Source organism: Chiroxiphia lanceolata, chromosome 10 (assembly GCF_009829145.1).
Source record: "Chiroxiphia lanceolata isolate bChiLan1 chromosome 10, bChiLan1.pri, whole genome shotgun sequence".
Lineage (NCBI taxonomy): Eukaryota > Metazoa > Chordata > Aves > Passeriformes > Pipridae > Chiroxiphia > Chiroxiphia lanceolata.
Genome location: NC_045646.1, coordinates 17,899,891 through 18,021,786, shown reverse-complemented (window position 1 = coordinate 18,021,786; position 121,896 = coordinate 17,899,891). Strand labels below are relative to the sequence as shown.

At 40.5% G+C, this 121,896-nt stretch overlaps 3 protein-coding genes across 5 annotated transcripts; 2 read left to right on the top strand and 1 right to left on the bottom strand.

Moving 5' to 3' along the window:
• Nucleotides 1–7,391: 7,391 nt before the first annotated feature.
• On the bottom strand, nt 7,392–13,890 carry LOC116791747 (basic proline-rich protein-like). The gene is made up of 2 exons (XM_032698040.1): nt 13,872–13,890; nt 7,392–8,041 (listed from the first exon to the last, which is right to left on the bottom strand). Exons 1-2 carry the CDS (start codon nt 13,888–13,890, stop codon nt 7,392–7,394), a joined length of 669 nt encoding a protein of 222 aa, XP_032553931.1.
• ACSL3 (acyl-CoA synthetase long chain family member 3) lies at nt 7,551–59,609 on the top strand. Of its 3 annotated transcripts, none has more exons than XR_004358808.1 (16): nt 7,551–7,628; nt 22,426–22,529; nt 27,030–27,451; nt 34,291–34,468; nt 39,730–39,839; nt 41,067–41,205; nt 43,040–43,190; nt 43,740–43,863; nt 44,150–44,221; nt 44,724–44,863; nt 45,589–45,761; nt 46,412–46,486; nt 47,491–47,682; nt 48,939–49,053; nt 53,226–53,418; nt 53,621–53,737. XR_004358808.1 is itself a non-coding variant. In XM_032697853.1 (16 exons), the coding sequence occupies exons 3-16, from the start codon at nt 27,059–27,061 to the stop codon at nt 55,665–55,667; spliced, it is 2,184 nt and encodes a 727-aa protein (XP_032553744.1). In that variant the 5' UTR covers nt 7,551–7,628; nt 22,426–22,529; nt 27,030–27,058; the 3' UTR covers nt 55,668–59,609. The 3 variants fall into 3 exon arrangements, 2 of the variants coding, with proteins under 2 accessions (XP_032553744.1, XP_032553745.1); XM_032697853.1 differs by lacking the exon at nt 53,226–53,418 and adding an exon at nt 55,504–59,609 and having other exon boundaries at nt 53,621–53,778; XM_032697854.1 differs by lacking the exons at nt 22,426–22,529; nt 53,226–53,418 and adding an exon at nt 55,504–59,609 and having other exon boundaries at nt 53,621–53,778.
• Nucleotides 59,610–81,276: 21,667 nt separating this feature from the next.
• Nucleotides 81,277–84,343, top strand: KCNE4 (potassium voltage-gated channel subfamily E regulatory subunit 4). The gene is made up of 2 exons (XM_032697770.1): nt 81,277–81,363; nt 81,780–84,343. Exon 2 carries the CDS (start codon nt 81,806–81,808, stop codon nt 82,295–82,297), a length of 492 nt encoding a protein of 163 aa, XP_032553661.1. The 5' UTR covers nt 81,277–81,363; nt 81,780–81,805; the 3' UTR covers nt 82,298–84,343.
• The last annotated feature ends 37,553 nt before the right edge of the window (nt 84,344–121,896 follow it).

The following is a 121,896-nucleotide window of genomic DNA, read 5'->3' as shown; positions in this document are numbered from 1 at the left end:
ATTTGGACTGGGGTTGGAACTTCTTGGCATGGGTTGTCTCAGGAAGGTCCAGCATACAGTATTCAGGAGGAGATGCTACTTGTGTTCAAACTGGACCACCTTTACAGGATTTAAGACTTCTTTGAATTATGGTGTTCTCCTGTGAATGGAATAGCGATTTTAGTCTCCTATGGGAAAGATTTAGGGGAGCTATCCCTTAAAAATATTCCCAGCACATGCAAAGCATCGGTTGTTTCAAATTTTTACATACATTTGCATATATTCTACTTTCATTTCTTAGAAACGCTCATGTCTTTGAAATATCAGAGGAGTGAAGAGGTACAGAATGCAGTGTCTGGGAGAACACACATATGTTCCATTAGCTGATAAGTAACCATTTTGCAGTGATGCAGATCATGAGATGTAGCCATTCTCTCGGTGTGTTGTTAAGAAAGTGTGGTTTTAATCTTCCTCACGCATGAACTGTCTTCCTTAATCTTAATCCTTCTAATCCTTAGACCTTTCCTGTGTCAGGTGAGGGTGAATGCTCTAAGTGCTCCCAGCTACCACTGGCCTAGTTTCCCTAAACCCAGACCACCCTGTATCTGAACTCAGTGTTGTATCACTTTAATCATCAAAGAGATCACATTGTCTTCAGTTATTTATGCCTTCGTAGATTTACTTCAGAATAATGCCAAGACGTAGGAGGATTATAAAATCATACTTTCATTATTCCACCTTCAGCTCTGAATTCCTGAATGAGACTGTACTCTTTAATCCTCCTGCCTTTATGCTATGCATATTTTCTTTTTATTTTCTGATTGTACTTGTTACTGCAAGTTCTCAGTTCTCTATGCTTTCTAATATGTTTTCTAGTATGTTTTCATGGTATAGAATGGAATATTAGTGTATGTAAGCATATTAGTATTTAATTTAGAATTTATTTTTCTTTGGGTTTCTTTTTTTTTTTTTAAATCAGTGATCTCTTTCTCTGGTATTTCAGTCGAATAGCCTTAAAATATATTGAATTTTGCAATTACTGTTATTGAATTATTGAATTTGGCAATTACTTTATTTAACACAAAATTACTTTCTTAAGCATATAAGCCCTAGCTGCTAGAGAAGTTCTGTTTCAGTGTCTGCTGTTTCTGATACCAGATTTTCAATTCCTAAGTAATTGCTATGAAGCAAAGGAGTGTGTCCATCAGTCAAAACTTAAATAAACAAGTCATGAAGCATTGCCTTGTAGGTACCAACCAGCAGACAGCCTGGCAGTGACCAGCTCAGCCTGCAAAATCAGACACCTCTGCTACATCCCTTATTTTTTGAAGAATTCCCTAGTTCAGCTTAATGCAATTGATGGAATGGCTTCCTTTCCATATCTCTGCCAGGGGGAAGATGCTGTTCCCTCCTCTAGAAAACACACTGAAAGCCATTCTTTTGAAGTTTCACAGAATTCGTCTTGGGTAAGTTGGGCACCCACTTGAGTTATGTATTTCTCAAGCTGCCAAATATGTGGTTGTTTACCTCAATTTTCTCAAATAACCCCAAATATCCAACTCACACAAGAGCCCAAATTTAAACTTCTGTTTTGGAAACCCTTGGCCACATTTGTTTCCTGGTTGAAGTCTTAAGACAGTAAAATGGTTTTGTTTTATGAAAACATTGCACAGTGGTTGACTAAACAAAGCCCATTAAATAAAAGCAAACTACTGGAAGCCTTTGGAGCCTTCCCCTGCCACAGCAGGAAAACACTCGGATTGTTTTGGCCACTTAGTGTCACATTTCAAGATTTATAACTGCCAGCTTTATCTGTAATAGTATTTGTTTACCATGGTTATTCAGAATTGCAGAAGAAAGCAAGTCTGTCCTGGGAAGTGTCTTTTTCCTTCCTTCTCAAATATCAGTGCACTCAAGGTAATCCAGACAAACCTGGTGAGTCTTAACTGTGGTGGTCTAAAAAGCAAAAGGGCTCTGTGCCTGGTGCTGCTTGGATGAAGAAGCAAATCTTAAATTTGTGCTGTGCCAAGGCTGGAAGGGGTGTTGGACTGGGCTGCAGCAAGCCCAATGGATCCATGCCCATGGAATAACATCTGAGCACAGGGCAAGTTGTGGGGGAGTCCAGTCTGGGCAGCTGCTGGGGCACAAGCAGTGTGGAAGGCTCAGACATGGATTTGGATCTGGGCTTGGATGTTTTTAAGGTCTATTTGGTGATTAAATTGTATTGTAAGATTCTCAGGACACCACTGTCTTTGGAGCCTACAGGGATCACCTTTCTTCTGCGGGCTTGAGTGACCATTCATTGTTTGATGATTTGATTCCTCTTGGCTGCCTTTGATGCTGTCAGCTCTACTGTAACGTTTTGCTGGCCTGGAAAATGACAGGTGGCTTTTTGAGCAAGGAAGTTCAAGAGCAGAAATAAATTCTATTTTTAATCCTTCCTCTCATTTTCCGTGGTTGACAGAATTTTTCGCAGCATGGCAGTTCCAGGGTGTGGTGGTGTCACAGAGCTTGCCTTGCAGCCTGTTTTACAGTTCCTGACCTGTTTACATGCTTTCCCCTACTTGGAAATTTCAGGTTTGGGGGTTATTGTACTATTAATACCTGAATGGCACTTTGATTTATCACAGTGGGTTGGCAACAGATCTGTGGGATGAGAAAATACAAGCTAGGAATTTAAAGAAGTACTCAAGCATTAACAAAGCTGAACTGTGTCAAGTGGTGATAAATTTTCCACTATACCCTTGATCACCTTGTTATTAATGTCATCAATCTCTCTCTGTAAGAAGTGGCTCTGGGCATGCCCATATGACCAGATGTTCTGCTAAATAATTAATCACTGGTCATGTTGCCAGAGTTTACTGCTTTCCAATTTAATTTTAGCAAGTTATTCATTTCTTTATTTGGAAACAAAAAGCTTCACAGATAAAAATGAGTCAAATATACTGATATGTACATGTGTACATTAGCTTGCGCTAGAAATGTTTTTCCATCTTTTAAAACAACCCCCCAAAATTAACAGTTGTGAGAATGATCACTTCAGGAACACAAGCTGTTTCTGCTGCCAGAACTCACATCCCAGCTGGCTCTCCCTGCCCCTTCAGTAGTAACTTGGCCCTCTCTACCTTTTAAGAGGGTGTTTAAAAATGCCACACTACCAGGATATCTCTAGAAATAAAACATTACAATGTCAGTTTGATTGTTTAATTAAAAATTACCAGGGATACCTGTCCCTTTGTTGAGCTGGTATTGTTTGCAGCTAAAGCAAAATAAGTTCTAAGCAAACAGTTTAAAAATATTATCTTCTCTTCAGTTACAATTAATTTAATTTAGACTAGCACTGTATTAATTTGTAGCATTCAATTATTTAATGAGTCATGGAGAAAGTTTGCTAATTATAGAGTCATTCATTTTTCACAGGTTTGAAGGCGTACACTGACATATATTCCATCAAGACCATGAGCTTTGTTCCATCCAAACCCTTCTTTAATGGTCTCCGTTATTTCACATAAGAAGTCAATTCGATTGTAATTTAACCATATGTACTGTCCTATACTACTTAATTTTGTTTGTGTCCCTCCAGGGATTTTTAGCTGAAAGCTCTTGCATCTGTTATATCTGTGACACTCTTGGGTTTTCCCCTTCTAGCTTCTTCCCAAGAATCAGTGGGCAGCAGCCTGCTCATCAAGGATTAATGCCAGCCTTCCACACGTTTACCCATTCAGACTCTCCTCTTTCAGTGTGGTTCATGGTTTTGTTTTTATTAATTCCCCCTAGATATTAGTTAGAATTGGCCAAATATAAGATGGGCTTTGTGTTCTCTTTCCTAATGAGTCAGTTGACTGTACTTCCAAATCAGTATTTTCATAAGATCACTTGCAATTTTCCCTGCTATTTACTGCTTGCTACTCATTCTCCACTGTTGAACAAAACATATGGCAGCGGGTTTTTTTCCCCTTGACTGCATGCCTGAAACTTTTTAAAAGGGAAAACGAGAATAGTTAATGAGCTTCTCCTTCTGGGAATCAAAAACCCTAACCAAACAAGCATTTGTGAATACATGAATGTGGTTAGTAGGAGCCACGAATATTTTCACTGATACTCCTTCCCTGCCTGAATGCTCTAGAATGATACAACTACTTATTTCCTGCCTTTATTTCTGTTAGTTGCCTTTCTAATGAAAAGATAAATCAGATACTGTTTTAATTTCCCATCACTATGCATGGCTTGTGTAGGCAAAGTCACTGTCTCCCAGTCACTAGAGCATGTGTCTTGTGCAGTTTAAATTTCCAATTATAAACATACATGATCCATAATTTTATTGGTGACTGTTATGTGTACTATCTATCCCCAAATTCTTTGGTTTTCCTATGGGATACCCAGCATGGACTTGTGCAAGAAAATTGTTAGTGTAAGTGACACATTATACCAGTATCTTCCAAGCCCTGCTCTGTAAAATCTACATTTAAGCAAAAGGTGTGGTAAAATCCCTGATATCGTGAAAAGCTTTGCCTATGCTGTATGTAAACATCAGGAATCTATGAAGAACCTCAAGAAAATAGTGAATACATGTAGGAATCCATTTAAATCAGTACTTAACAACAAATATTGTTGTTTCTGTGTATGTGTGTACGTTTTTAAGCCTTAGGGGTCTGTAAAATTGAAGTTGCTTTATCAGCGTAGGCTGCAGTTATGTTTCACTTCTGATGCTGAGCTGAATTAGGAACCACAGGAATTGCCAGGGACCAGGCTACCCAGTCAGGAGTACTGTCTCCAGCATCCACCAGCAGCACCAAATGATACAGAGAGAAGCTTAAGAAATGTCATTGTAGACTAGTGGATTGAACACAGTTTTGTCTTTTTAATTGTAACTCCTTAGAAATTAGTTTAAATGCTAACAAAAGAAAGCTTGAAAACCTGTTAGAATTTAATAGTTAGTTCTGAGTATTTTTGTTGTTATTTGAATGTCTTGCTCATACCTAAATTATCTTTAGATATGGAATGCACTGGACAGCTTTTTGGCACAAAAGAGATGCTCTGTGATGATTATCTGTGGTCCTGCATGCAGGAAGACCCTGGCAGGCTTGGATGGTTGCTATTGGGAGGGCAATTAAAGTACTTCAGGTCCTTTGGTGTCTGTAACAGTTTGCCCACTCCCCAGTTACAGGCCTGGAGTACTAGTTTGGCTGATGTAGCTGTTATCTCCTGCAGACAAGCAGTAAGAACTGGGGGGTATCAACACCAAAGGCCTCACAATTTTTCAAAAAACATCCCTCTGGGGTGGTATGTCACCAAGAACTCCTTATTTACCCTGAAGACTGCTAGAGATACAGCCAATAGTTGGGTCTATTTGGAGTAAATACAGCTACTTACACAGCATTTGGATTTCAAATCACTCAAAAGTTCAGGCAAACTTAAACCATGCACACAGATGCACCCTCTAATAAAGGTAAGACTGAAATACAAAGTTTACAACAAATCTGTATTTGAAGTTGAAGTTTCTTTGGAATCTCCTTCTCATAAAAATTGACAGTATTCAGATCTAGCAGTTTAATAAGGATCACATTTAATTTCAAGTTGTGGGGTCCATTTATTTCTCACGGTGAGGCTTTTGCTGAGGTGTTTTACCAGTCAGTCACTGGTGATTACCCAGGAGCAAACAAGAACAGAGGGTTCAGTGTGAGATCTGACACTGAGCAGATGAGCTCTGTGCTGTCCAGTGTTTTATCTCCAATCTTCCTTTACATCAAATCGCTTTTCTAGTTTTATTCTGAACCTTCCTTGCTTTGAATGATGTGTGAAAGATGGTGTGATTCTGTAATTCTGTGATTCTGTGACACAAATCTGGGACTCCTTTCCTTGTGCTAATATCCACATTGTATTTATTAACTTTATCCTGTCTCTACCAATATAAGTAAATATTTTGGCAGAAAGCCCCGTGAATTCCCTCCTGTTGCACAAATGGCCACATTTTCTATCTTTGAGAAATGAGATTCTTCTCCTTCCAAGTTTGCTTATCCTTTTCCACTTTTTCCTGTGAGTGTGAAACTGTTTTAAATATAACACTTCCATGCTCGTACCCATAATCCAGGTAGCTCATGACTTTTATAGCTCAGACAGCTCCTGTGGATACTGTTTTCCTGCTTTTCAAAGCAGTCAGTGGCCATCTCTTCTGTTCCAGTTCTAAACACTTGGAAGCGTTTTTTCCAGTCATTGAGGTGACTGACTTAGTTGGTCTTTGGATTAGAAGTATATACCCTGTTAATCTGCTCTTAGCAAGAGTGAGTATATTCCCTGCCACTCAAGTGCCCCGCAGATGACTGTAGATGCAAACAGTGCTTCTTCCTCTGAAACGTGGGGTCAGCGAGGGGCAAGGAGGTGGGACATGCCAGGGGCAGTGTCACCTGCACAGTTTATGGGTGGTACAAAGTAACTCACTGCCCGATGACCTGTAGGTACAGCTGCGTTCAGGCTCCTGGCCCCAGCACTGCAATCCTCCTCTCCTCAGACCTCTGGGCTGCTCAGCTCCAAGGGCTGTGACAGGGACACTTGACCTGCACAGACTGTTCAAAACAAACCTACCCCTTGTGTCAATGCTGGCTGCCACCACTGCAAAGGCAACCCCAGCACCTGCTGTAACTAAATCTTTCCTCGGGGTTTTGGAACCTTCCTCCCATTCGTTGTTTTTATTTTGCTTATCTTTAGCAGGTGCTCATTTCTTTTATCTTTCAGCATTGTATTACGGGCGATTAAATGAAAACCTCTAATTCTGCAGGAACATTTGCAGGGCCCGGGTAAATCAATACTGACAGAAGAGGTTCCTCAGTAATTGTTAAATAGGGACCCAGCCTCGAGCAGCACTGACCAAAACTCGCTGCAGGTGACGGCAGCTCTGATGAGAAAGGAGCGATCTTTGCTCAGTCCCGCCAGCAGAGATGCAGGTCAAGAACCTCTGCAGCAGCTGCCAGGGGTAACACCGTCACTTAAAACCGCAACTTCAGGGGAGCCCAAACGGCAGCCTCGAGCCCTGGCGCTCCTGCAGCACCTCTGGCCCCAAGCCGGGCAGCTGCCGAGGCACGTCCAGCGCTCTGCCGCGGTGACTTTGACCGGGACACGTGTCAAAAAGCACCCATTAACGCGCGCCGGCGGCACACGGAGCATCACCCGCCTGCGCGCGGTACCGGCGCCACCGTAGCGCCCGTCGGACAGCGGCGTTAGCGGTGGGCCCGGGGCCATTGCCAGGCGCGGTGAGGGAGCTGAGCAGCCCGGCGGGGCCGGGGGGTTCCCGCTCGTTCCGAACCGCAGCCGTCCCTCAGCGCCCCCGGCCGCCCCTCGGGCGCGCATGCGCAGCGCGGCCGGGCCGCGGGGCTGACGCGGCGCGCGCGGGGGGGGGCGGCCCCGACCCCGCCCCCTCATGCCGGTTGGCTCCGCCCCCTCCGCGGGTGACCTGTAGTAACCCCGCGCCGCGGGAGCCCGGCCCCGCGCGCCACTCGGCGCGGGCCAACCAGGAGGCGCCGTGGCGCATACGGGATGAGCGCGCGCGGCGGTGGCGGCGGGGGGCGGCCCGGCCGCGGCTGAGCCGGAGCGCGGGGCGCGCACTCGGGCGGAGCGGGCGGTGCCGCCGCGGAGCGTCCGCGGGGCCGGGGCCGGTGAGTGCGGGGCCGCGGGGGGAGCGCGGGGTCCTGCGCCCGCCGGGAGCGCGCCCGGCCGCGCAGCGGAGCCCCGCCGGGCCTCTCGCCGCCTCCGCGGGGGCGAGTGCGGCGGCCGTGCGGGCCGCGGCGGGGCTGGGGCGGCCCGGCGGGGGCGGCGGGCTGGGCTGCGCACCGGCCGTGCCGCCGCGCCTCCCGGCCGCGGGTAATTAGCGAGATAACAGGCGATAGCGAGGGGGTGTTTTCCTTAGGCTTTTCTTTGTGTTTCGGCTCCGGCGGGTGCGGGGAGCGCGGCGGGGCCGCCCGGCAGGTGCCCGGCGCGGGGGGTGACACGGTTGTCCCCGCGGTGTCCCCGGCCCGGGGGTCCCGGCCCGACCGCTGCTCGTGATGTGTGAGCGCGCGTGGTGTGAGAGCTGCAGGGCCGGGGGAGGCACGGGCCGGGATTTGCAGCCCCGTTCCAGTGTTGCCATTCAGGTTTCCAGGGTTTTGGTGCTAGGTTTGGTGCTTAGGTAGGTTCCCTCCGTGGGCTCCCCCGGGAAGGGTAGCACGGGAACACCCTTCGCTCGCGGGGAGGAAAGAAAGGCTTAAAAGACTATTTCAGATAATGAAGCTTCATTAAGAGGGTGAAGTTCAGTGTTTGGGACCCGTATAGAGTCTCTGGGAAATAAGCAAATAGTAGCCTTCAGTAGCGACAGAATAAAAATAGTTGTAAGGTAGCTTATAAGCACTGCTGCATTTATTTTTTAGCTTGCTGAAGAAATAAGCTTCCCCAAACGTTTAGTTATTATGTACAGCAACTGATACGTAATTTTTTAAGATCAGAAATACTGCACTTTGTTTAGAAATACCAGATTCTAGAACGTGACTTTTTTTGGCCTGTGAAATGGATTTGATGGCACCAGATGTGAAATTCTTGTATTTAAGTAGCCTCACTTTTTATCCTGAAGCGCAGTTCTCAGTACGGAATTTATGAAGTGAGCAACACCAATATTTATGAGCAACACAAGTGATAAATGATTTTGGGTGCTTTTAAAAGTCTGATACGGGTAAAGGCAGTCATTTTTACTCAACACATTTGGAATATTATAGAAGTGTTAAGGAATGTTTTAGTTGACGTGAAAGGGGTTTTTTTGTTGTTGTTGTTATTGTTTAAGTATCATGTAAAGAAAAATCATAAAATGAAACCAAAAAGCCTTAATGACTTTTTTGTCAGGTTACATTCTGCTGTAGATCTGGTCTTTTTCCGGAGTGGATTGGTGTCTCATTGTGCAGAAATTCATTGTGGCATATGCCTTTTTTGTTTCCTGGGGCTAAAAAGTAAAGGTCTGAAATAATAGATGCGTTATCAGCTCTTAACTATTCCCTAAGAGGAAGGTAATCATCTGGGTGCACTCTTAAGACTTTATGCTCATAGCTATCTGCACCACTGTGAGAGCAAGCAGTTTTCAGTATTTGACTGTCCTGTGTGCTTTGAAAAGTTAAGGAAAGATATTATGAAGTCTGGTAATTCCCCCTTGTCCTGTGGATTTATGCTTCAGGAGCGGTTGAAACTAAACACTGTAACTTACAGACCTGATTTTCTTTGTAGTTGTTCAGCATGTTTGTTATTGTTAGTCCCTAGAAACCAAAGGTAGGTTCACATTTAATGTTTGCATGTTCAGTGTTGATGGCTGACTGACAGACTTCAGTCAGTCTGATGGAGCTGCTGTGTGGTGGAAACTTCTGAAACACATAATACAGTCAGCCTGTGGTATGCATCTGGTACCTTTTGGCTGATCAGGAAAACAAGCTTCTTGCTAATGGATACAGAATGCCTTGGAGAGAAGCAAAATTACTGACTTAATTCTAAAATAGCCTGTTTGATCTGCAATAAATTGATGCTTGGTTCTTAAAGTTGTGCTATCTCCAAGTGTCCTGTTCCACTCAAAGTGAGGAGTGATACAATAAATCTCAGCCTCAGTTTTATTCTGTATATGTCACAGTAGTGGGATGTTTTGAGGGAGCTCTGGGTTCCAGCTGTGTACAGGGGGCAGACTCTCCATACCTGTGCATCTGGAGTTCTCTGGGGCTTTGAAAAAAAGCACTCTTAATGTCCGAAAAAGAGGTGTCAGGACTGTGGTGTGTTGAATCTGGGTCCTCTTTTCAGAAGTGTTTGAGTGATTCCCATGTTCCCTGCTGCATTTCTCTTACTTGGAGAATCCTGATTATGTAAGAACAGTGAGTAGAGCATGCTGGTATGTGTAACTTCTCAATTTATGACACTGTAATAAAACCATAATGCCTAAAAGAAATAATTTCTCAAATCAAAAGTTCTGGTTCAGCCAGCAACCAAGGAAAATCAAAATGGTATTTATTGGAAAACTAATAATCCTTGAAGAACTAGAAGAAATGTCTTCATGCTTGACCTAAAGCGTGGTGTGCTTTTGCTGAACTGGGGAGCATTTAAGCCATTGATTTCCCCAGCCCACATTCAGTGCTGATTGTAGGGCTTTTATTCTTCCTTTCTGTAGACCAGTGAATGGTTTGAGCCACAGTCATACTAAAGACCCGTTTTTTTTCAATGAATTGTTGAGACATCTGGAACAAAGCATCATCCATGTCTCAGGACAAAATGCAGAAGAGCTATGGATAATGCATTCTTGTTCAAGGAGATCCAGCTATGGAGTAAATTTGCAGAAAGTAGCAGGAAGAACTGAGTCCTGAATTGTTTAGTGATCTACATTTTCTTTTGAAATATATGTTTCAGTGGAAGAGTAACTAAACCTGTCTTGACAAATGAGCTGCTACTTGCTGCCACAATGGCAAATCCAAAGGAATAATGCGATCTGATGCTGCAGTGTTATCGGACCCTAAAGACTAGATTCAGGTGGCCTGGATTCCACTGAAGCACATTTTCTCTTCAATGGAGAAATCTAGGTGGTTTTGAAGAGCAATTCAGAGAATTTACATATGACACGGCATCGGGAGCTGCCTGAAAGCCAGCTAATAAGAAATAGGAGACAGAAGGATTTATGTGGAATTTAGGCCATCTGAATATGGCCCTAAGATGCGACTTAGTACTACTAAGTAAGGTGTATTAACACTAAGAAGACTTGGCTTCAATTTCCATCCATTTCATCTGCTGCCGATTACTAAGCAAATTTACCATTTAAGCAGCTGTTTGAGGGTGGGGGCTCCCTGGCTTGTTCTCTGCAGGAGTGACCTCCTGCACTGGCACAGCCTGCCTGGGGGTAGCTCTGCCCAGAGGGCTCTCGGGGTCGTGGTGGACAGCAAGCTGAGCGTGGGGCAGCGTGTGCCCTGTGTGAACAGGAGCACAGGCAGTAGGTGAAGGGAAGCAATTATCCCATTCCATTGGCACTCATTAGACTGCATCCAGAATACAGCATCCGGTTTTGCTCCCCGCTCTGGGACAAGGGAAATGTTGATAAACTGGAGTGAGTTAAGTGGACTGCTGCCAAGATTGTCTGGAGCTTTTGCTTTGTGAGGAGAAGTAGAAGTTGAGCTTGGAGAAGAGAAGGCTTGGTGGGCCCTTCCAGAACCTGTGTGGAGGTTTTCAAGAGAATGAAGCCAAGTGGTGCACGGTGGGAGGACAAGAGACGGGCGAGTGTGAGGAGTGTCTCTACAAGGCATTTTTCACCCTGAGGTTTGTCAGGTGGTGAGACTTGCTATCCAGAGAGCTTGTGCAGATTCCTCCTGTGGAGGTTTTCAAAATTCAACTGGATAAAGCCATGAGAAAGCAGGTGCGATCTCACTTTGAGCTTGAAGTTGAACCAGAGTCCTCCTGCTGTCCTTTCCTGCTTGAATTGTCCCGTGGCTCTGTTAAGTTTGTGCCAACAGAGCAGTCGCAGTGGAAGGTTCTGAGCCAGCTTATTTAGGACTGCATGTGGTCTGGCAGTGCAGGTTTACACATCAAACTTGGAGGAGTATAGGAAGCACTCAAGCCAATCTTGAGCAGTTCCCAAATGGCAGGACTTTATTTGTTTAATTATGCAGTTAGAGTTGGAAGAACCTGCTCTTCATCCTGAGGGCCTGGTCTACATCAGTGTTTGCTATGTAGTAAGGCCTGAAGGGCTGTCAAAGTACTCAGTACTCAGCTTCGAGATACAGTTTGGGATCTAATGATTCTGAGTCTGTTGAAGGAAATCCCCTGGGCGAGGCCATATCCTAAACACACCTTCTGAATGGCTATTCCAAAGTACCAGACTATGGGGGGGGAAAATAGTGCCACTCTCTGAAGGAAGCTCAAATCTTACTGTGTATTACCTTTTAAATGAATTAGAGAAAAGTTGTTCGAAATTCAATCTGTTTTTAAAATCAGCTTGATTCAAAAATTGCAAGAGTCTTTTAGTGATCCTTGGGAAGGAATTACCCACGTGTCCTCTCATTCCTTAAGTGAGCCTGCAGCTCACGGGAAGTCAAGGTGCTGACTTAGTGTCTGTAATCCCGGGGGAGGAGGTGGCAATTTGTCACCACGTGAGCACTGGGAAGTTGTCTTTCCTTTAGTGTTCCTGAGTCTTGTTAATTATGAAAACGTGCTAGTTAATTACAGCATCTGAAGTGGGACAAACTGGCTTCTCAGTTCTGTGAGTTTCCTGAAAAGCAGGGAAGATAAGATTATTGAAATTATTGACTTAGATTTTCATTGATAGTGAAAACAGCAATAACAAACTGCAAGCCTTCTCCCATTTTACTATAAAATTGGAAATCTGGTGGTTTGTTTTTTAGGAACTACGTAAATATCCTTACCCTGAATGCTTGTATCTACTAGATTAAATCAGTATGAGACCTGGAAGGGGAAAGTAGATACTAAATATTAGAAGTGACTTGCTGAAGATGAAGCAGCAGAATAGCAGTAGTCCTGCACTACCAGATCCAGTTCCCCACCTATTTGCTGTTTTACATTGCTGTCTGTGTGGAACATTGTCTCCTCCTGTGATAAACTCCTAAGGATACTTTGAACTGAAAGCTATGTAAAAATACTTGATCTACACCTTTAGAGGAAAGACTTCTGCCTTTCCCTTACTGCTCTCCAGGACAGGGAATGGAATGTGCCTCGTTTTGTTCAGGTTGGCTGCTGAGACATTCAAGAAACCTGGACCATCCTCAGGAAGGTTTTTCCTGGGTGCTTTGCTTCTTGAGCAATTAGTGCAGTGTCATACATCAGTGTGCATGATGACACAACGTTTATTGGATCAGACATACAGAATGATTTCTACCAGCCAAAGTTTTAAGACTGTATGTGAGAAGGTGATTTGTGAAACAGTGTCATCCACAGTTGTTTCACCACACCATTATTAAAGTCTATGTTTATGGGCTTATTCTGTGAGAACCTGTGAAAAATGTGGAAAGTGGAACAGCTGAGGTTAGCATGTAGAATTTAGATGTGTTTGGTAAAGAGGTGTCTGTAGTCAGTTTTAACTGTGTGGGTATGGAGAAGGACAGAAGGGAACAGGAGAAGCAGGAGGTGATGGCTTTGCAGGAGGATTTAAGTGGTTATGTGGAGAGATGCATCTGCTTTTTATGTCTGCAGATTTTGTAAGGATTTGTATGTTTGTGAGTGCTGAAGAGGAGAGAGGTGAGGCAGCAGGCGTAGGGGGGAAGACAGTGGTCTCAGTAATGCTGGGGCAGGGAATCTGTGTGGCAAACTGGGTTTGGTCTGTTCCACAGCAGAAAGTCCACAAATGGCTCATCCAGCTGTGCTGACAGAACTTTCCAGGTTTTTATTGCAGCACTTTGATTGTCTTGGTGAAGTACTGCTGCCCTGTATTGTTCTAGGGAAACTGTAAATAGAGAAATGATTTTCCTAATGGACAGCTTTGAGATGCTTAGAGAATATTTTCCAGTTCAGCAGTGCTGAAAACTGTGTGGATTTGACTTTTTCCCCCTCCTTGAGGGGGAAGATGCTTTTGGAGATTTTTATGTACTTCTTTTGCAAGCTGCACAAATAGCTTAACCTGGTAACGTCCAGTACTTTAAAGAATAAGGTACAAGTCCACTTCCCAATAGGTGCAGCAGGGCTGTGAGCTGGTGTGTCAGCCACCAAGCCAGGGCTGTTAGTGGGGGTGAGGGATTTTTGATTAGGAATGCTAACTAAAATAGACATTTAAAAAAAATCTGCCATTGACCAGAAAAATAAGTTTTAGTTAAGAAAAAAATAATCTTCTGCCCAAATCCTGTGTTATGCATTCACAAATGCAGTTGTGGCCAGGTCCAGGGTGTGAAAGAACTGAGAGATGTACTAACCTGACTTCTTTTTGTGCATCTGTCGATGTGTATAGATCTAAGAGTTTGACTACAGTAGTTGAAACTGCATGTATTTTAATTATATCATTAGCTTAATATTTCATGACTTTTTTGGAGATTTTTTTAAAGGCAGGATGTATTTCTCTTGGTGTTTAAAATGTTGGAGGCTCATGAAACAGATGAAATATTTATATTCTTTCAAAAATAGGTAATAGTCTGTTCTGGACTTCCAACTTGTCAGCTTGTATTAATCTGATATGAACATCTGTATAACACAGACAAAATAATTTTGCCCAAGAATATTCACAAAATTCCTACAAATGCTGTTGGTACTATGGCACTTCTCTTTTTTAAAAAGGTCAGTGTTCTTGAAACATAGCAGTGAAGGCTCTACCCAGCCAGGTAAGTCAGTTTTGGTCGTGTTTCCATAACGAGTATAAGGGTGTGTTTGTTTTCCCTGAATAGAAAAACAGGCTTCCCTTCTACCAAAACCTCCGCCTACCTACGCAGTGTTTGTCTGCTGATTCTGAACTACTGACTTGAATTATCTCCTGTGCAGACTTAGTTTGTTCCTCACCTTCATCCCATCCAGTCCATATCTGTGGGTACTGGATACTGTCCTCTGATTTCCAACACCTGTAAGTTTTAAGGGCACGTAAGGACTTGGAGCTGAGAACCACACTTCTGTAAGGCTTCTTCACACAGAATTAAAATGGCCTCTAATTTAATGAGATCTTGTTTCATGTTTGTTTTGTGTTATGCAATTGTTGAGCATGTTCATAACTGATCCTGCCTTGCTTTACTTATGAAAGAGAGAATAATAAAAGGAGAGAAAAGGATATTTTTTCCAGTGTGATGGATGAGAGAGGTTGTCCTGACAGTGTTACTTCTAAGGCTAGAAAACAGAATGATGACTCAAATGAGCAGAGTAGACTTCTTTATGCCATGCTTAAGTAAATTCTAGTGCTGGATTTTGGACAAAGGAGTAATTTTTCCCCAAGCAGTATTGATGTAAAACCTTGATCAAGTAGCTCTTTAGGAAAACGCTGAATTTGAAATGTTTTCTTTTTCCTTGGCCATTTCTTTCTTGTCTAATGTCGTATTCCCCACTGTCCCTAGAATTTTAGAGCAGCCAAGAGAAATAAAAACCTTATAAAGTGGTTTGCAGTGAAACATCCTGCTAGTTTTTCTGTAGCTCAACAATTTGTGTGACTTCCCATTGTTCAACCCCCACTTGCTGAGTGTAAAAAGCGCTGTCTGCCCATAAATACATGGAGGAATGAGGCTGAAACATTAACAGCTGAAACCTGCTTCTGTGGTAGCCTTCCCCAACCTTCATCAAGTGCTTAACTGGGGAACTGTTGTGCTGTGGCTTCCAGGTGATGTTCCTTTTGGCAACTTGGTGTTTATAGTGTCATGTTTGTATCGTATCCATAGGAAACATTTGTTGAAGTCCTATTTTTACAGATTTTGCAGCATTCCTAGTGTCTTATAAATCAGTTTAGTGTGAGTCTTTTTGAAATCTGGAGTTGCATAAGCCAACTATTTTTTTTAGCATTAAGTTCTGAAAAATATTAGGGGAGAGGCAGGTTTTGGCCATTGCAGTGCAGTTGGGGTTTATGTTCAAATACAACTGCTCTTAAGCCAAGTATTTCTGTTAAACCAGCTTAGGGGTCAGGCGTAGTTTTCTGTAAACCTGGGTGTTTAGGAGATGGGGTTTCACAGACACTCCTGTAAGCTGTCTAAGAAACAGACAACTGTGTTTTTGAGCATAGATTTATTACCAAAAGTGAAAATTGCACATTCCCAAAACTTTGAATAAGTGAATTTCATTTCTCTCTTTCTATTTGTGCTCAGAAAAGGCTCTACAAGTTATTTTCTGCATTTACATGGTTACTGGAGTGAAGTACTGCTTTCGATATGTCTGGCTTAGTCCTTGCAGAGAGTTCAGTCTGTGAAGTATGAAACTCCCGGGGAGTGTTGGCTTGAGGCAACACTTCCTGGGGCTGTGATTTTTATAAATTGCATTCCTCTTGGTCTTTCTGTGTGGCTTCAGGGGGAACTCTTCATTATTTTGAGAGTGAACATTAGGTAAGTCTGAAGCGTGCATGTGGGCTTGGGAGCAGGAGTCTTTCCTTAAAAAGGTAGTGGTCCTTTCTGAAGGATTCGTGACTTCCATCGCAGGCCAGAGGAGAGGAGTTGCTCCTGTTCTGGAGTTTCAGTCACCACAGTGGAAAGTGGGATGTGAGAAAAGCAGATATTCTTGTGGGAACTTTTTCATTAAATTTTTTTTGGTAGTAAATCCCTATAGATGACTGGACACAATGGTGATGTTTAAAAAAATAACAATAACAAAAAAAAAAGGTTTACAAAAACAAACCAATTCCCCCTCAAAACCCCCTAACCTAAAACAAACAAACAAAAACCTAAAAATGCAAAAAAATCAAAACAAAGACAAAAAAAATCCCCACAAAATCACAAAACCAACGAAAAAAACCCCACCAAAACCAGAAAACCCACACCAAAACCCCAAGGAATTGAAACCTGAAAATGTATTCATCCTTCAAAAGAGAAAGTGTATTGAAAATGTCAGCAGCTTGGCCTTTCCAGCTAAATGGTGAAACATCCCACTTTATCACCTTGATAGCTTTGGTCATGCTGTGGATATCCTTTTTCCTTTGAGAGAGAAAATTCCTGTTGCACATATTGTTCATCTGATTGTTTTTCTTGTGAAGAACTTCTCTAAAGACGTGGAATTTTCACTCTTTTTCTGGTGAGGTCTCGATCTCCATTTTGTTCTCTCAGATTTGCTTTGTTGCCCGAGTGTATTCATCTGCTGCTTATTCTTTAAGAGCTTCTGGCTTAAGGTTGTGGTATCTAGTCTGTCAAGATTTGAACCAAACTGCCAGGTTTTGATGTTAATCAGTAGTTATAGGTAGGCAGTTACGATTAAGCAACTGCATTGTGAAACTTGTAGAGACTTGTAGGCTTGGCTCATGTTCTGCTTTCAGGAAAGGAGAACACAATCCCAAGATGAATGGGCTGTTTGGACAAGAGCCACGAGGAGTGAAGTGAGCAGGACTGAGCAGGAGCTCAGGGAAAGGTAATTCTGACAGGGGAGATCAGGACCACCGACCCATTGACCAACTACTCAGAACAGAGTCTTGACTCAAATGGAGGGAAGAGCTGCATATGCAGTCTAATTAGCACAAGAAGCAAGAGATACAATTAGCAAATAAGGGTTTGAGTACTAATTATTGAAGAAGCTATGTAATTTGTAACCAATGAAAACTGATGCCTTTGTTTAAATGTTGAAGTGTACAGTTTGGCTGACTTTGTGGGTTACGCCAACCTCCCTACTTTGCACGAACTAGACTAAACAAATAAAATACTTCATCTTGGTGTATGAATTGAGTCTGCATGCCAGGTAAGGAGCCCGTGTTAGGGACAACAGTTATCCCTAACAAAAGCACATCAAACAGAGAAGAAATGTTACAGAAAGAAGGCAAAGAAAATATAAATACACGTGCTTACCAGATTTTGGACCTGACCACCTGATATTTTTTAAAAGATGAATACAGGGTAATGGGTAATTTTTACTGTGACACTGCATGAACTCAATCTAAATAAGAACACTCTTATGCATGTATAGCTTCTGCTGGAGGAAAAAAAACCCAGAAGCAGCCTCACTGCTAAAAATTTGTGGGGTTGTTGTGTTAGATATTTTTGTTCTGATCTGACAAATACATGACTAGGATACAGCACAAACCACATTGAATGTATGGCATCAGAATATCTATTTTTGTTTTCTTTTCTAAGAAACAAACAAACCAGAATTGTTTATGCCTTAGCATTTCAGATTTCCCAGAAATTGGAGAAGTGATCTTAGGCTGTTTTGTAGTAGAAAATAGCATATAAACCATTCTGGCCAGTCCCTTCCATTCAGATGGAAAGCAGAGTCTGCCTCCCAGTGGAAGTACTTAGGAGGATTGACTTAAATGAGTGGAAAGTGACTGTAGGAATTTGGGGAGTGATAAACAGGCAGTGATAAGTAGGCAGTTACTCCCCTTCTTCAGTAGCCAAAGGCTGGGAATAACGGTGAAGATTCTGGCTTATTTTTATGCAGATTTTTTTTCACACTGTGTATACAGTGGTATTAGTTTCTTATTTAAGTATAATTTGTATCTGTGGTTTAAAAATCTAGCAGTATGCCAGGGAAATTGGTGGGATTTTCTCTCTCTGTCAGTTAATTTGTAGATACCAAAGTTCCTCTGAGGTCTTCTCCAGTAGTAAGGTACTTTATCCATTAATTTCTTTGCTTCTCTGACACAAACGTGAAAACATTGAATTTAGTTTGGCATTGAATACATCTCTTATATGCTCTAAGACCTTCTTATAAAAAGGAGTGGAAGCAGCATATTGACAGTATCTGATAAAGTGTCTGAAACAAGTAAGACACTTGTTTGCCATGAAGCAGTAGTATGTAGTGGGAGAAGGAGATAAAAGATGTAACAGCTCTGGATGGTGTTCTGGCATAGCCATTACTTTGTTCCATGACTTTGAGTAAATGTTTTTAGCACACTGTTTTCATCTTGGGAAGTGCTTTCAGGTTTGCTGACTACAATTATTACCTTAGAGCTGTGTTTTATTGTTCTTATTAATACAAGATGTACTTGTCAATCCATTAAATATTTCAACTGTCTTGTATAAGGTAAAAAAATTACTTAAGGAAAATAAGGTTTTAAATGTTTTGAATAGAAAAAAATCTAAGATGCAGGATTGCTATGAGGTTTTCATTTTCAGTTGATTTTATTGAATGGGTATTTGTGTTGTGGATGAAGGTAACTTTAGAAGTGCCTGTATTAAGTGTTGCTCCTGGAGCTCATCAGTGCTGAACTCATTTTGATTTAGTTTTATTTTTCACCTGTAACAAAGGTTTAAACTTAAATTTGTAGCCTGTGCAGTCAGACTGTGCATTGAAGGTCCTGTAGGGGGTTTTTTTGAAAAATAAAGCTGTTTGTCTGCTTTGTGATTTCACTTCAGCTTTTAGGTTCTCAGAAGTATTACTGCCTTTGTACAAACCTGAGCCTCTTGCTGTCCTGCAGCATGCAGTGATATTTCATACAGAAGGGGTTGGAAATATGTAGAAGAGATTGATGTCAAATAGTTTTTAACATCCACTTACCATTACCTTTTTAAAAATAACTGGATATACAAAGGATCCATTTGAGAGAAAGTGCAGGTCTTTGCCTTCAAGAAATGCCAGCTCCTTCAGCCTACTTTAGTTCTTTGTTACCACATTTGCCTCCCTGTTGTCTGCTGCCACTAGGTGTGATTCCCCCCCCCCAAAGTAAATGAGCCTACTAAGAGGAAAAAAAACCACCTTTCCTAGATAATAAAACTTTTTGTCTCAAAATTTAGCTAAAAGAGTAGAAAGTATCTCTCTAGAGTAAAGGACTTGTTTGGTTCATGTTATTCCTGCTGTTATAGTATCTTGGTGTTTAACAATTACATAACAATTTTATCCTAACACCATGCCTTCTGGCTGCCTCCTGAGGAAATAGGAATATCATTTTACAAACACTGACATGTGAAGAACATAAATTCAACCCGTCTGTCTTTATAGGAATGTTTATTAGCCTACATCCAGAATTTAAAGGGATTTAGGTTTGTATTAGTTGCACCTCCCAGTGGTGAGCTCCAGAAAAAGTAAGTAGAGAGATCATTAGTAGGGAGAGCATCAGGTTAATCCTCCAGTCCACAGCTCTTCTCTGATCCCACAGTGCACTGCTGACGACGAGTCACAAGGCATTCTGCTGTCGGTCTGTGCTGATCTCCGGTTCTTCTGCGGCTCGGTGGAGGTTTGATTTGCAGTACGATTGCCAGTCTCCTTCCCTCTCCTCCTCCAGTTTTGCCTTGGCGTTAACTCCTATTCATGGTTACTCAGTTTGAGATAACAGAAGAATAACTTCTTTTGTAGTGCTAATTTTCTGTTGGTTTAGGTGCCTGGAGTGACTCACCCTAGGCTCGAGTAAGTACCAGTGTTGATTCAAAGGAAAATCCACTGTTCTGCCCTGAGAAGGAGAGGGCTTAAACTGGATCAGCAAGCTAATCTGACTCATTCCTAGCCATATAGGCACTTGTGTGTTGGTACAATGGAGGGAAAGAGCTGAATTACACTTTAGAGATGAACAGTGTGTTTTTATTAGCAGCCCAGCTAAACCTGCTTGAGCCAAACTGAAATCGCACCCTCAGGCTGTGCAGTTCGTGGCCAACCTTTGCTGCCCCAGCGGTTTGCTAAACTCTTACCTTGGAAACTGGCTTGTTCCAGGTCATGCTGTTCCTTTCCTGATGGTCTGTGTGCGCCTTCTCGTGCTTTTCAGAAACACACTCGTGCAGCGAAGAGAGTTAAGTTGTGGATTTGGTTATGCTGATGCCTTTTGGGGGGTGAGCTGTGGGAGCAGGAGTGCTGAGGTGGCTCTACCAATCTGCCAGTCCCTGTTTGTGTTCCACAGAAGAGCAATGGGAAGCTTTTAAAGAGCCTGAGAATTCACCCAGGGTTGTGAAAGAGGTGGGTCAGGGCTGGAGGCTACAGGTGATCTGAATAAGGTAGTTCAGAATTACCCCAGATATGCTTGCAGAGAGTAGTTATTCTCCCCATGTCCAGAAGATCTGCCTCCTTTTGAGAGAAGAGTAATCATGTAATCAGTAGTAATTTTGGTCTCCCACCAAATGTGTGTAAGCTAACAGCAGTTCACAGTGTGCATGTAGCAGCAGGGAGGGCGGAGTCCAGAGAGAGACGGGTTATTTCTTGTTCAGGACTGGGAGTGAGAGATCAAGGGCTGGAGTTGATGTGGGAATAATTTCTTTGTGTCTGCCTGCTTGAAAAAGTGTCAAAAAACCCTTTGAGTGTGGGTCAGTCTGTTACAGCCATGCAATCCTGTTCTAGATCTTTCTGTAGCAGAGGCTACAGACAAGCCCTGTGTGGTGATGTGGAGCTGTCAAGGAAGGTCCCGCTGGGTTTGTTTCCAGTGGGTTCTTGGTATTGTGAGCACTGCTTTGCTGAGCACCCTGTTGAAAGCAGATGTCCTTTGGGACAGAGCCATGGATCTGTTCCCAGCTTGACTCCAGAGAGGCAGTTCGTTTTGTAACAGGGTTTTAAGTCTGCCTGGTGAAGGGTTTTGTGGATGTTTGAGAAGCATGTGGAAGGTCTGCCTTGTGCTAGAAGTGATACTGAGACCCAGGCAGCAGCCTGGAAAAGGGTGACATGGAGGGACGGGGAGGCTGAAAAATCAGCAAGCAGGGAACAAGGACAGTATGTGTGCTTGTGTGGAACCCACAGGACATGTAAGAGAGGGGACTGCCAGGATGGCCTGGAGGTAACTGGGCCCTGGTGAGCAGCATGGGTCCTGTGAGCAGTTCAGGGCAGCAGCTCTCTGGGGATGCAGAAGGTGGTGGGAGGAGAGGCTTGAGGAAGCAATGGGGCGTTAACTGGGGAGCTGAGGTGTGTCCTTGTGCTCACTCTGCTGTAGCTTCAAATTCAGGAAGATGTGCTGAGCACCAGCTCCTCTCCAGGGATCCAAGGCATCCATTTCCACCATTCAGTTGGGATTGTTGGGATTTCCATCCTCTCAGTTTCAAGAAATGTGTGAAGACACTTCTGCTGTAGCTGTGAGGAACATCTGTTTTCAGATATAACTGTGTCTTAAATCCATATTGCAAAAGAGATCTTCTGCTTAGATGGGTCCGTGTTTAGGATTCTTCTGTGCACCGTTCATTGCCTCAGGCTCCACCTTACTTCTTAGTCCAGGGAATTTGTTTGTGAAGCATAGGCTTGGTTTTGTTTAATTAGTATGTGTGAAATCAAGGAAGTCGATTGCGGCACTGAACGCATTGGTGTTCACCTCAAGCAGCAAATAGTACATCCACTGAAACTGGAAAATATTATATCTGTGTGAACTGAATAGCTGTGTAAATAATAATGTTTGCACAAATGTAATAGGTACAAAATGTTTACATTTGCTGCATATTTTAAATGTGAATTGCTGGCACGGGTCAAGACTTCCTTCTGCAAAGGGCAATAAATAAAACTTTGTATAGTAGAGCTAAGTCAATAAATGCAATGATTAGTACTTTATTTAGTCTTTTTATAAAGTGTTCAGGAATATTTGTTTCTCAGGCTGAAATGTGTTCTCTGTGTAGACAGATAAACAAAGATAGGTATGTTTGGGGTTTTTTTTTTTACCCCTAATGGTAGAACCAGTGTACACTGAAAGCCACTGGGGAATTAGAATTTGTCAGGGAGGCAAGTACCATGAGCTACTGAGTTTAACTAATGCACTTCCAGCCACCCTGATTGTACAGGACTTGAGTCTGAGCCATGGTTGTGTTAAAGTTGACTTTGCTTAACTTGGAGGTAGTGGGTCTACACTCTCCGAGGTGATACAGTGCAGTATCAGATGAGCAAAAGGCTTTATTTATTACATAATACAAGTGAAAGAACGGAGGATATGTTTTATAATTGCCATATTTAATGGGGATTTTCCATTTTTAGATTTCGTGCAGTTGCCTGTGACAGCTCCTGTTGAGTAAACTGAGACGGGAACATCTTGTATCGCCTGTTGTACCTGTACCTGCCACCATGAGAAGTTGCATAAGGTTTCTTTTTATTGTTAATTCATGCTTTTATTGTAGTGTAGTTGTTATAAGCAGGCCAATTAGTAAACACATTCCTTTAAGGATTTTTTTTTTTCTCATCTAACATAAGTTTGCTTCTAAAACTAAAGGGTATAACAGTATTAGTATAAGTAGTATATCAGGCCAAATCACTGATTATGTATTAAGCAGGATCAGTCTTGAAAAGAGCTGGTTTACTTCTCCAGACTCATTCATGAGTGTGCTGATTGCTGCTTCTCAATTTGCTCTTGAAAAAAGTGTGTACATTTTTAACTTGTAGTCTTGCTCTTTCCCTTTTGGTGACAGCTTCATGAAACAGAGTTCCATGTAACCAAACAGCTATTGGGGAATCATTTGCTTGCACAGGTTTGCTATAGGTTGTATTCTTGCATAAGTTAGCAGCTCTTCCCTCCAGGGTTTAACCTCCCAACTTTTCCTGCGTCACTACTCAGGGTTTGAGCACTGATTTTTCAAAAACCCCAGCAGGATTGTGTGAAGCCAGGGTGGATGCATGTTCTGTAAGCACCTGAGTGTTTACAGCTAATCTGCAGACTGAACCACTTAGTTAGAATATTGCCACATGTCAGGTATTTTTATTTGTCAGCAGGAGCTACCTAAGAACAAAACTTATGCATTGTAAAGGCAATGGACTTTCTCACTGTGTCATAGTCTAATACTTGTAAAAACTGCTTAGGCTCATGTCCTCTGCTTTCCATTCCTTGGCTGAAAATGTTGGGTTTACTTACCCTCTTTTTATGGTCAAAAGCAGTCATATACTTCCAAAATTAATAAGGTGACAACAAATTGTACTTAAACGAAATTGTAAAACCCTGTATAGTATTTCACTAAACCTTTCACAGGTTTTTTTTTTTGTTGTTGTTGTTTGATGGTGCTTTTTTTAAAGGCAGAATGTTAAACAGTCAACAGTGCATCTCTTTTAAGCCTTTCAAATCTGATAACCCCCTGAAAATTTACTGAAACTTTAAATTTTCATGTTAGTTCTGCAAATTGATTATTTATAATGTATTTTCATTTTGAGTTTTTAAAATACCATACAGTAAAGGTTTGAAATAGCAGTTGTTACAAGTGTTTGCTTTTGCGTTTTTCTCTGTATCTTAATGAAAATAATCTTTTTCTTTTACATTGTCATTAAAAATGGAGGGTTTTTCTGAGATTAAATGACCTTTTATTTAAAAAACCCCTAACCAAACAAAAACAAACCACTGTCAAATTCAACTGCATTGGTTTTGCTTGCAGTAAAATATAATTGTCTTACAGCTAGAACTCCAGTCTCACATTAGGGTGGAGTTTTGCTTCTATGTTGTTATCAAAATGAATTTTTTATTGCATGCTTAGTGATCCATTTAACTGACTTCAGTGTTCTTCTACTGGGAATGGCAATGATAAATCTGTTGGGGATGAAGGTATTTTAAACTGATCTCTTTTGCTCTTTATCAAACAAATAAACAAAATGATGAATTAAAATGCATCTTCTGTTCTTCAGTTATACAAGGAAAGAGGTAGAACCTTTTCATTGCCACCAAGGAACTTCCTTTGTGTCATGGCTCAGGTCTCCTTAGAATAATCACCCTGCAAAGATACTGGAACTTATCCTTCTGATGAGACTGTTATATTTTTCTTGCTTGTTCAGAAAGGGACTGCACTCTTCCAACTTCCAATTACAATGGTAATTACAATTAGTTACAAGCATAGATGCTCTGCAAATATCATAGTCTGAAATCCATTGCCAAATTGTCAACACTGGCACAGGAGTGCTCTCTTGCTAAAGTTTGCTATCTCCTAATTATAAGACTTTGAAGGAAGAAAAATGGAGTCTTACGTGGCCTTTAAGGCAAGAAACTGCATGTGCAAAAGATAGTTTTTAATCTCAAGAAACCCTGCATTTTAAATGAAAAAACTTCTGTGAGTGTTAATTTTTAAAAGAAATTGTTTGCAATAAATGACTTGTGATAGCCTCACTTTTCTGAAGGAGGAGCTGAAATAATTAGCAATTTACTCGGGGTAAAAGATGTACATTAGAGCAGAGTTCTAGAGCTGGGTGCTTACTTTTCTGAGCCAGGGTGACATTTCAAAACATTTCCCTCGAGTCTGTCCTGTTGTGGTGTTCCTTAGACCCTTTCTTGCAATGCAGCCTTTTATGAACTGGTGGGCCTAGCACAATTTATGTTTGCAATTCAAAGCCAACATTTCCAGGTTTGGGGATTATATACAAGGCCTCGGGTAAGCCAGAAGAGAGAGCTTGACATGAGACCTTGATGTGGTTATTTTAGAAATGGTGAAAAAGGTTCCTCTCTCCTGAGGCAGGAATAAAGCTGTTAGGATAACTGCAAAATCAAATGACAGGCTGCTATTCCAGAAGGGCTCAGTGTCTCTCTAACCAAGGAAAGATACGAAACTTAGAATATTTTTAGACAGGCTTGACTGTTTGTCAGACAAGGAATTTCTTTGGAGAAAAGTTTTCCTAAAGGTATTAAATGAGTTGCTTTAGGTTTTTGTTTATAACAGTGTTTGGTTATATTCTCTTTCTGCTTTGTAGGCAGAGAATTCTCCAGCTTTATAAGGAGAAAAAAGATGTGCCCCTTCTGAACTGGGCCAGACAAAATTATAGGGCAACGTACAGTTTTTGAAAAATGGGTAAACTTTTGCTGTGTGAACTTTGGATTAGCTTTAAAACATCTTGTTCTATGTTGCTATCAACAACAGCACAATTTTTCTGGGCAGCAGTAGCTTATTGGCTGGCTCATGATTATTTTCCTTAAGTATCCTTCGGTGACCGACTAAGAACATAAGTCTATTCAAATGATTACTGAGTTTGCCCTTTAGCCTATTTAAGTTTGTTTTTTTAATTTGTCATTGCTTTTTGCCTTTGATCTGAAAATTAAAATACATACACTTCCTTTTTTTTTTTTAAATCCCTTTTTCCCCCCGTTGCTTGTTGCAGTAAGTCCCTACTGTGAAGAGCTCCTATGGTTTGGGTGTGCATCCGTGGGTGCTTTGCAGGCTTTGATGTTGCTTGGTTCCTTCAAACTGCCTGTAATGATGCACTGTTAACAATGAGGTTACAGCAGCTTGTTAGGGAAGAAGTCGGTGAAATATTTTTGCTTGGAGTTTTAAGAAATCGTATATTTTAGGGAAAGGTGGAATTAATCTCATGCTACAAAGGAGGGGTGTTGGGTTGATCTGTTCCCAAAAGGACCTACAGATCTAAGATTAATGAAGCAAGGTTTCTTTTCATTACTACTGAAGGATCTTACATGACTTAAAGATAACTTTTTCAACTCAAATTTATTTTCTTTAGGGTTTTTGGAGAGTTAGTGGGCAAAGAGTCAATGAGCGTAAGGCATCAGCAAAGATTAATATATCTTACAAATGAAAGTTTGCTTAATTTAGTATTATCAAAAGCTGTGCATCTTACATATATATCATTATTAGCTGCTTGATTTATGGTATTAATAAGTTCTGTCCATACCCTTGAAAAGTTACCTGAGTGAAATGCATTTGCGGTTCATTTTGTTTTGTGTGCAAAACACTGATTTTAATAACTGATGTCTCATTCGCTGTTGTGTCAATTCATCCTCAGCCATTTTGGCAAGTGTCCTGGTTTTCCATAAGGTTTTAAATGGTTTTGTTGATTTGGGTTTTTTTAATCTTTTAGATAGATGGCATCATTTCTTGACTCAACAATAGAGTACATTAGAAAGTAGTATCATCACTGTGGTCATTGGATATGATAAATGATGCTTTTAAAAAAGTCAAAGTGAATATCCTGGCATCATTAGGGACCTGTGAAAAGTTACATGTCTCTTCATAGTGCTGGTGTTTAGGAATTTGGGGGTATTTCTAAGCTATTTTCCAGTATTTACCAAATATAAGTTAACTCATTGTCGTGTTTATTGATATAACAAGTGTGCCCATTGCCTACTGGTTCTGAGACTGAAGTCGTGGGACCGATGGGAAGTCTCTAGGAATAAAAGAACCAGCAAAGTTCTGTCACATACAGGACCTTCCTTCTCTTAATGTAAGTGTCCCAGTGTGTCTAATGCTTTGAAAGCCTTTCAACATCCTCAGTGGTTGGGGTTCCCATGTACAGAGAGAGTGGCATTGCTTGTGTTCTTAGGGCTTGTTTGGAGGCTGATTTACAGTCATGTAAAGATTGCTGATGAAAATACACATGTAGGTATGCTGATGTGGTTGGAGAGAGTCTTTTAAACTGTATAATCACATAACATTTCCAGAGAAATGCATCCCATTCACATGTCATTCTATTACAGTCTGCTAAATGGGAATGGAAAAGTTTTTCCTCATGTATCAGTCTTGTTTCATTTGTACTATGGATTAAGACTTGTAGCATAATTTCTGCATAAAAAGACCTTCTGGGATATGGATTGTAATATTATGTTTGAAAATAACCCCCTGCCAATGGTGATAGTTCACCACTTACCTTTTCTTTTCTCTTTTCAGATCTCTTTGGATCCCTGTGTAGTTGATTCATGTTTCCAAACTCTTTCTTGGAACCTTCACAAGCAGCCAAAATGAAGTTGAAGCATAACATCAACCCTGTTCTTTTACAGTTGATAAACTTTGTAATTTTGATGTACACCCTTGTAACATACATTCCATGGTACATACTTTCGGGATCAAAGCAGGCTATAGAAAAAGCCAAGCAGGTTAAAGCCAGACCTGTGAATAACAAGGCTGGGGGTGCTTACAGATCTGTTAACAGCCTACATTGCTTAGCTTCAGTTTTATATCCTGGGTGTGATACGCTTGACAAAGTTTTTAAATATGCAAAGACTAAATTTAAGGACAAAAAACTCTTGGGAACACGTGAAATCCTGAAAGAGGAAGATGAAATCCAGCCATCAGGAAAAGTTTTTAAAAAGGTAGGTCTTTCTGCACTCTGCCTTTAAGAGCTTTTGTCAGAATGTGTTTACTTTCTTGTGCAGCACTTCTAGTCCTGTAAAGCAAAGCTGGGCAAAAAATAAGTTTCTCTACTTAGATTAAATACTTTCGAAAAGAGTTAAATTATCTAATTCCCGATCTCTCATTACTTGGCATTTAAAACAAATCTGAACCTTCTTTTTGCATTCTTGAGTAGGTATCCTTTTTTTATGGTTTCATCCAAAGAAAAAGCACAAATATGTTTTAAGTATTTGTTTTTAATATTCAGCTGATGATGTAAGTAGCTTTAAAGGTGGCTTTTTAGGTGAATTAAAAAAAGTCTCCCTTTGTATTATTCTGAACTATAATCAGATAAATATTGAAAAATTACTAGGTGCCTGTGCTCAGATGTGCCATTCTGGTAAACTCAGTTATAACTTAAAGATTTGCTGTTCTACAGCAAATTCAAGACTTAAATGAAGTTTTTTTGGGGGGAAAGGATTTAGCAGATTTTATTGGAAGAGTGTTTTTTTGTCTTTTTTTTCTTTGTCTCCTTTAAGGTGAACTACTTCTCTGCTAATATGTGATCCAGGTGTGTGTGTGAGATGTGATTGCAGTATGAACTCTGTTTCAAGGGACAGATTTTTTTATAGTGTTTAATGTTCAAACCTGTATTGTCATTTACTGCTTTGTGTTTGTTCAGAGGCATTTAAAAATGCACTTTTACCTGAAGAAGCAAGGCGGGACACTGTAACAGGATATATGTGTCTGTGCATCTCTGTGTAGTGTATTAAAGGTCTGCATTTCTGTATTAGAAGTTGTTAAAATCCATAATATAATTTTTAACTAAGATTAGTTTCCCTGGAGATGAAAAAAATTATCTCTTCATATAATAAAAAGTAATATTCCTTAAATAAAATAAAAATAAAATCCCTTAAATACCGCTAGTTTTAATTCTGATGGAGAAGTATGTTTACAATAGAATTTGGTTAATATCACAATATATGGCAAAGTTCAGTTCTGTTAAATCTTTATAGAAGCTTTAATTGTTAGAGAAACTTCCTCTCAGCTATGGAGTTAGTTTTTTTTAGCATGAAGGAAATGCTGGGATGAATGGTTACATGTAATCTTTCTTGATGCACATTTTGCTGCCTCATTACCCTATAAAGAAACAGAAAGTTCATGTTGTACAAAGTTGTACAAAGAAAGGCTTCTGAGCACAAATCAGAATTTTGGCTGCCTGTGATATGTGCCCTGTTTTTTAATTGCAATTGGTAATGTAAGACTTAAGAACTTAGGAGTTTTAGCCTTTTCCATTATGCAAGCAATGCTTTCTGAATATTGGAAAGCTGAAGAATGTTTGTGTTGATCTACTTAAATTACTTGTCTCTAAGTATTTAGACTTAGAAATTACCCAAGTTAGGTAATTGTGTCTAAGCTTGACACAACAATTCATTATGGTCGATTGCCACACTTGCCCTCATGTTACTTTGTTCCAAATTCTGGCATTATCACACAAATCTACTTTTAATTTTTTTTCCATTAAGGAATACAGTGTTTCTTAATACCTCATAGCATATTTTAGCAATAGAGGAAAATTGGACCATTTCACAAGATACCTTGTTGATTCTAAATGTCAGAGTTCTTTTCCTTTGATTTCTGTCTTTCGTATCATGCACCATTTTATTGCCTGGATTCCTTTAGCAGAGGCAACTTGCTGAGATTTGCTTGGTGCAGCTCTTCAAAAAGGTGCATGACAAGTTTCATTCTTAGGTATAATGCATATAATTTCTATACTTTACAGCAGCTGCAAAACTTGTTAATTATTTTTCCCTTTCCATGATTGAACATAGTGATTGGAGTGATTGACGCATTTTTCTGGGGTCATCTGCAAGTCAGGAGTAGATCTGGATCGTGGGTCTGGCTGAGTTGCAATACCTGTTAGATGTGTCCCTTGGCAAATTGCAGTGGGCTAGATTAGCCTAATCAATGATTCATTAATGGAGTAAACATACATCTCGAAAAGAGTAAAATATTTAACTTGTGATTCTTCGGAGAGTTAAGTGTGCTCACACTTGTAGCTGAAATTGTTTAAAACTTATTAACATCTTTAAAATCATATATGACATTAATTTATTCTGAGATATCCCAGATAATGTGTAATTTCTTTAATTTTTGTGATGTGATATTGTTACAAAAATATTTATTCCTGTGCAGTTGCCAAAGTAGCAGAAACTCATGGATGTGAATAAAATATAAATACTTGCTCACTTTGTTACATTTTATAATATTTCATATGTAATTAGTTTTTCTGTTTCCTTCTGTAGTGTACTTCTCCAGTTTCCTTCTCCAATCTCATCATTGGAGACCGTACCTAATAATAATTTCATAAAATATGTATTTAAGTCAGGATAAAAATACCTCAAAGATTAAGACATAAGTAATTGAAAAAAAAAATAATTAATTTAAGCAGAGCTTAAATTTTATGATGCCCAAAAGATGAGCTTTATTCTGATGGCTGATAGTTTTATGTCATCTTAGTTATATTGTCAGGTGCTTGCTTTTATCTACATTGGTATGTGGATTTCACTCTGTGTGTTTGTGTTCTTTTGGTGGTTTGTTTTTTGAGGGGAATGTTTGTTTGTTTTGGAGATCGGTTGTTTGTCTCGTTCTGTTTTAAAAAGGGGTTGTAACCAAGAACAGAATTAATGGAAACATAATAAATAAGACATAGTGAGGAAAAGAAAACACAATTTTGAGAGGGGAAGGTGATGCATCTGAAGCCTGAGAGATTTAGGTGAAACAGCAAGCACATGGGAAAGCACTTGGGAATTCAGAACTTTACTCATTATTGTTGATACTGAAACTTATTGTGAAGGTACAAGAAGGTTCTTGCATGCCAAGTCACTGAGCAGTAAAAGAGTAGTTTATGATGTTGAAAACCATACGGTGCTATGTAAGTAATATTTTAGAGTGGGGTTTTTTCAGAAGCGTTCAGCTGCAATCCATGTTTTTATTTGAAAAAGGCCCAAAGTAGATATTTCAATCTCATTTGTATTATTTCTGATATGCTTTCTACAAGAAAATGTATTTAATTAATGATTACTTGCTTCCAAAGAATAGTCAAGGTTCTTTAAGCCTTAAGGTACTTTTAGGAAGACCTTCAAAGGTAATTGAAGTCAGGTAGTTTAATGACTGTACTTGTGCCAGCAGCTTTATGGAGAATATTTTATGACACCTTCATAGTAAAAAAATTTTAATATCTCCCTAAAATCCAGGTAAAAGAAATGTTAACTGTGTGTTTAGTGTCTACACTTTTCTGGAGTTCCAAATATTAATATAGTCCTGATACTTCCTAGTATTTTATGGTGCTTTACGTTGGTAACTCATCCTGCAGTTTAAAATCTGTAGCACTAGAGGGCAGCGTTTTCCTATGGAATGTCGTGTTTCCAGGTGAAACCCCAGAGCTGCGTTCCCTGCTGGGCACTGCTGAGGTTTGTGGGGCTGTTTAGTGAATGCTCAATAATCTCCACTTCTTGACCCCTTTTGCCAACTCTTAGACAGTTACTTTTTTTACACGTGTAAGTAGTTACCAAGCAAAAGCAAGTTCTGAAAGTTGTGAAGTTAAATGTGTGTGAAGGTTTAAAAAAGATTATGGCTCTTAATGTCAGTCTTAACAGCTGTTTACAGCAGAAACTGAGGCACAGAATTGTTCTGGTGGGAAGGTATCTCCGGGGATCCTCTAGTCCAACCTCCCTGCCAAGGCAGGGTCACCTGGAGCAGTTGACACAGGAACACATCCAGGTGGGTTTGGAATGTCTCCGGAGAGGGAGACTCCACGACCTCCCTGGGCAGCCTGTTCCAGTGATCTGCCACCCTCAGTGTAAAGAAGTTCTTCCTCATGTTGAGATGGTCTTCCTCATCCTGTCACTGGGCACCACTGAAAAGAGTCTGGCACCATCCTCTTGGCACCTGCCTTTGAGATATTTCTGTGCATTAATGAGATCCCCCTCAGTCTTTTCTCTGGACTGAACAGGCCCAGCTCCCACAGTCTCTCCTTCTAAGGGAGATGTTCCAGACCCCACATCATCTTTGTAGCCTCCACTGGACCGTCTCCAATAGTTTCTTGTCTCTCCTGAACTGTACACTGGAAAATATTAGCAAAAGCTACTGAGGGAAAGGCCAGGAGGGGAGATGGATTTGGAGACATAAAAAATAAGGAAGGTTGAGAGAGACCATAACCTGCGTATAGCAAAATGCAGAGGAAAGGGACATACAGACAGAGGCAGTATGTTAATATTTATATATGTATATGTGAATATATATTACTCATTAATGTGTATATAATATAAATAATGTAGGGAGGGAATAAAGATGAAATGGTGGGCATGAGGAAGAAAGGAACATTAAAATTTAAGTATATAGAAGGCAGTAGGAAAGTAAAACTCAAAATAACTGCATTGAAAATAATCTTACCTGTTTTCACATGTCAGTGTTCTTTAGAAATGTATTTTTATATATATATAAATAACTATACCTAACAGTGCTATACATCCTTCCTGTGGAATTTTCCTTTTTAAGAAAAGAAGGCACCAATAAGGCCTTCTTTCACTACTTCATATCAAGCTTGTTTAAGTAATGAGAATGAATTATGTAAGAGAATTAAAAAGGGGGGGGAAAATGGAATCTCAGGTCTTACTCTATAAGATTAATTTTTGACCCTTTAATGATTTTTTCCCCCCAACTTTAATGTAACGTAGTGAATGGTGGAAATTACTAAAACCTGTTATGACTTGGCAAACTTACCAGAAACAGTAACAAGAATCTGCTTGTATTTCCTGGCCTAATTATTTATGAGCAGTTTTCCTGAGGCCACGCTGTAGGCAGAATATAATGGGGGAAAGGGTGTTGCCAGTTCACTGCTATAAATTGTTTTCAACTGATGAGCTTGTCAAGAATTTCCAAGTGTGCCAAAAATACTGCCTTTGGGGAAACAATGTCCCAAATTAGAATTTAAATTCCAAATTACCGAAATTTGTACAGACGGGAAGAGGTGCAGTATTTTCGTTGGAAACAGTAGGAGTTTTCCACACCAGAAATATCTTGGTGAGTTGAAAGGGACCCCAAAATCCCCCTCTCATTGGGGGGATGTGGCAGTGAGCACCAGCCAGGGGTGAGCCCCTGCCTCTTGGTGCAGCAGCAGTGCTGCTGGGGTTCTCTCACTGCTTACAGTAGAGATTTCCAACCTGGTCTTTCTGCTCCAGTAAGGTTTTTGACTCTGAAACAGCCTGTTTGCCAATGAAAATGAGTTTCTGTAACTAACCCAGGAAAACCTGCGAAGATAGTTGTGTGAGAAATATGTATTTTCTGGCGGAATTGCTATATATTGCAAGTATTGTTTTTTGAGTTCATTAAATGGTGTTTTCCCATGAAAACATTTGTGGAATTTCTGAGCAGCTGCACATGTACCTGTCCTGAGTAAAGAAAGGTTTGTCCTGCTAAACGAATAGGTTAATGGGCAATATGCAGCAAGACTGATAGGTGCCAACTCAGTTACCTTGTTGTAACTTCAGCAGTTTGGAAAAGTGTTTTGATAAAAGAAATCTACTAGATTTTAATTTTTACTAGAGGTTGAGAGAGGTTTTTAAATATATTTTGTTAGGGAAGTGGATGTGGAAGTACATACTCATTAGAAATGTAATTACATGCCAAAATGTTGTTAGATTCAACAGCCTACAAGTTTGAAATTCAGTTCAAGTTTATCAGTGAAATGTGGAAAAAAAACAATGGAGAAGAAAGAAAAAGTTTGCTTTTCTAGCTTTTTTAGTGTTTGCTTGCATTTACTGCTAATATTTTGTAGTTAAAGAAAATTTCTGAAATACTTGACTAAACAATTATGTTTTTCAAAATTGTCAGTGTGCTTGTGTAACTAGATGGGTAAGGTATAATGATTTAGAGTCCGGTTTTTCAATGTGAAACATCTTCATGCTACATCTAGATATGGAAATATCTAGAATATCCTCAAAGAAATATTCTGTCAGTAAGAAAATAGTACTGCAAGGTGCAAGTGCACATGTAGAAATCTGTGATATGGCCTGTAAATTCAAATCCAGTTTTACTGTGCACCAGCTTTCCCGTATAGAAGAAAAGTGAGATTGCTTAATATTTTCCACATGACTTCTCAGAACTGATATGTGCCAGTAATTTCCAGTCTGCTCTTCAGTCCCACTTCTGTTTAACAGTAAAAAAAGGGCAAAATTATCGCTACTCTTCCCCTTGACATTTGTTTCAGAGTGAAGGGAAAAGGGATTTCACAATTTCTGACTGAGGGCCTGTGGATATGCTGCTTTCTGGATTCCAGTTTATCTTTTTTTAATTTTCTTTTTTTTTTTTTAATGAACACCTAAGCATCGTATTTGTGTAGGAGAATTGTAGCCCAAATATACAAGAAATATAAAGAACGAATTGTACCAGCTAGTGCTTGTCACCCTTTACCTAAAACAAACCTTTTTAAAAAGTAAAGGCATGTGGGCCAGATAACCACATGCAGCCTTTCAGGGGGCTTCTGAAGCTACAGAGTGCTGGGGGAATCATGTGCTTCCCTCACGTGAAAATAGAAACCGAGGTGGTAACATGTGGAGATATTGCAGTATTTGTGTTGGAACTTCCACAGACCCTGTAGCTTTTGGCAAGAGTATTATTCATTATCTTGAGTAAACTGCTGTCATAATTCAAGCACATGTTACTTCAGACATCTGTGGACTCTTCATGTGGGTGAAGATGTAGTAGGACATGTGTTAAGCATTTTCACTTTCTAAAATGAACTTATTATTCTTATTAGGTCATCCTTGGCAAGTACACCTGGCTTTCTTATGAAGATGTATACATTAAAGCTGTTAATTTTGGAAATGGCTTAGCAGTGTTGGGTCAGCAACCAAAGACTAACATCGCTATCTTCTGTGAGACCAGAGCTGAGTGGATGATTGCAGCACAGGCCTGCTTTATGTGCAACTACCAGCGTAAGTCCACGTCTTCCCTGAAGTTTTGATCTTACAACACAGTCTGAAAATGAAACTTTTTCTTTGCTTTACATACTAAGAAAACTTGGTATGTATTTTGTATAGAACGTTAAAATTTACAAACTAAAAAATGCTGCATAAGGTAGAGATTGTGCACGTTATAGCATTTTGTGTTGGTGAATAGAGAAACCTGCATGTTTGCAGATGGAGTATGATTTTGAGTTTGCTCAATGAATTCATGGGAGGTTTATCTTCTTGTAATCTCAAATCAGTACAGATTCCCAAGTTTCTAAAAACAAGCAAACAAACAAAAATCACACATGAATTCATTAACTCAGTTTCAGGAGTTGACATCAAACCTTCATCCGTGCCTGTAAGTTTTGTTTTAACTGGATATTTTGTCAGGTTTTCGGTTTTGATTTTGATTCGGCCTATTTTTCTTGCCAAGAAATCTACTGAGTGCTAATCTCAACTTGCTATAGTTGTTTAAATATCTGTTTCATCATCACTTGTAGTTTGTCATTCACCTCACTGTAAGCCCAGCCTGGCTGGGTTCTGTGATGCTCTCAGAGGTCCATGTCTCCTTGTCCCACAGGGCATGCTAAAAACTGCTGTTCCTCACGGGCTTTGGCCTCTTCCCTGCCCTGTTTACCCTCCTTCAATAAGAGATGGGCCATAAAAGCCACAAATGCAGAAATTCCTGATTTGCTACCTATGTACACCAAAGATGTCTATCAGTTAGACTTTTTTCAGGTTTTCAAAGCAAGCCTAACAAGATTATTATGTCTTCAACGGTCTCTCTTTGCTCTGAGCACGAATCTGTTTCAGTCTGAGACATCATATGTTGATGAGTGTATAGCAGTTTTCACTTACATAACCCGAGATACGCAGTAAAGACTTATTTTGTGTGTACCCTTTGCTGTATTGTTCCCTTAGTTTTAAGGGTGGAGTTGATGACAAGGTGCACTGCCCTAGCACATAACATTTCAAAGTCAACCTGCTTGCCTTATATGACACCTGGCTCTGTAGATAAGGAAAGAATGGATGTCCTGTATTGTGACTTCACCAAGGCCTTTGGCAATGGGCTCCTGTAGTACCTGTACAGCCAAACTATTCAGATAAAAGCTGGATAAGTAGGGCCAAGTTACTTGCCAGCCCTCAGGGGTTGATATTGACTCCAATACTGTTTAATTTCTTTATTGAAGACCTGGATGATGGGACAGAATGCAAACACAGGAGGTCACAGCATGTTGTGGGCAGCAGCCAGTACAGTCAAGGACAGGGCCGATGTAGAGAGGAGGACAGGGCCGATGTAGAGAGGAGCCTGTCAGCTGAAAAACATGTTGTCTGGAACCTCATGGAGTTCAGTGGAGGCACTTAAAATTTTCTCTGTGTGTGCTGGAATACCTCATGTACCAGTATAGGCTGGGGGACAGTTGGAGAGAGCAGCTTCGCAGAGAAGTACTTGAGGGTTCTGGTGGGCAATGGGTCAATCAGATTTCTCAGTGCCTTCTTGCAGTGGAGGCCAGCAGCATCCTGGGTGGTGGTAGCATGAGTGTAGCACTTAGTGTCCAGGGAAATGATCCTTCTTCTCCTTTTGAACACTGGTAAAACCACATCTGGAGTGCTGTGTCTGCTTTAGGGCTTCCTTGTAGGGAAAAAGACATTGACGACATACTGGAGCAAGTCCAGTGGAGTGCTGCCAAGAGGCTGAAGGGGCTGGAGAACGTGACCTTTGAGGAGAGGCTGATAGATCAGGATCTGTTCAGCATTAAGATGAGTGAGTTCAGATCTTGTTGCCATCTAGAACTATCCAGCGGGAGCGTTCAGAGGAGGTGAAGCCAGACTCTGCTCAAAGGTGTGTTTTGATGAGATTGAAGGTGACAGATACTAGTTGAATGGCAGGAAAACTTGATTAGATATTAGGGCAAACCTCTTCATTGTGAGGATGGTTCAGTATCAGAATAGGAACCTAGAATAGTTGTGAGATCTCCATCCTTGGAGATACGTAAATACCAGACTGGCCATGGCTCTGAACACTCTGCTGTAGTGAATGGTGTGTGCAGGTGATCTTTCTAGGTGCCTTCCAACCTAAATTTGGTGATGTTTTTGATTCTTTCTTCAGTGAGTAAATGCTGCTGGCCTGTCTGTCAGAGCAGAGACCTGCACAGGCTATTTTCAGATAAGATGCCTGTGTTGCTTTTAAATTACACATCTCGTAACACACCATGCCAGTTCCCTTTTATCACTTTTGAGATCTATCAGATTCCTGGTGACTGTATAAATTCAAAGGCTTGTATAAAAACCTTTGAATAAATTCAGTAAAATTCAAGAGCTTAAAATTAATAGGCATGTGTAATAAATATAACATTCAAAGTCTTGTAAATAAATAAAATTCAAAGGCTTGTATCATTTTTTCCCTTTGGTAGTGAAGTACACTTACAAATCCTAGGAAGGTTTCGTAATTTGGGGGGGGGTGGTGAAATCTGAGATAGGGGATGGATGTTGTGAGCAGAATGGAATGCATATGTTTTCGGTTTTGTTGGATTAATGTTTTAAATCCCCTCGTTGCAACGTGCTCCAGCACACTGTCTGACGTGGTATTCGGCATCTAAACTGTGCATCGTCTGATGTGAACTTGGCTGACTTGTGTGTTGGCAGACGATGAGAGTGTTGTGCAGTATCCACGGTCAGTTTGCTGAATGAATTAGAAAATTCAGATGGTGTTGAAGTAGTAGTGTGGCAAGACATTGCTAAATGACTTAGTGTTTTTTGTTTTACAGCTAACCGCTCTGGTAGCGTTGTGACATTCTTTCTGAACGTGAAGTGTATGAAATCTGATGGTGTGGGCCCAGAACTGATGCCAAGAGAGCAGGTTCATCTGTTTCATACATAGTGTTGGAGAGAATGCCTTTTGCACTACAGAATTAAAATGGGGAGAGTAATTTTTGTTTTGGATTACTTGCACAAGCAAGCAATTTTATGATTAGAAATACTTGCTTGTCTTTAAATGTGAATTGTTTGAGGCTATCTAAGTCTTGTATTTGAGGAGGTAGAGTGGGACTGCTAGTTCAAAAATGGGAAAACATGAAAACAGATTTTCTTCCAGAGTACCTCCTCTCCATCTATGTGAACAGCTCTTCACCAGTGTAGGCAGATAGAACACCCAAATGTATAACCAAATAACAAAATAGGAGACCTTAGCTTTTATTTTTCAATCATACCTTCCTAAAGCTTGAGCAGAAGTGGTCTTGTCAGAATTTATTTGGTTGAAACCTTTAAATGTGTATTTTGCTTTTTGTTTTTGATGTATGATGGATGCTGAAATACTCAGTTTAACATTTGAGTTACATTGAAATAAATTACAGTAGTATTTGTTTCTTTAGGGCAAGGCTTTGTCCTTGTATATGAGCTGGCAAATTTAGTAGTGTTAGGGTTTCTCTTTTTAGACTTTTAGAGTAGCATTCCTAACAGAAGGTCAGATAACAAAGACTCACTTGTACTACTGCATGTGTAAAGCTGAACACCAGATAAAACCTTCTTGATATGTTTTCAAGAGAACAAGGAGAGAAAAAAAAATTTACCAAAACTTTCAGATTTGCCTGAAGAAGTTTTAGGTGCCAGTGTGAAGAAGTGAGAATTTTAGAGGTCAGAGTCATTGCTCAGTTTTATTCTCTTCATGACATAAGTGCACCATCATATAGATGGTCTCTCTGTTTGGCTCTGTCATATAGCTCTAAGTGTCTTAATGTACTTATTTGCAGATGAGTAACTACATACATGGGTATTTCAGAGATGATCCTTTTCCTTCTGGGCGGTGTGTCACTTCTGCTTGTTGGCTCAGGGAAGCTGAATTTCTGTGAGATGTTTATATAACAGGGGTCACTGCAGTAAGTAGAGAGAGCTCGTGGGAACTTGTAGAGGCACTCTTCTGGACTTTGCTCCCACCAAATTAAAGAAAACACAGTGCATGTGCATTTGCCCTGCAACAGTTCTGAACTATGATGGACTGTTTTAACAAGGAAAAAATAAGTAGAGGTCAACTATTTACTTTTCTGTGTAAGAAAACTGCTTTTGAGTTCTTCCTTGGTATGCTGTGCTGGGTTAGTAACTCCTTGGATTTCAAATCTTAAAATACAACAGAACTTTAATTTTAATTTTTTTGTCCTTGCTGCAGTGAGCATAGTACAGTTACAGTCTTAACATACAGTAGGGTGTCTTGTTTTCATAATTATGATGTTTAAATATTCAGCTAAATACAGACTAAAATACAAAAGTGATTCAGATACCTGATGTGACAAAACTTCCAGCGTGGATGTTGTAATTATTGGTTGGGTTGACTGACCTTACAACTTCTTTGAGATACCCATCTTTTGTGTTCTGCTTGGAAAATAGGAAATTATGATTTTTTTGAGACCAATACCTCACTTCCTTTTTGAGCTGCCTTGTTCTTCACCAGTCTCTTCTGTTCTCATTCAGTTCCCATTAAAGTGACAGGAAATGAAATATGTTCTTAAAAGTTGTTAATAGGAAATAATTTTTTAACACATTTATTACTAATGAACTGTCCTTAAATACAAGAAACGGTGTTTCTTATAGTCAATTCTTAAAATATTTTCTTTGCTGTTCTGTATGATTCTCATGATGTCAGTTTAATGTCTAATGATGGTGATGATTATACCTTTCTGACATGATGTTGTTTCAAATAGATGGGCGAATAGGATAGCCATGGATTTATTACTGTGAGAATTCATCTGCTCATGACACATTTTGCTATGTTGTAATAATTTATTAGTAGTCAATTGTAAAAGATTAGTAACAGAGTATGTGAATTCTGAAAAGAGAAGTCACATGAGTGAAAGCTGTTTCTTTCCTGTGTGCAAGAGGACTGCTACACAATGGTTAAACTGAGAACATTTGCTTCTTTTCAGTTGGTAAAGGAATGAAGGTATGAGTAGATCTAGGAGAATTGCATAGGGTGATGTGGTTTTGGAACCTCTAATTAGAGCTTGAAAAATAGTAAACAGTCATATAGACAATGGTGGTTCTTCATTCGTTCTGGTAGTAAGTGAAAATCATGCTGCATTTAAATCCATGTGGTTGGAATTTTTTTAAGTACAAAATTGTCCCGCCTTTCTGAGTTGACAAATATTTTTACCGTACGCATAACTTGGAATGAATTGATCTCAGTCCTCTATTGTAAACTGGAATTGCAAATGTACCATGGAGATTCAGCATTTTCCCCCCATCCTGTGTTTCAGTTGTCACTCTGTACGCCACCCTGGGGGGCCCGGCAATAGTGCACGGGCTGAATGAAACCGAGGTGACCACCATCATCACTAGCAAAGAATTGATGCAAACAAAACTGAAGGTCAGCAAACTGTTCTTTGTCTGTTTCTTTCCAGTGTGTCTGTTCATTATTGTTAAATGGCCTGGTTCCATTGTACAGAACAACGATTTATTGCCTTTCTATAAGGCAGATGCTTTTGGAATAAGGTTTACGTACAAAAAAAGTGATAGTTTGCTTTCAGTGGGTTTTAGGCTCCTCAGTGACTCTGGAGAATGGGATGAGCAATTTGCAGTATAGAAGACCTGCAGTGCTGCCTGGAACACCTTTACAAGAAACTGCCATGGTTTCTGAGTGGGTTTAGTGCCTATAAATCTAACAATGGATGGGAAGAACAGAAAAATGTATACACTGTGTATGAAGAACTAAATGTGATCACCCTCCTGGCTTATTGCTGGATGTTCTCCCAGCAGAGAATGGCTTTTAAATCTAAAGATGGCTGATTGAAGAGTTAGAGCTGTTTCTCTGTGCAGGGGAAAGCTTACTAAACATTAGAACAGTCAAAAAACTTTTGTGACTCGCTAACCCAGTTGGAATACCCAAGTAGAACAATTAATCTGAATGAGTTTCATCATTCATTATGTGTTTTGGTGGAAACGGGGCCTTTCGGATGAAGGAATTTAATGGAATACTGTGCTGTTGCTGGAAATTGAATGAGAATGACCCAAACTTTTAAAAAGGTTCTACAATGACAGTATATATACAATGCACATTTATTTCAACTTGCAGTAAGAGAATGCATTTGTTCTGCTAGAGGTAGTGATCATCTCTTCTTCCACTAGAACACTGATAAATGTTTTAGGACTGCTGTTTTGCTTCAAATCCTTAATTAATGATTTTCCATATTTTTGCTAGCTGTTGCTTATTTTAAGTAACATAGTTACCAAGGGGCAACCTAAGAATTATTGTGAGCTCAGTATCATCAGTTTCTCTCAGTGTTCTGTAGATGTGAAAAGTCAATTATCTCTACAAATCATTGCAGTCTTATTTGTAGGGTTTTCATGAAATAAGGCACAAATGAATAAATGGTTGGAGAAGCTTCTGGACTTGTAAGTGGAAAGTTTCAACCTTTGCAGCTATTTGAGTTCAACAGGTTTATCCTCTGATATTTAAAATTTTGAGATTTTATGTCAATGCTTTTTAAAAAGTCTGCAGTAGATAGTGTGGGGGTTTGGGTTCTTGTTGTGTTTTTTTTTTTCTTGTTGGCATAATCCTCATTTTTAGTTTTTGAACACATTTTTATTTCCACAGGAAATTGTATCTCAAGTTCCACTGCTACGACACATTATTACCGTGGATGGCAAACCAACAATGTGGTCAGAGTTTCCCAAGGGTGTCATCGTTCACACGATGGCATCTGTGCAAGCCATGGGGGCCAAGGCAGATGCTGGTAGGTTCTCTTCTTTCTGTTTGGACCATTTCATTTGTTGTCCTACCCTGACTCTGTTGAGTAAACTTTGGGGAAATTGCAGATCTCACAATTATGCAGTGATTAACCTTTTCTTATCTGCCTTTTCTTTGAATAAAATACGTGGGATTTTCTTTTCGTATGGTTGTGGTTGGTTTTTGGGGTGTAGTTTGTTTTGTTTTTCAACAGAGGAAGATGCTTTTAATGAAAATGCCTTCTCCACAATCAAGTGTCACATGTTGAAGGATAATTTTTTGGATAAGCATTTAGTCCAGGATAGAAACTCAGAAAGCGTTCTTCTGATCAGACATATTAAAACCAGGTTTTTAAGGGCACACAAAACCATTGTGCATTTTATGACAAAAGAAATCAGTGGTTTGTTACTATTAAGTTTTGTAAAATTCACAGATAGAAAAATATAAAATAGCCAGTTGAATCTGATAGAACTTGGTCACTTGATATATGAAAGTATCAATTTACTATGTAAGTGCATTGAAATCTATTTTTAATGTCACATTTTTAGAACTAAAATTCTGAATTTTCTAAGGTTTTTTAACTATTAACATGAGAAATATTTATTCTTGGCTCTGAAGAGCTGCCAACTTAGTATCTCAAGATTTAATTATATTCAGTAGTTGCTTTCTTCTGTCCTTATCCTTTGTGTTTTCAGAATCTCTTGACTACTGAAGGCACATGAATATTGGATTGTATTTGAGGAGTAGGGAGGGTGGTTAATCTGTCTGCTCTTGATGTTCAGGGGAATGGCAGGTTTGCTCCCAGCATCATTACCTCTCAATTTCCTTAAAAGATGGTTTTCCCTTTTTGGTGTACCAATTTTATTTAAACTGTTTCATACAACACCAACAGAAAAATTATGTCTGTGGTAATTCATTAACTCCTTGAGATCTGTTAATCTGTGTGCAGTGTAAAAACAGTGTCTAATCCTTCTTTCTTCGGTCTTTTAAATATCACATACTCTGCACTACAATAAAGGAACATTTATCTTTGTCAAGTTAACCATTCATAAACTGTGAAATACTATCATGAATTGTTTATGGTCGAGCATGTCCAATTAATATTAAGTAGATGAGCTCTTTCTTATATTTTCTTCCTCTGTGTTGTTCATTGTGCACGATAGGCAGGATTCAGTGAGTGGGAAATGATTAAATATGCTTTCATGCTTCTCATTCACTGTGCTGATTGTGCCACATGCATTGTGCATTATGCAGTTTTTCCTCTGAGTAAACGCAATTGTTTTTGTATTTTCTTGCTCTCAGTGCAAGCATTTAAAAATCACTTTAATCCAATTAGAGCTGTTGAACTTCTTTTAAATATGTATAGGAATTGGACCTCACACTGGCTGAGCAGTGCCTTGCTGCAGGTGTTGCAAATGAGGCAGTGTGTTCCCTGCCAGGGAGCATGTGAGAAAGGAGCTGTGCACAGAGGGGATGGACCCTGCAGCAGCGTGGAACCAGGGCAGCAAACCTGCCTGAGGGGAAAATGCTCAGTGACATTTTTGAGAAGCCCAAGTTCTGCTCAATATTCTTTCTGCTGCTGGAATAGCAGAAACATAATAGGAAAAGCCTTGTCCTGGCAGACTAGGACAGTCCCTCAAAGTATTGCTCAGCTAATGCAAAGTTCCTACTCCTTGTGAAGGCATTTGAGCTGGACCACAATCTTTTTAAGCAAAATGTGGTGGCAAGAGTCATGTGGTGCTGTATTGCAGTGACTGCTGGAATATGTCAGTGTATCAGATCTCCCAGCCTGAGAGCCTCTCCACATGTTGTATGTTCTCTTTTTTTAACACAAATTGCAGGACACAAACAGCCATCCAGGCCTGTGCCCTCGGATATTGCAGTGATCATGTACACAAGTGGATCCACAGGAATTCCCAAAGGAGTCATGATCTCCCACTGCAACATAATTGCTGGGATAACTGGAATGGCTGAGAGAATTCCAAACCTGGGGTACGTACCAACCATTTACTTACCAGCAAATAAAGAAGTCGTGTAGTTGAATATAATTTTAGATTAATTACTGTGGAAAAAATAAACATAGCTATGTCTGTGACACATCATACTATGTACTGATGTCTGAGGATCTTCCAGTACTGTACTAATGTGGGTAAGACTGGGACACAAAAGCCTGTGAGGCTACCTTGCACTTGAGTGGCTGAAAGCTCCCCTAAGCAGTACTTCCCTTGGTTATTGTTTAAATTCTGTGGTTTCTTTCTGTTTGGTGCAGTTTGTGATCTTGTCCACAGAGTTGCCTTTGTGACCATAACACACCACTAATTGTCTTGGGATGAGTAAACATCTCCCTTTGTTCATGCCTTAGAGTACATAGTACAGAACTTCTGAAACAAAACCCATATCATTTGAAATATGTTCTCAAGCTCAAAGGCATTTTCCTACTTTCTCTACATCTGTGGTAAACTCTGAGAAAATCTTGCTTAATGATTCATCTGAGGATTCTAGTGGTACAACATAAACCTATCTTTCACAAATTCTTCACAGGGAAAAAGACATTTATATTGGCTACCTGCCTCTTGCCCATGTTCTGGAGCTGAGTGCTGAACTCGTGTGTCTGTCTCACGGGTGCCGCATCGGTTACTCCTCACCTCAGACATTGGCTGACCAGGTATGTTGTAGATGTAAGTCCTTAGAGGATATATATTAAAAAAAAACAGAAATCAAAGAAAAAATTACTCAGATCTCTGTAATATTTCTTAAAAAAACAGTACAACAAATCTTCATTTCTACAGTTCATGAAACAGGGTGTTGGGGATTATGGCTGATACTTTGGACTAGCTTTAATTGTTAGAATATAATTTAAATAAAAATTATTGTTTTGAAAGATATGTCATTTTGTTTCTCATGTTAAAAATCTTGAATCTGTCTGCTAGTAAATTTGTTCTTCACTTTAGTCCTCTAAAATAAAGAAAGGAAGCAAAGGTGATGTTACTACACTTAAGCCAACCCTAATGGCAGCTGTCCCGGTAAGTAACTGAAGGATAAATAATTCTAAAAATTATTTTTAAATGGGGATTCATAATTCAGTTTTTAACAACAAAATCAATGCAATGACCATTTAAGTAAAAAGGGTAAATCCTTTGATGATAAACTAGCTTAAAATAATAATTTTGGTATTTTTATGTTGGGGATATCATCATATGAGTGACAACGTTTTTCAAAGTTAGAATAGCTATAGGGATTAGATTCCCACTCAATTAGTAATTTATTGATTATCATAGTGAATGAATGGAATAAAGAGAGTTGGCAGCAGGCCAGCTTGGGGTTTAACTAGTGCTCCTGCCCAGACATTTGCTTTCCTCCTTTCTATGATCATCTTGGTATCTCTTAGCAATGGAAGAGGAGGGAACCTGGGAGTTGGTTGTCACCTGAAATGTACTTTAATTTCTAGATCATGTTTTCTTTCTGTTGTACTGAATTTAGGGTTTCTGTTTCTTTGAGTTAAAGTTAATCTTTTTATGTAACTAGGAAATTATGGATCGGATCTACAAAAATGTCATGAATAAAGTGAATGAAATGACGAGTTTCCAGCGGAATCTATTTATATTGGCCTACAATTACAAAATGGAACAGATTTCCAAAGGTTACACTACCCCACTCTGCGATAGGTAATGTGAACTTTATTTGTAATGGCACCAGAAAATCACTTATCGAAGTCTTACCGCATGAACAGTATCTGATTTTCTTTTTGTGCTTTTCTTCACTTTATTGTTGACACTCTGAACATGAGCAAGTCTAAATAAGTGTCAGTTGAAACAACAAATCAGTAGTTTGTGTGATGGATTTAAATATTTACTGATATAATTCAAGCGAGTGTTATTTAACTATAAACTGATTATAAATTTACATTTATTGATTATTTTCATCAGGAATTTAATAATAGATTTATATAATTCTTTGGTAAGATGAGAATTCTATTCCTATAGAGAACTGTAGACTTCACATTTTCACAGAAGGGAGTCACAGAATATCTCAAGTTGGAAGGAACCCAAAAGGATCACTGAGTCTAACTCCCAGCTTCAGTGAGACTAAAGGATAATGTAGTTCTAAAATTTATACAATGTACTTGAATTATTTTTAGGAGAAAATCACAGAACTTTGCTGTCTCATTAAATCTTTGTTCTCAGACACTTAACCCCTCTTTAAATTAGAATGTGGAAACAAGCTTAGAAAGCTTTTTGAAAACTTCAATGTGCTGCTCCGTCAGGATTTTCCTTGAATGCCGTAGAAGTGCTTTTGAAGATGGTGGAAACTTTCAGTTCAGATGCAGAATTAGGTACTGTCTCATTTTGTTTTTAAGCAGCAAATATACATTCTTATCTTTGCGTTTCAGCCTTATCTTCCGGAAAGTCCGAATGCTGCTAGGCGGGAAAATCCGCATCCTGCTTTGCGGAGGAGCTCCGCTCTCGGCGGCAACGCAGCGGTTCATGAACATCTGTTTCTGCTGCCCCGTGGGACAGGGCTACGGGCTGACGGAATCGGCTGGAGCCGGAACAATCACGGAAGGTTGGTGTCCGGGAATCCCACTGCGGGCTCGGGTCCGTGCTGAGCGTCCCGCACGTGCCGTCTTTGAGGGCCTGTTCCTCTGCTGTGTGCCTGCCACCAGGCATGATTGGGGAATCCTGGGAATTACTTGTTGTCATAAATGTATGAAACAGCAGGAGCACTAATTTTGGCACGCTGTGCTAAAGCTGGTGACCTACCTATAAAATGAATGTTCTCGTTTGTGATGGAGCAACCCATAATAATGTCAATGGGATCGTGGCATTGTTGCACTTACCAGTTGAACTGGATAATTTTTTTCAAATTTTGGTGAGTATATTGAGATGTTAGGAAAATAGAGAATGGAAAGAAAAAGCCTGCACCAGATTCTAATTTCATATAACAGAACCTAATGGTTTCAGTTGCCTTTTAGTAGCTGAGGGTATCTGTAAATACAGCCCATCTACTCTCTTGGCATGATAAGAATTTTACCTGCATTACCTTGATAAATCCATTGTTTTTCTTGGAAGTTCTGTTCTATGAATTAAAGTTTCAAAATAAACAGCAGTTAATTCTCACTAAATAAGATACATGACAACAAAAGAGCTTTTTTTTTTTCTAATCAGTTTTGTTTAAATGTTTTTTCTGAAAAATGCTCTTTTTAAAAATTCTAGTTTGGGACTACACTACAGGAAGAGTGGGAGCACCTTTGGTCTGTTGTGAAATAAAGTTAATGAACTGGGAAGAAGGTGAGAATTCCTGTCTGTGATTAAATTGAAGGATGTTTATAAGAACTGTATTTTTTTAATTGGGCCTTGCTCAGTAGTAGTAATTAGAAGACTATTTCGTGGCTATTTAGATTTTAAATGCTACTCTTGCCTATAAATTTCGCTCTTGGGCAGAAGAAAGGTAAAATAAATTCCTCAGTGGTTTTTACACTTGGAAATACCTAGACAGAAGCTGTCAGTGCAGGTGGGATTTTGACTGGGTAGTATTATGACTCTCTTTGACTATACTATTTCTTTTACTCCAGTCACCTTATTTGTGTATGTACATTATATAAAAGCACGCAGCACTGTACCTCTTCCTGATTTAGATCAGTGTTCATGCAGGTTGTGTGTTGTGCCTTAGAGGTACTGGATTCAGGAAACTTCAGCTGAAGTGCGTATATGATACCTTAAGTTGCCACTAAGAAATATTTTAAAATAATCTTTGTAATATTATTAGTGAAATCATTAAAAAATTGACACGTGGTGTGGAAGCTTAATGGATGCTATATAAAATATATATAGTAAAGTTTGAAATACATTGAGGTGATTTCCTTTCACTGTAGGCTTTTATGTATTGTAGAGTAGACATATGTAATACTTAAGGCTGTTTTAGGCTAGAGGGAAACCTTATAGATTTTTCTTACCTAAAATGTGAGGCAAAATTATTTATTTTCTTTTTATTTGAGCCTGTGTGGAACTGATAGAGGGTATTAGTACGTGGCAGAAAGAAAGTACAGAGGTGGCATTTGCCTCTGCATGTGTGTGAACATCACTGTTTGTTAAACACACCTGTTTAATAGCTGTTTAGATGCTGAAAAGAATTGGAACCATTTCCTCTCTTAATGAACTGTTTAGGCAAGTGGTAGCTTTGGCTAGGGACTTACTACAGTGTTTAGTTCTATATTTAGATAGTAAAAATAGTAGGAATTTTTTCTTTGTAATGTGTTTTAATTTTTGCTAACTAAAAAAACCCATTGTTTTAGGTGGCTATTACAACACTGATAAACCATATCCTAGAGGTGAGATCCTTATTGGGGGGCAGAATGTGACTGCAGGCTACTACAAAAATGAAGCACGAACCAAAAAAGATTTCACTGTTGATGAGAATGGGCAGAGGTGGCTCCATACTGGAGACATTGGAGAGTTTCATCATGATGGGTGTCTAAAAATTATCGGTGAGTTAAATTCAGGTGAACATATGTGTATATATACACACTTTTTTCAGGGCTGCTAAATACAGTAATTAACAGCAAAAAAATCTTCATATCTTGGCATGCAGTCTAAAGCCCTCCTATTTTTCACAGGGAGGTTCTGATATGTTAATGGAGGCTTGTTTGTGTGTTTTAGAAGTTGTTTTTTGGTTACTTTTGAAACAGTCTTAACAGTGACTCCATATATTAGTGAGACAGGGTAGTAATTAGAAAATTAACTATAAACTAATTCAGTAGATAAGCTGCCTGAGATTGTATAATTGTGTAAGTGTGGAATTTGATTGGTGAAAAGGCTCTTGGGGTAATACATGCTCAGGAATTAAATAAGCCTTTTTTAAATCTTGGCATTCTTTAATAAGAATATCCTTATATCATATAGGAACCAGGGCAAAATATACTGAGATAAAGGTGTTAATACATAAGCCGGTGATAGGCTCATAGTTTTTTGACACCTGTAGGTGCAAAAGTAGGTGCTTTATAAATGACCAGGAGTCTCTTAAAATCAGTAGGTGATTCAGGGAGCTTTTAATCCTGAAAAACAAAGCTTATTTGGCTTATTATAGGATAAAAATCTTAGGTCCCATTGCAGTTGTCTTGCACTGGTCAGGTAGGTCAGACAGCTGCAAACCCCTTGGACTGGTCACACAAAGCAGCACAACAGTACATGGTGAAGGAGAGGTGCTGCCACCACACCTTGGGGGTAAGGCCCCGTCCTCACCTTTGTCTTCTTTGAGCTATGTACAATAAGATTCAGTTATTTTGCCTTAACTTTTGGTTCCCGTTGTTGTTTTTCAAGTAACAAGTGGACAGTTGCTCTTTATATATGGATTTAGCCTGAAATAAATAAGAAAATATCACCAAATGGTGTATTTTCTGCCTTGAGTATCTGTACCAGACAGCACAAAATGTGTGCTCCTAGCTAATACTGGCTTTTGCATAATCCTGGTTGTCTTCCATGCACATGATGGTGCTGTCATATAGGAAATGCTGTTCTAAAAGCAGAAAATGCATGGAATTGTAATGTCCTTTGTTTTGGTGTGAGCAATGGACTGATAAAAAACAGAGTCTGGAAACCTGACTTTAAATGTTTCTGGTACATTCACCAAATATGAGTCAGCTTATCTTTTGGTATTTATACATGCATTTCAGAAAAATCTAAAATCGTTGTCTAAAAGTTTTCTGTTCTATAATTAACGTTTAATTCCTTTTTTCCTCAATAGATCGCAAAAAAGATCTTGTAAAACTGCAGGCAGGAGAATATGTTTCTCTTGGCAAAGTAGAAGCAGCTCTGAAGAATCTCCCACTGGTAGATAATATTTGTGTATATGCAAGCAGGTAAGAGGCAGCTGATACTTTTTTACTGCTCTGTTCTTTGTCTGTCCTATTGAAGCCATAAGCAAAAATTTTTGCCACTCATTGTGTGACCTTTTTTTAATCAATTGAAGAAGGAGTTAACATATAATACAATGGAATAACCTTATTAAAACTAAAACATCTGAAATCTGTGGGGTTTATTTTTTTTAATTTGTTTTCATTATTTGCTGGAAATGCCAATAAGTCGTCTCTTTCATTCCCTCTTCCCCAATCTGAAAAGCAGCTGAGTTCTGACTGCATTAATAATGGACATCACTCAAGCACTTTAGAGATTATTACCTATAGAAGTTGTAGGACACCTTGTTTGTTGCTGTATTTAGTTGTGATCTGTCCTTCAGAGGAAGTACTGTGGTACTTCAGAGGAAGGTGGTAGAAAAAATCACTGACAACCCAGAAGCTGGCTTGCGAGTTAAAATTACTTTTCTTTAACCCCTGCATACACCAGCAGAAGCCTTGAAGCTTAAAACACTCTAAATACTATGCAAACACAATCATTAATAAATGATGATCAAATGACCTTTCTCTTTGCTTTCTATGTGCACTAATAAATGAGGCATACAAGGGCTCAAGCATGTCTTAAGTTTGTATTTCTACAATTTCTTGCCTATGCATAATAGAGACTTACACATATAAATATACTTCAGGTTGTCTTTGTTTTCTTTGACGTTTTGATGTTTTAAAAATCATTTTGGAGCTTTTGAATGATCAGAAATATTCTGATTTCCAGTATGGCCAAAAAAGCGCCACTTTTGATAGAAGCCAGGAGAAGCATACCAGAGAATTGCTCACTGGTAATAAATAAAAAATTAACTTTTTGGTTGTTCTCCTGGTTCTCTGTAGTTCTTGGGTGGTTTGTGTTGACTACTGGTAGTCATCCTGTAACTTCAGTCCTGACAGTTTGGGATCAGTAGGCTAACATGCATTAGGCAAGCCATTGCTGAGAAAATTTCCATTATATTAATCTTTGTTTGTGGTTTGGACCTGTTGAGTGAGTCTCATGTTTGATTGCTTTGACTGCCTGAAGTTATGTGCCTTTTCCAAGCACCCTCTGTAGTCTGTGGAGAAGGAGCTTCCTACAGGTGGTGATTTCTGTTCTTCTAGGATTGAAGTTCACTGTTGGCCTCATACTATCAAAGTTTGTGTTAATTTTGCCAGGTCAAAATAACACTGGAAGCTAAAATGCACCTGTCAGACAGACACTTGACTTTGATAGACTGTCTTGACCATTATTTAAAAACAGGAAAACCTATGAGTAATTTTTAAAGGTAATTTACACACAAGAGTCCAGATCAAGGACAAACAAGACAAGACATTCTAGATGGGTTTTGCTGCTGCTGTATTTCTTCTCCAGGCTATTGTGTGTAATGTGGCATAAGTAGCCACATCACACAGATTCCCTGATTGATTGTCCATATGCACATTTCATTGTGGGTATATGCTCACCTCAGCAGTCTGAGCTCAGAGAGTTTTGTAACAGTGCCTATGACCTCTTAGATCCTGTCTCTCCTTATACTTTGCCTGGGTGATCTCCTATGCAGGAGGAGTCCTTCATTTGTGGCTGCTCTGCCTCCCCTGTGCAAAAGGACAAGGAGGGCAGACTTTTATATCTGTGATTTGACTTTAGATCTTGGGATGCAAAGCTCCTCTAACATGGCAATAGGGAATCAAAATTGTTTGCATGATATTGGTGCTTCAGAAGCTGTATTGACTTCACATGTAAATATTCAGTATGATAAGGAATAAAATGTTTGCTGAAAGGAATCATGATTAGAGTTCTTTCTGGGGAGACTCCTACTGCTTTATCAACACTTCATGCATCCAGGATGCATTAAGTGGGTCTTGAGCATCACCTCTGGAAAATGAGTAGTTCAGTTACCTGAGAAATGAGCAAAGTGGTAAAAAAACACCTGAGGGAGTTCTCAGCAGAAGTCTCAAGGAGATAAGGACCAGATGTACAGTGCCACTGAATATGTCTGACCGTGGGTCTGAGAGCTGTACGTGGGTAGGATTTTGAGCACAGCAAGGGAATGAGGATGTCTAGAGTAGGACAGACATTTTAGCAAATTCTTTTAGCATAGGAGGGATGGCTAAGGAGGTCCTGGGGACCAAAGTCTGAAAATTTCTTCCTTCATGCTGTTGTGATGACTTCCAAGACTGGCAAAGCTACCAAATGCAAAAGATCTGCAGAAGGAACGGCGGTGGAGAGAGAAGTAACTGCTCTAGAGAGAAGATGTACTCTTCAGGATACTTCTCGAGACAAAACAGTGCTTTAGCATTTGAACTGTAACAAGTGAAGATTTAACATCATGAAACAGAATGAAAAGCTGCACGTTCCAGGAGCTGTGGTGTTCTTTCCAGGAAAAAGCACAGCTGGATGAACCTGCTTGTCCAGAACAAGTATACTTCTGCTCAAGAGGCTGAATTTTAGGTGAATGAGAAAGTTCAATGCTTACCCAGTCAACTGATTATTTCTGTATACTGTTTATTCGTGGAGACATTGGTGATACTGCTGGACTTGACTAAAGCATGTCAAAAGACTACAGGAACCAGGGATGAAAGAGGCAGAGTCCTTTGTTCTAGATGCCTTCATATGCAATACATACACATTAGAGAGGAGAGCCTACATGAAGTTACAAGGGTTCAGTACAGAGCAGAGCATGAGTGTGCATGGGGAAGAAAATCAGACCATGGCAAAAGCAGAAAGTGAGATGCAAGCAGTAATGATACTGAGACTAATCTGAAGTCATTCTTTAAGTACATTCTTAGTAAGAGCCATATGAGAATGGTTTCAAGGCAACCAGTAGGCAAAGCTTGTGATGATGCTGACAGGGAAGCCTGTGTTTGTAATGGACTCTGCTGCAGTCTTCACAACTGCTGTCAGAGGCCCATTATAATTCATGTCAGTAACAAAGGAGAAAATTGTAATGAACAGGAACCAAAAGGATATTTAGAGTTAGTATTTTAAAATTATCTTGGAGACCTTAAAGGATAAGCTACAGTAATCTCCATACCAGGGTTAAGTTTCTGTATGTTACATTAATGATCTGTCTGATGAAAGAGAGAGTTGAAAAGATTTAATAAATCTGTAGATAGCTAAGGTGAGATAGAACTAAAGCCACAGTGGAGGATAGGATTAGAATTCAGAGCAAGCTTGGCTAGATGGAGATTTGCTTGAAAACAGAGTCAGGTTAAAGAGTGGAATTGTAAATTATACTTACACCTCAACTGCAGAAGGCCAGGATCAGAGCCACCACCTGGTAGCCTGTTGGAGCTGACATGAGTCACCAAGTGCCATGCAGTTATAAGAAGGTATGGCATAACAAATGTATTGCCTACAAGATGCACAATGATCTTTTTGCTCTACCAAGCATTAAAGAGTCTGATTTTCACGTGTAGTGCTTCTGAAAAGGTGGACTTCTTGAAAAGAGTCCAGGAGAAAAATGGATATGTCTGGGCAGAGATCTGTGATACATGATTTAGGAGGAAAGGGCACTGCTTAAATTCCTAAATAAACTTAAAAAAGGAAGGAAGACTAGAAAGGTGAGAAGGAAAAAAAGTAACAGTCTGTAAATAAATAAATGGCTTCTGTGGAAAAGAGAGGAACATCTGACTATTCTGAGGTAAGCTGCAGAGAGGAGGAGTCAGGAAGAGCTTGCAATGAAGCAGTGATGGTAGCACTCACCCCATGTTTAAGAATGATTTAGACAAGCATCTGTTACATATATCTGACTCTGCTTCAGGGCAGGTAAATTAATTGGGTGATCTTCTGAGTTTGCTTTCAACTCTGGTTCTGTGAAGGGCTTTGTTAGAATGAGTAGAGCTCCTATATGAGGCTCTGTTCACATTTTCCCTAAACTGTACACCATCTGAAAAATCTTGAATACCTGTTTCAAGGTGAACTGTGCTTCAGTGTTTTCCAAAGACTTTGAGATCACAGCTTCATATGTTCTGGGCGTATCAGGAGCAGACAAAGATTGCCAACAGTCGAGTGAGCGTATGGACAATCACTTAAAAGAGAAAGAGAAGTCACTTCCCTTACAGAAGCAGGCATTCTTTGAGATGTGTTGTGCATATGCTCATTCCACAACCTGCTCTCCAACCCCTCTTCACTGCAGTCCTCTACTCCTCTACAGTAACTGGATTCTGCAGTTGAGAGGAAACTGAGGTAGGGAAGCCGCACACCAGTCTTCATACCGGGATGCAAAACATGAGGAGAGGCAGGGAGCATTGACACCGTATGGGAACTGCTTCCCAAAGCTTTGAGCATGAGACACAGTGGAATATGCATATGGACAGCACACCTTGAAGCAATCCAGTTACTGTAAGGTAAGTAGCTTCTCTTTCTACTTATTTTTAAGCAGGTAAAGGTAACTTGTGCGCTATTTCAGAAATATTATCAGGTGAACAAAAGCCAGCTGTTGAGAGCAATATCTCTGTATGAAAGTGCAAACCCACCCAACTTGAAATGTTATTTTTGAAGACTTGTTTACTTTACTAAATTCATACTAAAGTATATTGTACTCCTCAGTTTCCATTCTTATGTCATTGGATTTGTTGTGCCAAATCAAAAGGAGCTCGCAGAACTAGCTCGAAAAAAAGGATTTAAAGGAACCTGGGAAGAGATCTGTAACAGTCCTGAGATGGAAAAAGAGGTACTGAAGGTGCTAGCTGAGGCTGCCATGGCAGGTGAGTGGCTGGGTAGATATTATCAATCTTGTGGACTGCAATGTCTGTGAAACAGGTAAGTATAGGCCCTAAAAAGATTTCCTGGAGTGTGTATATTTTATAGAACCTATATGAAGTGAAGTTTTTATACCAAAAGACCCCAACAACGAAACATGAGTTGCATTGTTTTGGTTCATGGAACTTCTCTTACTGTGGCCAATAGCTGAGGAAAGAATATAAACCAGGACAAACTTAACAAGTTCAGTTCCCTGTATATATGGGTGTATGTGTGTCTGGTGTTCTTTAAGATGTTCTGAGGTATCTTTTTGGCCTTAGCTGGTGGTCCAAAAATAATGTGTGTTATCTGTAGATCCATGGCATGTGTTGTGTGTCACACAGTCTCACCTGCTACATACTGATGCAGAGTTGAAATAAACCCATGGAGACAGGGCCTCTCCTGGTTTCCAGTTACTTGCATCTGAGGGATTTCCAAAACTAAAGCAGCATCTCTGCAGGTAGTAACTTTCAGTAGATTTTTCCTTCCATTAACTCTTTTGTCACACTTGAAAATTACTCAGATGTTCTGTATCAGTATCCACAGTATCTTGTAGCAGAGTTGCACAGTTCAGCCATGTTTGTGTGAAGAAATGCCTGGTTTGTTCCAACCCTGCCATCTGCCAGCTGGGGTTGGTTCTGCTGAGCTCTGGTATGGGAAAGGCAGTGGACAGTCACAGTGGTGGTTGTGATACTTTTGGTGTTGATTATACTTCCCCCTCAGCTGTATCTTTTTCATGCTAATTGGTCATAGTCTGTTAGGCTGTTCTGGTGCAGAATGAAACAGTGGCACAGTGATAGTTTGTTCTTCGGAATAATTTCTGCCTTATTTTTGCTTTTGGCCATTCCTAATCACTGAGTTTTTTCATAAAGCTATCACTTATGACCACAGAATGTTTTTTTAAATGGTCATTGGGAATGTTAAATTTTTCATACACATTCTCTTTGATGTTTCTCTGCAATTACTGTTTTGTGCTGTTTTGCAGTTGCTCGGTATCACAATGTCCTTCTGCACCTCTTCTGCAGTCCAAAAATGGCAGATTGCACAGGATAACTGCATTTGTGTATATTTTTGAAATTTAACTTGAAAATAGATGTTTTGTTGAGATTATTGCTCATCTGTTGGTTACTTTTCTAAGTTGTTTTTCTCCTCTTATATCTGAAACCGTAGCAGAAGCTCTTGCAAATGATAGTGTTTTTTGCTAAGTGTGTAACATGCAGAGCACTGTTCTGTTTTAGGACAGGGACCAGCTGCCATATGAACTTAATTTCCTTCATCAATTGAGGACTACTGAGGAAAAAACAACACCCCCCCCTATTTTTTCAAGCTTAAGTAGTATGGATTTTAAGATTTTTGTCTCCAATTGATGAGTACCATAACACTGGTACAGTAGTGTGTGTTATGAGGATGTCACTTCCATGCACTGATGCTTTTCTGAAGTTAGGGAGCAGCACAGATACCTGAACAGCTGGGCTTTATTCCAGTATTTCTGTGGAAACTGGAGAACAGTTGCTGGTGGATCCTGTCACTGGTTGTGACCCCACAGGTTATCAAAGCTAACCATGGGGGTTTAGAGGAGCACTTCATTTATGTCTCGTGCTTTTGTCTGCGAGAACGATTTCTCCTTTTGCACTTCGTTTTAGTGAAATGGCTACAGTTCTGTTTTGTATTCAAAATATTTCTCCTTGCAGCTAATCTGGAGAAGTTTGAAATACCAGTGAAGATTCGTTTGAGCCCTGATCCTTGGACCCCAGAGACTGGTCTGGTGACAGATGCGTTCAAGCTCAAACGCAAGGAGCTCACGGCGTATTATCAAATGGACATTGATCGAATGTATGGAAAAAATGTAAAATAATTCTCCTCTGCACCACTTTGCTACGATGAGCTTGGATCAAATAGGAAATACTTGAATTGCCTGTCTCAACTCAGCACTTGAGATCAACACACGAAACCACCATTCCTCATTTCCAGCTTAAACTGTTATTTCTGATGACATCACTATGATGACTGGCAAGTTTAGTAAATTGTTACGGCAGCAAACTTGTGTCTGTCTCCTTTTTTTCCAGTTTTCTCTGCTACCTTGTCAGACTGTGGATTTTCCCAGGTCTTTTTGGGAAACCATGATTCTGAAGCCTCAAATTTTTAAACATTTATAAATCCTGTATAATGTTTTATTTGTATCTTTAAAATTTGGATGTATATAGAGAGAACTTGGCTATATAAGAAATGGTTATACTGGGGGCCTTTTTTTACCTAATTATTTAAAGATAAGGTATTGATGTTGTGACATTATGTACATTGAAAATGCTTGTAACAAGATAATTGTTGAACAGAGAACCAGGTTATTTGCTGCTGTGCTATTTTTCCGTGTAAATCTGAGGGAGAACATGTTTGACATTCCAGCATGTGTAATACACCTTCAATATGTGCCTAATGGTTACTTTTATTTTTATCTGAAAATGGAAAGATGGTCATGGCACAACTCTGCATCAAGGCAGGTGTTAGTTAAAGCTTGTTTAATACAGAAATCGCTATTAACACAGCAGATGTTAAACCTAAGAATAATCTCTCAGATACAGAAACTCCTTTCTTAAATAGCTCATGACCATTTCATCCAGAGCTGAGTTGTGTAGTGCTAATATGAACTCTCAGCATTATTTTCACTTAACACTTTACAGGTTGGACAGTGTCCTTTTAGCAGAGGGACTCTAACAACTTTTAGGTTTGGACATTACACTGGGTTTGCTCTTTATTTGTTTGTGAAAGTCTGGCAAGACCCCTGCTCTGCCCTAGCTGCAGCCCAAATCTTCCTGGGGGGGATTTTTAAAGTCATAATGACAGTTATGTTCTCAGCTCACACAGTGCCTAGCTGCCCTTTGTGCCATTAAAAATCTCCCTTTGATGCTGTGTTCTTTTGTTTAGCACTTTTTGCTTTAAAAACAGGTATTTGAAGCATCTGTCAGCCAGAGTTATGTTGCTTGGTTTGTTACACCAAATTCTTATTTTGGGAAGGAGCCTCAATTTTTGTTTCCACTAGAGATATGTGGGAACTTTTCTTCAGTGAGAGTGTTAAGATTTATTTCAGGTGTGAATTTTATTTTCAAAATATTTCTGGAAAGAATATTCACGGTTACATGAGAATGTGAAAAGGCATACATCAGTCAACCTTGTGATGGAGCAAATATTAAAATGGCTTTAATCTGGAGATTACTTTCATGCCTATCCTTTACTTGTACTAAAAATCAGGGTCCTGATGCTCACTTAGTCCCCTGCTATAGTAGCACACAGCAATGCTGAAGGGCAGAAGCTTTGTTTGGGGGAAGGAGTTGCTGCTGTTAGTGTTTGTGACATGGAGTTTTTGGAGCTATTGGATGTGCAGATTCTCATTTAAAAAAACCCTCTGAGATATTTTTTAAATTAACACTTTCCAGTGATTGTAGAAAGCAGTTTCCTAGGAATTGAAAGTTATCAAGCAGGTTCCCTGTACTTCAGTTTTCATGAAATGATAAGGTAGTTTGTGCTATTCATGGATTTCCCCTGCTGCTGTCCATGAAAAACTGTTAACATTTGGTGAACCTTGGTGTAAGTAATCAAATGGATAGATAAGCATCAAAAAGAAATTGGAACCGTATTTATGAGATTACTGCCTTCAGATATCTAGATCATAAATGAAATGTTGAAAAATGACTGAAGAATCCGACTGTGGGAAAATTGCTAAGGCCGTAGGGAAGTGTCACACCATTTATTAGACATTGCTAATATTAAATATGTATCTGTTCTCCATCTTAAATTCTTAAATAGTTCACACTCAGCACAAACTGTACATTGTTCAAATATTTTTTTGTGATTTTTTTTTTCTAGTGAAAATTAGTAAATTGCTGAAGTATTATGTATATCACTTGGTGCATTGTACAGCAGATGTGAGAAAACAAATCTGCTTTGGTTAAAGAAATCTGAAGTTAGTATTTTGTTCTGCTAAGGGTTTAAATCCATTTTGGAGAAATTGCATAAATGAAACTTTTTAAGTTGTTTGGAAAGAGTAGTTTTAATTTTTCTTCTAATCCAGTCACAAGATGGGGTTGCAGTCTAACTATGCATTTGATTTTATAGTTCAGGTCTGTTTATGTTTAAAATGGATGTAATATATATAGTTCCTCCTTTATTAAACATCAGATTCATCGTGGACATTTATTTCTTCAACAGAATGTGAAACTAAAGCAGTTCATTAAGACTAGTCTCAGTGTTGGAGATAGAAAGACTTTTAAAAATACTTGTGATGAGTATGTTTTTGCTTTTGATTTACAACAAAGGACAGATTCCAATACTGCTAGAATGAATACTTCCATGTCCCATTGAGGCTGCCTGTCCCGTGGGTGCCCTCACTTCCTGGGACCTGACTGGGGCTGGGAAGGGCTGGTAAATCAGGTTGCAGTTCAGGTGTGGGGCTACCTTGCTCTGGTGGCCCTGATTCTGTAGGCTGCCAAGCCTGCCAGGTACTTCTGGCTGCCACCACTTGCTCTCACATTGCTGAGCAGAAGGACAACTGTAGAGGAATTTGTTGAAACCCTGCAGAGATGCACTGCTTGCCAGCTGGGAATTTGCCTAGGCTCTCTCCATATTTTTTATTTTTTTTCCTGGTGTGTCTTCCCATGCCCAGTGTAACAGGAACAAAAGTACCTGCTGGAATGTGTTGCACGTGTCCCCAGGGCTGCCGACAGCTGTACAGTAACTTAGAGTAGTGCATGGTTGGAAGTAATGGTCACGTGGGGAATTTCGTCATGGAAAGAGCTGTAACTTTTATACAATCTGAGTTCAAAGTAAGAACAAGGGGCATATACCTCACCTGAAGGGCCCCCAAAAGAGGGGGATTTTTAACAAAACTTTTGTAAATACAGGCTTCCCAGGACTTTGAATCATTGGAATTGTTACTACTTACTCTGTTATGAAAATTTACATAATATCATTATTAAAATGATTGACTAAGAAATTCCAAGGATCCTGCGAATCTCCTTTAAATTTCCACAATTATTTAAAAAATTTTCAGGACTTTAGGCTAAATTCACTTTAGATCTCATAAGTGTTCTTTGCAGAGGATAGTGTTTCTGGGGTAGGTAGGAAATTTAAAAAGTTACGTGTCAGAGAAGACAGTGCAAGTTCACTGCTGCTGCTGCAGGTCACACAGAGGCAGGGACACACCTCCATGGGAGCTGTGGCTGAGCAGTAAAAGACTGTGCTGAAACGGAAGCAAAAAGCAACATGCAACTGGAGCTAAGGACATAACGCATACCTACGTCCCCTGCTTTATAGACAGGATGCAGAGAAGGGTATGGAATCAAAACCATGCATTAAGAACACCTTGAAAACTCATAAGTTTGTGCAGAAGTTGCTATAGGACATAAAACTCCTTTGCAATAACCTTTGTTCTGCTAAAATTCAGACTCTTTATTCTGTACTAAAATTACATTTAGGCAATGCAATGCAGCATTTTTAATTTCTATTAATGTGATGTATTAACTACTTTGGACTCAGTATAAAATTGTGTACATCTGTTTCTTTACTGGCAGGAGGAACAATCTTCAACTTGTGTACACCTTGGACCAGGCTGAAATGTTAATTAAATGACCAGTTGTATATTATTGTAATGGGTTATTTAATGTAAACTCATTTTCAATGTGATCTTGGTTGTTACTATGAACTGCCTGAACGTTGTATATCCTAATTGAGTTATATTGTATGAATTATTTATTTGTAATTGGATATCATGTTTCAAAAATAAAATTAATTTCACAAATCTGGACCCATATGTCCAGTTTTTTTCAGTGGCACTTCATTTTTATCTAAGTCTGGATAATTTATGGTTGTAAATTAGTGGATTCAAATTATGTTAATTTGGTACATGGCTGTTAAGGAGGTCACTGGGTGTTCTGGGTTTGTCTCGTAGTCTGTTTTCACAATGGCCAGTATGGGGCTGCATTTTGGATTTGTGCTGAACATAGAATTGATAATATAGAGATGTGTTTGTTATTGTCAGGTATTTCAAATATATGTGACTGTTTCAGGCTGAATGCAGGAACAGGAGTTACCAGTTTAGCCTGGATTAGTGAAAATACTGCAGGAAAGTTAATCCTGCTTGGTTGATTTTTATTTTTTTTTTTTTTAATTTGCATATGATGTGTTATTTACCCTGTTTAAAAGCACCAGCTGTGGTAAATACCTGATGTAAAGCTCTAAGCTTCTGACTTATTTACCTGTCCAGGTGTGCTAGGGCTTATATTTGGTGTGTAATTTTCCCTGGGTTTGTGGGTTGAGGGGTCAGATCCCAAAGTGATGTTAGATGCTTGCAGTTGGAATTCTTAAGAGATCTCAGGCACTTTTAAGTTTTGATTACAAACTCACAAAGCATTGCTGGTAACCATCCAGCCAGGAGGCATCTCAACAGATGCCTCTTTTTCTTTGTTTTTTTGGGTCTCTATTTACAGATTCCCCAAATGCCCAGGGTCATAGTGCTGACAAAATGTCAAGCCTTCCCTGCTGCATAGCTGATCTTTATTTTATCCCTCTAATCAACCATGAAAAGGCTCCAGCTTTTTCCTGATTCGGGGGGGGGGTTCTGCCTTTTTTTTTCTTTCAAAAATACTGAGTGTTTTTTAAGGCTGAAAACTGACACACTTTAATTGATTTTTTTTTCTTTTTCCCTTAGGCATCTATAGCTGCTAAAATGCTATTAGGGATCTCTTTAATAAAATAAAGAGAAGTAAACAAGTTCAGAAGTACTATAGTAATTTATTATAGCAACTAATTTCAGAAAGGATAAACATCATAATTTTTCAGAAAATATTAAGGAAGTCATTAGAGAGGCATAGGCTCCAAAATAGATACGATAAAAATAAAAAACACTGTAGACCTGAATTGGTGTTATTGTCTACACCAAAAAAATAGGGGAGACAGCAGGGAAAGGAACACCCAAGCAGCTGAAAAAGTGAGTAATTCTTCTTTTATTTTTTTTTTTAAGAGTTTTAACACTTGCAAATAGTACTTTTTAAAACATGGTATTATTTCTGGGTATGGACAGTTTCCATCTTGGCAATGAAAGTTAAAGAGAGTCCCAGATCTCTGTCGTGTGCACAGAGCAGGACTGTCCTTACCTGCTGTCCCAGGGGAACTGTTGGGAATGTTGCTAAGCTGGGGCTGTGACCTGGGGGGGCCCTCAGCCTGCCCTCCTGTTTGAAATGTTCTCTTGCAGATCAAAGGTGAATGGTGTAGAAAACGAACTCTGGCTTTCCCTAGAAATGATTCTTAAGAAGTGGATTTGTGCACTCTTGGCAACCCAGGGAACTGATGGCAGGTGTGCCTTTTCCTTGTGCCGGAGAGCCAGCGGAGAAGTATTTCTGGTTTGGGATGAAAGGGCTGGATAGTGTTTATTGGCCTTCTGAGGTGCCAGTGAAAACTGGGAAATTAGGAAATGCTCCCAGGAGAGGTAGCTTTTGCATGTGGGTAACTGAAGCTGAATTTTAGGGCCAGAGCTGGTGCCAGTACCCTACATCTGCCCATACCTGTCTGGTGGAGATCCAGCTGCTGTGGCTGGAGGGAAGGTAGCTAAAAGTTTCACAGAACATGAATATTTTCTCTACTGAAGCTACTAAGTATTCAAATAGACACCTGTAGCTTTCAGCAAGTAATGTCTGTAAGATCTGAACCCCAACTTTCATTACATATTGGTTTAAACCAAGTTTTTTCAGCATTTTGTTCCTGCTTTACACTGCTTGGCTTTGGCTGCCCACCCACCCAATGTACAGACCTTGCAACCCTTGCACAGGGCTGGGCATTGGGCCACTTCCATCTGTGTGTGGTCCTGGACAGCATCCCCAAACTGCTGCCTGGTCCCCAGGACAAGATAGCTGGTAGAAAAGCAAGCACTGTTTCCCTCTTGAGGTGGGTGAGTTATGCTTGCTGGGGCAATCCTTCAATGCAAGAAATGCCAAAAAGATGTTTTATGTCAGACTTCAGGGGTAAGCAGCACTGCCCAGTGCAGGAAAAAAGCCACATGTCCCATTTTAATCCCTGGTCCCTGAATATATCCATGTGTTCCAATGTACTCTTTCCCACTTTATTACAAGCATGTGTTTATTTTTTTTCTCTGAAGCTGTAATGCTTTCTATTGGTGGCAGGGTTGATTAGGGTAGTTTGTTTTTTGTTTTGGTAATTACTTGCAGATAACAGGGATAACTATGAATGTAAAAGTTCATATGAAACTTTAATGGAAAAGTTTGTATGGCTTCCCACTGATGAGCAATTGCAGTTGTGTTTGGCAACAGGCCTGGTGGCTGGTGTCCTTAATTCCTCTGAAATAGCGAGATTTTGACGTAGATCCTTACGTTTCCAAGGAGTTTCAGGCTCCTAGCGAGGGTGGGGGGAAAAGCATTATCATTTTGAAATACCAAAATATTAATAGCAAAAGAATCTGTCTACTGCATCAAATTCCCATAAAATTCATTTTATCCCAACCTGGTAAGACATCCTGAATGCTTAGCTAATAATACAGGCTTTGATTTAGAGATTTATCTTAATGATGCTGATCAGGCACAGTTCAGTTTTTTCTAAATAAGATTTGCATCGGGGATTTTTCTGCAAACTCTCTATTTTTGATACATTTCCTGGTTGTTTCTGAATCTTAAGCATATAACTTACAGGATTTAAGAATGTCTTGGAACACATGGTGTCTGTTATTTAGTGTAGTTGGAAGGTAGGTTGTGGTTGCTTAACAGTCTATAAGGAAACTAGTTGCTAAAACTTGGTAAGAATTTTGTTTCATCAGTTCTCTGGATCTCACGCACGTTTACTGGTTATTACTGCCAGGTTTCTTGGAAATGAAATGGTTTTGCTTAATTTTGTTGCAATTCAAGACTTGGTCTGTTCCAGCTAAAGTATTGTAATAAAATTAGCAGGAAGGGTAAGAAGGCCAATGAGCAATCTGGCCTGTTTAGCAGCACATCATCTTTCCTCCCCCTTCTTGTCAAAGTTGTGTAAGAGCTGTATAACAATAGGGGGAAGAAAAAAAGGAGAGTTTTTCAAGAATAGTTTCTATATCAAAATGGGCCAATCTGATGTTTTCCAGGACTGGGAGGTGACAGGTCTTGTTGAGGGGTGTCCAGTGGGGAGTGTGTCCTCAGGGCTGGCTTCCTTCGCTAAGCCCCAGGAGCCACTGTGGGCTCTGGGTAGCCTAACTTTAGTTTGCTCAAATGTAGTGGTCCTTCCAGTGCTGGTGTTTCCACTGAGCATTCAGAACAGTGGAACTGGGAACTGGGGCCAGGGCTGCCCTGACTAAGTGTGGGGTCGCCCCAAGGGATTGCTGAGCTTGGGCTGAACCTTCCAGGACCTCCCAGACACCACGTTCCTCAGCTGTGGGGCTGGTGCCACTGGTGGCCCTTGGGGGCCTGAGGAGCCAGAGCAGAATAGCTGTGCTCATTTGGTGCTGCTCATAGGCTTCTGTTTTCCATATTTATCTGTATCTCAGAGTTACCTGCCACCTGACTAAAGCTGTGACTCTGGAAATGCCACACAAATCACTCATGTCTTGGGTGCCTTTTGGAACTGGTACCCTTGGCAACAGCAGCCAGAGCAATGGGTACTGTGGAGGCAAACAGTTTGAGTGGGAAATCAGCAACATGGGCATTTCTCTTTGCATATAGAAAGAGGTTTAACTGTGTTTTTGAGAACTTTTATTATGAGCTGTTTATTTTTAATTTTTAATCTTTAAAGTAAGATTTGATGCAGGTAAAGGAATTGTAGGTAGATAACATCTCCATCCTACTCCAGCGATGACCGGGAGGAGGGCAGCAGCTTTGGGGAGCCCCCAGCCAGAGGGTGACGGCCAGAGCTTCTCCTGAGGTACCTGAGGCAGCCACCTGAGTTGGGCTTTACCCTCCATGCAGGGAAGAATGTCCTGCTCCGTGGGCTCAGCCCTGCTCAGAGGTGCGGTGTGCCAGGGGTCCCAGGCTGTCAAACAGGGCTCCACAGTGGGGGTGCCAGTGCAGCAGCCCTGCCTGTGCTCTCAGGGGGGTTTGCTGCTGATAGCAGGAGAGGGCCAGAGCCCAGGAACCTCCCACCTGCTTCCACCAGAAGGTGTTTTTTTTTCCTATTTTGTAGCTTTAGCTGTTGGGATGGGGTTTTAGGGCCCAGGTCAATCTAGGATAATTGAAAACTGCACTCCAACAATTCCAAGCATTTGGATTATAATTATTTCCATCTGTCTGCCTTTGTTTGTTTACTTTTTCAAGAAAGCTCTAGTAGTACTCAGAACAGCTTTATTGTGATAGAAATTTCTAGCCCATTGTGATCTGCAGATTTCTGTGCTGATTCAGTGCAGCAAAGCCTTAGAAAGTCTATTTGAGACCACAGTCTGATGCCATTTCACATTTCCTTTCCCACTTTGTGCTAAGGCTACAGCCAACTCCCTGGCTTCTTTCAAATGTTAATTATTTTATAAATCTTTTTGTTGCTTCTCATATTTTTCTCCTTGCATCTGCCTGTGTCTCCAGGTGTTCCCTTCGCCTTCCTGGTCTGACTGGAGCCAGATGCACCGGCAGTGTCACAGGGCACGTTGTTGCTGGGGGGGACTCCCAGTCCAATCTTTCCAAGGAGTTTGCCCTCCACTGGGAGCGTGGCCTGTGGTGACGCCGTCCCTGTGTCCGGAGAGCAGAGCAGAGCTGCTTTCCCATCGGATCCCTGCGGCCACGTCACCACGTGCAGGCGGCTGCTGAGTCAGGGCTTGCGCCAAAGCCCAGCGAGACAAAGGGAGCCTTTCCTCCTGACATCAGGAGCCTTTGAATCAAGCTCATCACTTGTAAACAGTGACTTTATACAGTGAAGGACACTGCTGTGGTAACCTTTAGCAGAGGTACTTCAGAAAATTATACCCAGTTTCCACTGTTACACAGTCCAGCTTTGGTTTTCTTCCCAGATCCACTTAAGAAACATTTAATATATTGTTTGCCCGATTTTTTTCTTACTATGACTTTTTGATTTTGTTGCCAGGACCTTTCTCATAGTTTTCAGAGACAAACAGTTTAAAGATTGATACATCTCAAATGCTTATAGCATCTCCACATCTGGTATTTTACTCTTAATTTATAGATCTTTTTAAAATTAGGAAGCACGTGTAAGCTGCAGCAAAAGACTTTCTGTATTAACTGAATAGACAGAACTCTTGTAAAAGGTTTTTCCAAAGTGTATTGAAACTTCAATTCTCTTCATTATCCTCTCTCTTCATCTGTTTTATTGTGGAGCTTATACCTCAAGCTGTCTCTGGGAGTCTTTTGATGTGACCAAGCATCACCTCTGGAGGTGGCTGCAGAGGCTGGAGCAGCCCAGCTCCTCTGCACCTGCAAAAGCCACCCACTTTAGTCATGGGGTCCCCAACCATCATGGGATGCAGGAGACATGAGCAAGTCAGTGTCACAGAGCCCCTTGTCACTGCAGCTCCTCTAGGACTGAAAGCTCCTGAAGCACTGAGGGAATCAGTAACTCAGCCCACATGAGGCTGGATAATTGGCTTGAATTTTTTTTCATTTCCTAGGCTAATGAACCAAACTATTGGTATTGGTAGTTTCAAAGCAAAAAATATCTACTGATTTTTCTCTACTGGTACATGTGATGGTCTTAAATGGGAGCTGTATGAATATCTTCAGGCACAATCTGACTGTGTTCATACCCTGAAATTGCAGTGTAAGAAAATTTGGCTGTCAGTAGGTATGAAGGGTGGCAATCTTATGCTATTTAAATATAATGTAAGTAATATTTCAAATGCAACTCTGGATTTTTGTGTTGGACCTGACTGCAGGGTTTTTTTCTTTCCAAAAAAACCCAAAAAAACCCAAAACACTCCACAACCTTACAGAACTAATAAATGGTGGGAAATGTTTGTGACTTGTCTATGACTCAGTTACGATAGCACTTGCGTGCAACAGATGACTTGGTGAGCAGCAGTGACATTTATTTTCCTGCGAATTTGGGAAGCTTGCAGAAGAGCAAAGACCTGTGGTTCTGACACGGTTCCCTCACATTTTGAATCTAGAAAAAAGCAATGCCTTTAATTACTGTAAAGAATTATCTTCCCGGACCTACTTTATTTGTTTTGAAAATATTTTGACTGTCTATTTCACAATAGCAAAGCAAAGTAAAAAAGTCTTTATCTGTTTTTAATTCATCCTTGTAGTTTTCCTGCTGTAGGGGGGAGTTCCTGACCTCCCTGGAGGCTGTCTTCCTCCCGGGCAGTGACCCAGTCGTGTTTTCCTCTTGGTTCTAGAGCAAGTGTTTTGTCCAGGGACAAAATGAAGGGAGTAAATCAGAAATCTCCACTTCTCACACCCAGGTATCATCGCACCAACCTCAACAGAATGTATTGGTTTGGGGTTCTCATACCTCTTTCATTTGCCTGCAGTATTGTTTTCATAGATGTAAGAGTTTATTTCTTTTAACTGTTTTGAAGGCTAATATCAAGTTAAGCTGAAATAAGATCTGAAATGAATCTGGGGGTAAGGACAGTCTGGTTGCTGCAGTGGGCAGTTAGACATTTATTGTGCTGCTGGCTTCCTGCTAGCCTTGGCATTCATCTCCCTCTGCCACCGTTACCTTCCTGCCAAGGGTTAAAGACATGGATCGTGTGTTACACCAGTGCAAAGCCCAGAATATACAGCCCTGTGAACAAGGTGATTACTAAATGTCTGTAGTTTTGCTCAGACTCTGAGATCTATGGGACTGATTTCCCCTCTGTGGATTTAGTGTTGCAGAAGCAGCAGCATTTCTCAAGTGCTGTGATTGCATCCTGGAAGGAGAGTAGGGTGAAAGATTTCTGTTTCAGTCAGAGCAAAGTAATGGGGTGAGATCAGGCTGGCTGGAACTTTTCAGTCTCTCTGACCTTGTCCATGCCGAGGAGCAGCAGCTCTGGCTGGCCTCTGCAGCAGGGATTTCCTCTGCTCTGGCCCTGGGATACAGCTCCCCAAAACTTTGCTCAGGATGAACAGTTTCTGTGCCCCGTCTGAACCTCTGCTCAAATCATCTGTGCCTTGAGCAAAATGAGAAAGCAGCTGGGAAGTGCAGGGGCTGTGCTGTGGGCTTCCAGGGAAGGAGGAGGGACGCAGCTGTGGATGTAAGCAGAGAGAGAGCTTGCTTAACACTCAAGGGAGAAGAGAGTGGAAACAGGGGAACCTGTGGTCACGCCTGTTTTTTAAAGTTTTATTGCTCTTGCTAACTCCGAGCAAGTTGTAATTCAAAAATTACAACTCAGATCCCTGAATGATTAGATTTAAAGTAATGGATTTAGGATTTTATTTTTCTGGTTTCCTGGTTATCTGAAGCACGCAAAAGCCACAGGCTAAATTTCATTTGACTGCTTGCAAGAGCAAGCAGCTTTTTTCTCTTGCCCTGTTTTCTTACAGCAGCCTTGAATCCTTATGGAGTGCTTTGAAAACCAACAGCAGAAGATTATTAGCTAATGCTAACAGGTAATCAGAAGTGTGAGTGGTGTCTTGGCAACAGTGGAATAGTGTGAGATGAGTATCTCAGTGCTGCAAGGTATCTGTTTAAGTGGGGGGAGTTGATAACACGGGTCCTGCTTAAGGGCGCCTGTGGATCACACAGACTGAGCTGTGAACACCTCCAGTCATGGATAAATTTCCAGTATTAAAAATCCTGTTAGAGAGGAGTTTGCAGCTTGCTAGGTTTCCCTTGCACTATAATTGCCTCCTGGGAAGGAAGCCTTTACCTTTTATCCTCAGAAAGTAGTATGTTGGTAATGTAGATATAAGGGATCCTAATTTGGTTTTTACATGTGTTTAGTGCATATTCATTGTTCCCACTTTATTGTTATAATAACAGAAATCCAATATCTTTTATCTGTGATTTGTTAACAAGATCTTGCATTTTTGCCACTCATTTTTAAAGCTAGATTAAATCCTCTCCTAAGTTTAATTTGACAGAAATGCTCCCAGAATTCTGCATTACCCGTGTACAATTGGCTACATTATATTTCCTCATTAACTAAAATGATGACATCCAGAATTCAATGTGTTACTTGCCCTGCTTGCCTCGGTGTCATGGCAATCTCATCTCCATCCAGGCTGGTCCCTGAGCATCGCTTGTAGCCATGGCAACATGGGGTGACAGAAGTCCACGCTGGCCAGTGCTGGGGATGTGCAACTCACTCCTGCAGTGGTTATTATTTTTATGGGTGCTACTGCAGTCTACAGCACTGGCCTAGCACGTGGATTTTGCCATGTGATAATGAACGTACATGGTTGTAACTTGACTGGTTCTGAAACAAAGGGTTGAGTAAGATAGGAGAAATGAAATGAAAATGCTAATAAATTAGGGGCAAAGTCTAGGCTTGCTTAACTCATAAGAATTCTAATATATTTAATTTAGCATGTTGTCTGCTTTCCTGAGCTAAATTACATGAAGGCACTTGACAATTTATTTGAAGATGTCTGAGCACTGGACACCCAAATTAATGTCTGTGTTTTATTTTGTGTTTTCCTTTTTGAGATTCATCAGACTCTGAAACCAGTCATGAGGGGAAAGGAAAAAAAAGACACAAACCAAGCACCAAAAAACCTGAAACCACAACTCCTTGTTTCAGTGATGACCTAAGCTTCCCCACACAGATTTCCAATGATGAAATAGGACCTATTACAACTCTCTGTTCACTGTATTGAAGCCTGTTGTGGTTTGCTGAATACTCAAGGGAGAGTCCACATGAGTTCTGTTTGAGAAGGAGTTCATGGCAGAGATGTACCAGAGACCAGCCAACATTAAACTGTAAGACCTGGACATGCTACAGCAATGGCTGCAAAGGGGACAGATTTGTAGTAACACAGGCACAGTGTTTTGGGGCACAATGAAGAGGTGACCAATCCTCATTTCTGTTGACATCAATGGGATACGAGGTTATGAGGCAATTTACAGAGCTGAGTTAGGGGGAATCTTATCTGGAAAAGGATTTATGTATTAAGCCCAAAAGGCAGAATATGATTTACCCTATAGAAAAATAAACCAACCCAGCGACTTCAGTGGGAAATGATCTCTGTGTGGATTTGATGTGTCTAATGGAATTGAGCAGTTCCCAGGCTGTACCTGAGCTTGTTGACTGGCTGTAATAAATCAAGTGCAGTGGGTTTCTGTGAGCGAGCACCCCTCTGTCTGCATGGGGGGCTGGGAGCTTCTGCTGGGAGCTTTCAGGACCCAGTAATGTCCATCAGCTCTGCTCTACCTCCTGAGAGAGCGGCGGGAGCCAGCGCGGGCTGCGGCAGAGGGAGGGCAGAGCCCGCTGATACCAGAGGTGATTGACTTCTGCATCCACCACTAAACCTGCTGTTTCTCTGGAAACTGAGCTCCCTGTTCCATAGCATGCTTTTCAAGCTCTTCAGCATAAACCGAAGTCTGATCCCTGCAGAATTTCTAGAAACTGTGACTCAAAAGGAGTGGTGCAGTATCCTCAGGGTTTTTTGATCTGTGCCCTGTTCTGAATGATTCTGCAGCTTCTTTTTATCCTTCACAGAACTGGAAGAGATTATTTTTGGTTTATTCACCCCCACATCACGCAGAAGACCAGAACAAGTTGGTTCTGCCCTCGCTGCCTCAAACTTGTACCCTGGCACAGCTCATCACTAAGTTTCATGGCAATTTTGTGCTGTTTACTTTTTAGTTAGGTTCTGCAATAGTCTTCAGAGAGTCAGCTTGATACTTAATTTAAAAAAAAAGACTTTGTAATAGACTAAAACATTGATGGGAATTTATTTTCATTTATGTTGTTAATTCTTGGGAAAAATAATGACATATTTAGACATGTTGGTTGGTTCAGCAGCAAATCATAAAGCTTAATGATCAAGACTCCTTAATACCAAAGAACTGTTTTCTGAATTTATTTTTTTTTTGTAGTTTGGTTCTGGTGGTTTGTTTGGTTTTCTTTTTTTTACTTATGCTGCTAGCTAATCCTAATGCTGAGATTATTATACCCACAACAATTAAATCTGCATCCACTTTTTGTATTAAATCTGTTACTTAGAAAAGCAAATGAATTCAGATGGATTTTTTTCTTGATCTGTGCTCCAATACCAGTACCAAGATGAGGAGCTGGGCAGGGAACCTTCCAGAATAAGTACATATCTCTGCTCAAGAATGAGCAACTACTTAAAAAAAAAAAAAGTTTGACTAAACCGTGGCTGAACAGTTTAGGAACAGGAGGAGAGTTAGGAGTTAGAAGCACAGAGCTACGGCTGGAAGCGTTTCTGGAATGTGCCTTGCACCAGCCCCAGGACTGGTGTCGTGATGGGCAAGGTGCTGAGCAGCACCTCCAGGGAGATGTGGTGAACAGAGTTTTTCTCCTGGGAGAAGGAAGGAACTGATTTTGGCAGCTCTTTGTTGGTGGGAGGTATTGGGAAAACACTTGGAACTTTGCGGAGCTGTCCCAGCGATCACGCTTCACAAAGGTGTGGGGTGTGATTGCTACTTCAGGGCTCAGAAAAATGTGAGGTATCTCACTACAGACAGTTACAGTCCCAGCCCACTACAAACACAGTAATGTGGTTTGATATGATATGTTATGTTTATAATTAGAAATGTCAGAGAAAAGACACAGAGGATATGGACAAGTAATATGGACGTGTCGTGCTGAGTAATGTATGTGCACTAAGTATTTTTCATTGTCTTTTAGTGTTACTTATAATCTTTTTAAATCTCTCTCTCTCCCTTCCCTCCCTCCCCCTATAGGCAAGCAGGTGTATTTTAGAGGGGTTTGAAGGAAATGCTTTGGCAACCTGTTTTTTTGAAGGACATTGATGGTGAAAATGAGATAACTTGGGAGAGGGACGAGTCATGGAAGAAGGTGTCCAGAGGTATAACTCAGAAGGAGGTAAGCCTTGAAATGTATATAAGGACCACATGAGTCCCAGTATTCAAAGCAACAACTTCCAGTTTTCATTTTCAGTTCAAAGCTGAGGTATTTGAATCATAAGACTAGCCTGTGTCCTCTTGCTTTTGCACTACACAGAGCATGAAGCTGAGCCTGTGGGGCAGAAGGAGGCAGCTGAGCCTGTGGGGCAGAAGGAGACAGCTGAGCCTGTGGGACAGAAGGAGACAGTCATATCCTATGAGGTGGCCAGAGGCAGCAAACCTCTCCTGGGTTTTGGCTGAGCTGGACTGAAAGGCTTGGAGGCATGCAGATCAAGACCAGGAGGGGAAGAGCTGGAGTGATGGGGACATGGATGAGTCATGTAGGAGAGAAGCTGTGTGGTAGGGAAAGGGAGCAGGCAGTTGGAAAACACACTGAGTTGATGGTTTGTGGGCATGCCCTACCATGGTGGGAGCAGGAGGGGCGTGCTGGGGTTGAGTAAGCAAGTGACAGTTAAGAAAACCAATACAAAGGTTCCACACCCCGTATTGACATGAAAAGGGGTAGCAGTGTGTTAAATAGTCATCATTCTTCAGGATCCCTGCTGAAGAAAGCAGCCAATGGATTCCTTGCCTGCAGTGCAACAGCAAGGGGAGCACAGACCCTGCTGTGCTGAGCCCTTCTGTCTGCCAGAGCACTGTTTCTCCTCCCTAAGTGGATGACTTATGTGAGCCACCACATGTGACACAACGTGAACTATATTTGCAAATAATACTGTGGTTACGTTGCTTTCAGGAACTCCTTTAATGCTTCAGTTTAAGAATTGATTAGTACTCAGTGATGCTTGAGCACTCAAATGCCACAAAAGAGTCAGGAAATACTGTCAATGTGGCTACACAAAATTTTTTAGTTTTATGACTTAAAGGACTGTTAATTCATTCTATGTGTTTAGATGTACTTTTTGTATTTCCCATCTGCAACAGCAGTATTTTTTTTCCAAACACGCTGCATTTCCAGAGCTTGTTACGAAAACACAGACTCTCCTTTATCTGCACAGAACTCCCCACTTCCCGTCACTTCCTAGATTTGAGTGAAATACCAGCCTCATATGAAGAGAAAAAAGACCACACAAGACCACACGTTGTTTACTTTGGGCTGATTATTCACATGTTAGGAGCAGCCAAGATAGGAGAGTGTTTTCCCTTAAGTTCTAAAAGCATTATTCCATCAAAACAATGGTTGTCTTTGCTTTAACAAAATTTGTTCAAGAAGGGGTGATGTCTCCCCACTGAGATATAAATGCCTGCATTTGAAAAACATATCCTCTCTGGTTTCTTTTATCATTTGCAAGTAAGCCACCCCTGCCTAGAGTAGGCATTTCCGTGTTGCACAGTTTCTTTTCTTTGGTATCGCTTTTAAAAAAATAATTCAGGAAGTTAACTTTGATTCCTTTGATCAATCTTATTGCACTGTTGATGCTGCTCTTTCCCCTCTTTCTGTTCAACACATGGTACAGGGACAGTTTTCCATGGGGTGGAGTGGAACGTGGCAGTCATTTCCGGAGGGCTGCACGCTTTGTCTGTTCAGTTTGATGCCACATGCACCCAGGGGGTGCAACTCACCTAATCTGCAGTGCAACTCACAGCACTGATGAGGGAAATGTCAGGAGGGCTTCTCCTTGGGCTTCTCCAAGTCTCTTGGAACTCTTTTTCAATGTCTTTCATGCAGGAGGTATGGGAGGGTTCAGGGAGCTGTTACATCAACCAAGGTCCTGGTAATGGAGGATTAGATTATTCAAGCTCCATCAGTTGTCCACTCAAGGCTGGACTACGAGTGTTTGTGTTAAATGAAAGAAATGAAGTTTTTTCTAACAGCTGAGAAGAAAGAAATCCTGTCCTGTTAAAGCTGACATGACCCTGCATTGCTTACAGCCCTACATTATGCATTTAGGGGCTCCTTCTCTGCACGCTCACAGCTGTGGCTCTGAGGACTAATACCAAAATGCAGAAATACAGGAAAAGATTTCAGCTCATTTTCAGGAATAATCTTAAATTCTTACATCTAGACAGTAAGAGGGAAATCCAGACCTTACAGGAACCAAAGGCAAATTGCAGATAGGTTCATATTTTGAGACTGGGAGTTCAGCCTCAGGCTTGAGAAATCGCAGCTTCCTGCTTTCTCTCCTTTGCCTTGCAGAATCCCTCCCATTGGAGAGGATGCATGTGCTGTTGCTGATTCTTTTGTATACTTTCTGTCTTCTTTGCTATACACCTGGGGTTCATCCTATTGATGCTCTTTACACTCCAGATTGCTATTTTGGGCCTTATGTTGTGATTCCAAAGCAGACTTTTGGAAGAAGAATACAAATAGCTGTTCTGAGTATTTTATGCTCTAAAAGTAATACAGTCAACAGATGGCAAGATGTAATGGATCAAACTGAAGTGCTGTCTTTGTTGCTTCATCTTGAAAGGGGTCTGCTGTAGAAAACTGCGGTGATGAAATCTAGCTGCATTTGCAATCCCATGAAGATTCAGGTCAACAGGGTTGAGAGCCAGAATTAATGGAGTGTGATGTTTGCTGTAACAGCTACAGTAAATGTGAGAGTTTCTCAACTAAAACTCAAAGGGAGTGTTACAAAAGCACATGATGCCTAGTGCCTGATGTACAAAAGCCCGAGGGCCTTGACTATCAGAGGGAAAGAGATCTCAGCATCTGGTATCCATGTGAAAGTGAAAATCCAGCATGTGCTGAAGGTCACAGTGACCTGAGATGCTGTGCTGACATGGTTGTGAAGCAGGATAGGCTACTTCTTACTTTGCAAACAAATTTTGCCTGACTGGAAAAAATAAGAATGAAAAGAAATGTGGGTTGTTCCTCTCAGGCCTTGCAAATGCTTTTGCTTCAGCTGGGCTGGATGTGTGCCACTGTGATAACACTCTCTGTCCCCTTCACCTCTACTCTACACCTCTTTCTGGGAGAGGAGAGTGAACCTCCCTCTGCATGTGATGGGAGGATGGGAGATCACTGTGACACTTGGGTTGTAGCCTTTATTGTATGCTGTTGTGAATTGGTTTTGTAGTAAATGCCATGATGAACTCCTTTCTTTTTTCAATCTCTTTTGAACACTGTGTCCTCAAGAGCAGTGTTTGAACTTAATAAGTACTCCTTATATACTGGCAGGTACTTTAATCTCAGGGCAGAAAACCAGACAGACTGTGCAGGAAGGCAGACCAGTACCTTGCTCTGTATTAGTGGTTGTATTCCTAACACTCACTAAAATCCTGCTGGATTCAGTGGGATCTCTGGGCATGTGTCTGAGGCAGAACTTGCATTACTAAATGTTGGCGTCTTTACCGTTTCTTGATGTATGAAAATTAAAATGCTATGGTTTAGTAGGTCTAGGCTACAGCTGTCTCCTTGATTTCAGAGTCTGTGGTTTCCCCAGTGCTTAAACTTTTGTCTGTTCGTTTTTCTTCTCAAATTTTTCAAAGTGTGGTCAACTTTGAGAATTGTTACACCTCTGAGTCTGGGAAACTGAAGTCACTGGGTGTTGGATTCCAGACTTTGGATATGAGAAAAGAAACTGCTAGGTTTACACAGAAAACCTTGAGTCATAGAAGCTGGAGAAAAACCTCTGTTTAAGGGACAGACCAGATGTCACTTGTTTGGAATGCTCTGCCAAGGGAGACTGCTCTGATGTTATCAGACCTCTGCATAAACCCATTGTGTTCTCCCCTTTTGCATGTGTATACTCTGTAACCTGTTGCATATGTATATCCAATACCAGTGTGTGTCGTGTCCCCCCCCCCTCCCCCCGTAAAATCCCCCAAGTTAAAGTGGGTTTTTCCCATAAGGTAATTCCTAAGACCCAAAAGTTGTAATTTAGGATTTCCCCTTTACCTTATCTCTGGAAACTGAATATGCAAGAATGGATATGCAAGCCCCCTGTTGAATATGTAAACCGTGAACCCTTTAAATATGAAGTTGTGAACTCAAATTTCAGTTCCTGCCTCCAAATTGGGATCGTGATAGCTTTATTGACTCGCTACGAATGTCGCCACATCGTGGGAGCAAGGACCCTTCTAATATTTAGGAGTTTGCCGGCTAACAGATTGGCTGGAACAAGACAAGCAGCTCCTCTTGTTGCGGTAGCACGGAAAAGGTGCGCAGGAGATTTTGACCACAGGAGCGGGACTGCTGACGGAGCTGTCCGTGAACGGGTGTGTGAACCTTGCCCTGAGAAAGCATCCTGCTCCTCTGGTCTCCTTGGCTTCCAAATATCATCTTCAACAAAGGTCCAAGCAAAACGACCGAACCGTGCTGGGCTTCTAGGCAGTCAGCAGAACTGAGGAGCAGGAAGAGATTAACAGGAGTGAGACATGAACTTGCTTCAGTGGCAGCAGGTAGTGTGCAGCTGCTCCTAGTGAAGAAGGCAGCAGAGTCCCAACTGACGTGAATCCATCCTTACAAAATGTTTCCTGGCATGAGGAATGAATGCATGCTTTCCTATTTGATCTCTGGTTATGTTTAACTGGATAGCTGGATGTTTATCAGTGTCTCTGTAAGCTTTCTGCCGAATGGTGGGCAAGCATCTCTCTACTTTCCCAATGATCTTATGATCTGTAGACAGGAAAGGGTTCAAGTCCACCACTTGGATGTTTTGTCCCCTTTATTTCTTATGCTTCTCAATTACTGGCATATGCTGAATTTTTCAATTAATGAAAAATCTTAAAATTAACAAAAAAAAACAACTGAGAAAAGATCTTCATGCTGTGTGCAGAAGAATTTTTCAAACCCCCTCTAAATATTGATTCATCTCCCTTCATCTACAATTTGTTTGTTAGAAGCCTTCACTAATGTAAATCAAAGTGCTAATTCCGAGAGTCAGAAGCAGTTCAGAGAGGATGAATGGATCTACATAAGGCACCTTTTCATAGCTGGGAAAGCAAGCACTGTCTCTTTGCTGAACAAACAGAATTGTGTGTTTGGATTTGTCAGTGAATTTCTTCTAAACACTGCTGATAAAATTTAAAGGTTCTTGATTTGTTTTTGAGGGCATCTAAAATTTAATATGTTGCTTACTGTTTTAAATCCAAATAGAAGCAAATAATGTTGAACACAGTTTATTGCATATAGTGCAGCTGAATCTATCATTTGACTGAGAGCGAAGCAAGCTTTGAGTTTATTTTGTTTTTAAAGGTACTGCATCCATCAGGTAATTATATTTGGAAAAAAAAAGCAAAGGAAAAAGAAAAGAAAATGAATTTCCAAATCAAACATCCCTATATCCTCCATGTCACATCAAAGGAAAAAGGTAAGGTAATATGAAGTATAAGTTTCGTTTTATTGCATAGAAATATATATTGGTAAAATAACTTTGTAACCTATCTTAGCTACAGGAAAGAGAATTGAGGCTGTGATGATTTTGGACTCAGATTCTCATATCAGCCACTGAAAAGTCTATATTTTTAAAATGTAATTTCTTGTTACTGCTATCATGAGTTCCCTGTTTCCACTCTATTTGTTTCCAGTCACTCCGAGCTTTCTGAAATTCACTTTAGAGGTCGAAAAGAAATGCCTATCCAAAACTCCAAGACTCCCACGACACAAGACTTACAGTAAATACTAAATTTACTGTAAACTGTTATTACAGATATCATTGAGGTTTTCTGTTGCTTGTCATGTCCAGGATCAGAAACCAATTTGCCTTACAGATCTTTGTTATGTGGTTGGAGAGCAATTGCACACTCCAGATACGGCTTCTGGGAAATCTCTTGCCACTGCTAGAGTTGAGGGCCTGAGTGCAGATGGTCGCCTCAGCTGTGAGATGCTTCTGAACCCTGCATTTACTGATACTGATTAAATTTTTTTTTGGCTGCTCTGAGTGCAGGGAAGGCCTGAGAAACTTCATGTTTCAAGAATAGGGATCTGCTATGAAGGTTAAATAAAATTTGAATTAAAGCAAACTAAACTCCGCAGTTGGAGAGAAGGCTGATGCATTCATCTTCTAGACCTGTATTTGCATGTTTTCCCCAGTGAAGACTGTAAGGTAGCAAGGCAGAGCTGTAGCCTTTTACTAAGTTTTTTTACAGTTAATAACAGGTCAGACCATTACTTCCATTTGGTATCCAGATGGTAACACAGTTTATTATGGATGACACTAAGGAAATTACCATCTTCCTCTAGAAATTGCTTGTGTCAAGTTTATAAAAAATGTCATCTATTTCTGCAGTGTGAAAAATAAGGAGGAGTGATGGAAAATTACATTGAACCTTGAGCTGTGTGAGAATGGCTCAGGTGCCAGCCCAGCCATTGTGCTCACAGGCACAGTGGTCGTTACTTCTTCAGGTAGAGATCTGCCAGTCTGTCACTCTGCTGTACCTCCCAGCACAAATATCAGATTAATTTCACAAGTGGGTGAACTGATGAGGCACAGAAATGTTATGAGCACATAGTAAAGCTCATAAATTCCACACTCTAAGTAGGCTTGCTAGCGAGGAGGCCCGTGCCTTGTGTTGGGCTGCTACTCATTCCTACTCTGGGAATGAATGTGTGACTTGCTTGCTGCTTGTGAACTAGCTTTTATTCCAGTACACTCACAAGCTTCACTGAAAGTTGTTTTTGAGTTGCACAGAACTTGTAAGGAGCAGGTGTTGAAGTTTGTTTTAGGAGAGACACTGCCACTAACTTTTAGGGGCTTTGGATCGGGTCCTGGGTGAGGTCCTGAGCATGGCAGGTCTTCAAGTGCAAGACCAGATCAAGGGCACAAACATCTATTTTATTTTCTTCCTTTATGGTGCCAAACCCAGCTCTTAATCTCTAATTTTACTTTAATTGAAATATATGTGAGTGAAAAGTATCATATTTGCTGTCCTTTGCTGACTCGTGTCTTGAAGGTCTAAATCATAACTAAGTCCATATTTGCATGGCAAAACTCTCCCTCCTTTTTCTCCCTAGAGGTAAATTCCCAAATATTGCTTCCATTAAAGGTCCATGTGCAGGAAGAAAAAAACCAACTCCTCTGTTCTTCCCAATTCTCTTTGCATTTCTTTTCAGATTTTCAAATGATGCCTCCAAAAATGCACATATTTGGGTACTCTTTAGAGTGATACTCTTAGCAGACACTTATCAAATAGGCTCAGCTTCCCATAGGAGCTAGCCCTTTAACAGTTATCTTGTGTCTTTTGTCTTATTAATTCACTAACTGGGAAAGGAAAGATAAATGCAGCATCAGACCATGGATTATGCCCATAATGAAGGGTTAGGCATATATTTTCCATGGAAGCCTGCAGAGTCATCTGGGTCTCTGAGGAGGTTTCATGTTTTCTTCATAATGGATTCTGTCTTTGTTCAGTTTTCTGACTGTCCTCACATTTTTATTTGGAGAAAGGGCTCACATTATATGATCCCTTAAGCCATGTTGTGAAGAATTCCTGCCCCATGGGATGCCTCAAGCCTCAACGTTTGCGTCCTTTGGTGACGGAGGTTGCTGCCACAAAAGGCTCTCTAGGAGACAGGGACCTTGAGAAAAAATATCTGGCATCAACAACTATTTTGTGACCTTTCCATCATTGGAGTGCCTCGCTGTTGCTCTGCTTTATTGGTCTGAATATTTTCCAAAGGGGGAATGTGGAAGGTGGCAACAACAGCACAAGGATTATTCTTGGATGTTATAGCCTTGATTGGGACTGGTGCGAAGAAGGTGAAGAAGAGCAAATGAGAGGCAATTGCTGAAAGCATGAGTGCCATTTCAGGTGAAATTTCAAAGTGAACTTTAAGGGAAAATTCTCTGAAGTTTGGGGGGAAAATTTGATTTGAAAGGAAGATAGAAACGTCAAAAAAGAAATAGCTAGTAAGTTTAACTCTAAAAAAATAAATTACTTCAAATTAAGCAAGCTTTTTGCTGTGATCAGTGGCTTTACAATATAATTTGCAGCAAATATAATTTTCAAACACAAAACTAAAAGCTCCAATTTTCAATGTCTTGTTTTTAGACAAAAATATAGTTTCTACAGTGTACAGCTTGAGAAAGCTGACTTATGACATCAGTTAGCAAATGGCATATGTTTTTCAGGTGGTTATTCCCCAGTGTCTTCCTATCCCTTGTCTTCATGTCTGTAGAAGGCTCAGGGATTCCTTCCAGGCCTTTTTAAAATTAAACTGTTTTTCAGAATCATGGGCTAACAGATGGAGAAGAGATGTTGTCATCAGCTAGCCAAAGTAAACACAGTTGCAAAGAGTTTTCAGCAATAGCTATGCAGAATTGTGCAATTCAGTCATCTTTCGGTTAAACTTTGGGAGAATTGCATAAATCTAGGATGTACCTGAGAAGTGTTCCTATGCTCCTGTCGGGTGCTTCAGTTTGTCTTGGTAATTTTGGACAGAGCTTCATCTACACGAAGAATGTGAAGTCTTGGAGCAAATAAGAGATTCTATTTGCACGTGCAGGTGCCAGCAGAAGAGCTGGTGTGCCCTTGCTCTGCTGGCTCACTGGTGGGAGCAGTGGGGTGTCAGTGCCTCTAAATCTGCCTTTGTGCCGAGGTGAGTGATGGTCTGCATGTGACTGATGAAAGAAGGCAGCAGGACAGGCTTTAGGTGGTCTTGATCCCAGGACTAAGCAACTTCTGAGCTGGTTTCATAGGGTTTCATGGGCACAGTGAAAGGATTTGAGCCAATTTGCATTGACCCAACAATGCTGGGTGCTTCCTCACCGTCCCATGAGAGTCCTGCATAAACGGGTGTTGGTAAAACCTGATGTGTTGTCTTTAATTTTTCAAACAGCAAATTTCCGGAGCTGAATGGGGGAGCAAATATACATGGAACTGAGAGGTAAAAATTTCCCCAAATCAACTAAAAAATCCAGACACTTGCTCTGGGTTATGCTCTAACCTACCAGTTGATATGCTCTTGTTGCCTGCTCAGTAATTTGTCGGGAACAGGGAAGAGGAATTCAGACTTGGCAAGCTCGTGCTGCAGACAGATTTTGTCAGATGAAATCCCAGTAGACTTTAGTCCAACATCAACAGCTCCTGAGCTATCACATGGGAATGTGCAGGGAGATAAAACCAACATCCTAAAGGGTGGATCCTCTATTTTAAGGTGCAGAGAAGGGAATCTGGCTAATGTAACTTTTTTCCTTTCTTTGTGTAGTTGTTCAGAGAAATGATGGAAAATGCTGGTTCCAAACACAAATACAATTCTGTCTCTTCTCGAATTCTTCACTATATCTAAAGTTGCTTAACTTTTCTCTCTTGCCTTTTCCTACATGTGAAGAGAAGTTAATCCTATCTGCCTTTACCTCAGAGGGATTGTGAGGGCAGAGTTTGGAAAAGAATTTGCTGTCTATGCAAACAATCCACAAGTGACTGCAGGGGAAAAAAACCCACCCAGACCTACCGTTGGGAAACTCCAGCACCAGTCTACTGCTTTCTGGAAGTGGAGTGTTCTGTTACATAAACATCCTTGAAGCTTTGCAGAAGGGGTGACATTCACATGTGGGGCCTGACTAATTGGGCTTTGTGTGTGAAGAACGGGGATGGAGAGGATAAGGAAATGAAATCCCTAAGGTGCAAGCTGGGCCTCCTTCTTCCCATGGCCTGTACTGTTGCTTACGTGTTGAAAAGGGGTCTCAGAGCCTCTTGTACCACTGAGCTGGGAACTCTGTGGGCCCTGCGACCCAGACTGCATCCTAACTCTGCCTTCCCCAGCCATCTGGGAGGTGTCCTGCTCAGCCCAGCAGCCAGTTCCAGCAGCCTCCAGCAGTCACTCGGAAAGCATCACTGCCTAGAAATTGCTAATGTCCCTTCATACCAAAATCTACGTTGACTCAGTGGCCCTGGTCTATTTAGGCACAAACACCATGCAGAGAGAATGTAACAAACAGTGGGAGAAGGGGGCCATGAACTTCAGCAGCTCCAAGTCTCTTCCTGGAGGAGTCTGCACCATTCCACTGATTATATAGGGAATCCAGATCCCATATTTGCTGCTTTGATGGCCAAAGTTAGGTGGCACCAACACCCTTCCATCCAAAACTCACTCGAGACTCAGGGCTCAGTTTTCCTCAGTCCCACACCTTGTGGTAAAGTGGAGCCGCAACAAAAGATTAAAGTCACCACTTTGTTTTTCACAAACTTTTTAAAGCTTTGTCACTAATCCTGATGAAAGAAAATAACCTGTTTCCCATCTCTTCAGTGAAGACTATGTGTAGCAGGCATGTAAATAACTTGATAATATCTAGTACAAAATTCACATATATATTTTTCTATATGTTACGACAAACACAGAAAAATGGTTTGCAGGTTTTCCGTTCTGTGTAGCAGCTCTCTAGGTAACAGGTCAGATTTAGCAATTGGGATGTGAAAGGAATGGATTCACAAGCTGAAAGAGGCAGTGCTAAACTGGTTAGGAAAGAGTAAATTCTGAATTCCCAACTCTTTTTCTTTTCACAGCTGTTAAGAGTTCAGTGGGTTGAACTGCAATCCTTCAAGTTCATCTGTTGACTCCAACACAAAACTATTATAAACTGTGCCTCTAAAACACGTGATGAAACATTTCTTGAGAGCTATTTATTCCAACTGCAGCAGAGGAAAGTTTTCAGAACACCCGGCATTTGGTAGAGGAAAGGTCTCTTGAGTTTTGCAAAAGGAGGAATTATTTGCATACCAACGTAAGTTGCTTTTTGATTATTTTTTTTCCTGTATCATTGAACAAAATAATACCTCTAACTTTCCCCCACCATGGAAACATGATCAAGTAGCACAAAACTATATTTAAGTGCCTAGCAGGGTATTTCTATATAGTTTTCTTTCTTTAATTATGTGGATTGGGTGTTTTATAATTCAGCTTAGAACTCAAGATAATTTAGTATTATGTGTTTTCTTTAATGTTTTCTGTATCTTAATAAGAGTTCATGCACTTAAAATAGTAATGCAGAGGTATGATAGATTGTGAACTTCAATCAGGTATGGGGTTTGCAAACTTACAAGTAGCAAGGAAGAGTTGGGGGCAATCTTTTTTCAGTTGTTTCTTTTATATCTTTGCTCTGAAGTTTGATCTTACATATCCATGCACATTCTCCTCCAGGCTTTAGCTGTGGTAAAACACTTTCCATGCTGAAGATGGACCATGTAAATGTGACCCAAGCCATGCTTGATGCTGAATCCCGCAGCACAGAGAAGAACAACAGCAACGAGTATTTTTACATTCTGATTGTCATGTCTTTCTATGGGATCTTCCTGATAGGGATAATGCTTGGCTACATGAAATCCAAAAGAAAAGAGAAGTCATCCAATTTGCTTCTGCTCTACAAAGATGAGGAGAGAGAATGGGGGGAAGCTGTAAAGCCTCTACCAACCGTGGCGGGGCTGAAATCTGTCCAGATCCCCATGATGCTGAACATGCTGCAGGAGAGCATGGTGCCATCCCTGTCCTGTGCCATCTGCTCCATGGAAGGCAGCAGCGTGAGCTCCGAATCCTCCTCCCCAGATGTGCACTTCACCATCCAGGAGGAAGTGCTGGATACTGAACTAGGGGAAGTGTCAGAAACGCTCCTCAACGAGAGCAGCGAGGGGTCTGTGGAAAACATCCATAAGAACTCCTAGCACTTGCAGGGTTCCCTTGATCAGCTGCCAAAGCGTGAGTGGAGCTCCCACTAAGAACTTGTGGCTCTACTTTTCTGCTCTCCAATGAACTCTGAACAGGTATCTGTGCCCCTGGGCCAGAGGCGCTCCCGAGAGCTGGCAGGACAAGGAAGCAGTGGTACCCAACCCCAAAGTGTAACTTGCACATAACTGGGTTGCTTAATTTTAAATTTTTCCATTATTATTTCTTACTATGAGAGCTAAGAACAAGGAGAATGTACATGTTTTTTCTAACGAGGTAATTATTACTGGCATGTCTCTGCATATTTCAGATTTCTGTAAATATCTGGGAAAGGTTTAGGGAAGTTACCCTAATGCAAGTGCCTGGTTCTTAAAGGCTAAGGATAATGCTTGTTCACACAAAACTGTGATAGACTAGAAGTACTTTTACTGTGTTTTTCTTATGACAAACCACAGCCAACAGCAGATTTGCTCAATGAGGCCTCAAAAGCTGAAGACTTGTTGATGTTGTACTTGAAGGGAGATTGCATCATGTCTGGAGACTGACTTTAGGCACAGAAAGAGTGAAAGACAAAGGAGAAAAAAAAAAAAGGCACCAAATTTCTAGGCAGTTTGTGAAGCCCAATTTCAGATCCATGCCATTTATATCTGTCTTTGCTTAAGTTATACCTGTACTGGCTGGGTCAGGTTCAACACCTTCTGCTGCAATTCAGCCTGTGACTGAGTTACTAGTAGGAAAAGTGGTTTGGTTTTTTGCTTTTGTATTTTTTTTAAAGATATGTACATTTAGTCACTAAAGGCAAAGATCTGTAAGTTAAAGAAGATGCTAAAAGATCTTAGTTACAGGCTGTAAGATGTAGAAAGGCTTGAACAAATGCTGCTCTGTTATGCCCCCTTGAAAAATAGGTGGAATTCCAAATAGAATTTAACCTAGTAAGGGTGTATTCCTGGCCCCACTGAAGTCATCAGCTGAGTCAGGGACAGGCACAAGATTTTGTGCTTCTCCGTTGGAGGTAAATTCTCCATTTGAGGTCAGTAAAACTGTACTCATTTACATCATTAAAGAATCTAGACTTTCTGCTCTGTTTAAGCCAGTGTAGGTAAACATTGCATTACATCTTTTTTTTAATCAGCTTGCATGTGACACATGCATTTCTATAAAGCTATTAGCAACCAGGTTTTAAAACCACCACAAACTTCCCCCCGCCTCGTTTAATGGTACTGTGACATTTTTCAACTGCTCATGAAATTTGTTACTAAATTATTGCACTTTTAAAAGAAGTAAAAAAATAATAAAAATAAAAAATAATATTTCAACCATACCTTATATTTTATAATAACTTATTATAGTGTTTTGATTAGCTTTAAAGCATGAGGGCTGAAGAGCCTGAATCTAAAGCATTGCACAGCAAAATATTTGCAAAACGTCTCCACGTATTTCCTGCACTAAAACAGCTCTGTGATTTATCCACTGGCATTAGAGCTGGAGAGACAGCTTGGAAAATGGCAGAAATGAACTGAAGCTGGAATCTGCTGTGCTCCTGCTGTTGGGAAGGGCCAAGCCTGTGTTGGGCTCAGAGGGTTAATGTGATGTAGGATGCCGAGGGATCAGGGATCGCTGTCTCTCACTAACCACAGCAGAACAAAGGCTCTATTGTGCTCACAAAGGGCCTGATTCGGGCCAGACTGAAGGCAGTGGGAGTTTTTCCATCTACTTCAGTGAACTTTGGATCAGACCATATAAAGCTTTTTGGTAGATTTACTCTAAAAGGGGCTGTTTTAAGTTTGAAAGAAGCCAAATTAAGTTTGGCACTTTGCCTGGAATCACTTGAATCCTGAAACTTTCCAAATGAGACTGACATGCGCGAGTTGTCACATTTTCCATTGCTTTCTCCTTCGTCCTTTACTTTTGATATAAATGTATTTGTATCTGTAAAAAACTGATGTATATAATTCCTAACATTGAGTTGTATATAATTGTCTCATGTATTTAAAGTTTATTATTATGTTTCTACTGGCACTAATTTTATTTAAATAAAGAAACACTTTTCCTGGAAAAGTCTCCATGTTTGTTCACTACGTCAAATAGATTTCCAGTAACGAGACTGGGCACAGTTTGTACAGGATCCTTTTCTTAGCCTCTTTTTGAAATGATTCCTTGTGTTTTATAGTACTGCAGCATTGCCCACAGGGCTGAGCCAGGTGCTCCAGATCTGCCTTCAGTACCTGTTGGCTCATCGGGGCACCGGGCAGCACGCTCAGGTCCCCAGTGTGTGCAGGCAGAGCCACAGGGACACCCTCCTGCGAGGAGGCTGGAGGTGCTAGTGAGCTACTGGGGAGGGTGGCAAAGCTGACCAGCTGCTGTGGAAACCTGCATTGCTAATTCAGCCTCTGGAAAAGTGCATTTTGAGTTTTTTGGATTTAGATTTGCATTGTAGCAAATTGTGTGGGCTGGCGTTTAGCTTACGGGCAAGTATCTGACACAGGTCTCTGGTCCCACTGGATTTCCACTCTGTGGCCATGGTATGTAGCTGGCTTTGCCACAAGCTTTAACCCTGGGTCTCACTGCTGCTTTGTCATTTCCAGCATCACAAATAGGGGATGTTTTGGGATTCGGGCTCCCATTGCAGAGGGTGAATGTTTAGAGGCAACTTTGCACTTCCCTAAATCTGTCAGGCTATGTACAGGGTCGCCAGCACTAGCTAAGATCTGCTTGTGTGGTTTGTTTGAGCTTGTTTCAAAAATCAGATTGCTATAGAGTTATATCTGCTTGCTTTCCCACAAAACCTGCTCCGCTGTGCTCTGCTCTCTTCACTCTCTGTTAAATAATTCTGGGTCCTGATCACAAGCTCCTGTGGAGCTAAAGCTACCCATCAGCAAGGCTGTGTTTCCCTCCAGCAATGTAATCTCCTGGGACACCCTTGGTGTCCTGGAATAGCGGGTCAGTCAGTAATTGCATCTTCCACATTTACCCATGCCGCTGTCTCAGTGCTTCAGTGTTTCCATTGCCACAATAATGAATCAAGAGTCTTCTGACAGCACTGGTGATAAGAAGGAAAAACAGAACAAAATGTAAATTACAGCTCTGCTTTATGGATCAAAAAGCTTGCTTATTCCAGTAGTTTCTTGCATTAAATTGAACTGCTATGAGGGAAACACTGTGTGTTTTAGGGTCTGTTTACACTTGAAGTGAGGTAGTAAGCACGAAAATGTGGCCACCTTCTTGCAGACTGTGACAGAGCCATCCTTGGCCTGAGAGGTTTGAGAAAGCATGTGGATAGTTTCGTATATACTTGCATTTGTCTTTGTCCAAATTCGTATTTTGATGGCAGCAGGGGAAAAAAAAAGCAAAAATATGTTTTAGTCATTAATTGCATGTGAAATGAATGCAATGATGCCTTGAAGACAGCCCAGTGACTGAAGATTGTCAGGTATCCGTTACACCAAAATAAAAGAAGCATTGTTAATTTTCAAAAGCTACAGATACAAGGAAGAAAATTGCCCCCATTAATCTTGTTTCAAAATCTTTTTAATTGCTAAGGAATAAAAGGTAATAATATTTTTTTTCCAAATTGAATGACATTTCCAGTGTGCTTCAGTAACTGAGTTAAAGCAGATTCAGAGCTAATATATCTTGGCTTGAAGGCAATGATAATTGACCATAATTTGACTGAATGGAGATGATTTATTTTTTTACAAATGCATCCTTTCTTAGAAGAACACAGTAGTTAGGCTCCCATTTCTTGGCAGTGCTATACCTCACATGTTTGCTGGAATAGTTAATACATACCCCCTTTGATAGAAGAGGAAAAGAAGGTCACATGTGGCATGTGTACATGGTCTGGCTCCAGGACCTACTGTAAACAAAAGTGCCAGCTCTCAAACTGCATTGGGATCTGTGGTAGTAGCTGTCCTAAATCCTACCAGTGGATCATGAACAGATGCACCTATGAGGTTACTCATTCAACAGACTGAACCTGCTGAATAACTGAAGTGGAAATGCAGAACTTGTCTCTCCCTCGGGCACAGGAACTCCCAAGCTCTCCCAGCACTGCTGTGCTTTGCCAGGGAAAGAGTTAACCAGAGAAAGAAGGTTAATGAGAGAATCCACTTTCCTGGGACCAGAGCACAGGTCACAGATGGTGGTAAGTAAGGCCAGGAGCCTCATGTGTTACAACTCATCACAAAACTTCTTTCCCCAGATTGGCCCTCTCACAGTGGGTTCCCCTGGATCTGTCCCTTTCTCAGAAAAATGCCCACACTTACCCAAATAATCAAATCAGTTCTCAAAGAGCTGGAAAAGAAGGAAACACATAAACTCTAAGAGTCATTTCTGTTTCTAGGTCCTCAGTGCCTGCTGCTGGACAAGGGTAGGTGTACTGCTCAAGGACAGGGAGCACACAGGACCCCAGTGAAGACCGTGTTTTTGTCACAGCCATTTCAACCACGAGATTAAACCACCTGACTTTAATATTTGTCTAAAAATTTTTACGTTGGAAGGAGTCCCCACCATGTGATAGATGAACCTTCTCAGAGGTGCTCAAAGTGGGATGCCAAAACTGGACCATGCTCTCCTGTGGTTGTTGACCTACCATGGTCACATAATAATCTTTTTGGACCTTGTTGTTGTAGTGGGAAGATGATTTCTTCATGAGTTCACAGTGGCATTATAGATTGAAAATACCAGGCTTGTATCTAAGAGGCATAAAAGTTAATAAAATTGTTCAGGCTATTTTTTTCTATGCACTGATCATATTTCACTCCGTGTATTTGTTGATTTGGTTTTATATTCTTTCCATTTTCACATGCCTCTGCAGTTCCTACTACATACAGCCAAAAATAGATGCAGGATGAGCCACCTTCTTAGTGCATTGACACTTCTGTAACCAGCTCAACTAGGCAAGAAAATAAAAAATAATAGAAAATCAATGAGCACCAGAGTTTTTCAAAGCTTAATTTTGTTTTGCTTTATTTTGGGTAGGGTTCTAGTTTGTATTAGGCCAGGTTAGACTGAAGCTTTTGCCACCTAAAAAATTGACTAAAAGGATAATAAAGGCTATTGAATGGTGCATTACAGGCAGTGTTCCCAGCTCTCTCTCCTGGTAATCTGCTTCACTTGATTATCAGATGATGCCACATATATTACTGTCTGTGTGAATATGATGTGTTCCTGATAGACATGAAATGCCTGTGAATCTCAGATGAAAGATATGGTATAAATACAAAGCATCTGCCCACCTAAGAACAACAAACTTTTTTGCCCTCCTTGATACTATCAGGTGTGAGGGTAGCCACTGGTAACAAATGCCAATTGTTAGCACTTGGCTACCACGGGAATATTTCAGCTCATCCCCCCTCAGGTCAATGGAAGCCCTGTAACAGGACCTTTTTGCTTGGCTGAGAGCTGGTAAGCAGGGCAGTCATTCCGGGATATGGGAGACTAAATTCAGTTCTCCCTTCAGCTCCAGGTTCACTGTGGCACTGTGGAAAATTACTTGCTTTGGCTAAGATTCTAATTTAGAAAAGATCACATCTTCACCGTGTAAGGCTAACGTGAGAATAGCCACGCTGAGAATTTCAGAGCGCTGAGCTCTGAGGCAAAGTGAGAAAAGGCAGATGAGTTGTTTATACTTGGAGAAGGAACCACGATATTGAAGAACTTCCTCCGGTGTGAAGTCCAGCTGTTTAGATGGGACCAGCATGTGATGCCTCCAGCCCCTGCAGCTTATCTGGAGCAAGCCTGCTGTGGGGCTGGTCCCCAGCCTAGCCCTCCCTGGGACAGCTGTGTCTCATCCCAGCAATGAAAACATCAGCTGAATAGCGCAGGCGAGAGGATGTGAGACAGGCAAGTGATTTTGAATTCTACCCTAGACAGTCAACAAAAGACCAGTCCTTTCCTTCTCTTCAGGAGGAAATGTAAACTGTGCACCTCTAAGGATGTATACAGCCCTTCTCTTTCGTCAAAACACGATAAACTGATCAAGCAAGATTTCCTGTAAGAGACAAGAGAGGAAGAGACAAACTGCTGCTGCTACTATTTTTTATCAATAGGTATGGAGCAATACAGCAGCAGGCAGACTGCCCTTGAAAATTACACAGACAAGCCCCAGTGGTGCCTGTTTCAAAGCCTTAATGGAACACCCATTCCATCATTTTCCTGATGCTACAGAATGACCCATTTCTACTGCTGATCCTGTCAGCAACAGCAGGCCACTGAGTGTCAGTAATTGCTTTCCATCCTGCTAGCACTGTGCTGCGGCCACACTGGGAAACAGGGAACACTTTTGATTGTAGAAGCATGGAGCAGTGCTGAGACTGCTGAAAGCCCAATCACCACTGGGACAGTTCTCCAGATGTGATTTTGCATACACAGTATTGTATGAGAGCACTGGGGAAATTCTGGGGATGGGCACACATCGTGTGCGTGGGTGTTAATTTTCATCAGCTGCACAGGATTTTACACCAAAGGATGCTGTTGACTTTGGTCAGAAGGGTGAGTATTATCTAAGAAATGACAGTGAGGTCCATGGGTGATGTGATGGTAGCACCTACCCATATTTACCAAGGAACTGCTTGTTGTGCCTCCACCGAAGGAAACATCAGCAAGAACTCTATCACATTCCATTGCTCGAGGTATATTTGCTCAGTGTTACACATAATTAACTTCAGTCATATCTAATTAGCTGCTCCTTAACCAGGATGTGTATCTCAGATGGATGCTCACTGTAAGATTTTTTTTCTCCTACATTCATCAGCAATGCAGGACCAGATTAAAAGAATCATGCAGTTCACTTCTGCAGGGAGGTGCAAATGGCTGCTGACAGGGCTAACCTTCATGTGCTGCAGTGGCTAGAAAAATGCTGCCTTACAGCTGCACAAGGCTTTTATTGCTTCAGGTGATCTATAGATACTGTACTTAGTGTTTGTGTGGATACTTACATACTGAGTTATGTATTACTTTTGTAAAAAAGCTCATGAAGAACATTCAGTATGTCCCAGGATTCCTTTTGTCATGTTCTCTTCCATGACCTTTAGTTTGTTTTGTGAAGTGCTGTCATCAGGAACAACAAGAACATTAAATTCATGTGGAAAGAAGAGAACATAGCATCCATGTGGAATAGGTAGAGCTTTGGGATTAAAAGTGTCCTGTATAGGAATATTTTTGAGATACATGTGTGCCAGGGAAGGATCAGAGACACAGGAGTTTATAGTAATAGTACTAGACACTTTGAGTCCTTGTATTTATTTATGATGTCTAGACAGACAGTGAATTTCCCCTCATTTTTCTGTTGAGAGCTGTGTCAGTTTGAATGAGGAGAATCCAATAATTGGACTTCTATCTGAATGTGTGTTCCTGATGTGCCTATTTTTCCCCCCTTACACTCATTTTTCTACAGGACCATAGCTCAGGGAAATTATTTTTCAGGCCTATCCTTGTCCTCTTTTTCTTTACTGCATAAAAGACATAGCTTAAGGCACTGAAGTCAGGTTGAACATGATTTTTTTGGCATTTTCTCATACTGATTGCTACCATCTCTTTTGAGTAGGGTAGTACGTGCTTTCCTAACAGCTACACACACTGACATATGGTTACCATCAGTTTTATAGGGGCCTAGAAGCACAAGGGATTCTGTTAATTTTTCCTGCTATAAAGTGGGGCACAGAACTTGTAACTTAGGCTGTGGTTCAGCAGTTCAAATGCAAACCCAGGACAGGGTTGGTGTGGGGACTTGATGGCTTTTGCACTACCAGCTCTGTGAGACTGGTTCCCTCAGCACACCAAAGGAGGTAGTTTGAAGACAAAGAGGAGACATTTTATGCTTCAGTCTACAAAAGCAGCAGCAAGCCTGTAAATGGGGTGATGCAAGCTACATACTGAAGGTGTTGGCTGGTGGGGAAATGGTGGAACCCTCTCTCCACTGACCTCCAAGCCAGGCCTAGCAGGAGCTAAGTGATGATCACTGACTCTTCCCAGCTGGTATCTGCTCATCAAAGCACAGTTCCAGCTGGCTCCACTCATAAAAGGTTCCTGGGCCATCGGGGTGGAAGGTGGAGGGGCTCTTCAGCCCCTTCCTTATGCTGATACTGCTGTTGGAGGGTGGACCTTCTCACAAATGTTACAGTCAAAGTGGCATCAAGGCTCCAGGTAGGATTTGGGGAGATGACCCTGCATGCCCCCAAGCCCCTGCAAGCCAGGAAGTTGTCTTTCAGAAACAATGTTGCTTCCTTTCACTTTTTTTCCCCTTTTTGTTCCCTCTGGGCTCTGGAAACATGCACTTTATTGCTACACAGCAACTTCCCTGAACTCACTCTGGAAGATTAATGGTTTATTGAAGAACAGGCAGGATTTAGATTGTCATCAAGAGACCCATAAAAGTAAGCATGTAAAAAGTGTTATGGAAACAGAGCGTGGCCCCTTGGAGTTTTCAAGGGTGGAAGCTGGGCTATACACATGCCCTGCATCCAGCTCCCACACCCCTTTGTTGGGAGCACACGTGGAAGGGCAATGGGAGTCATTATTTGTCTTGGAAATGAATGAGTCCCTTGCGATGAGATTTACTGTAAGTGCACCTTTGCACACAAGTTGGGTTTTTTTCCAGGCCAGCTTCTGCTTTGCTTGTGCACACGTGTGTGTGCATCTTGTACGTCAATGGGAACACATTAATGACCATCAGGAACATTTCTTTTGGAATCCTCACAGATATCCCTAGTGATCCAATTTGAAGCACTGCCTGGAAAGTTATTAACTCCTCTCTTTGGTCTATAAGGGATTACACAAATCTGCTCCGCCGTTTCGGGCCACAGCCAGCTCATTCCTGTAGACATCCTCATGTTCCTCTCCAGGGATCTGAGCTTTTAGGGAGTCCTGCACGTAAGCTATTGTTGCATCTGAAGGCCAAACTGTTCCATTTAAGCACGAGTCCAGAAAAGTGACTGTGCTACAAAGCCCTAGGGAAAGACCAGGCTTCAAGCAATCAGCTGAGCTGTGACACGGTGAAAACAGCACCCTGCTCTAGCATCAGCTACCCACCTCAGCCTTTTTTACCCTTCTCTCCTAATCTTTTTAATGAATTCATTATTGGTGATATATTTTGTGTGTGGAAATAATGACTTCATATATATCCCAAGTGTTGTGGGGTTAGCAATGCAGCTAATATGCACAGTTACTGTCACTGTTCCCCTAGTTATTGAAAATTGGCTGAAGTTCCCCATCTCTCCATGCTACCATGGGACCTGCATTTTAAAGCTCAGACAGAGCTGAACAATAAATGCTAGAATTGTAGCACCACATCTTGCTTTGGAATAGTTTTAAAAGCAAAGCTCTGAAGATTTGGTGAGGACAGCTCATCCTCACACATGCAACCGTTTGCTCTGTTACCTTTGATCCAGCATCTTCTCCTGGTACTCCAGTTTCCATGGGCTCCCCTATCCTCCTCAGCACCATGGGTCTCTTTCTGTAATAATAGTAGATGTAAAAGTAAAGTAGTGAAGTGGTAAAATTAATTCTGTTTCTTTAGATTTGCATATTTCTTGTCAACCCAGTAAAGGGTTTGCTCTTGGCTCCTCTCACCAGAGGTGTTCCACTATGAATGACACCAAAAAAGTTCCAGTGGCCTTGGACCCTGTAGACTTTCAGGCATACCAGTGGGGTCTCTTCACACCAAACCTGTTGTTTTGTGTCCAATTCACACCAGATTCCTCACCTTCAGTCACAGATATCCCAGAGGGTGGGTTAAGCTGCAGCCTGCTTTTAACCTGCCTTTCATAGATCCTTTCCCCCCCCACCACTTTTCTCCCCACTGTGCTCTGGCTCAGCAGGACAGGGAACAGGCTGCCCTGACACAGAGCCCTGCCCCACGCACAGTGAGCTGGGGGCCTGGGGTGCCCCAACACCCCCTTCCACCTGCTGTGGGGATTGAATCTGCCAGGGGTGAAGGAAACCATCGCAGAGATGGGGCAGACGTGTGCCGTGGCCACGCAGTTGCCTTTGCACAGCACTTCAGTGCAGCCCTCTGGCTGTTTTGTTTACGTGTGTGGAGTGGCTGGAAGTTATTGAAAAACTCTCTTAATTATACAGATAGACTCTCAGAAGAAACTGGTGATAAAAGCCATGAAATGAGAATTCCTGCCTTCGAGCAAGGGCAGCAAGCAGCGTGCAGCTCAGTGAGAGGCTGCAAGCATTGCAGAGAGCTCGCAGTCCCCATGGGGGATCTCTGAGAGGTTTCTGTAGGGTGCAGCCCAAGCCAGTGCTTTTTGAGTCCCACAGCAGCCCCACACCTCCACCCGAGGCCATTTGCCATGATGGAGCTTGGGGACAGGGGTGGGCTCAAGGTGATGGTGAGGGGCAGTGGCAGAAGTCTCCCTGTGGGGCCAGGGTGTAGGGCACTGACAGGTCCACCAGTGCCAGGCTAACCAGAGGAATAACAAACCCTATGATTTCCTCCATAATCGCACCTCTTAAGTGCTGCTGCTCACAACTTTATGCCTTTTCATCCCCCTGAGGCCCATGATTATTCCCCAGCAGCCACATCAGCGTACACTTTATGATTTAATTATACATCCCCAGTCTGAATAATGTCTCCAGTTGCTCAGCCTGTCAGGCTCCATTAGCTGACAGCATCTGCCTCCAGTGCTGATCAGCCTGATGAGAGATGTACCAAGCTCATCCAGTGGGTGCTTTACCTTTGCTGCATCTTTAATACCAACTGCTCTGACGTCTCCTCATCCTTTACAGAGCTCCTTCGTGAGGGTTCAAAATGAGTGTGAAGAGGTTCAAGTGAATGCTTGTCCCTGTGTCTGAGGCTGAACTGCCTGGTGACTTCGCCTATGGAGGTGGAGGAAAGACGTGGTCAGTCTGCGGTAGCAGTGGTGACCACAACTGGGGTCTCATTTATGGGGTAATCAGAAGGAAATTCCTTCCCACAGGCTGAGATCTGCTCCAGCTTTGCCTTGTTGACATTTGTGAAACTTCTAATTAGGTGCCCTTTCATTTTGCTTTGTAGCTGAGGATGATACTGTGTAATCTGCTTTTCTCAGGAACTTTAATATTTACAGTGACTTATGAAAAGGGCAGTTCTGTCAGGCAATTTGTGACCTTTAACTTGGGAGAATGTCATTCTTGAGGATGATTGTGGCCACTGTCTGCTGTGTTCCTCACAGTGATAATTCTGTTATGACGGCCACTCTAGAAAACCAAACTGCAGCTTTCTAAGCGTGGACTAGGGAATCCCATAATGAGTTCCTTTCTACCCAAGATGTATACAAAGAAAACCTTATATTGTTTGTTGTTTAATGTCTATAGCAAGGGACCTCAAATGAACCAATTGGTCTCCAAAATCAGAAGAAAAAGTTCTGGTGAACAGTAAGTCTGTTGGGAAAATGGTATTTAGGTCATCCTAAAACTATTTATGAATTCAGGTCAAATTTTCTAACTACTTACTCCTGGGATTTCATTTTTTTCTGGGAGTGGATTTTTATTCACAGTAATTTTTCCCTTTTACTAAACCCAGAGGTTAATGCATTTGCCCACAAACTGGGAATCCCTCAGATAGTTTCAGTGTATGCTTGGGTGGAGCTCGATAATCTGTTCCCACTGAATTACCAGCACTTTTGAGTATGTTAGGAAGAAAGGGCAGCACATCCACAGGACCTCCCATTGGATCTGTGTCCCTACCATATAAAATACCTATTTTTTGTGCCAGAGAAAAGGAAATTACAAATACTCTCTAGCACAGTGGTTAGCAAATACAGAGGCAAGAACATATTTGATTTCTATTGTATAGTCTGTTCTGACTATAACTTGTATGAAATTGTACAAGAACATCAAGACACTGCAAGATTTGGCTATCCTGTACCTTGGCAGTCACAGTGCTCCCATAAGAGATGTGGATTTCCTCAGGTCCTGGGTAGAACTCAGTCTGCATCCACTGTTTCTTGGATTTAATCAGGGAATTAAATATCCTACCCTTTCTTCTCTTTTGTTGTTTACAGGAAGTAAATGTTTTGTTGAAACAACTGTGTTTCAAGTCAAAGCCATGTTGGTTTAGTTTTTGGTGAGGAAACATCAACTTTTGTAAATCAAGCCTTTGGCTAAAAGCAGTTACTCATGTCAATCTGTCAAGGTGGGGCCTCATTTCTCAGCTGCTAAAGGAAGGGATACAAAAAAAGCAACTCCACTCCCAAAGTTGAGAAGAGATGTGGTAAACAGAGAGATGAGACCAAGTAACCTGGTATGCAGTTTGGATGACCTGGCCAGGTAGGGAATGGATTGTAGGGAGGTATTAGTCTGTGTTAATATTTAAAAACAACCTGAAAACAATAATGAGATCTCACTCCTTCAATGTACTTGTTCAAGGTGCTGCAGGCTACAACAAACTTTTCTAGTGCAAGGGTGTGGGAAATATCCAGCTCATGAGACAGAAAGGACCGTTTGACCTCTTTTCTTCTCAGTCTGTCCTGAGCATAGAAGAAAAAGTGGGGCTAGGCTGACGTTTATTTTTCTGAGAAGAAACCAGCCTGTCTTTAAATTGTTCTTCGGGTTTTTCCATCTGATTTTATAAATGACATGTTATTTTACTGCACCCTTAACTGGAAACAGACCTTAGAGTTTTGATGAGAATATGCCCTATCATTTTTTTAGTAGCTGTAGTACTGGGGAAGGTGCAGTGGGCAGAATGTCAGGGGAAAAGTCCTACAAAACACCACTGTTAAGCACAGGCTTTTGGATCACTTCAAGAAAGCTCACAATGGTCTCTTCAGTTTTGCTAATTTTCTTATAGATCTGTTTTTACTGGGAAAAACAAAATTCCTTTCAGTCAGGAAGGATGAAAGTACTGGGTATAACCTATAAGAAGGCTTGAATTTCAGCTGCACCTCTACAGGTGGTTAATAGCCAGCTAACAGTGCTGCAGTAGCAACTTAAAGTGTTAGTATCTTCCTCCCCTGTTCAACCTGATCCATGCAGCAAACAGCTGAAAAGTTGTCCCATAACAGATATGGCAAAGACTGAATGGAAACCACAAGTAGATTTTAAGAGGACTGTTGCATTCCTGTAAGGTCTGCCTGCACAATATTATACTGGGAAGAAGAGACAGAATGTGGTGGCAAAGCAAACAGGGCACTATATGGTCGGTCATGTGCTCTACATCTCTGTATGAAGGACAAAGCCAATCAGTCTCACCATGGGATAGAAAGGAAGGCACTGGTGTGAGCTGCCAGATCTGGAAAGAAGACTGTGCACCTGTGGCCTGAGAGGAGATGTATCCCATGGCTGTGAATTGGCAGTGGGACGTAAAACAAAAGCAGAAGTGTGAGAGAAGTAGTTAGGAAATCTGCTTGCATTTTACGACGTGTTGCTTTATTTTGAGGTCTCCTATACAAATGCTGACCCCTTCTAGCTTGATGAAGCTCCAGTGATCAGGACAAAAAGGGGACTTCTCAGTTTGGACGTCCTGGATTGAGACTTTGAAACATCAGCCTGGACCATCTGGGGGGCTTGTCATTGCTGTGTGCTCTGGGACTGGTGTACCAAACCAAGGGTACAAAGGAGCTCCTGGGCCTTGGACACAGGTGTGGGTGACTGATGTCTATCAGGGTAATAAAGGCTTATTAGTGCCCTGAGGGAATTAAGCTCCTCCACAGCTCTCCTGTTTGCTCTCAGAAGACGAAAAACAGGAAGATGTTACTTTAAGTTCTGCTTCTGTGATTAAAAGGTGTGTTTTTGATTCTTTCCTGTGTTTTACACTTGGGATATTTTAATTTTATTTTATGCGGCCTGGAATATTATGGCAGTAAGAAAGCAGTCACAGAGAGGAATTTGTAAGTATGGTGAGATCTATTGTAGTACTTTAGCAGGTAATAACCAATCTCTGTGGGAAAAGAGCTTTTCAGATTCTCAGTCCTGCTTAGATTTAGGGAGGTTTGGCTGTAACTGCCTGTGACAAATCAGGAAAACGTTCCCTCCACCTCGTGGGTGGGAGGGGTCACCCTGGTAGCTTGTTAAGGGTGGGTCAAATCTAGGAGATCGTGGAACTTGAACACTGCTGCTGGTTTGCCTGGGCTGGCTGGGAAGTTTCTAGTGTTTTACATGGCAATGCGTTCTTTTTGCTGCGAACCCAGGGTTTGGAAGCTGTGATGTGACTCACCACATTCAAATGTTGTGTTCAGTTGTTAGTCCCACATACTTGGTGAGTGACCTTTGGAGCACTGCGTGGGTGGGTTTTGTGGAGCACATCCCCAGCTGTGCCCAGTTCACAGAGGATGTGTGCATATGGGACACATTTCACTGGGAGCCTGGTGTTTCAGCAGGAAAAGCTCATGCTTTTGAGTTTTGTGGCTCACCGCTTCAGTCCTTGGTTTGGCTAAAACCTCCCATGCTGGGGCATCAAGTCTCTGAGTAGTGAAGTGCAGGGAAAGAGGGAGCAGGAGGCAGACTTGCAGATACCACAACACAGGCACAATAACCCTGCTGCCACAACTATACTAGGTCCAACTTCCAGAAATCTAAGATGAACCTTAATGGGGGATGTTTGTGTGGTTTTGTTTTGGTTTTGGTTTTTTTTTTAATGTGGGGTTTTTTTTCCTGTGAGGCCAGAAAGATGTGCAAACTCATTGACAAGGTTCCCTTTCACTGACATCCCTGCTATCATCATTAAACCTGGACAGGGGCTTTACGGATAAATATTTCAATAGTCTTTAAAAGGCAATTAAATGTTCTAAGCAGAAAGGTCAGTGAAAGGTGTTGCAGTTGAATTTCAGATTCTTCAGTAGATTTGCAGTATATACATTTGTGCACTCGTGTGTGTGTGCTCATCTGTATGTGTGTGTGGTCATATGGTGCAAGAACAAAACCCCTGAAAGCAGGGAAGGCTACATCAAAAAGCTGAAGGGTGATCTGAGAACCAAGGTGGCAATTTCTGCATGCTGCTTTGTTCTGATATTTCATATGGAACATCAATATCTGTGAGAATCCTGGTTCTGTGCCAGAGCACACGTTCCTTGAGTCTCTAGTACACTCTGCCTTTGGGAGGTGTTGGAAGCAAAAGTCTTCTGGAGAACAGTTGAGGTTCTCTGCTCAAGAGAGAACCTCCATTGTTCTCCAGAAGACTTTTGCTTCCAACAAAGCGTGGCAAACCAAAGTGGAAAGAATGCATATTTTAAGTATCTGTTTCTTGAAAGCTATGGAGCATTTTAATGGGTCCTTCCTGTTGCCTTTCTTTCCAAATTTTTCTGTGACCTGCTGTCTCAGGGCAGCAGCTGCCACCGGAAACTGGAGGGAGAAATTACAGTCATCATTAGTGGATAGGCCTTTGGGTACTGCTTTTATAAAAGATATGGGAAAAGTTCCCTGGAAAAAAAACTGCTGAAGCATAATTATTACCTGGGGATCTGCCCATGAAAAGTGTAGGCAGAGACCAGATCTCAGGATCTGGTGAATTACTGGCAGAAGAAACTCAAGGAAATGTGGAAAAACACTAAAAAATTCTCAAAGCTTTTTTATTTTTTTTTTTTAGTCAGAAGCTATGAAAATGGCAAATTCTGCTCAAAGTTCATATTGTCTTGCTTTTTATTTGTTGTCCACGTTGCCATGGCACTGGAGCAGTCTGTGGAGGTAAGAGGAATACTCTGTGCTGCCCTTGTCTCTGTGAGTGAGTGCAGTGCCCCAGAGTCCCTGCAGAGAGGGGAGCTGCTGCTTCACGCAGGTGTAGCTGCATCAAGGTGTGCCAGAGACGATTCTGTGAAATTGTCTGCTGCTGTTGTCACCTCCCTGTCCTCTGTCCCTTTCACTGAGTCGTGGCAGCATAGCCCTGGCTGGTGTTTTTCTCTCTCTGAAGCAGGATACACCATCAGGACTTTGCAGTCTGGGAAACTGCTGATCCTTGCAGAGGTCAGGTACGATGCAGGTCCTGGTGGTCCTCCTGACTTACATTCATAGGTTTTCTCTTGTTTTCAGGTAATGCATCATTTTTGGGAACCATAATCCCACCTTTTTTTAGAGGCACGTTCCTTGTTTTTAGTCTTGTAATTAGAGCTTTTTTAAGGTTTGAAGTTACTAAACTGACCACTGTGGTCTCTTGCTGAGCAACATGTATCAGGATGCTGAGGGACTATTCTGTGCAAGCATTATTCTGTGTTTTCCTTGCTTCTACTCCTTTCTGTATGCATCCATTATAGGGTATTCTTGGAGATACTGTGCTAGATGGCTTTTCTGGTCTATCAGTTAACAGCCATTATTATCTTCCTGAGCTTTACAGGCATACTTTACGTAGGGGAAAAATAACTACTTACACAAAAAAAGCTTATTAACGTATTTACAATAATATACCAAGATATTGTGTTACTGATGTTGTAAGCTGCTGAAATTTCTTGGATAATCATAGTGTGATAGTCAGACTTTAAAGGGATTATTCTCAGCTAAGGCAGTTTGCATCCTTTTATTCTGCAAAAGTGGAAGGAAGCACTTATTCTTCCTGTTGTACAGCTAAACTGAGCAAAATTTGGGGGCTGAAACCCTTGAGCTGTTATACATGGAAACACAGAATGATGACCTTTAGAGTCACCCTCAAAGAGGCTGCAGGTTCAGCAGATGAGAGACTGTAAAATTATATCTCCAGGAGAAGAAGGTAGCTTTTGCAAACACTGCTGTGGATCAGTCAGAGACCTGCAAGCTGTTACCAGCTTTGCAAATGAGTGAGTAAACCATGACATTCAGACCTTGTGACCTTTCAAAGGTGTGCAGAAATACAGGTGCAAGGAAAAACAAGTCATGGGGGTAAGAAAAGCTAGTCACCCTTGCAGTGAAAGCAGGTAGTCCATGACATGCTGGAATTTAGCCCACCAATAGGCCTGAGGATGAGTTTTTCAGATAGAGAGCTCTAGATTTGGGAAGAGTACTGTCCGAATTAAGAACTGATTTTTAGCTTGTCTGTAGTGTGAAGGTTGCCTAAACTGTCAAGCTCCTTTTGAGCCACTTGTTTCCAAAAAGAGATGTGGTTCCTTGTGATATGCCACCTTCAGAAATGGGTCAGTTCCTAGAAATGCAAGGGATAAGGAGTAGCTGAAGCTTATTGCCCTCAGTGTGACTGAAAAAAATGTTTAAAAGTGAAGAAGGATTGTTTGAGTTTGTGTGTCACCTATGCATGTAAATATAGGGCTTGGATATCTGTCTTTGCTGTAAAGGAGGTTTATATCACTACAGTCAAAACCTTCAAGTCTACTTAAGGACAGAAGTTAAAGAACTCTGACTTCACAAAGGCTCTGAAATTGCTGTTCAGATTATTTTTAGAAAGTCTTGGTTTGCTCAGACTACCATAGCAATGAGTGCTGATAAAATCTGCCCTTGGGCACAACTTTCACGTGTCTGGATCTGCTTGCCAAGTTCTTGGTGTGTCCTGGCACCACTGCAAACCATGACTTGCCGAGGGAGGCTCTGTATGATCCTCTGAGAAGGCTCTCAGGTGAGCAAAGGGTCTGCATTTAGGTGTCCATGACCTCTACAAGCTCTGGCTAACTCCAACAGTTTATAGTTCTGTGGGTATAAATGGTGTCAAGCAAGCAGAATGCACTGGCTGTGCCTTGTGTAAGCACAAGGCAGAATTGGGGAAGGGCTGCTCAAACTGGTGTATTCACTAATAGTAACTTAAGGCTTAAGCTGTAGGTTCTTGGTGTACTGGTTTAGTAGTTCTAAAATTACCCCAAAGCCAGTATTTGTGAAATTGCTCTGCTCATGTGCAGCAGTCCTGAAGAATCCCATTTGCTGGGCCTGATGAGAGTGGCTCCAGTGGTTACATGCCTCTGACAAAGACCAAGTTTCCCTGTTCTTCTGGGATGGGGTCACTGCACATGAGTAGCAGAGCAGGAACTTCAGACATCCAGGGCTCCTGGAGTGCACTGGGCTCGCTGCACATGCGGTGGAAAGGACCTTTATAACTTGTCAGGTGTGTGACACTGGATACTCCATTCCCTCTTAAGATGTCTCTAGTATTCTCTATAAATAAGTGGTATTCAGAGACCAGATCTGCTAAAAGTAAGGATGATGTTGAGGGAGTGACACTCTTCTGGTTTCCTAGTGCTTTGCTTTCTCCAGTACTGGGGAACACTAACAGGCATTTTCTTCAGTAGTATCAGATCTTATAAATTGATTTCTAATCTTAAAACTCAGGTTTAATCCCGAAGCACTATAAATTTGAATGCCAGTCTCTTAAGGCTACTTACATTTCTGTAATTTCTTCTCTGACTATGCAAAATCCTTCAGTTCATTTTGTTCTTAATAATGACTCACATGGGCTAATCCTGCAGTCACAGAGTATGTATATGTCTATATATGTATATATACATCCTGCCAACCTGTGTTGTGATTTGTGTGTCCTGAGACAAGGCTGTACCTGGTGTAGCTAGAATTTAAAGATTCTTGTTATTTATACCTATCTGACTTTTTCTTAGTTGAGCAAAAAAGCCTCAAAAACCCCAGTAGCTTTATCTTTCAGGCTGGAAAAGAGCAGTGTGTTAATGTGGGCAGGAGCACTGCTGCCTTATTTAATTGGCATGGATGCTGCTTTTAGGATTGCTAGCTCCTGCTGCATTTTAACATTGAACTGTCTCTGCAAATATGTTTTCCTTTCTTTAGTTCATTGTATTATAACTCAGAGACTTGGTTAAATATCTTAAGAAAACCTACAGATCACCTAATTCAATCAGGATTTAATTGCAGGTGTTTAAATGCCTAATCTGTAAAGAATTCAACAGGAATTGAGCACACGAACATATTTGAAGGTCTGATTATTACTGCTAATGAAAAGAGATGGGTGATGCTTCTTTTTTTTTTAATCTACAGGTTGGAATAGAAAAGTATTTTACATTTTCCCTTTCTTGCTCAGTTCATGACCTGACCATAGATCCCCAAGGGAAGGATAGGAAAGTGCATTGTGCATATTATGGGAATACACATTGCTGAAACAATGACCTGATCACCCATTTGCTGCCTGTAGAGCTGTAAGATGGCAGCTCTCACATTGTTGTAATGCTCACAGAGTCAAACCTGAGCCTTCTGCTCTCCAGGCCTGGTACAGGAGCGCAGAGAGAAGGGGTGAGTTTGGTTGGTTTGCTGCACTCTCTGATCCATGGTTGTTTTCTTTTACAGCCCTTCTAATGGAAGAAATGGATTCGGTTGCAGATGGAATTTTGGCTAGTGCTGAGTTGCTGTAGCTTTAGCTCTGGGTTTTGTGAAACCTTATATGAAGCAATTTATTTGGAGCTCTAGGTTTTAGAAACCCACTGGGGAGGACAGGGAGAGTTTGTGAATTAGGGGAGAAACGGTGCTCCTTAAGCAGCAACAATTTAGATAAAAACTACATCAGGCTGAGGATGGTAAATATCTTTAGCATATGTACATGCCTGATAAGATGGGATATTCACTGATCTTCATGTTCAAAAGATCTTATTTCTTCTCATGAACTGTCTGGTTTCCTTTCCCTGGAGCTCTTGGTGTTCACTGTCTGAAATGATGATGTGGGTAAGATCAAATTCAACCTGACAAAATAAGTCAAAGGATGTGAAATCCTCCCTTTTCCCAGTTTCTGCTGCAAGCAAACAAATGTCATTTCACCTGAGTGAGAAGTTTTTCTCATCAGGTGTTGAGACTTTCAGAGTTAGCAAAACTATGTGGTTTTCTGCATATGGAGATAGTTTTGGGGTTTGTTTGTGTGGGGTTTTTTTGTTTGTTTTGCTTTTCTTATGGGGATTTGCTTGTGATCCTTGAGGTGATCTATTGAGAAGGGATTATTCAGTGCTGGCAACTCATTCTTTCCTGCCTTTCCTGTCACCTTCCTCTAAAACACCTCCAGAACATTGCTGGCTCTGGGATTGGGCAGAGGGGCAGTACTTGAAAGTGGTTTTGCTTTGTGCAGGGATACTATGACATTTGGAAAACAAATATGTAGGTTAAGGGAGGAAACCCACTGCTCTTTTTTCTTCTAGATAATTAACCATTATTTGTTAGTTGAGTTCTTCTGTTGCTTTTGTTGTAGTCTCAAAGACAGAGATAAAGGCTGTGCTTGCCTAGGAGGGGCATGAAAGCTACCGGAATAAATAACTAAAAAATCAGTTTTAGTAAGTGTTTACTACTAAGGTAAAGAAACCATCTTGAGGTGTGCTTGTAAGCAGAAGGAACTTAAATGAAAAATAAAGGGAAGTGGAAAAAACGAGGTGTGAGGAAAAGAAGAATACCTGTGGGAACACAGCTCAATTTATTACTTTTTTTCCCCTGTCTCAAATAACCTCCATTAGATAAGCTTAAGAAACTTTGCTTTCATATTATAAGACACTTATATTACAACATGAGCCTAGACCTGAAAATGTGTGGTCCTTGGCTGTGCTACATTGTTTTAGGTAACTTGGCCTTTAAGCTTAGCAACCTTTTACAGAACAAAAGGAGCCCCAGGACAAAGCAGTTTGTTGTTTGCTTATCTTTGGAAGGTATTGCATTCAGTCTTGATGTTCTATACTCTCCCTGGCCTCAAGTAATATGATCCTACAAGGTATTGTGTACAGCTAAATGTAATGTTTAATCATCAGACTTTTATAGCACACAAGACCAGCAAAAAGTTTTACCAGCCAGCTTGGAAATTTCCTGTGGTGAGTTATAAATGGTGTCAGCGTTAATGTTTGTGTGGTGAAGGCAAACATCTTTGTCTCTTTCCAAATTTGGCATTTACACTCCTAAGGTTAATGTTGTCTTTTAGTTGCATAATACATCGTGACAGCACCAAGCCCTCTCTGTGCATCCTTTTCTGTGGGACAATCTCCACTCTTTCATGTGTCTGTGCTGGTGTGACATGGTCTTACTTACTTGGACTATTTCACACAGAAGTTTTGTGATGTCAGTGGAAGTTTTTGGAGCAAATCCATAAAAGTGAGTAGTAACAAATTGTCAGGGACAAATGGTGTAGCCTGGGTGTTTTGAAGGAATTCAGATATGAAATTACTGAGCCGTTAGCTGTGGTGAATAACATACAAGTTAAATTAGCCTTGATGCCAAAGGAATAACAGAGAGGAAATTGATGCTGGCTCTTAAAGGGGTCAGGGAAGATTAAGTTGGGTAAGGATGGCTTTCTACAGGAGAAAACTATTAAACAATTATAATAAACAATAGAATTAGTATACGTTTAAGAGGGGTGGTTCACACAACCTTTACACAAAGAAACCATGCCTTACAACTGTGGTATTTTTGTAAGGTCTCAATAATGAAGGGGCTAAGTCTCCATCTGGCTTATGTTAGAGTACTAAAACTTCTTAAAAAAGCCCAACCGGACAAAAACATAGAACAAACCCCAAACAAGCAAAAAGCCCCAAAACACACACTCAAAATTCCTCACAAAGATTGAGTTGGGAATAAAGCATTAGTTTTTCACAGTGGAGTGGTTGGCAGTAATAAAAAAGGCAGAAAAGCAATACTGGGACAAATACTAGGAAAATAAAAGAGAAAGCATCATCATAGTTTGTTCTTGTCTTGCTTGGTCTGTGTGGTTTTGGACCTCTCAGAGTGTTCAGAAGTTTATGTGAAGATGTAGGAAGTGGTGACATGCAAGTCTTAAACTTGGAAGATATGATGTGAGTTAGAGGATGGGAAAAGCAGATCATGGCAGTTTATAAAATCAGAGGAGGTATGGAAAAGGTGACTAGTGAAAGCATATTCACTATTTCTCATGACACGAGGACTATAAGTACATAAGAAATAACCAGCTGACAAGTTTAAGATAAACAAAACCCCCCTTACTTTTTCCACAGGAACGTAATTAAATGATGGCACGCCTTGCCACAGGATGTTTTGAAGGCCAAATGTTTCAAACCATTATTACACAAATCAGGGGAAGAAACAATCCACAAAGGGCTCCTGAACAGTAGATACAGTCTCTGGTTGAGGAAGTTCAGAGCTGGGAGGATACACAAGGGGAATATTATTGTATACTTGTGCTACTTTCACTAGGCATCCCAGCTGCTGCAGGGGAAAACCAACAGATTAGATGGATCTTTGACCTGACCCTGTACATGCAGTGTTGCTGTGGAATCTCCCTGGTATATTCCAAGGAAGCCTCTGTCCTCATCCAGCTTTCTGCCCTGTGGAAGTCTGATTCCTGTAGAAGTATATGAAATCAAGACAATAAAAGCCATTGCCAGTGTCCTCTGCTAGGTCTCCTCACACATCAGGACAAAAGAAAGCAGCTCATCTCACCTCTTGGTTTCTTAGTACTATGGACAAACTAAGCTTGGTGGGATTCCTATTAGTCCAGTGACTGCACAGCTAACCTGTTTGCTTCTCATCTTGCTCCTGCAACATGTTTTATCCTATAGGCTGAATTTTCCATTTGTTTATCCCCAAATTATAGAATTTCTGAGGCATAAATCATAGGAGTGAGGCCCAGTAAAACAAACTTGCCAAAAGTTTGCCATCTGTCTTAAAAGGAGAGTATTAACTGAAAGGTATGCAAGATATATCAGTTGTTGATGCTGTTGCTGTTTTATTCAGTGTAATTTAAAAGGGGGATTTTTGTGGGTGGTTGAGTGAGTGTGAGTTTGGGTTTTTTGTTTTGGTGGGGATTTTTGTTTGTTTGGCAGGGTTTGGGGGTTTTTTATAGCAGGAGAATTTAACTCCCACATGTTTCTGAAACAGCTGGAAGAAGTTTTCTCAGACTTTTCAGAAAAAAAATCTGCCTCAATATCTAAAGATGGAAAAATTCAGAAAAAATTTGTTTGAACAGAGTTAATTATCAGTGAACACAGGGATTTTGCAATCTTCATATGGTGTTTTTATACATTTGATAGCAGCATGTAACACAGAGGGGACTTCTGAGAGTCCATTACTTTTCATGTTTTCATACACACTAGTGATGATTGGTTATGCAGATGGATTGAGGCGGGTGACTATTAGACTGCTTTTTGTTCTGGCTTTTGAGGAAATTAGTTTTATTTCCTGTGTGCTATTCCTAAAAAGCACTAGTAATATTCAAATGTTCAAGCTTCAAACTAAAAGAATCTAAGCTACATAATTGGATACTATATGGAAAATGTTTAGGTTGGTAGATTAAAATTAATCTGTGCTCTGGTTAGACACTTGGTGAACAACTGTGGAAGTAAAAAACATGAGTAATTGGATGTGCTATCTTTGGGAACAGAGTCCAATACATGGTTTTAATTTTCTATACATTTTGAATGCTCAGCATGGTGTTGAAGGGAACACAGCTAAGGCAACGAGCAGGAATTTTAATGAGTGTGGTGTCTGTGCCACCTTTCCAGGCTGGGAGCAGCTCTCCCAGGAGATTTGGGAGCAATTTGTTACCTTGGTTGGAGGTGGGCAGAGGAAATCTGTAGTACTGCTGTTCTTTATGAAGTTCCCCTGGGCAAATCCCCCACATTCCTGTCAGGTAATATTGTTTGGTAAAAGAATACCTTTTTGACTGTGCCTTCAGATCCAGCTTTCAGGTGCTTTTGCCTGGAAGCTGTGTCGGTCTTCCTGCAAAGGAAGCCTGACTGTATCCCCCACCACAGAAATTAACTGACCCAGCATTGAAAAGCTCTACTTGCTGGTTTCTAACTGAACTTACAAATATCAGAGTTTCCTTTTGGAAGCAAAAGAAACTTTAGACGTTTCTACTTTTTATAGTTTTTGTTTATACAGCATCTCTAAGAGATATTTCCCCACCAATTACTTGACAGGATTTAGTAAAGAATGTTACTTATTTAAGAGGATATCTACATTGCTGGTTGTTTTCCTTAGCAAGGTGTATTTATGTCATGAAATTTCTGCTGTACTGAGACATGGTCTCCGTACAAAGTGTGCCTTGAGAGGAGATGGACAGCTGCTTCTTCCTTGTGTCTGTCTTCAAGCTGCATGTTTGAAGGTAAAGGAAAAAGATAATGCTCTCCTTTGTTTGTCAGGCAATCTCATTTTATGTTTGTGTGTCTTAAATTCAAGATCTGCAGCCCCTGGCGTGTTGTTGCTGCTGCTTCATAGCACTTCTGGCTTCAGCACGACAAGAGTTCACAGGCTGGTAATGAGGCTGTAATTGTCTCTGAGGACCATAATAAACCTAATTTTTCTCAGCTCAGTTTGGTGGTGGTCAAATGGCTGTCTTGGGGCTGGGAAGAATTGCATGGATTGGTACTCCTCTAAGTGGGATTTGGTGAGGCTGGGGTGTGATGTGGCTCAGGGGCAGCTTCTTGTGTACAGCTAGAAATCCTGCTGCCAGGTTATTTGAGGAAAGTGCAAGCTATCTGCTGTACTGCTGCGGTTTTCCAAAATTAAGATTGAGTTCCCTTTCCCCTGTTTAATATTTGCTTGTTTGTTCCTTGTCCAAAAATGCTTATGAATTAGAAATACTGAGCTAGTTCAGGAAACTAGAGCTTTTGTGGGCTGTGCTCTTGCAATTTCTAAGATTTATGTATTTTTTCGTCTTGTTTTTGTTTGGGTTTTTTTGGCTGGCATAATGCACTGCTTTGTTTATTTACACCAAAATGCTCCAGGAGCTGGTTTGTTTGGAGATGGTGCTAACTGCTTTTGGCACTGTGCTCTGTGAGCTGCAGTCTGTGTATAAAAGATGGAAACCTTTGATAAAATTCATTGGTTTTGATATTGGTGAGGACCCCTCAGAAAGTCTTTCTTTACATATAAAGACATTCACCCACTCACCTCCCTCATGAAAAAAAATTTGTATGTCCTGGTGAAAGCTGCAGTTCAGCTACCACAGAGAGATGTTAAGGGATGTTTTCACAAGGCTACAGATTCTGGATGTCTGTACTAGTTACAAGTAAATTTTGGTATGGTGAAAAGAGGCTTTTAGAACCTGTACAAACTTAATGTACGATGAGAGAATTTATCTTTTTGTTGTTGTTGTTGCTAAAAATAATCAAATTCACAGATTATATGAAAGAGCAGTGAGTACCTATTTAAATGTGATGCCAGTAGTCTATGAATCCTTTAGTAGATGAGACATTTATTTGCTCGAAGTGTATTGAGTCAGAGAGAAGCCTTGTACTGAAACTCATATTTCAGTTTTCTCAGTCACCCTTAACATTAACAATCTGCTAAATAGCAAAAATGCATTAACAAAAGGAAAAAGGAGGAATTCCTTTCTTTATAGACCACATCTCCCCCTGAAAGATGCATTTGACCAAACTAGGACTGTGGACTTGGCCATACCTGTGTGCACGATCTGGAAAACTGAAAGCATGGCATAGGAACTGCCAGAACCCTCGCCAGATATCCTCTGGTGACTGCAAGGAATAAATGTCTGTGGAAACACATCAAAACACCACCACCAAAAAAAAATTCAAAAAAAGAGAACAACACCACAACGAAACCACCACCTCCCAATTCATTTATTAGGTGATCCTGTGCCTGAAATGCTATCCAATTACTTTCCCAGTTCTTCTGTTGTGTTTTGAGAGAGAGGAGAGTAAAAAGGAAATACTGAATTAAATATATTGTGTAGCATGTGAACAGTGGGTTTTGAATAGAACACATTTTCTACCTCTTAATGTCAAAACAATTCCTATCACTTGATTGGGTATATTTAGCTGCTTTCTTACAATCTATCTGCTATTTTAGGTGTTACCTGCAGTGAAATTTGGATAACAGATGTGGATACTAATAGCAAAACTAGATCATCACTACACAGGAACAGTTAAGCTGCTTTTCCCTGTGTGAGTTACTTTCTTTTTATTGACAATAAACTCTATTTTCATTTAATGACCTAATTAGCCAACACTGGGAAATTTCTGAACCTTCATAGTTAGGCTTAGGTTTTAAATGTCCAGAATGGGGGTTTCATATTGGTTGGTTTTTTCCCCCATTTTTATAATTGGCAAATTCTCTTGTTCTGTTTCTTTCCCCATTTGACCTCTTCAGATTAAGAGAAGGTTTAGTAGCACAGGTCCTAGCATAGATTCTTGGAGTACCCCTCTTATAACTTCTTTCAATCTGAAAATTAAACCTTTGTATCTGTCATTTGACAATTTACTAGTTCTTGAAAGACACTGCTTTATCCTATAGCAAAGTCAGAGGGCCCACAGAAGAGCAGTGGCTGTTAAAGCCATTCAGAAGCCTGTGTCAGTGTCTTTGGGGGGAAATCCTAGTACACTGTCTACTGTGGTTTGCCTTTATTAACACATTGATGAACACTTCAAAGCATTCTGGTAGATTTACTAAGCAGCACTTTGTGTTTGAAAAGCTCATCGACTCTTTGTCCTTACATCATATTTATCTAAGGCTTTATTGATTCTGACCTTTACTGTATGTTTTACTCACTCACATAAGCAGAAGTTAAATTTTTTGGTTTGTTGTTTGCAAAAACACCCTTGATCCGTTTTACAGGATTTGGGAGATGTTTGCCTGCTGTGCCCCTCTGCAAGTGAGGAGGATTTACACGACAAGTTAGGCACCAGAGCAGCTTGGCAAAATTTCATATTAGAGTTCCTTAGAACTCCTGGGTGAATATTCCCTGGTCTTGACGATTTATGACTGTTCACTTTACAGAGCTGGGAAAAGGCTGCTTCTTTTAACACTTTGATTGGAGGCAGTTCCTCAGACTCGTTCCTTGGGCAGACTGGCTTAGTGGGTGAACCTGCCTGACCTCCCTGGGCTGCACACAAATGGAAAGAATTTGCTGGTGTTTCTGAAATGGGCTTATCTTCTTAAGTGTTTATATCTTTATGATCTGTTGGTTTCAGAAACTTTCTGGCAGGCTTCTGGCTCCCAGTATTTTTGAAGAAGTTTTTATTAGTATGTATTTCTACCTACAGCAAGTTGTACTTTCTGCCAACAATTAAGAATTTTTTAAAATGTGCTTTTACTTTTAACTTGACAGAGTTAATTCCTTTTTCTGTGTTCTCCATCTAGCCATATATTCCATATTTTCGAAAAATTTTTTTCAGATGTTTAACCACACTGTTGCTCATCCTGCTACTTTTGGAGTCTTTTTCTTCTCAGATGGCTGTGAACTGAGAGCCTTTATGTAATACTTTGAACAGCCTCCCTGCTGTATGCAATTTACCCTACTCTTGTAGTTGCTATTTGAAATTTTCTTTTAACTATGATTTCCATTTTTCTGTCATTTCCTTTAGAAAATTTAATATTACTGTGGTGGAATTCTGAAGTGTTTTCTGTCTTGTAATGTTATGAGAATTGACTATAATGTGGTCATCAAACAGCAGTTTTTCAGTGATTCATCTTGAGCCACATCTTGTGCTTGAGAATCAGTGTTTATGTGTTTTCTGAGGTTATTTCTAAGCTTATTTAAAGCTTATGCCACTATGAGTTTTATGCAGTCAGTACAGAGGTAGCCAAAACTTCTTGATCTTGTCAGTCTTTGTGGCCTCTCTAATCCTCAGCACCATTTTGTGGTCACTTTTATCATTGTGTCTGGGTTTGACCTCTACTTTAGGTGGATACTGAAGGCAAAATCTATAAAGGAATAGTGTTTCAAACATCCATTTAATGTGATTTCTCTAACTGTCTAAAATATACTGTGAGCTCCTCCATTAGGAAGATTTGTTTTCATCCTTAGAAAACATTAATGTCACTTAATATTCCAGTATCTCAAAATGCTTCAGAAATGTAATGCTTTGCTTGAAATATGATAAATATTGCATATTAAATTAGAAGTTTTGAAGCAGACTTCAATGTCTGCAAAGGAAAAAAGTTAAATCTAAGACTGGAAAATACTTGAGCTTTTGAGAAAGCTCAGATCAATGCAGTGAAGCTCAGCCCACTTCCACAGTGACAGTTCTGCTTGAGTTTGTCAGCTAAATAAGGCAGAAATAGTACTTCTGTGGTGGAGAATGTGAAAGGCATTTTAGAAAGCCACAATTAGCTGCTCATCTTATGATCCCTGGCAAATGGCTCCTACTGGAGAGGCTGTTGTGAGCAAGGATCACTGACTTTCTGGTGTAGAATAACTAATTTACTTTATTCAACAGAGCTGAAAGCAGCTGATGTTATTATGGAAAAAAACAAACAATTGTTGTTGGGAAATGAATGGAACAGTGTATTTTGCCATGGATAACTAGACTGAACTTTGACACTTCTCAGGCAGAATTACAGTGATAGTAATGAAAATTGCATAATGAACTGAAGTACTGTGCAAAACAACATGTCTAGGTGTTATGACAGACATTGTGCAGCTGAATTGTTCATTAGTAGCAAGCTGAATTTTCTGCAGTTTTGGAAAGGCACAAGAATAATTTTGTATTTTTTTATACTGTGGGAAGTAGAGTCCAGGAATAAGATTTGTTGATCCTGCTTTTCATTATTTCCTGGTCAGGACTTGTAAAACTGTTTGATAATATACTGCAGTCATTATATACCCATTGGTCATCTCATATCCAGTAGTTTTGTGGAACTGTGAGGAATACAGTTCTTGAAACAGGGCATAATAACAGTAAACAACAGCTTAACAAACCGGCAAGTGATGAAATCCTAATCTACAAGAAACAAGAACATAAGAACCTTCTTTTCATTCCGAAGACCTACCCAGTCTGGCATCTTGTCTCTGATGGTGACTAAAAATGGATGATAGTGTAGGGAAGAATGTGGGAGCAGAATGAATGTGCACAATTTCCCTGTGAACACCCTCCCAGGCTCCCACTTTCAGCTCAGATGTCCTCAGCCAATAGAACTTCTCTGTATTTAGTGACATTCAATTAATCTTTCTCTTATGAACACATCCAGTTTTCCCTTAAATAGTTGTAAGCTTTTAGCATCCATTATATCCCACACTGGAGTTCCTCAGCTTAATTATTCTTCATGTGAGGAACAGTTTCCTTTTGTTTAATCTATGGAGGAAAACCCTGGGATGTGTTTTCCAAAACAGTGACCTCTCAGCAGCGTGTCTGTATCTGTGTTAGAATGACTGGAGTCCTAAAGTTCACATACTCAAGGTGAAGCTGGAAAGCAGAATTATTTTTATGTTATCTTGAATTAGACTAGTCATCAAATTTTTGTATGGCAGGAAATCAATATATTCTGTAGACTTGGGAAACCAGTTGTTTTGCACATACCTTCTCTTCTGTTTTCAGTGTCTTATGATTGCCTGTAGATGTTCTTTACAAGCTGTTTTGTTGCTGCTCTGTGCTTGGTTCTCTGGATCCTGCTGTTGGATCTTGACTTGCTCATCATTTGGAACTCTTTGGATAGACTTATTTTTTCTGAGCAGTGGTACCTATCCCACTCAGAGTCGTGGTCTATGGCTAGACTCTAAGTTTAATTAGTAATAAAATAAAAAATAACAACAACAACAACAAAAAGGCTGGCCTATAGTGAATTAATCTGCATATTGTCTGCTGGTTTGGAATCTGAATGAAAAAATATATCCACATTACACAGGGGAAAAAAATCTTTGATAAACTAGCAGAGGAGATAATTTCCTGTGTTTAAAATACTATCTTGAATGCAATCCACTAACTCATGGATTTTGTTCTAAGTAATATTTAACATGAGTTAATTGGCTTACTCTATTCAGAGGACCTAACTAGGATGACATACTTTTTTAATATCTTTTTTTTTTCTTCTATAATAGAGACAATATCTAAAAAAATAAGGAAAAAAATAGAAGAACTTCATGGCTCAACCAGTTAGGGAAACTACCTTCATTAAGAAATTACTCCAGCTGATTTTTGAATATTTGCTTTGGCAGTAGAGCATGGGCTTGGATGTGTGAAAGAGAATTTAACTGAGGGGAATGGTTACATGGGGTAACACTACAGAAACAGTGCTAGTTATTTACTTACATTATCTGCTTTCAGGCTTGGTTGAAACTATTATTTAAATACAGTTGAGGTAAGAACACTGCAGTTCTGTCTAACTCTGAATCAGTAGTGTTTCTTGATTGACTAAGTGTATATATATATTTTCACAATATTTTCTTTTTTAAGACACAAATTAGTAAAGATTTTCACATAAGGTCTACTGGTATCTGATTGGCAGCAAATTTCTTCAAATCCCTGTTTGCAATTACCCAAGAAAGAAGTGTTTTTCTTAAGAAGAATCTAAGAAAGAAGTGCTTGAAGAAACAACAGAACTAAGTAGCTGGCAGGGGAAAAAAAGAAATCAATAAAAATAATAAATGATGCAAAAAATGGCTGGGCCATCCTAGAAATTCTATTTATATTTTATTTATCTTAGGCTGCACTTCTTATTTAGCACGCTCACATATTTTAACATAGAACTAAATAAGTAGCTCGTGTCTTTGTTTTCAGTGAAAATATGTAAAATTGACAAGACTGGCAGCATGATTTAACACTTGTTTTCCTGGCTGTAGTTATTTTATTTTGATTGCTTCTTGCATAAAATGTTTTCACTGAGCACGAGAAAGTAAATTATATCATTTTTCACTGTCAAAATTTTGAAACCTTTCTCTCTGTTTAGGAGAACTTTTGCATTGTAATTTGTATCAGGTGTTATTTCTGGACTTGAAGCTTTTCAACCTTTGCCACCTAAACTCAATTCAAATTATTAGCACAGAGAAAGCATCAGACTTTCAGCTGGTTTGACCAGCCTAACTCCCCTCACTGTTACAAGTTTGCCCAGACTTTCAATAGCACAGGTTTCCCAAATCCAGGTCTTGAGAGGCAACAGTATTGACCCTGCAGGCCAAGTGTAGAGAGGAACAAATTTAGGCTTCCTGTAAGTCTAGAGGAAAGGCTAAGGAAATTTTGTTTAATGTGCATGTGGGCTGCCCCAGTAGCAGAACAATCTCAAACAGGTAAGGGACATTCTTGTGTGTGATAACAGTCATTGAAGTTTTGGGAATGTTTTTTTTTTGACTTCCAGATCCCCTCAGTCTGCTGAAGAAGTTAAACTTGGTGGCAGAATGGTTTAGTTAATCCTTGATTAACATCACCAATGTGTAAAAAGCAAGTTTAGCATTCCACCTTCTCCAAACATTTTTCCAGTCAAAACTGTTCTGCAAATAAGAGACTTGCATATAAAGCAGCGTTTTCTGTCTGATGAAAGTGATTCTACAGCAAGAATCAAGTAGCAAGTTGTACCTTGTTACTGCAATTCATACCTGGAAAAAAGCTCTACTTTTGAGGGTTTTGTTTATCAGGAACTGAGATACTGTTTGACTGTTTCCAAACACTTATATCTATGCAGTAAAGATAGAAAATTTATTTCCCAGATAAGTAGCCTGCATTAAAGAAGAAGAAAAAAAATGTAGCAACAAAGAAGTATGCGTATCTAGAACTTTGTGTTTCAGTTGCAAAATAAGAGAAATTTTTATTCCTTGGGAATAGAAAAAATGTATATTGCATATTTAATCTCCTTCCTTACAAGCTGTTCTCCTCTTAGAAGATCAAGTAGTATTGACTGTAAACACATCTCTTCCGTCAGTAAACAATTTGTATGAATTGCTACTTAGTTTTAGAAATTCTCCTGCAATCCACAAGTCACTCATCCCTGATCAGAGAAGGTCAAACTGTCTGAAACAATATCAATGCATTGTCTAGGTGGAATTTAAAGCCACAGCTTATTTTTAACCTTATTTTGAGAAGGTGTTTTACAGTTGGTAAAATAAGTAAAGCAATGGGTAAAAATGGCTATTGCAAAGGAGTTAGTGAGTAAGCTGTAGGTGTATAGCCTGTTTACAGCAGGTGGTCAGTGATTGGAACTGCTGTCATCAGACAGACTGTGAATTGTTTGGAGTTCAGTAGCCTCAGGCTATGCTTGAGTAGCTGGGACAGATCTGCCCCAGGCAAAGAAAGGCCATAGAGAATTTACCAATTCAGTGGGTGAGAAGTCTGAGTTATCACTCCCTTAAAATCAGTTCTCTGGGGGCTGGTGTGTGCTGGTTTGTTAGTAGAAAAGAGCATATGGGACTACAACAGATCTAGGGAGGGAAAAATGAATGGTCTTGCAGGAAGTAACAGTGTCTGCCTCTTTCATTTCACGTGGTAGTAACACTTCCCTTCATAGGGAGCTTATCCTACCATATGTAGGAATATCTTGTCTTCCAGTAGTGTGTTAAATGATATAACTACCATCTGTCACATGAAAGTGTGTCTGTTACCATCTTTCTAAAGGGAAACATCTATGGTGAGAAGTGTCTTGGTTGTGTTTGTCCTTATTAAAAACATATTGCCACATAAATGTGTTAAAAAAGGAATAATGAGAAAAGTGGTCAGAATAGGAAGGAGGGAGCCTTGTGATGATCCTGCATTCCTGGGGGAATTTTCACCATGGTCTCTGACTGACTTCTGACTGGAGAAGATGAACTCTTTACTGTAGTGAGCCCCACCATGTCCAAGGAATGAATATGTTGACCACAAGCAAAATAGCCCTTTAGACATCCTAGTCATAAGCTTTGGACAGTCTTAAGACATATGGAGACCATTAGAGCTTTAATGTACTTTTGTCAGTTAAACATCACACTAATATGTATGTGCATGCACTTGCAGAAATGCTGAAGTACCATGGATTTTGAAGTGTCATTACTCACTAATTGCCAGTGTACCTTGGTTTTTCACAATTTGTGAACAACAAACTATATCCTGTTGTCACGAAAGAATTATTTAGCTGTTTAGAAATTGATTCAATTCATGTTGAAGTTGGGAGGACCAAAAAACTTGAAAAATGACAGCAGCCATTGAGGGAAGGAAAAAAAACAGGCAGAGGTTAAAAAAAAAATAAAGTAGTAGTAGTAGGAAAGTTGAGTACCATGTACAGTATTTGTATTATAAGGTAGTATGTTATAGATTCTTTTATTCATCACTAAAAGCACTTGTGTGATACAACATGAACTTAAATCCAGGTTCCTAACAGTTCTTCAGTAAGGCTGAGGTTGCCATGGTGTGAAGTAGTAAGCTTGTTGCTACTAGCTGCCTCTGCTCAATGCTGCTGTAGAATTCATGTCTTTAACATAACATACCTGATTGGGATACTTTTCCCCAAACATTTAAAAGTAAGATTCTAGGCCCACTAGGTTTTTTTGTAGTGAGGAAGGTCATTGATGTGAGGCAGCAGTTATAGCAGGTAGCTGTAGCCAGTCTCCTGTTTCAGGCTCTTTGGTTTATTGAGGGTTTTTTGTGGGTCATTTTTGAAGGTTTTTTAGTTGGTTGTTTGGGTTTGATATTGTTGTTGGGGGTTTTTTGGGGCGTTTTTTTGGCAGTTGTTGTTTTGTTTGCTTTGTGGGTTTTCTTTTGTACTGAAATCCTCAGTTGTGTAGTAGGACCTATTTTTGAAGTAATCAAAGTAAGAAATATAAATTAGCAACTTCCTTTATGTTGTAGGACATTTAAAGAGTGCAGAGGGTGCAGGAGCCATGCTTTCATGTCCCCAGGTTGAACTCTGAGCCAACACTTTCCTATATGATGCAACAAGACAACTTTTCCTTATGCTGTGCTAGTAAAGCAACATTCTCCCCCTTTCAACACACAGTACTTCTCACCATTCATGCTTGTATCAAGTTGCTCAATCTTTCTTCTATGTAAATAAAATGAGAATTTTTAAAAATGAGAGTACCATGTGAGAATTCGTATGTGGTCCTTTGATGTGAACAAAAGGCTGCTTTCCCATGCCTAGTCATCTGTCTCCTATGTAAATAGTTCTGATTGCCAAAATGTTACTGTTGAATTTTATAAGCCATTTGTGAGCAGAGGGAGAGCGCATACTTGTTGCAGAATGTTTTCCCATCATATTCATTTGCCATGACTTTTAAAGGAAATACTAAAAAGTGTGCAATTAACACAGAAATAGTAACAATGAAATTAAAATATATTATACACTTTTTTTTTTAGGTGACAATATGTTACATGTTAAACTGAGAGGGGAACATCTTGCTGTAGCTATGAATTTTCTTTCTTTTTTTTTTTTGGCTCAGTGTATGGTCAATTAACTTGGTTGGATCCTGGTGTAGCTTTCAGAGAATATTGGGTTAGATGGACTAAATGATTTGGTATTTTTCAAGCTCTGTCCAGGATTCTTTATTTGAGTAAAACTTCCTGAGATGATGCCTCGGGCTCCTGCACACCTTCATAATTGAACATCTCCCTGGCAGTCACCACAGCTTTACTGTAATATTCTCTGTTCACAGATAGGCATATGTTACTCTGCTGAGGAGCTTCTAGTCTGGAGAAAAAAAATGGGGCTAAAATATAGATATATATTCTACATAGTTACATAGAATATAGTTTCATAAAATAAACTCTACAGGCTAAAATCTTTGTCTCTTGATGAACTGTTGGTATACTTTGATGTGTTCAGAATGCTTCTTGTATCAAACAGGAGCCTGCATGAAATTCCTCTGCTTGACTTGACTTTTCTCCTTGAATTTGTATTTGAAGTGATGCCTCCACACCTCTTTTTCAGTAGTTTTCCATGCAAAAGCCCTTAAACTTTCAGAATATTTTGAGATATGGTTCTGGACTTGAAGTTTCAGTATGTAGGCCACTTTGTGGTAGCCAGTGTTGGTTGCTTTGTTTGTTTGCTTTAAAATCATACAGTTATCTAAGTCTCCATCCTGAGGGGAGATCACCTCTCTCTCATGATCTTCTAAGTTCAGAGATGAAACAGATTAAAAGCTTCTAGAAGACCCTGACTGTGATAAGCTCAGATCTCTCATACTCAGTTTCCAGCTGTAGTAAGAAAATCCTGGATGTTCAAACTGGCAGTAGTGTATAAAGAGCTCCACTTTCTCTAGCTGCAAGTGGCTTTGGATCCTGTGTAGGCATATGACCCTGTAGGACTATTCTGTCCACTTCCACAGATCATCAGGGGACCACTACATCTACTTGCACCTTTGTTCTCTGCTTCTTTCTCACAAGTGGATACTACAAACTGTTGATCAAATTACTCCAAAATGTGTACCCTCATCTCAGCACCAGCAAAGCCAACCTGATTGCTCAGGTATCATCTTTTTAATGAATGGATGATAGGATGACACTGAGACTTGTCAGACTTTTTTCCTATCCAACATCCACTCTCTGCAGGCACTGTGAGCACTGATGTGTTTGCTGTGCTGTTTGTATACGTTTGTTCAATATTTGAAAATACTACTTCTCTTTGTGCCTGGTTTTGCTTGTTGTTAAGAAACCAGACTGTTTCTGGGTCACCTTTCTTGTCTGATATTCCCTTCCATAGCAAATTATGTCAAAAGGACTTATTTACTCTGCATAGATAAGGTCTGCCTGCAGTAACAGGAAACTTTAGCTTTGTTCTGCTTTCTATCCAGTTTTATATCTAAATTGAGTAAGGCATACAGAAATCAGATTAAGTGACTTCCTTCAAGTCACGCAGTGAGCAGCTCATTTTGGATGGAGTCCCAAGAGGATACTTGTGGTTCCCAGCCCTCTTCTGTAACCTCCAGACCACAGTGTCTCCCCAATGCGCAGTGCAATGAATTCGGTCTGAACATTAAATTACAGCTCTGGCAATGTAGTAAGAGTTCCCGGGGCTCCCATATTTGCTGGGACTTGAAATTTCCAGAAGAGTTTCTCGTTGTGGTTTCTACAGCCTTCCCTATCGACCGTGCCAGTTGCTGTGGGGCCCTGTGTGTCTAGAGAGGTTTCAAGGGCCATTGCAACCCAGTTCTCATGTTAGCTACACAACAAAGTAAAATCTGTGGTTCTTTGTTACTAAAAGAGGATGGCAAGTCATTGTAGTGATTTATTCCATTTTTCCTGGCTTTGTCAGTGGTCGAAGTTACTCAGCGTAAGCAAGCTGATGGATTCTCATCCTCAGAACAAATGTATACTAGTGGGGAACTCTGTGATCCTGCTGTGGAGAAGGAGGTGATGAGAGGGACCAGATAAAGGTCTCTATTGAGGGAGGCTTCACAAATAAATGTAAAATGCCTTTGGTTGTTTCTGTGGCCACACAATCCTTCCCATTAGCTATAATGGGAAGCATCAGATGGGAAGATGCCTCTCTAGATCACCTGGAGTCACTACTTCACTTTGTATTCATACAGGCCTTTGAGAAAGCCTTTCCTTGATGCCTTACACTCCTTCTTGTGATCTGGCAAGGGATGAGAAAACCAGCTACTCGAATGCTCTCAATGCTGCCAGGTTTTTAAAACTGACTTTCAGAATCAGAAGAAAAACACTGCAATTTGGATTTTCAAATGTTCTTTGAATTTCTCTAGATTGCAGACCACAGAAAACAGTCTCCTGGCTTGTATGTGATAAGAATTATGTTCAAAACTCTAATGCCTATGTATAAGCAGGACAGACTCAAATATAAATATGTGGAAAATTGAGGTGCCCCCTTACAAAGTAGAATGATGTACCACTGATGCATTGCCTGTGTGAAAGTCTTAAAGACTGTTTGTCACTTCTGAAAGAGAATAAGGATAAAGCTAATGATCAGAATAACAATAGCAGTCAGAACAGGTTCTGCTCTCCATTGTGCTGGAGAAAACCTGTTGCAGTTTCACTGATTCCTTACAGGAATCTGTGGAGTAGAATAGAAATGGCTCACTCTTTTGCAAAAAGGTCCCCTTTCCTCAGCATAAATGTCAAGTTGGTTCAATTTTCCTTTAGAGGGATAATAGATTTGTTTTCATGTTACTTTACTTGCTGGTTTATTCATCTTATATAGCAAATTGTAAATTTTTAGTGGATTTCATTTTCTAACTTTTTCATGCCTGAATAGAACACAATTGTCTTTCTCTTTTTTTTTTGTGCTTAAAAATGATGTCAATCTGCCCTGGAACAGTCACCCAAAATGTAGTTTAGGTCTTTTATGCAGAACTGGGGGAAAATTACCTTCAAGTTAAATGGAAACAACTTATTCCACTAGATAAATATAAATAATTTCCCTGACATGGGAAATTATTTTGTACCCTTAGTCTTATATCTTGCTCATATTTTCTCATTCTGCTGTCCCTTCATATCATTTAATAGAAACTGCAAGGATGCATCAGAATTTTTTAAAAGCAAGCAAACCAGCTCCCTTGAAACTCCGAATAATAACATACCCAAAATGCTCCTACTGAGTAAACTGGGAGTTAGAATTAATCCTTCCTGTGAAGTCAAGAAGTTCCCACACTGAGTGTTAAGTATCCTTTCAGCACCTCTGATGTCACATGACAAGCATCTCTTCTTTGTGCACTCTGTATAATTAATGCATTCCTTTAGTCCCTGTCCTCCTCCTTCTCCTCCCCTTACCTCCTCTTCCATTAGCTCAGGATTGGCCATGAGGCAGAGTGGACTTCACCAGCTCATCTGACTACTGTGGTGTTATGTTTGCCAGCTTCCCTTGTGCATAGGGTACTCAGGATTTTAGGAATCTCCCAGCCAAATACTATTAAACTCCTAAAATCAGACAAGTTTTAGAGAATCCTGCCTGATGTGGATGAGCCCATCCATAGCTTCACAAACGCCAACTCATCTTCCTTAAATTTGAACTATTAAACCATAGCTTACAGTGCTATACTATGACTTCATAGAGTGCTATAAATCATAATTAAAAAAAAAAAAACAAAAACAAAACAGAAAAGCTTCTATATTATGTTGAAGTTTACTGAAATGACTCTGTTTATCAAAATCAACATGCTTTACCAAGAGCAAGGCATTTTGGTATAAACATTATAGTTTCTTGAACCTCCTTTTTTTTGTTCCACTTGAGACTATTAGTGTTTATATGAAGGAGACAGAAACCCTACCATTTAGTCACAGTAATGTGAGCTTGTTTGCTAGCTAGCTGCTAGAATGGGAAGGACTTGCCTCTATTTTCCTCCTTCTTGTTAATTTACTTTAAATAGTTTAACTTTTTTGAATGTTAGCAGGCAGGAACAGATTCCGTAGTTATTGGTTTATAAACAATTTTCCAGTGAAATAATGTTAGAGGGACTCCTGTGCCTCCACAGTTACAGCCCTTCCCCACAGCCAACCTGAAGGACAGATTTGAACTAATAGAAAAGTTCTTGTTTTCAAGGCTGAGCAGCCTAAACCACAGCACAGAAATGGATTCTGTCAAGATGGGAACAGATAGTTTTGGAGGTAGGAAAAAAAAACAACAACGTTGCAGCAACCCTGGTAATTCTTTATGTACGTACAAAGAAGCATGATCTTCAGAGAACACGTGCATCTGACCACTGTTTTAGCTCAGACCCACCTCCAGATTGAGATCCCAAGTGGAGCATTATCATAACTTGAACCATTATTTCGTGGAGGGTGCACATTTCACACACTGTCCTGCTGTGGCCAGGAACGTGCGAGGTTTGCGTCACCACAGAGCTGTTATATAAGTGATATCCTAAGGAAAGGCCATGGCAACAACACATCCCTCTCGGGGAAGATGTCTGTGAAAGCCTGACTGTGACCTAGAAAAGATGGTGATAGGTGGAGTTGTTTACAACAAATCTCCATTGAATTAGGAATCTGAACACTGGTGAAGTTTTACAGGAGAACTAAGTCGAAAAGAATCCAGCAGAGGTGGGGGCCTTGTGCATCCCTTGGCCAGCAGCAACGGTACAAACAATTCTTAAATAAACACAAACCCTCCAGCTCTTATGCCAAGGTAAAGGCTCCATCTGTGCGTTTGAGAGTTCACACAGAATCAAGAGACAGAGCTTAGACTGGGAGATCAATATAAGTTATTGCTCTTCAGCAACTGCAGTAAAATATTGCAGCAGAACACAACAGTAACAGAACTAATCTGAGAAAAAGGAGGAAAATGTGTGCATGGCTTGTTGGATTCTTCCACTTAATTGATGAGTTTCTCCCTAACTTTTGAAACTTGGAAAAAGTTTAGGCTACTCTAGTAAGCCAGAGACAAGATTTCAGTTTGGGATTTAATTGTGCTTCAGGCCCCTTTCATAGAGGAGTTAATTGTTCCTTGAATTAGGAAACACTGATGCCTCAAGCTTTCAGTAAGTATGCAATGACAGAGTGCAATACAGACTTTTTTTCTTAAATGTGAATGTTCTTTGGGGAATGTGTAGTGACAGGGATAAAAGATTTCTTTTATTCAGTACCTGTTTGCTTTCCCTGACTCTCACAGTGCCATGTTCATTAAGAGTTTTCCTTCCTTGTATGTTTTTAATTGGAATTGAATTGTGAAAAAAGCATCAAGCTTATCTGAACAAGAACTTTGTTATCCACTTCTGTCCATTCAAAGAAAATTACCTTAGAGTGGCTCCCAATTTCTCTAGCTATCCTATCCTCTTCTTTTTACTGGGGACATCACTGGCTCCTTGTGGTATTTCCCTATGAAGCTGTAGTCATTAATTCAGTCATCCTTGCATTTAGTAACAATAATGGGTTATTTTGCTTGCAACCCATTCTAGGCCTGTAATTCAAAGAGACTTTGTGTCTTAACCAACCTTGTATGTCCACAAGTCCATCTCTGCAGCTCATTCCATCACTTAACTTTTCAAAGTCTCAGATGTGTCTTGTTAGTGCCCTCTGATGATAACGTGATATGAGGTCCATGAAAGAAAAAAGCATTATTCCAAAGTTTTCCCAGGTAAAATGTTCTGCAGGGTTAGCAACTGCTGAGCATCTTATGTGTCACACTAGTCCTGCATCGATAAATGGAAGTGTCCCTATGCACATAGATTCAAGATATAAAATGCAGAGATATTCTAATACAAAGCAAACAAGTAGTTGTC

Coding starts and splice junctions, on each gene's coding strand:
- ACSL3 (XM_032697854.1), top strand. CDS start 27,059: ATGTTTCCAAACTCTTTCTTGGAACCTTCACAAGCAGCCAAAATGAAG. Junction 45,762..46,411: donor AGCCGGAACAATCACGGAAG/GTTGGTGTCCGG, acceptor TAAAAATTCTAG/TTTGGGACTACACTACAGGA. Junction 49,054..53,620: donor ATTTGTGTATATGCAAGCAG/GTAAGAGGCAGC, acceptor TGTACTCCTCAG/TTTCCATTCTTATGTCATTG.
- KCNE4 (XM_032697770.1), top strand. CDS start 81,806: ATGCTGAAGATGGACCATGTAAATGTGACCCAAGCCATGCTTGATGCT.